Genomic DNA, 121,896 nt, shown 5'->3' on the forward strand with positions numbered 1-121,896 from the left:
ACTGAAACATGAGACATTTTATTTGGGAATACAGGAGAGAGAGGAAGAGAGTGGAAAAATAAACAGGGAAATTTTAAATCCTGAGTAAAGAAGATTTGAGCATCTGATTAATTATATCAAGATGACACAATTATATACAGAGGGCTGATTGTTAGATATATGCTATATGCAATGGTATAGAAAGTGGGAATATGAGATGGTAATTTTGAAATGATGATTAATTTTATATATATATATACATATATACACACACATAACTTAGCCCTAGGTATGTGCTGGAATTATTATTATCTAATACCCTCACTAAAATATCAAATCAAAGAAAATCACATTAAAGATGGTTATGTTAACATTAATGGAAGAAATTTCCGTGCTATGATTAATCCTTCTAGGTCCACTTTTGGATCAGCAAATTTGCTGATGATACAAAGATTGGAGGTGTAGTAGACAGTGAGGAAGGTTTTCAGAGCCTGCAGAGGGACTTGGACCAGCTGGAAAAATGGGCTGAAAAATGGCAGATGGAGTTTAATACAGACAAGTGTGAGGTATTACACGTTGGAAGGACAAACCAAGGTAGAACATACAGGGTTAATGGTAAGACACTGAGGAGTGCAGTAGAACAGAGGGATCTGGGAATACAGATACAAAATTCCCTAAAAGTGGCGTCACAAGTAGATAGGGTCGTAAAGAGAGCTTTTGGTACATTGGCCTTTATTCTTTTCTTTTTAAATCTTTTTATTGAGTAAGTATACAAAAAAGGTAAGCCATATAAACATTAATACAATGTTAAAGTACAATAAAATTCCAAAAGATAACAATACCAAAAAGAAAATACTACAAACAATGTAATTTAAGCATAAGAAACCAAGATAACATAATAGTATACTAGATTTTATATATATCAATGGAAAAAAAAAGAAAAAAGAAAAAAAAAACCCCCCAAAAAAAAACCCACCGTGCAACTACCTAAAAGCAAAGCAAAGCAATGGGCTAAGTTGAAACCAAACAGAGTTAAACTTAAAATCACGTCCTCAATCCCGACCTCCATTAAAGCAGTGAAAAAAAAACAAGAAGGGTAAATATTACATTAAATGAAAATATCGAATAAAAGGTCCCCAAATCTGTTCAAATTTAAATGAAGAATCATAAAGGTTACTTCTAATTTTCTCCAGATTCAAACATAAAATCGTCTGAGAAAACCAAAAAAAGGTAGTTGGAGCATTAAGCTCTTTCCAATGTTGTAAAATACATCTTTTCGCCATTAAAGTAAGAAATGCAATCATTCTACGGGCTGAAGGGGAAAGATTACTAGAAATTTTAGGTAATCCAAAGATAGCAGTAATAGGGTGAGGAGAGATATCTATATTTAATACCTTAGAAATAATATTGAAAATATCTCTCCAAAAAGTTTCCAAAGTAGGGCAAGACCAAAACATATGAGTTAAAGAGGCTATCTGCCCCGAACATCTATCACAGAAAGGATTAATATGCGAGTAAAAACGCGCTAACTTATCTTTGGACATATGTGCTCTATGAACCACTTTAAATTGAATTAGGGAATGTTTAGCACAAATAGAGGAAGTATTAACTAATTGTAAAATCTGCCCCCAATCATCCACAGAAATGGTAAGCCCCAATTCCTGTTCCCAATCTACCCTAATCTTATCAAATGGAGCTTTCCTAAGTTTCATAATAATATTATAAATCATAGCCGATGCACCTTTCTGACATGGATTAAGGTTAATTATCGAATCTAAAATATATATAGGAGGAAGCATTGGAAAGGAAGAAAGTATAGTACTTAGGAAATTTCTAACTTGTAAATATCTAAAAAAATGTATTCTTGATAAGTTATATTTATTAGATAATTGTTCAAAAGACATAAGGGAACCATCTAAAAATAAATCCAAAAACCGTAAAATACCCTTAGTCTTCCAAGTTTGAAAAGCGCGATCCGTAAAAGAGGGAGGAAAAAATATGTTACCTAAAATAGGAATCGCTAACCCGAATTGATTAAGATCAAAAAATTTTCTGAATTGAAACCAAATGCGCAAAGCATATTTAACTATCGGGTTAGAGACCTGCTTAAGGCGTTTCGAATCAAAAGGAAGAGAGGAACCTAAAATAGAACCAAGTGTATAACCCTGAACAGATTGTAATTCCAATGCTACCCATTTAGGAATAGATAGTATGTCCCGGTCAAGTAACCAAAATTTCATATGTCGAATATTAATAGCCCAATAATAAAATCTAAAGTTAGGTAATGCTAAACCTCCATCTCTCTTAGCTTTCTGTAAATGTATTTTACCCAGTCTCGGATTCTTATTCTGCCAAATAAATGAAGAAATTTTAGAGTCAACTTTATCAAAAAAAGATTTAGGAACGAAAATTGGTAATGCCTGAAACGTTTTTGGTACATTGGCCTTTATTAATCAAAGTATTGAGTATAAGAGTTGTAATGTTATGATGAGGTTGTATAAGGCATTGGTGAGGCCGAATCTGGAGTATTGTGTTCAGTTTTGGTCACCAAATTACAGGAAGGATATAAATAACGTTGAAAGAGTGCAGAGAAGGTTTACAAGGATGTTGCCAGGACTTGAGAAACTCAGTTACAAAGAAAGGTTGAATAGGTTAGGACTTTTTTCCCTGGAGCGTAGAAGAATGAGGGGAGATTTGATAGAGGGATATAAAATTATGATGGGTATAGATAGAGTGAATGCAAGCAGGCTTTTTCCACTGGGCAAGGGGAGAAAAAAACCAGAGGACATGGGTTAAGGGTGAGAGGGGAAAAGTTTAAAGGGAACATTAGGGGGGGCTTCTTCACACAGAGTGGTGGGAGTATGGAATGAGCTGCCAGATGAGGTGGTAAATGCGGGTTCTTTTTTAACATTTAAGAATAAATTGGACAGATACATGGATGGGAGGTGTATGGAGGGATATGGTCCGTGTGCAGGTCAGTGGGACTAGGCAGAAAATGGTTCGGCACAGCCAAGAAGGGCCAAAAGGCCTGTTTCTGTGCTGTAGTTTCTATTGTTTCTATGGTTTTATGTTTTATCATCTTGTAAGTCTTGTGATTATTAAGTCAAACGGTATTTAGAATGTCATCTCAAATGTTGGGTAAGAAAGGAATGGTTTATATATCCAAGCCCCTTTAAGAGTTGGATAGCATTAGGCTGCTGTTAAGTGGCTTTAAAATACTTGGAAATACTGGAGCAGCTGGAGGTTACATCTCATACTTAACTGATACTCTTATTGATGACTGAATGTTGCAATTAACTCTCCAGCAGTTGCCCTTCCCCACACTCCGACCAAAACAGCAACAAGAGAAAAGAAATCTGAAATGAATTTCAGATATTGTCAAACTGCAGAGACAAGGGAGAGTTTATTAGCAAAAATTCTGGACCTAGAAATGGAACTAGCTTAATCTTGACTCCTCTAACATATAGAATATATTTCTTTCTACTCATACGTTGTTCTTACGTATCAGATTAGATCTTCATCAGAATCAGATATATTATCACTCAAATAGAGTGCTGAGCAAAAATCTTAGGCACATATGTATAGCTAGAGTGCCCAAGACTTTTGCACAGTACTGTAGCAATTTTATGTATTACACTGTACTGCTGCCACAGCATGAAAACTAATTTCAAAACATATATGAGTGATGATAAACCTGATTCTGATAAGGGTCTCTGTTGTGAACTCAGGGTGAAAAGGGGGCAGGGAGAGGGGAATCATGGTTAGGAAAATAGAAAGGGAGAAGGAAGCACTAGAGAGACATTCTGTATTGATCAATAAACCAATTGAGACTGGTGTCTCAGGGCTGGGTGTTTTTTTACAAGCATCATCCCCTGCTTCTGGCACATCTTCTCTGCCTCCTGTCCTGCACCCCTCCCGTGGCAATCCATCCTCACCATTCCCAACATCCTTTACTCCCACCAGATTTACAGACTCACTCTCCCCTCCGTGTGGACAAATACAGTACTATACAAAAGTTTTCAGCACCCTAGCTACATAAATGTTCCTAAACCATTTGCATAGTACTGCATGTCATGAAATTTGTTGCTTTGTGGCAGCAGTAATGTGAAATATACAAAAATTGCTATAAGTTACAATAAGGTATAAAAAAATAAATATATAGTGCAAAAAGGGAACAAAATAGTGAGGTAATGTGAATGAGTTCATGGACTGTTCTGAAATCTGATGGCAAAGGGAAAGAAGCTGTTACTAAAATATTGAGTGTTCATCCTTCGGCTCCTGTACCTGCTCCCTGATGGATGCAATGAGAAGTGGGTATGTCCTGGCAGGGGAAGTTCCTTAATTATGTATGCTATCTCCTTAAGGCACCGCCATTTGAAGATGTCCTTTATCATGGAGAGGATAGTGACTATGATGGAGCTGGTTCAGTCTATAACCTTCTGCAACTTTTCTTTGATCTTGTGCTTGCACCCTCCATACTTGGTGGTAATGCAACCAGTCAGAACGTCTTATGCAATACATCTGTAGAATTTTGCTCGAGCCTTTGGTAACGTGCCAGATCTACTCAATCTCCTGCTTGTGTGACTTCTTTGTGATTGCATCAATATGTTAGGCTCAATATCCTCCTCGCTGACGATCAACACTGGAGCATCTCAGGGGTGTATGATTAGCCCACAGCTCTACTCGCTATATACATGTGACTGTGTGGATAGGCATAGCTCAAATACCATCTATAAATTTGCTGATGATACAGCCAATGTTGGTAGAATCTCAGGTGGTGATGAGAGGCTGTACAGCAGTGAGATATGCCAACTAGTAGAGTGGTGCATTAGCAACAGCCTGGCACTCAACTTCAGTAAGACGAAAGAGCTGATTGTGGACTTCAGGAAGAGTAAGACGAAGGAACACATACCAATCCTCATAGAGGGATTAGAAGTGGAGAGAGTGAGCAGTTTCAAGTTCCTGGGTGTCAAGATCTCTGAGGATCTGACCTGGTCACAGCCTAGCAATGTAGTTATGAAGAAGGCAAGACAGCAGCTATACTTTATTGGGAGCTTGAAGAGATTTGGCATGTCAACAAGTACACTCAAAAACTTCGATAGTTGTACCGCAGAGAGCATTCTGACAGGCTGCATCACCGTCTGGTATGGGGGGCAGGGGGGAGCTACTGCACAGGACTGAAAGAAGCTGCAGAAGGTTGTAAATCTAGTCAGCTCCATCTTGGGTACTAGCCTACAAAGTACCCAGGACATCTTCAGGGAGTGGTGTCTCAGAAAGTTAGCTTCCATTATTAAGGACCTCCAGCATCCAGGGCATGCCCTTTTCTCACTGTTACCATCAGGTAGGAGGTACAGAGGCCTGAAGGCACACACTCAGCGATTCAGAAACAGCTTCTTCCCCTCTGTCATCTGATTCCCAAATGGACATTGAACCCTTCGACGCTACCTCACTTTTTTTAATACATAGTATTTCTGTTTTTGTTCTTTTTAAAATCTACTCAATATACATATACCGTAATTGATTTAATTATTATTTTTTCCCTCTGCTAGATTATGTATTGTATTGAACTGCTGCTGCTAAGTCAACAAATTTCACATCACATGCCGGTGATAATTAACCTCATTCTGATTCAGTATAAATCCTCTGAGATGCCGATGCCCAGGAATTTGAAAATGCTCAACCTCGATGAGGACTGGTGTGTGTTCTTCCAACTTCCCCTTCCTGAAGCCCTCAATCAGTTGCTTGGTCTTATTGACATTGATTGTTGTTGTGACACCGCTCAATTAGACAATCCACCTCATACCTGTACACCTCCTCGTCACCATCGCAAACATTCTCTCTTCTAAGAAAAAAAGTAGATTAAATAAATTTCTGTTTGCTTCTTCCAAAATGTTTCAAGATGCTCATTGCTGTATTATTCTATCAATCATATTTTATTATAAATTTCAATGCCAATTCTTTCCTCGCTATGCAATTATCCCAATAACATTGCACTTCCTCATTTCCTTTTTGTTACAAATAGCACCTTTTTATCGAATGAGCAGATTTTCAGCAACGGGGGTGGGGGGGCATCAATTTGGTGAGTATGCAGGTGGATTATAATACTGTATTATAACCATAACCCTAATACAGTAATATCACAAACAATGCTTTGACAGGATGGCCCATTTGTGAAGTTACCTCCAGCTGTTCTTTTATGGTGATATCAAGGATGTACTTTAAGTAAACAAGACATACAAAATAAAGGATAATGAATGGCAGGTGAAAGATTTCAGATTGTTTTGGTTGTTGAAGCAAAATGTTCCTGATTCATATCATGAGCTGGCATCTGATCAAATTCAAAATGATTTACCAGTTTCAATCGGTGTTGTAGATGTTCCCATTTTTCATGTATTTGGCACATTCAGATTCTTGTGGTTCTCAGTTAGTCTGCCATATCAAATTGCTTTAGGCTGTAGACAGCTAGTTGACTTAGTTTGCAAATCAGTAAATTAAAATTCCTAAAGCAAGACCACAGCAACTTAAATCAGGTTGACTTACTTTCGCTGTTGTCACTCTTCGGACATGATACCAACTGGCTGCATCATCAGATCAACAAATCTACACAGAATTCCATTATGAAGGAAAGAAAATCAATATTTATAGGATCTTTCGTATCTTAATAACATTGCAAAGAGCTAATAAGCAAGTGCTATTTAGAAGGAACTTTGTAATATATGCACAATAAGATCTAATAAAAAGCAACAAAACAAAAAAAAGCAGACATTGGACAAGGTACTGCGTAGGTGCTAGAAAGTTTAGGAAAGGGTTGGTTATAAGTTTTCTGACCACGTCTGTCACTGGATTTTGGAGATCAATGATAGAGTATTAAAGTGCATCAAAACCCAGCACATAGAGTAAAATCCAGTCGCCCCAGTGAAAAGAGTTGAACCAGTCTGGCTATTCTCCTCTGACCCCTCTCATTAGCAAGGCAAACTCCCCCTCTGCTCCCTGGATGTTATTTTTTTTGCTTTTCACACCAATTCTCTGGAAAGTCTAGAGATTGTTGTGCTTAAAATTCCCAGGAGATCAGCAGTTTCTGAAATAATTAAACTACCTCATATGTCACCAACAATGTCAAAGTCATTTAGATCACATTTTTCCCCCATTCTGATGTTTGGTCTGAACAACAATTGAGCCCCTTGACCATGCATGCATGCTTGTATGTATTGAGTTGCTGCCATATGATTGGCTGGTTAGATATTTGCATTAGCTAATAAAATGGCGTTGAATGTAAGTGCATGATTAACGTACAAAAATAGCACAAGCAATATGTTTCATAGCCTATTGTCCAAAAATGCTCATTTCTAACTACACAAAAGTACTTAATTCAGAAAGGTCATTCTCATTACAAAACCAGAGGTAAAGAGCCAAATTGATATGCAAGATGTCTCATATTTCTGTAAATAGGATTGGACAGGAAGGTCAAATTTCCCATCAAGATTGATTATCCTGGACTGTACAAAGGGAAGGTCAGGGTGTTATTATTGATAACTGCTGCATTCTTCACCTTCAAGTTAACAAAACAGCAACAAGTGTTTGGCAGAATTTAAAAATGCCTCTGTGGTAGCTTGTTCCAGTCGGTGATATCACATAGGATCCAGGGTGAACTAGCCAGATGGATACAAAATTCACTTGGTGAAAGGAGATAGAGGATGATAGTAGGGAATGTCTTTTCAGAATGGAAGTTTGTGAGCATTCCTGTGCCACAGGGATCAATGTTGTGTCCCTGTTTTTTGTCATATCATTGTCCCATGTATCAATGATACGGAAGATATTCTGGTTTTAGGTTGACACTCAACTGGTGATGCCGTGTACAGTGAAGAAGCAGTTCGAAGGTTTAAGCCAGATCTAGATTCATTCAAAAAGTGGACAAAGGAATGGCAGATGGATTTTAACTCAGACAACTGCAAAGTGATATATTTTGAGAAGTTAAACCAGGGCAGGACTTACATTGTAAACATCAAGATCTCCTCCCTCACCTCCATTCAGGGCTCCAAACAGTCCTTTGAGGTGAGGCAACACTTTACCTGACCATCTGCTGAGGTCATCTATTGTGGCCAATGCTCCCGATGAGGCCTCATCTACACTGGTGAGACCCATCGTAAATTGGGGGACCGCTTCATCAAACATCTCAGCTCCATCTGCCACAACTTCCCAGTGGCCAAACATTTTAATTCTGATTCCCAGTGTCATTCTGACATGTCAGTCCATGGCCTCCTCTTGTGCCAAGATGAAGCAACTCTCAGGGTGGAGGAGCAACACCTCTTATTCCATCTGGGTAGCATCTAATCAGATGACCTGAATTTGTCCTATCGTTAAAACAAATTTCCTCCCTCCCCTGCCCTTCCCCAATCTGAACTTTTATCTATTACTTCCCCCCGGGTTCCCTCCTCCTTCCCTTTCTCCTATGGTTCACTCTCCTCAACTATCATATTCCTTCTTCTCTAGCCCTTGATCTTTTCCACTCACCTGGCTTCACCTATCACCTTCCAGCTAGCCTCCTTCCCCTCCCCCTACTTTTTATTCTGTAATCTTCCCCATTCCTTCTCAATCCTCAAGAAAGGATTCAGCCTGAAACATCCTGCTGAGTTCCTCCTGCATTTTGTGCGTTGATCTGGATTCTTATTATCTACAGACTTTCTCACGTTTAGATTATGAAGACACATAGTCCCCTTTTATTGTCATTTAGTAATGCATGCATTAAGAAATGATACATTATTTCCTCTGGGGTGATATCACAAAACACAGGACAAACCAAGACTGAAAAAACTGACAAAACCACATAATTATACGGATAGTTACAACAGTGCACAATACCATAACTTGATAAAGAAAGTCCGTGAACACAGTAAAGTTCAAAGTTTATCAAATGTCCCACATCTCACGCAGTCGGGAGAGGGAAGAAAAACTCTCCCTGCCATGCCGACCACAATCCGACTCTGAGTCATCTGAAAACTTCAAGCTCTGGTCAGCTCTCCAACACCGAGTACTGAGCGCCATCTCTGTCCGAGCGATTCGACCTCTTTCTCGGTCAGCAAAAGCAGGCAAGGCCGGGGATTTTGAGGCCTACCCTCTGAAAGATTCCCGACCACACAGTAACGACAGCTGCGGACAGGCGTTTCAGAAATTTCTCCAGATGTTCCTCTGTGCTTTCACGTCCATTCTCCAACAAATCAGAATTTAAGGTAAAAGTTTTAGTTTTTAAAAAATGTTCATTTGATTACTGCATCATTGTATCTACAATGTTACTGTAGAGATCAGATTTGGCATCCATCTAAATTGAAACTTCATTATCACTGACTGCATTGCTCTCTTATGATAAGATGTATGTACATATATGCATTTATTTATTTAGATGCATAGTGTGAAAACAGTCCTTGCAGCGCAATGAGCCCACTTATAACGATGTGAACAATTAACCTACTTACCCATATTTCTTTGGAATGTCCGAGGAAGTCCAGCACACGAAGGAGTCCCACCCGCACATGCGGAAAACATACCAACTCCTTACAGACAGCGGTAGGAATTGAACTCATGATGCTGGTGCTGTGATAACATTACTCTAGCTGCTATGCTACCATGTTCCTCATGGTAGGATATTCCATTGTCTGACCATTCATAGTAAAAAACAAGATTCTCTGCAATTCCCTTTTGGACTCAGAAACATAGAAAACCTACAACACAACACAGGCCCTTTGGCCCACAATGCTGTGCCAAACATGTACTTACTTTAGAAATTGCATAGGGTTACCCATAGCCCTCTATTTTTCTAAGCTCCATGTACCTATCCAGGAGTCTCTTAAAAGACGTTATTGTATTCGCCTCCACCACCATCGCCGGCAGCCCATTCCACACACTCACCACTCTCTGCATAAAAAAAACTTAGCCCTGACATTCCCTCTGTACCTACTTCCAAACACCTTAGAACTGTTCCTTCTCATGTTTGCCATTTCAGCTCTGGGAAAAAGCCTCTGACTATCCACATGATCAATGCCTCTCATCATCTTATGCACCTCTATCAGGTCACCTCTCATCCTCCATTGCTCCAAGGAGAAAAGGCCAAGTTCACTCAACCTATTCTCGAAGTCATGCTCCCCAATCCAGGCAATATACTTGTAAATCTCCTCTGCACCCTTTCTATAGTTTCCGCATCCTTCCTGTAGTGAGGTGACCAGAACTGAGTGCAGTACTCCAAGTGTGGTCTGACTGGGGTCCTATATAGCTGTAACATTACCTCTCAGCTCTTGAAGTCAATTCCACAGTTGATGAAGGCCAATGCACCATATGCCTCCTTAAACACACAGTCAACCTGCATAGCACCTTTGAGTGTTCTATGGACATGGCCCCCAAGATCCCTCTGATCCTCCACACTGCCAAGAATCTTACCATTAATATTATATTCTGCCATAATATTTGACCAAAATGAATCACTTCACACTTATCTGAGTTCAACTCCATCTTTCACTTCTCAGCCCAGTTTTGCATCCTATCAATGTCCCTCTGTAATCTCTGACAGCCCTCCACACTATCCACAACACCCCCAACCTTTGTGTCATTAGCAAATTTACTAACCCATCCCTCCACTTCCCCATCCAGGCCATTTATAAAAATCATGAAGAGAAGGGGTCCCAGAATGGATCCCTGAAGCACACCACTGGTCAACAAGCTCCGTGCAGAATATGACCCATGTACAACCACTCTTCTGTGGGCAAGCCAGTTCTGGATCCACAAAGCAATGTCCCCTTGGATCCCATTCCTCTTCACTTTCTCAATAGGCCTGGCATGAGGTACTTTATCAAATGACTTGCTGAAATTGATATACACTACATCTACTGCTCTACCTTCATCAATGTGTTTAATTACATCCTCAAAAAATTCAATCAGGCTCATAAGGCACGACCTGCCTTTGACAAAACCATGCTGACTATTCCTAATCATATTATACCTCTTCCAAATGTTCGTAAATCCTGCCTCTCAGGATCTTCTCCATCAATTTACTATTACTGAAGTAAGACTCATTGGTCTATAATTTCCTGAGCTATCTCTACTCCCTTTCTTGAATAAGGGAACAACATTTGCAACCCTCCAATCCTCCAGAACATCTCCCATCCCCAGCGATGATGCAAAGATCATTGCCAGAGGCTCAGCAATCTCCTCCTTCACCATACATCTTGTCCAGTCCCAGTGACTTATCCAACTTGATGCTTTCCAAAATCTCCAGCTCATCGTCTTTCTTAATGTCTATATGCTCAAGCTTTTCAGTCTGCTGTAAGTCATCCCTACAATCACCAAGGTCCTTTTCTGTAGTGAATACTGAAGCAAAGTATTCTCCACTATCTCCTCAAAGTACCTCTACTATCTCCTCCAGTTCCATACACACTTTTCCTTTGTCATACTTGATTGGTCCTATTCTCTCACGTCTTATCCTCTTGCCCTTCACATACTTGTAGAATGCCTTGGGGTTTTCCTTAATCCTGCTCACCAAAGCCTTTTCATGGCCCCTTTTGGCTCTCCTAATTTCCTTCTTAAGCTCCTTCCTGCTACTCTAATAATCTTCTAGATCTGTATCAGTACCTAGTTTTTTGAACCTTTCGTAAATTTTATTTTTCTTCTTGACTAGATTTTCAACAGCATTTGTTACACCATGGCTGTACCTTACCATCCTTTACCTGTCTCATTGGAACGTACCTATGCAGAATACCATGCAAATATCCCCTGAACATTTACCACATTTCTGCCGTACATTTCCCTGAGAGCATCTGTTCCCAATTGTTAGGTATTATTCTACAGCTATCACCTCTTGGTTTAGTCTCCTTTATTATATCTTTTCATTATTTTAGGACAAGACACTTAAGGTGACCATCAACATTTTTTTTAATTCTATAGGTGACCTATTCAATTATTCCTCAGACTTGTGATATTTTGGTTCTTGTACCACTGTGTGTATAATTTTTAAATCACCGCCAAAAAAACATGGTGAATATGAAGTGAATCTTCTTTAATAACATACAACTTTTAGACAGGGGCCGAATAATTAAGGAGCAGGGAACTATTTTCATTACTCTCCTTTTTTTCTCTCTGTTTACCTTAGTTTTTCTGCATTAAGCATACAAATGTAAGAAGAAAGCAGAATAGGGTAATCAACCCTTTGTGCCTGAACCATCATTCATCCTTGACACCATTTTCCAGCACAAACACATATTCGTTGATCCCAAAAATATCCAAAAATTTTTCATTCTTCATATTGTAGATGTGAGGGGTGGCTAATAAATTCGTGGCCTAAGGTAGAAGGAGGCAATTTTAGAAAACCTAGCACATTTATTTTTCAACATAGCCCCCTCCTACATTTACACACTTAGTCCAGCGGTCGTGGAGTATACAGATCTTGGATTTCCAGAAAGTGTCCACAGCAGGGGTGATTGATAAGTTCATGGCCTAAAGTAGAAGGAGAAGAGTTATACAGCTCTCTTTACATGCACACGCATTTCAACTCTTTGAGTGATTATGCAGAAAGTTTGAAGTTAATATCTCATCAAGGGTGATTGATAAGTTCATGGCATCCGGTAGAAGGAGATGCATTATTAACTTCAAACTTTCTGCATAATCACTCAGAGTTGAACTGCATGTACATGTAACGAGGGCTGTATAACTCATCTCCTTCTACCTTAGGCCACAAACTTATCAATCATCCCTGCTGCGGACACTTTCTGGAAATCCAAGATCCGTATGCTCCACAACCGCTGGACAAAGTGTGTAAATGTAGGAGGGGACTATGTTGCGAAATGAATGTGCTTGGTTTTCTAAAATTGACTCCTTCTACCTTAGGCCACGATCTTATCAATCATCCCTCGTGGTAAACAATATGAGCATCAATAACTTGTGCAAAGAATTCTAGTTGCTAACCACACTCAGCATGTCATCTCCGTAGTGGATGGCTGATTCATTGTTTTGAGATTGTGACCCCTGGTTTTAGACAAAGCAGCGGGTGGAAACATTACCTTTGCATCTAATCTACTCAAGCCCAAATTTTATATGTCTCATTGAGATCACTTCATTTTTCTAAATATCACAGCACACTGACCAAATCAATTTATTCTTTCCTCATTAGGCATAGCCCTGATCTAACCAGTCATTTGGGTCCATCTTCATTGCATTCCTCTGTAGCAGATATGAAGTTCCTTTGGGAGATCAGAGCTGTACACAATAATCTAGGTGTGATACTTACAGGATCTGATATAGTTTCTGTTAGATGTATTTAATCATATACCTGTACTATATTCTCTTGTTATATTAGCTAACATCCTACTTATCTTCCTAATTGCTTGTTATACCTAAGCCTTGCAATCTGTATACAATGTTTTCAATATTTTTAACAAAAGTGGAAGGTCAAACATTCGACCTACATTATAGCAGGAGAAATCAGAGTGGGAAGAGTTGTAATTACTCAAGGGTGCTTCTTTTCAGTCCACAGTTAATTTAATTTTCCATCTTACTTTGGTTTGACTTTTGTCTTTGGTATCCTACTCTGATGCATTAAATCCTAATTTAAGTTTGAGAGTCATCCCCTCATCTCCTGATGATTCATGTTATTGCTCTCAGAATTTAGAATAGAATTTAAAACATTCAGATAACCAGCTTTTCTAATTTATATCATGATCTGTAGGTTCTAATGAAATGTCATCACCCTGCAGAATTAGTACTGTTTATTCTCTTTCTCTCTCTCTCTCTCTCTCTGCAGATGCTGCTTGAACTTTTCAATATTTCCACCAGAAACAAGCTGCTGGAGGAATGCAAAGCAACATACACAAAATGCTGGAGGAACTCAGCAGGCCAGGCAGCCTCTATGGAAAATAGTTTAATCGATGTTTTGGGCTAACACCCTTCATCAGAACCACTAATGAAGGGACTCGGCCCAAAACGTCGACTGTATTCTTTTCCATGCAGGCTGCCTGGCCTGCTGAGTTCCCCCAGCATTTTCTGCATGTTACTTAAATTTCCAGTATCTGCAGATTTTCTCATGTTTGTGCTGGAGGAACTCAGTAGGTCAAGCAGCATCTACGGATGCAAGGTGATGGCTGATATTTTGGGTTAAGACCCTGCACCATGATTACAAGTATTAATAGGAGACAGCCAGTATGAAGAGGTGAAGAGGTGGGGCAGAGGGATAAGGCAGGAGCTGGCAAACACTGGGTAGATCCAGTGAGGAGGGGGTGATGGGAAGATGAGGATGGTGGGGGAGGGGGGACACTTTTGGAGATAGGGATAGAAACTGGATAGGTCAGAGGTGATAAGTGGAGATAACAAAGGACTGCAATTTTGGAGAACCAATAAAGACACGAGATTCTGCAAATGCTGGAAATCTTGACTCAGTCCCAAAATGTCCACTGTTTATTCCCCTTTGTAGATGCTGCCTGTCCTGCTGAGTTCCTCCAGTATTTTGTGTGTGGAACCAAATAAGGAGGGGTTGTGGGCAGATGGGGACAGTACAGAGGAGCGAATAGAGTACCTTGTGAATGAGTGTGAAGCTGATAGTCAGATAGAACCAGGTAGGGAGAGGAAAGAAACTGGATCATAGGGAATTGGGTATTGGGGGTGTATGGGAAGGAAAGGGTTGTGTGAGAGGGACTGGGTGGATTATAAGGAGAGAGAGAAAGGAACAAAAGGTGTTCTTGGTTACCAAAAACTGAAATTATTGCTCATGCCATTAGATTGTAAACTACAGAGGCATAATATGAGGTTCTATTTCTCTTATTTATGCTTCACTTCACTCTGGTAGTGGAGCAAGCCAAGGTCAATCAGGGTACAAATAGAAAAACGAAGGAGATAAAATTGTTTACAAATTTGAGATCAAGATGGCCACTAAGGACAAAGCGCAGATGTTCAGCAAAGTGGTTGCCCTGTTCTGTGCTTGATCTCACTGAAGTAAAGTAGGTCACATGGAGAGCACCAAGGGCAATGGACAAGGTTTGAGGAAGTGAATGTAAATATGTTCTTCTCTTGGAAGATCTGTTTAGGTCTCTGGATGGTGGTGAGAGAGGAGGTTTGATTCTAAATTATTTCTGGCATTCTGGCTTGTTTTAGTTTTCCCGAAATTTCACAGTTCCACATTGCTTTTCCTGTCTTTCTCTGATCTGTTCACATTCATCTCCTGCTTGACAGATCAGCTACAATGAAAAAGGCTTCATGGCCCTCTCTCAGCCAGAGCCATCACCGCTGGTATCATTCAGTCAATCTCCATTCTATTGCCAATATTGCCTTTGTTCTCTCTCTCCCCACTATCCTCTCTGTATGGTTTCTGCGTTTTTCACTCTGTGGAGAGTGCCCAACAGTAGAGGGTGCTCTGTGTGTTGGATTTGTTCAGGATGGTGCCATTCCATTTATCTTTGCAACAAATAACTGTGTGTAAGGTGTGAGAGAAACACAAAAACTCTCCACATTAATAAAATGAGATTAATAAAAAGAATCTTTTGTGTTCACATCTTGAAGAACAAAGGAACTATTTCTCCCCCAGTTGGCTCCTTCTGCTCATAATTCCTCAGCCCTCTTCAGTCCACTTATCACCTATTGACTCCTGTCACAATTCTTCCCCTCTTCTCTTTGTACCAGCTATCTTCTTGCTCTGTCCTGATGTGGGGTTTGGACTTGAAATGTCACAGTCCCTTTCGCCCCACAAATGCTGCTTGACCCGGTTTGCTTTCACTCCAGATGCCAGCTCCTGCATTTTCCATGTCTCCAAAAAATTATGTTATTGCTATTCACTAGCAACAGTAAGAAGCTGCTGTTTGTGTTACTGAAGAAGATTTGAAGTTCAAATCAAATCAAATTAAATTATCTCCCAACCATACCTGGATAGAGCGGAACCGTCTTGCATTCCTCCGTTCCCCAGGGGGCCATGGAGCAAAACACACGCAGCCCACTTAAAATAGAGAGCAAAAAAAGATGTAAAAAAGACACATATCAAAGTTCAAAGTCAATTTTATTATCAAAGTACATATATGTCACCATATACAACCCAACAATTTATTTTCCTGTGGGCATACTCAGCAAATTTACAGAACAGAAACCATAACAGGATCAATGGAAGATCAACCAGAGTGCAAACGGTAACAAAGTGTGCAAATGCAAATATAAATAAATGGCAATAAGTAATGAGAACATGAGATTCTGAGATGAAGAGTCCTTAAAGTGAGATCATTGGTTGTAGAAACATTACAATGATGGGCCATGTGAGTGCAATTATCCCCTTTTATTCAAGAGCCTGATAGTTGAGGCATAATAACTTGAATCTGGTAGTGTGAGTCCTGAGGCTTTTGCACCTTCTACCTAATGGCAGTAGCGAGAAGAGAGCATGACCTAGGTAGTGGAGATCTCTGAGTGATGGATGCTGCTTTCCTACAACAGCACTTCATTTCTACGTGCTCAGTGGTTGGGAGGGCTTTACTCCTGATGTACTGGGTCCATCTTTTATTTCATTGAAATGAATGGGCATCTGATTACTGCTAATGGAAAAAAAATTAACAGATTGTGGTTGAACTTAACTGTGATAAGGTTCTGAGTGGGTGATGCAAATTCTGCTCATGTCATCATAATACCCATTTCCTCTGTCAATGGCTGTTGAGAACTGATGTCACGTTAAGAAAATCTGCAAGGCCCAGATGAAACATTCATAATCCATTACTATAATAAAGACTATTTTAGAATAATTTTTCATAAGAAGCTCCATTGAGCCATATAAGAACCAATTTTGATTTCATCCACTGATACCTCAAATTGTAATTGCATTCTTTGACTGTCATGGAAGCTGAATAATGTGTTAATAGGATGTTTCTTCCTGACCATAAGACAACTGCTGTGAATGTTCCAAATAACTGGAAGCAGGCACATGGATAAAACAGTAATTTAGTCATAATTCATGGATTGCAGCGTCGGGTTCACTGGTAAAATAGGAGAACTGACTTCCTTTCATTGTACATTTTGATGCTTCAATATACATGTGAAAAATAATTTTTTTTCCAACACTACTGTTAGGAGAAACAAGAATCTAAGATCAAAATGGAGAATGTGGGAAGAATGCAGGCATCAATATATAAAAAAATGTTTCCTTCCCAAAGCTCCTGCTGAAGATGTTGAGCATCTTCAACAATTCATGTTGTAATTCAATAAGTCACAGATCTTTGCTTTCAAAACAAGAAGTTGTTTGGCATAAACCTCATGCTTTTCTTTTTTTTTTACTTCATATTGCATGGATTGGGCAACAAAACATCAGCTATTTACTCCAACAGTATCACATGAGCATTACCCAATGCTATTTTATCTAACCTCATCAACACACACAACAATTCCTTCCTCTGTTTACTTCACAGCAACTAAAATATATCATTGCTACTTGCTTTAGCATTGGTTAATGATATTTTGGACCAATGACATCCAATACATACCATGATGAACCTACACTAAAGACCAAAGACCACTGAGCACAATATTAACCTATTGGAGTTTAAAGATTTTGCATGATGAATATTTATCTACTATTTAAATCATGTAGCCTGTGTAGAGAAAATGTTACATCCTCTCTAAACTACCTCTCCATCCAACATCTCTATTCTTTGGGCCGGACAGAACAAATTTAAATGGACTCTCTACCTGACTAAAAGTTAAAGTGTGACATCTAGTACCATGAGAGTTCTGGTGCTTTTCAGTTATATATCTCTATGTTGAATGTGCAAGTACATTAGTTAGTGTTCCATGTCCGATATCCACTTTTATAAAATTGCTACATTTTATAATGTTCTACAAAATGATTTGGGAATATTTTCAAAAGTTTTAGTTTCCTGTTCAGAAATTAGTTATGTACATAGTCTGTGAAAACCCAACCAAATTTTAAAGCTGTATCAAGAGGTTCTGCTACACGGGCGATACCACCGCATGACCAATTGCATTCACATTATGCCTTTAGAATAGAATAACATCTGAGGATTGTTTATAGAAATGAAAATACCAATAGATTCAGGCTTAGAATGGCTACTGTGCTCTAACTTTTTCAACATGTATTATCTGGCTTGCAGATTGGAATGCCGACACCTGCAAATTCATTGCAGAAGGATCCCGAATGTGAGGACAAACATTTCAGTGGGCTGAACTGACAGATTCTTTGAACTTGAACATAATGCATGATGGCAAATTACTTGCAAGGCGAGACAAGGTAACAAATACTTTTGGAGAACTTTTTTCAGAGAATGAATCCAAGAAGTTTATTTGGAAATAATTAACTTAATTTGACCTTTCACCTTATTCAGAATTTGGTAACCAAATCAGAATTAGGTTTAATATCACCAGAATATGTCGTGAAACTTGTTAAATTTGTGGCAGCAGTACAATGCAATACATGATAAATATAGAAAAAATATTGAATTACAGTGTGTGTGTATATGTATATATATATATATATATATATATATAAAATATATGTGTGTATATAGTGTATGGGGTGTCAGGGAGGGGTAGAACCTCTGGTGGGGGAACACGTCGCATCCTTTTCAAGGCAGTTAGTCCACCTCTGGTCCCCACCTGACACTCAGCTCTCACCTGTGGCTTCCCGTAGCTGTTTGCATGCGACAGCGGCCACACCCCAGGCAACGGCTTCGACAAACTGGCTAAACCAGGTGAGGGTAGCTGATGGGTCTCAAACCCTCGGTGAGACGGAGTTGTCCATCCCAGCATATGAAGACAGACTCCGGCGGATTGAGCGGACGAGACCAATGGAAGGTCCAATGGTCAAGAAGACGGTCTCTGCAAGCATTATGGAACATGTAGAGCAGGACAAGACACAGAAGACATCCTGGTCATCCACTGCGCCTAGTCCCATCTGCAGCCGTCTGGACTCTGTCTTGCCACTGGATCCAGATGGGAACCGGGAAGAGAGAGTGAGGCTGACGCTGCGCAACTCTCCCTCACTTAAATCCAAATCACGTGTTGGTCTCGACACCATCAAATGGTGTCGAGGTCCTCATTGATGTCGACAATGGACGAACACATATATATACACACACAGGCTATATTAAATTAACTAGTGCGAATACAGATATTTTAAAAAAAGTAGAGATAGAGTTCATGGGTTCAACATTCATTTAGAATTCGCATAGTGAGGGAAGAAGCTGTTCTTGAATTGCTGTGTGCCTTCAGGCTTCTGTACCTCCTTCCTGATGGTAACAATGAGAAGAGGGCAAGTCCTGGGTGGTGGGGGTCTTTGATGATGGAAGCTGCTTTTCTGAGACATTGCACCTTGAAGATGTCTTGGAAATGACGGAGACTAGTACCCATGATGGAGCTGTTTAATTTTGGAACTCTCTGCAGCTACATCGACCCTGTGCAGTACAGCACCCCCACTACCACACCATACCAGACGGTGATGCAGCCAGACAGAGTACTTTTCACGGTACAGCTGTAGAAGTTTTTGGGTGTTTAGGTGACAAACCAAATCTTCTTAAACTCCTGATGGAAATATAGTCACTGATTTGCCTTCTTTATATTTGCGTCGATATGTTGGTACCAGGTTAGATCTTCAGAGGTATTGACAGCCAGGAACTTTAAATTGCTCACTCTCTCCACTTCTGCTCCATCTATGAAGGTTATTATGTAATCCCTCATCTTATCCTCCTTTGTCTGAAATCCACAATCAGCTCTTTCATCTTACTGACTTTGAGTACAAGGCAGTTGCTGTGACACCACTCAATCGGCTGCTATGTCTCCCTCTTGCACACCCTCTCATCACCATCTGAGATTCTGCCAACAATGGTTGCGTCATTGGCAAACTTATATACGGCATTTGAGTTGTGCCTAGCCACGCAGTCATGAGTATAGAGAGAGTAGAGCAGTGGGCTAAGCACACATCCCAAGGTGCACCAGTGTGTCAAATGTCAAATGTCCCACAATACAATTACAGCTTCCCTTCATCTTGCAATACTATAGCGTGCATTCTGTGTAGGCAATTCCAAGATTCTAGATGATACTAAGGGACAAAGTTTAATTACACGGCTATGTTGGCTGCCAGTGGCAAGAGCTTGTGGACTCCAATGCAAAACATTTCCAAGAAATTTGCAACATATAACCAAGCATGACCTAAGTGTTAATTAAAGTTCACGCATCTTTGAATCATTATTTAACACCCTATGCATCTTTTAGGTCTGTGGCTCTAAGTGTACTAAATAAAAACTGCAACCCAATGAAATTTCACGTTTATTTTCAGAGTTCTCAATCAACTGGGTCACACCCTTTTAAGTGGAGATGCATGAATTTCAGGGAAGCATTCATATCGCTACACTACAGTTACAGCAAATGCTTGCCTGGAACAGGAGATGAGCAGCAGAACAAAGAAATCTCACTGGAACACAATGAAGGAAAATAGGAGCAGGAATAGGCCACCTAAATTTCTAGGTGTTCCATTACATTCTGTTCCATCCCCTCTGACCTTCTGAGGCAGAACGTTCTGTCCTTAGCAAGGGTCTCATTTTTGTCCCCCTCCGTCCACACCTCACTGAGTTCCGTGCCCGCCATGACGTTGAACTCTTCTTCCATCGCCTACGTCTCCGAGCCTACTTCTTTGGCAAGGATTCCCCTCCCCCTACTGATGACCCCTTCTCCTGTCTTCAACCCTCCTCCTCCTCCTGGACACCCCGCCCGGGCCTTCTACCTGCACTCTATCTCTTCATCTCCAACTGTCGCCGAGACATCAACCGTCTCAACTTCACCACTCCTCTCTCCTGTTCCAACCTCACTCCCTCTGAACGCACTGCTCTCCACTCTCTCCGCACTAATCCCAACCTCACCATCAAACCCACTGACAAAGGTGATGCTGTAGTAGTCTGGTGGACGGACCTCTACCTCACTGAGGCCAAACGGTAGCTCTCTGACACCACCTCTTACTTACCCCTGGAACAGGACACCACCAAAAAACATCAAACCGTTGTCTCCCGTACCATCACCGCCCGTATCAACTCCGGAGACCTTCCATCCTCAGCCACTAAACTCATTATTCCCACACCCCGCACCGCTCGGTTTTACCTCCTCCCCAAGATCCACAAGCCTGATTGTCCCGGTAGACCCATAGTTTCTGCTAGCTCCTGTCCAACCGAACTTGTATCTGCCTACCTGGACTCCATTTGCCACCCATAGTTCAGTCCCACCTACATTCGGGATACATCCCATGCCCTCCACCTCTTCAATAACTTCCAGTTCCCCCGTCCCAACCACTTCATTTTCACTATGGATGTCTAATCCCTATTCACCTCCATTCCTCATCAAGAAGGCCTCAAAGCCCTCCGCTACTTTCTGAATAATAGACCTCACCAGTTCCCCACCACCACTACCCTCCTCCAGTTGGCGGAACTGGATCTCACACTCAATAACTTCTCTTTTGGCTCTTCCCACTTTCTTCATACTAAGGGTGTAGCTATGGGAACTCGCATGGGCCCGAGCTATGCCTGCCTTTTTGTTGTTTATGTGGAACAGTCTGTGCTCCAAATCTATTCTGGTACTGCTCCCAACTTTTCCTTCAGTGCATTGACGATAAACATTGGTGCTGCTTCCTGCACCCATGCTGAGCTCGTCAATTTCATCGACTTTACTTCTAACTTCCACCCAGCCCTCAATTTCACTTGGTCTATCTTGGACACTTCTCTCCCCTTTCTCGATCTGTCGGTCTCCATCTCTGGAGACAGACTGTCCACTGACATCTTCTACAAGCCCACTGACTCTCATAACTACCCCATCTATACCTCTTCCCACCTCGCCACATGCAAAAATCCCATTCCCTATTTCTCCATCTCCACCGCATCTGCTCCGAGGATGAGGTTTTCTGTTCCAGGACATCTCAAATGCCCTCTTTTTTTAAGGATCGTGGTTTCCCTTCTGCTGTCATCAATGATGCCCTTACCCACATCTCCTCCATTTCCCGCACTTCGGCTCTCACTCCATCCTCCCGCCACCACAACAGGGACAGAGTTCCCCTTCTCCTCACCTACCACCCCACCAGCCTCCGGATCCAGCACATTATCCTCCGCAACTTCCGCCACCTTCAACAGGACCCCACCACTAAGCACATCTTTCCCTCTCTACCCCTCTCCGCTTTCTGCAGGGATCCGTCCCTCCGCGACTCCCTGGTCCACACGTCGCTCCCCACGGATGTCCCACCTGGCACTTATCTCTGTAAGCGCAAGCGCTACACCTGTCCCTACACCTCCACTCTTGCCACTATTCAGGGCCCCAAACAGTCCTTCCAAGTGAGGCAACACTTCACTTGTGAGTCTGTTGGGGTCATCTATTGCATCCAGTGCACCCGGTGTGGCCCCCTCTACATCGGTGAAACCCAACGCAGATTGGGGGACTGCTTCGTTGAGCACCTCCTCTGAGCACCTCCGCTCCGTCTGCCAAAACAGACAGGATCTCCCGGTAGCCACCCACTTCAACTCTGCTTCCCACTCCCATTCAGATATGTCCATACATGTCCTCCTCTACTGCCATGATGAGGCTCAACTCTGGTTGGAGGAGCAACACCTCATATACCATCTAGGTAGTCTCCAGCCCCTTGGTATCAACATAGAATTCTCCAACTTCCGGTAATTCCCTCCCCCTCCCTTCCCCTATCCCTATGTCACTCTGCCCCCTCCCCCAGCTGCCTATCACCTCCTTCATGGTTCCGCCTCCTTCTACTACCCATTGTGTTTTCTCCTATTCTTTCTTCACCTTTCCTGCCTATTACCTCCCTGCCTCCCCTCCTCCATCCCTTTATCTTTCCCCTTACTGGTTTTTCACCTGGAATCTACCAGCTTTCTCCTTCCCACCCTTCCCCCCACCTTCTTTATAGGGCCTCTTCCCCTTCCCTCTTCAGTCCTGATGAAGGGTTCCAGCCTGAAACGTCGACCGATCTTTTCCACGGATGCTGCCCGACCTGCTGACTTCCTCCAGTGTGTTGTGAGTGTTGCTTTGACCCCAGCATCTGAAGATTACTTTTTGTCACCTCAATTACAACCCCTTTGCCTTCCACACCTCAAAGCTGGTCCTACCACATCTAGTTTTAGCAGTAGTGCAAAGAAGGGCTAATTATGAGTCTAGTTATCATTTGGTTATTCAGTTTCATTTTAGACAGTGCAAAGGACATCTTGTGCCATATGGACAGGAAGAATATCACCACAAATTGCTGCTGTGTGAGGAGACTATCCCCTAGCATTGCCCTCCAGAGCAAATGAGCTAATTTTAGGAACAAGGAAAGTTATGTCGGGCCAGGAGTTAGTCATTTCTCTAGCAATCAGAAAAGCAGGTGAAAAACATCTCATGTGTAAGGGGTTTCTTCTTTTATGTTACTGCTAAGGCTAATAAAATGGCTTCTTTGTTATGTTAGAATAAAATGGCTTCTCTGTGATGTTAACTGTTGAGACAGTGGTTCTCTCTCTAGCAGCTTGTTTGGGTTATAATTACAGATAACGAGAATTGTATTCATTTGCTAACCAACTGGGATAAATATTATTCTTTCTTGTGTGTCTGTAAGCTATTGTTTTTGTGGGGTTTGGGCAGAAGGCGCAATGGGGACAGAGAGAGGAGACGCAATGCTGTAAGCGGGGCGACAGAATGGACCCCGAGTGGGAGTCCAAGGCCCAGGGTCTTCGACAAGGAGAGGAGATGAGGACAGACTCATGTGGAGCGTCTGGTCGACCACCATGGTTGATCCCAGGTGGCGGGTCGAGGTGGTCGGAGGGGATTGAATGGTGGAAAGAGGACTCCGTTAATTGAGCTCCAACTGTTGTGCACGAAGTGGTTGAACTCTGATAAGTTTGGTGCCTTTTACTTTCCTTTTATATTTTATCTCTATTAATTACATAGTTCCAGTAAGATCTATAAAGTGTAATCATTTAGTCACATATGGCGTATTGTCTGTTATTTGGCGTGGTGGGGTACATCACACAGCATCCACACAAACTCGATTACAGAGTTTGGCGGGCCGAAGGCTGCTCTCCCTAGACGGAAGCGAGCTGAGCGAGCCTGAGGCTTACCAGGGGGCTACAAATGTCCTCCAGATGCTACAATTAAGACACAGACTGCTATTGTGTAAAAGCTACAAATTATATTTCATTGTAGCTCATATATTTAATTGAATCTTACTTAAATGAACATTGAGGTGACAATCAAATCAGCTATGACCAAAGCTAAGTGGTATTTTCCTAATATGCATGTAGCTCTTTTGATGCATTAGATTAGATTATGAGGACACTCAGTCCTCGTTTATTGTCATTTAGAAATGCATGCATGCAATAAGAAATGATACAATGTTCCTCCAGAGTGATATCACAAAAAAAAGGACAAACCAAAGTCTAACACTGACAAGACCACATAATTATAATTATAACATATCGTTACAGCAGTGCAAAGCAATACCATAATTTGATAAAGAACAGACCATAGGAATGGTAAAAAAAAAGTCTCAAAGTTCAGATCAACTGCCGATAGTCCCCGACAGCAGGCGGCAGAAGGGAGAAACTCTCTCTGCCATAAACATCCAGGCACCAACAACTGTCGATGCATTTGAAGCACCCGACCCTAGCCAACTCTAAGTCCGTCTGAAAACTTCGAGCCTCTGATCAGCCCTTCGACACCAAGCACCATCTCTGCTGAGTGCTTTAACCCCGTCCCGGCTGCCGAGCAACAAGCAAAGCCGAGGATCCGGGGCCTTCCCCTCTGGAGATTCAGGATCACACAGTAACAGCGGCAGCAAAAAAGGCATTTCAGAAGTTTCTCCAGATGTTCCTCCGTTCTCTCACGTCTGTCTCTATCAAATCAGAATTATGCACGGCACCCTACTTGACAGATTACAGACATCATTCACTGGAGTGGCCGCGCAAGCTGTGTCGAGCCACCATCTTCTCCTCCATGATGAAAAATGTACAAGGCCATTAATTTCTCTACTGATGGGAGGCATGAGAGGAAGAAGGCATAGTTGAAATCAGCAGCTGAGGAGGGCCCAGGCTCATGGAATCTATGCTGCCACTTCAGCAGATCAGGAAATGTAGTCATGGTAACATGTTTACCTATATCCTGATCAGTGAATAATTTACATCCTCTCAGTCTGCCATCATGTGTCTATTCCAGCTCATCACTCCTTATACCAACTCTTCTTCATATTTTAGCACCTGATCTGTCCAGCCACCAGTATTATTCATAAGAAATAAGGACATTCACCCCTCACACCTACACTGCCATGCAATAGAACTCTTACCGATTACTTACTTCAGCATCACTTTCAGCAATTAATCCCATATTCTTTGATTCCCTTAATATCCAAAGATGAATCTCTCTCAATCTTGAATATACTTCATGATAGAGTCTCTACAAACCTCTGAGTGGAAACATTTCTTTTCATAATAATCATCATAGAGTACTACAGCACAGAAACAGGCCCTTCAGCCCATCTAGTCCATGCTGAGCTGTTATTCCGTCTAGTCCCTTCCATCCTACCTGAGTGCAAAACCTCACACTTCTGTACATTAAATTCCACCTGCCATTTTACAGACCTTTTTTTTTTGCTGGTGGTCTAGATTCTGCTGCATCAGCACAGGTGCACCACAAAGTCTGTGTGTTTAGCCCCCTTGCTCTGCTCACTTTATACTTATGACTGTGAGGCCAAGCACAGTTCCCATGCCATATCTAACTTTGCTGATGTCAGCACTGTTGTTGGCCGAATCAAACACGGTGACAAATCGGCATCTTTAGATATTAAGGAATATTGAAAATCTGGCCGATGGAGCCGCCACAACCTCTCACTCAACATCAGCAAGCCCAAGGAGGGTTATTGACTTCAGGAGGAGTAAACCACAGGTCCATGAGCGAGTTCTCATCAGGGCATCAGAGATGGGGTGGGTCAGCAACTTTAAGTTCCTCGATGTTATCATTTCAGAGGACCTGTCCTGGTCCCAGCACATAAGTGCCATTATGAAGAAAGTGTGGCAATGCCTCTACTTCCTTGGAGGTTTGTGAAGATTCAGCATGATATCTAAAACTTCGACAACCTTCTATAGATGTGTGGTGGAGAGTATATTGACTGGTTGCATCACAGCCTGGTATGGAAAAACCAATGCTCTTGAATGGAAAATCCTACAAAAAGAAGTGGATATTGCCCAATCCGTCATGGGTAAACCTACCCCACCACAGGGAATATCCAAATCGAGAACCCGTCACCAGAGAGCAGCATCCATTATCAAGGACCCCCACCACCCATGCCATGCTCTCTTCTTGATGCTGCCATCAGGAAGAAGATACAGTAGCCTCAGGACCCACACCACCAGGTTCAGGAACAATTCTTACCCTTCAACCATCAGGCTCTTGAACTAGAAAGGATAATTTCAGTCAACTTTACTAGCCCCATCACTGAACTGTTCCAAAACCTATGGACTCTTCATCTCATGCTCTTGATATTCATTGCTTATTTATTTATTATTATTCTGTTTTTTTTTTCTTTTTGGATTTGCATAGTTTATTGTCTTCTGCACATTGGTTGTTTGTCCATCCTTTTGAGTACAGTCTTTCTTGGATTCTATTGTGCTTCTTGGATTTACTGTGTTTGCCTGCAAGAAAACACATATCAGGGTTGTATATGGTGAGCTATGTGTACTTGGAAAATAAATTTGCTTTAAACTTTGAACTTTGAGCTTTCCTCGCTGTTCACTACACCCGCAAGTCATCCGTAAATTTTCTGATTAGTTCCCCACATTATCCTCCAAATCATTAATATGGATGACAAACAACACCACACTCAGCACTGATCCCTGCGGCACACCCCTAGTCACAGGCCTCCAGTTAGAGAGACAATCATCTACTACCTCTCTCCAGTTTCTCACACTGTTAATATTAAAATCTAATTTATTACTTCATCTTGAAAATCAAGCGACTGTACCTTTTGGACCTGCCTCCCATGAATGATTTTGTCAAAGATCATATAGACAACATCCACTACCTTTGCTTCATCAACTTTCCTGATAACCTTCTCAAAGGACTCTATAACATTGGTTACACATGACCTACCACACACAAAGCCATGTTAACTATCTCTAATCAAGCCCTGACTTTCCAAATACTTACATATTCTTTCCTTTAGAATACCTTGCAATAACTTACCCAATGCTGCTATCAGGCTCACTGGTCTATAACTTCCCAGCTTATTCTTAGAGACTTTCTTGAACAACGGAACATTAGCTGTCTTCCTGTTCCTAAATGGCTGACCACTTATTTTGGAACCATTAAGATGGGTTTAAATAGGCTGGGTTTTTGCATATCATAATGCAGGATTGGTGAAGCTTGGGGAAAATTCACCACAAAGAACGCAATCCAAGGATCCCAATGAAAAATGCCTCTTGCCTGCTTCTGGCTCACTTACACAAACTTCCTCTTTTCTCCTCCTCCGATGTATCAGCATCCTGGCTGTCGTCCAAAGTGTGAATGTGTGCATTACACAACTCCTGTAATTCAAGAGTTTATAGTGAACTGATCAGAAGATTTTATAGTATTTTGTGTGATGTACAATTTGAAGACCTAAGCTCTGCACTTTGGAATTGCCTTCAGAACTATATCAGCACATGATGCATGCGTCCAGCATTCTATTGGCTTATTCAAGGCCGGTTCAATGGTGTTCTGTTGAAGGTTTTGGTTGTACTGCTCCTAGACCTCATTGCTGTGTTCCTCAGTAACCACCATTGAAAGTAGTATTCACTGATTCCGAGCAACCAGCCAGGACATTACAAATGCTAGAATCTGGAGCAAGAAACAATCTGCTGGAGGAATTTAATGGGTCAAGCAGTGTTTGTAGAAAAGTGCGTTTGAAAAGGCAACGTAACTTCATTGGACATGCGATTAGGAAAGAGGAGTTAGAATGCACGATAATTATGGGAAAGATTGAAGGGAAGAAAGCAAGAGGAAGACAAAGACAAACGATGATGGAGACAGCAGCCAGAGAACTGAAATGAATACCAATGAATTGATCTACTTGACCCGAAACAGAAGTGCGTGGGCCATGGCAGTCAAAGCTCAAACTGGGCGTGGTACCTGATGACGATGATGATAATGGTGAGTGTTTGTAGGGAAACTGGAATTGTTATTTTTTGGGCCAAAGCTTTTCATCTGGACTGAGTGCAAAGAGGAAAGATAGATGGCATAAAGAGGAGAAGGGAAGTAGGGATTCAGGGGCCACGTGCCGAAAATAGGTGAAGGTTTATAGGTAGATGGACCCACGTAGGGGAGATTGACAGGGACAGATTCAGGTGGAGAATAGGCGGAGGCAGGGAAAAAAAGAAAACTGGAGCTAATTTGGGGTGATGATGGAGACAGCTGCATGGTAGTAGTAGGCAAAAATTCAATTGCTACCAATGCTGTAACCTAATCAGAGCCTTGATCAGGTATATCCACAAACAAAAGAAAAATAGAGAAGATATTATGGGAATCCTAGCTGAGATGTGTGCATCATCATTCTCTCTCTCTTCATGTACCTTGCATGTTACCTGCTTGGGCGATCAAGGCTTTCCACATCGAATGATCCCACACAGCGTCAATGATATCTCGCACACTTAGATCTGTTAGTTCTTTTACAGTGTCCATATATTTTCTTCTTTGCCTTCTTCATCCGCGTTTCTCAGACATACTGCCTTGTAATATTAGGCATTCTATTTCTCCCTTTCTGATGACATGGCCCAGGAATTTAAGTTTCCTCTCATGTAATGTTCTCATTAAAGATCTTTTTGTATGGGCATGTTGGAGTACTGTCTCATTAGTTACCCTATCTCTATATGATATTTTCAGCATTCTTCTAAGAAACTACATTTCTGTTGCTTCTAAGTTTCTTTGGAGTTCTGGTGTTAGAAGTAAAGTAGAATTAAAAACAGGGATTGCCATTGACAAAACCAACTTCCAAAAAATGAAACCCATTTTTACCAACAGACACATTTCTATGACAACAAAGCTTAGGCTACTAAAATGTTACGTCTGGTCAATCTTGCTGTATCTTTCCAAAACATGGACTCTAGCATCTTGTGATATAAAGCTACCAAGGTAATTTAAGCTGGCCTTTTGTTCAGTCTCTTGGTTACTGATGTACAATCGGCTGTTAGGAGTATCCTGCTGTTTTGATATTACCATACATTTGTCTTTTTGTACAGTTGATGGTTAGACCAAAATCTGCACTAGTTTGTACTACTTTGTCTAGGAGGATTTGTAGGTCTTCCGCAGCACTTGCTATTAGTATCGTCTGTATATCTTATATTGTTGATATTAACACCTCCAATTTTTATCCCATCTAGGTCTTCTATTTCTCTGAGAATTATTTCACTATAGATATTAAATAATTCCAGTGAGGCAATGCAATCCTGTCTAACTCCTCTTTGAATTTTAGTTTTACTAATTTTGAAGCAGCTATTGGTCCTTTCCATTAATGTTTACTTTAGCGAGAATTTGAAATAATTTTTCATGTTGCACTTTGTCAAATGCTTTAGTGAAATCAATAAAACATAAAAAGACATCATTTTGATAGTCAATTGCCCTTTCCGAAAGCATTCGTAGTATGAAAATTGCATTCCTAGTTCCTCTATCCTCAATAAATTCATATAGCAGTTTTGAAGTTTCTGTCCTTGTTTTTAATTTGACTCAGAACAATTTTCAACAAAATCTTTATTATGTGACTCATAAGACTGATTGTTCTGTAATTTTTGCAGTCAATAGTTCCAGGAATTTTTGGCATCATCGTTAGCAATCCGTAATGTGCTGGAAAACTAGAAAGTGGCTAAAGCTTTGCCTTCATTAAGAAGGGTGTTCAAAGAAAAACTGGGAACTATTGGCCAGTAAGCATGATATCTGTGGTGGGTAAGTTAGGGGTATTCAGCATGGCTTTCTGCATGGGAGATCATGTCTCACAAGTTTGAGTGAGCTCTTAAAGAAGTAACCAAGTAGGTTTATGAGGAAAGGGCTATATAGATTTTAGGAAGGCCTTTGATATAGTAAGCTGTTATGGAAAGTTAGATCATATGGAATCCATGGTCAGTTGGCTAATTGGATACAGAATTGACTTAACGGCAGGAAGCAAAGGGTGATAGGGGAAGGTTGTTTTTTGAACTGGAGGTCCATGAGCAGTAGTGCTAGGTCCATTGTTATTGCTCATAATATCAATAGTTTGAATGAAGCATGGTTAGCAAATTTACAGATCACACTAATATAGGTAGTGTCTTAGAGAGTGAAGATGGTGATCAGGAATTACAGAGGGGTCTTGATGAGCTGGGTAAGTGGTCAAGGAATGGCAAATGGAGTTTAATTCTGATATGTGCAAGGTTTTTCATTTTGGGAGACAAACGAAGATAAAAATTTCATGGTGAATTGTACGTTCAAGGTAAGTTGTAGAAACAGAGGGACCTGAAAGTACAAGCAAATAGTTTCCTGAAAGTAGTGTCACAGGTTGATGGGTGGGGGGTGTAGTGTGGAAAAGGCTTTTAGCATGCTGGTCTTCATCAAAGATTTCTAAGTATGCAACTTGCGATGTTGTAGTTGTACAAGATGCTGGTGTATGTTCTCAATACTTCTATGGTTCAATGATTTAGTGGTTCTATTTGATATCAGAGAACGTATACAATACACAACCTGAAATTTCTACCTTCTGCAGACATCCTCAAAACAGAAAAACCTTACGGAATGAATGACAGAATAAACATAAGAGCCCCAAAGGCTCCTTCCCCTCCCATGCACAAGCAGCAGCAAAAGCATTAACCATTCCCCCCTTATTCCAGTAGAGAGCATCAACCCCACCTCACCATCCACCATGCAAGCAACAGCAAAGCCCCCAAAGACAGACCATGATTTACAGTCCCATCAAAAACCACTGTTCATCCCAACAGTTCGACATGCCACATGCCACTGTGTCTCTCTCTTCCAGCTCTGTCTATACTGCTTACTGCCTCAGTAAAACAGCCAGCATAACCAAAGATCTCTGTACCTCAGACATTCTCTTTTTTCCCGCTCTCTCACTGAGCAGAAGATACAAAAGCCTCTTGGACTGCCAGGTTCAAGGACAGCCACTGTTACAAGTCTATTAAATTGTTTCCTTGTATAATAGGGTGGACTCTTGTTTTCACAATCTACTTCATTATTGTTAACCTGCCTTGCACTTTCTCCATAGCTGTTACATTTTATTCTCCATTGGCATTGTTTTAACTTGAACTGCCTCAATGATCTGATCTGTATGTGTGAAGGTATTCAGCTTCCAGAGCCCGAAAGGCTTATTGCTGACTTTAGCTTTCCAGCACAGTAGCATGAACTTTCCAAAGGATCAGTGTTATTTGTGACAAACTTCTAACGAATATTCCTTATTCATCTTCTTCAGGTCTTAATGTAAATTGCAAGCAATAATCAATCTAATGTTAAAAGGACAGCTTTGCAAACAAACTGCACTGGCTGGGTTTTTTGCAGCATTGTGATTGAGTTCAAGGAAGCTTGAAGACCAGATTGATGTGTTACTTAGCACATCAAATATGGTCATAAGAACGATCTGTCAATAGTTGCCATATTTGTGTGCTCGGAGAGTCAGCCCTCACACTATTAACTTTGGGTGCCTGGGATCTCTGTCCACAGAAGCTTTTAGAGCAGGGGGTCCCAACCTTTTTTATAATGGAGCAATACCACTTAGCAAGGATGCCAGGTTGGGAACCTCTGTTTCAGACCAACAGTGTGAATTACTTTGTCCAAGAAAAGGTATCCAAAATGTCAGGCCTGCCCAGGCAAGCACCTCCCACAGTCCACCCAGTTAACATAGGAGTCAGCTGCCATTCATTTCCAAATCACCACCTGTGGCCCATTTAAACTTAGCTCTAATCTACAATTCTTGTTCACTCATATGAACCAGCACTCAGTTACCTTGTTATCTTATAGTGTTAAGTCTTATTCTCTGTTATGTTGCGGCCATTGTGGCTTGTTGTTTTGCAGCTTATTAGTAAAATATCATTTACTGCTAAATCATTTCCACTGCTCTGCTTTTGGGTCAATCCTCCTCCACATTTTCAGACAGGATGAGCAGGATGAGTGAAACAACCACCGTCCCCAGCAGAGCATGCTCGCCTAAAAGAAGACATCTGTCGACAGGAGCTCATGATCTCGAAGCAGCAGGAAACCATTGACCATCTGCTAGCCACTCTCAACCAACTCTCCCTCTCGATACAGCAACACTGTGTCAGGCAACCTCCCCTGGAGCCCCCGATTCTGTTGCTCGAATGCTTCGACAGATCCCTAATCTGATACTGCAGCTTCCTGTCCCAGTGTGGCATGCGTTTCAAGCTCCTTCCATCTCTGTATGTTACATACTGAGCCAAAATTGCCTTTGTCGTTTCTCTCTTGTCTGGACGAGCTCTGACCCGGACTGACGCTAACTGCGACAATAAAACCAGCATTTGCAATAAATATGAAGATGTTTCTGCTGAGCTGTGATAGGTTTTTGACCATCTGGGAAGTGGATGTGAGGCAGCAGATTATTACCTCGAGTGCATCAAGGCTCATATTTGTTGATAGATTACACCATGGCATTTAGGACCCTCACAGTGGAGTGAGGCTTGAATGCAGAAGCACTACTGGCCCATACCATCAAGGCCTCTTGGAGCGCTTGACAGATGAGCTGCCTACACAGGAGGTGCTTACCAACCTTGAAAGTCTCATCACCCTGGCCCTTCAAGTTGACAAGTATGTTATGGAACGACTCTCTGGATCATCAACCAGAACCCCGGTTCCATTCCCAGAACCATTTCAGGCTGGAGAACCCTCATCATCAATGCCTCCCGAACCCATCCATTTAGAGAGAATTCTCTTAACGCCCAACCACCCCCCCCACCCCCACCAAGAGCGTGAGCAACTTGTATGCCTGCTGTGGAACTGCCGATATCAGCCATGCATCAAGTTCCCACTGCGCCCAGCTAAATAGCACCACCAGGTAGGGACAAAGGGCCTTCAATCTGGTAAGCTCCCCCTGCCCTCTTGTTCCAGCACTATAGACTGACTCATTCTCTGTCCTCCTGCACACCCTGATGGCTCTATGCACACAGGAGTTTCTGGTGGATTCTGGTGCAGTAGACAACTTTCTGGACTGGACTCCTTACTGACCATCTCTCACCCCTTCTGTACCACAGCCATTGATGGATTTCCTTCTGGATCTGGGGAAGTCATACGATGCACAGAGCCTGTGTATGTGGGCATCGCAGAATACTGGAGTCCATCCAATTCTTCCTTATTGACTCGCCTAACACTCCTCTCAACTTCGGTTAGCCTCACTTCACTTGGTTATCCGGTTTGCTGCGGAGCTGGGGACCCATCTGCCAGACCATTTGCCTCCAACCTGAGCTGTCTCCACCCCATAAGTCCGAGGAGACAGAGGAAATTCTCAACCTCACCAAACTTCCGCAGGAATATCACAAATTAAACCATGCCGTCAGTAAAAGGGAGGCCAGCACTGCTCCACCTCATGGACCACACAAATGCATAATTGACGTCTTCCCAGGCACTACCTCTCCCCGAGGTCATCCGTACTCCCCCTCCCCTCCTGAGCCTAGAATGACTAATTGCGAAAGTGCTACAGCGTGTCTTCATTGGACTGTCCAGTCCCCAGCCAGTGCAGGATTCTTCTCTCTCCACCAGATTCAGGAAGAGTTATTACCCTTCAATCATCAGGCTCTTCAACCAGAGGGGATAATTTCACTCGTCTCATCACTGAACTGTTCCCATAACCTATGGACTAAATTTCAAGGATTCCTCATCCCATGTTCTCGATATTCATTGCTTAGTTTTTATTATTATTTCTTTCTTTTTGCATTTGCACAGTTTACTGTGTTTTGCACATGGGTTGAACACACAAGCTGGTGTGGTCTTCCATTGATCCTATTATGGTTACTATTCTATTATAGATTTATTGAGTATGCTTGCAAGAAAATGAATCTCAGGGTTATATATGGTGACATCTATGTACTTTGATAATAATTTTACTTTGAACATTGAACCAGGCCTTTTGTGGTAAGGTAGACACATCTGACATGGGTGTCTGGGCCATCTCAGTGAGGACCAAATGGAAAGACACACCCCTGTATCTTCTTCTCGTGCAAGTTCAAATCTACACAACATTGTTATCGAGTAGGAGCCAGGGAGCTTCTCACCAACAAATGGGCCTTGGAGGAATCAAGACATTGGCTAATGGGAAACATCGAGACCTTCCTGATCTGGACTGACCACCAAAACCTCGTATCCGTTCAACAGACCGGCCAACTCAACCCACATCGGGATTGTGGGTTCCTTTTCTTCAAGCAATACATCTACATCATCTCCAACCCACTCAGCTCTAAGGATACAACCCAGCTGAATCTGAAAGCAACCCTCAGTCCATCATTCCATCCTCTCAGATCCTCGGTCCAATCATTCAGGATCTTGAGAACCAGATCCACCAGGCCGTGGTGCATGAACCTTCTCGGGCCAACACACCTGACAACTGCATGCATGTGCTGGCAACTCTGTGCTCTGAAGAACTCCAGTGAGCCCATTCCTCATCCCTCTCTAGCCATCCAGGCACACGATGGACCCTAGATTGTCTGCAACACCGGTTCTGGTGGCTCACGATGATTGCAGATGTATGTTACTTCATCACTGCCTTCCCTCAATGTGCCCAGTCCAATTCCTCCAAGAAGTAGCCCTCTGGATTCTTGCAGCCCCTGTAAGTCCCTTGATGACGTGGTCCAATGTTGCCATACATTTCATCATAGGTTTGCTACCTTCTGATGGGGCCATGGTGATTAGTACAGTGGTGAACTGGTTCTCCAAAGGGACCCGCTTCATTGCTCTCCTCAAACGTCTGTCAGCTCTGAGACAGTGGACTTGGTTCTCCAACATGTAGCCCACCTCTATGGCTTCCCCCAGGACATTGTGTCATGCCAGGGCTCACAATTTGTCTCTTGCTTCTGCCAAGCCTTCTGCTCCCTCCTCTACACCTCAGTGAGTTTGTCCTCTGGCTATCCTCCACAGACCAATGGATAGTCAGAAAGAGCCAACCAGCAGGTGGAGAAGTTTCTACAATGCTTCAGCACCTCTGAGCATCTGCTCTAGGCCGAACTGTCCCACAATCTACACACCACCTCTGCCACAGGTATGTCACATGCTTTATGGCCATCAACCCCTGTTGTTCCTCACGGAGAAACTAGCAGTAGAGGTCCTGTCTGGCAGGACCCTAATTTGTCAATGCCTGAATACTTGGAAGTGGACATGGAGGACCATGCCTACTTCTGCCAGGCTAACCGCCATTGGTGACCAGTGGGACTACTCTGGCTTGGGGGCTATGTCTGGCTGACCACCTGAGATCTGGCCCTGCGCATCAACTCATACGAACTCTCGCTGCAGTTCATTGGTTCCGCATAAAACCAGTCACTTACCGTCTCCAACTGCCACCATCCCTCAGGATCACACACTCATTCCATGTGTTCTGCTTCAAGCTAGTTGTCCACTCAAACCATCTGAACGAGCAGCTCCGGAACCAGGAATGGTGGAAGGTGGCCCAATGTATGCAGCTCACCAGTTGACTGATTCAAGTTGTCATGGATAGGGTGTGCAATACCTGGTATACTGGGAAGGGTGTACACTGGAGGAGAGGGCTAGGGAGCTCTCCAATTTCATCTTGGTTCATCACTCATCATGAGTTTCACTGGACCCCTCCAGATCACCTTGGGTTGGGTGTTGTCCATAGGGAAGTGTCCTGTCATGCTTCTCCCATCTCCATTTACCTTACAGGAGTCAATTGGTACTCATTTCTAATCATCACTTGCTCTCATTTAAACCCAGCTCTCACTCACAATCTTTGTTCACTCATATGAACCTCAACCAATTGCTCTTAGTCTTCAGTTACCTCATTACCTTGTTGCCTCGTTACATGAAGTATCTGCTCTTTCTTATTTAGTGGCCCCTCGTGGCTTGTTATTTTGCAGTTTATTAGTAAAGTATCATTTACTGCTAAATCGTCTCCGCTCCTCTGCTTTTGGATCAAGCCTCCTCCACATTTTCCGACATGGAAAGCATCACATATAAATTATCTCAACCAGTAGCAAACTAGTATAAATCTTAGAAGGCCTTGGGGGAATTGATAGGAATGACAAGGAGAATGGCAGAAAGACAGGATGACAGAAAGAGGAACTAGAATGCATTCCTCAGCCTTCAGTTTCTGTGACAGATTAGTCATTTGTCAGCAACTCGTCGGTTTGTTCTTTCAGCTATCAGACTCAGCAGGTGCTGTGACTTGCTACATTATAATCCAAATGTCTGCCATCACTTGACACAATGTCCTGAACCTCTTGAGGGCTGGTGTTCATACATTCTGAGGAAGTTCATCCTCTATCTGTACTTCCAATGTGAAAGACATCACTTTCTGTCAGCTGCACCTTTCTGCTGCTCCACTCCCTCTTGTAAAAATGCAGGTTGAGACGCAGCCCATTGGTATGCCGAATACGCTGACTGCTGTTCATTGCTACTCTTCTTTGGCAAAATGCGTGGTAGACCTCAGGCTTATTTGGTTACGAGGTTCTGAAAAGTGTATTTCTCTGCAAGACGTCATAAATAAACTACAATACTGACAAAATTTTCACCAAATTTATCTCTAAGACTTTCTGAATAAAATCCTAACACGGTTTTCAAGAAGCTGCTTTGCATATTAACAGTTTTCTTCTCAGCCCCAACTAATATCCAGTGCCCCTTCGTCCTTCTTTGTCTGGCACAGCTCCAAGATTCCAAGAAAGCCCATAGTTAACAGACTTCAAGTTGCTGTTTATATCTCTCTTATAAAGATTTCAATATCCAAATGGCCAGAGAGATTTTCCTGAGAATATTTCCCACATACTGCCTGACTTATTTGGATTACTTGCAGAAATTAGACCGTCATGTCAGGTTTCTATTGCACCTATACTCTTACCACACTTTTCTAAACTCAATGGTCACAGGAATTAAATTTCCATTACCTAAAATCCTGTCTCTATTACTTGTGATGAAAACATAGATGTGAGTGAACTCTAACATTATTCTCAAACACATTGATCTATATTTAGCACTGATTTAAATATTCTTATTTCTGTTACAGCAAGCATTCTTGTGTTCCATATAAATATCCAATACCAGTACCAGGCCTGGTAGTACTTGGATAGGAGACTACCTGAGAATGCCACGTGCTCTAGGCTTACAGTCTAGGGAAATAAATGATTCAGTAGACTAATATCAATAATAATCACAATCTTAAACAATTGACTGATCAAACCTCTGATAAAGGGATTACATTTTGGAACAGAAAGCAATCTGCTGGAGGAACTCTGCAGTGGGTTGGTCAACATTTCATGTTGAGATCCTGCACCTTGATGCCACCCTGAAATGTCAACTACCTCTCTGACTCCACAGATGCTGCCTGACCCATTGATTTCTTCCAGCAGTTTGTATTGTTTTGCCCCAGATTTTAGCATCTACAGTCTCTTGTGTTAGGATCTTTGTGTTGCTTACTGGAAATGTTATTACTTGGAAAGATATTCCATTCAAGAGATACCGAGGCACTGTAGCAGGAGTTAGTAATAATCTGCTCAACAAATGCTCGGAAAGACAGAAAAAAGTGGCATCTTATTCCTGAATCCTCATTGAATTAATATTCTGGTAATGTTCAGAATATTAATGAATTACATTAAACAGATAACCAAGATCCAAATTACTAATCATTGGTTGCCTTGCTAATAGGTATGTTCTAGTACAGAAAAGGTGAGATTTGACATCCACGTTTGTCAATTATGATCCAGTTACTCGTGAGATCAGTACAGTCCTCAATACAATTATTTAGCTGAGTTTTGCATTTTAGGACATAGAAAAGAGAACATAGAACACTACAGCATATTACAGACCTTCAGCCCATGAGGTTGTGCCAATCTTTTAACCTTCTCTAAGGTCAACCTAACCCTTCCATCCTACATAGCCCTCCAAATAATTTTACCATGACCTTTTGAATTTCTTTTTTTATTGTGTTTTCTGTGAGATTATTTCCCCAGCATTGGATAGGTTTAGAACTCCATCTAGCAGACAGCATGAGATTAATTTTCTCAAAATGAAATCAAAATAGAAAGCGAACAGATTTAAAATAAAAAGAATATATACATACTAGAACTTATTAGAATATTTGTAAATTTTTTAAGCCAAACAGCTCAAACATTACTGGCTAGATTCAGTTCTGTTCAAGTGTCAATAGAGGAAAATGCGCCAAATGACATTATATCACATTCAGGGATTGCTTCCAATGTCTTTGGCAAAAAATGGATGGGAACAGATCTTTAATGTCACCACCAGTCTTGAAGAAATTGGTTTGGCCTGACTGTGACATAACAAGCCAACGCACTGCTCATTCTGTAAGAGACTGGAATGCTGATGTATTCTCACCAAGCACCACATTTAATCACCAGGGTCATGGGAATCTGTGGCATGATTCATCCACCTTCACCCCTAACCCCAACTAGGCCCCCAGACTCATCTTAGTATTCAAAATATTCAGCTGTACCACGTGATAGCTCTTTCAATGACTCTTCGTCTCATGCTTTCGATACTTACAGATTACTTATTATTATTATCATCATTCTCTTTCTGTATTTGCACAGTTTATTGTCTCTTGCACATTTGTTCTTGTCTGTCTTGCTGGGTGCAGTCTTTCATTGATTCTATTTACTGTGAACGCCCACAAGAAAATGAATATCGGGGTTTTATAGCATGACATATATGTACCTATACCTTGATAATAAATTTACTCTGAACTTTAAACTTTGAGATATATCACCACTATATCTGTATTTTCTGGTGCAGTAATTGAACCTTTTCCTCGTTGAAGAAGCATGCGAAAACAATGATTCCACAGTGCAGCAAGAAAATAATGCAAGCTAAGGTTTCATATTCGAAAGGATAATGGTAAATGCAATATACAATTTGATTTGATACAAGCATTAATTCTAAAGTTAATATATTTGCATGTGCCATACATTAAATGTACCTGTCTGTTATATAAGTTATAATTTCAAATAGTTTCCAGGAAATTTGAGTCATTCAAGCAAATTTTGCTTCGCTCGCTCATAAATTCCCATCATGATTTCTGAGTTAGCATAAGTAATTGCACAGGAGATCAATTTTGCTAGCAGCTGATGATTGTTTTTCAACTTGTGATGGTATGCAAAGTCCTAAACTCAAAATATGATTTTAAGCCCTTTCCAATTTAGATATCTCTGGCTACCCTCACTATTGGGAGGTTAAACAGTATCCGTCTACTCTTTAAGGACTAGCTTACTTGCCTGTCTAGTCTCTGCAGCAGGAATTAGCTGCCAATACCCACTGGCAGAGTTACTTCCAGCTAACAAAGTAGTTTAAGCACCGTTTATTTTATTTTTAGTGATACACATGTAAATTTAGACAAATATTTCTTAACACACATTTAGCACTCACAACAGATTTCTGAATTATTAAAGATTACTGAATTTAAAAAGATTTACAAACTACAAAGGATTTCCAGACACTGGCGCAAGTCGTATGAACCAGGACATACCAACGAGTTGCAGTCAAACGAGTCGTCCGTCACAGAATCTGAAGGTTGAAGTATGAATTCTAGTTCTTCTTTCTGTCACTGAATCTTTCTGCTATTCTCCTTGCCATTCCTAACAATTCCCAATGCTTCTGATATTTATACTGAGGTTACTTAGCAAATAACATATGCAAGACATTATTTAAAATTTTTCCGGCCTAATAAACTGTCAATAATAAATAGTCCTGGAAATGTTTTTGTAAAGCTGAATAGTACATGGGCATATTGATGAACTTCAATATCAAGGCTTCAGACTTCTGTTCTTGATCTTAGTTGGTGATGGATATTCACTTACCAGGGAAATTCTAATTGCATTTTGTGTAATATCAAATAACTGTTAATTAATATTATATTATTTGATATTATACAAAATGCAGTTAGAAGTTCTTTGATTCTATTGGGCAAGTTTAAATGATAATGACCCAGGATAACACTTTAATTTGAAATACATTTTTGCTTATTATTTCCTCTCAGGTATTTGTTGGGAATACAAACGCTTTCATTATCTTATGATTGATCAGAACAGAGAGGTTGATGTAGGATGGCTGATTATGTTTTTATTCTATCTCGTTTTTACTTCGCCTTTCTGATCCCTTCCCCTCCTGAGCATTATTTTACAAATAGCTGAACTGTTGGGCCCAGCTTTGTACTGAATCTTACTTACCCTGATGTGAATCAGACAGCAGCAGTGTCAAAGCACTTAGAAACAGTCAAGTATTTCAGTTAGTGTTTAAAAAAGGGGGGAAAGCCATAAGCCCTCGTACTCAGTTACTTAGCAAACTCTTCAGTGATGCAGTATTTACTGAGCTTACATCACAAATTCCTACACATTACAGTTCTGCCGTATCAGGTTAAATGATGACAATTACATTCTGACAGCCAATGAAGCCTCAGATCCCAGGATGATTGTTCCTGTGCAGTTCAAACGTGTTTACTGACAGTAACAAAACAAAAACTTTTCAACAAGTATTCTGATTCCAACTGTTAACAGTGTGGTAAAATGCTTCCATTACATCTATGAACTGGAAGGAGAGGATCCTACACTCTCAAAAGAAGCAGCAAGTTATTTAGGTTATCTTTATTTATAAGAAGGAAAAGTACTTGCAAATTGCCATGTAAAGCTCACTTCCTCATTCTCAGCAACACTAAGTACTCATTTGAGTACTTACTGATTTGTTGGAAACATGAACTCCAGGATTCCAATGTTTTCCCTCTAAAACACAAAAAGGAGTAATTTGAACTGTTATTGAGTCTTTTTTTAAAATATATGTGCATTATACACTAGCTATATCACAAGTTCCAAGAATATTCTCAAAATGTTAATATATTTGTCCAAACAACACTTCAAAACCACAAGAGGAAGATCTTAAATTTCACTGAATCAGACAGCTTGAAACTATGGTTTGACAAAATGTGTGTGCTGTTCATGTTTTAACTGTGCAATAACTATTTAAAGTTAATGCATTTTGGCACAGGTTAACACAGGCATTCAAAATTTTACAATGTCTTATAAAAGAGTTATTAAGATGTGTCAACAATTCTCATTATGCCGCTATGTGCTTTTAGTACAACCTTTTATTTCACCTTTTTAGCTTGCAGCTGAAGTAGATGATGAAATTGCGTAGGCCTATGTGTAGGTGGTGTGGGAGGAAGCAGCAAGAAGAACCTCTGCTGATAAGCAGCTTCCTGAGCATTCAGGGAAATGCAGCCTTGTACATTATAGGCAAGGATTACAACACAGAGTTAGAGAGCGAGAGAAAGAAACACAGAGCTTCTGTTGATACTTCAGCTTTTGTTTTAGGTGAGTACTAAGTGAAACAACAAACAGGAGACACAAAGTACAAGAAATTCACTTTGCCTTGAATGGGTTTAAACTTGATAAATTGCAGTTGAACTGGTTTTCAAAGTCCAAATTGGCTCCTCCTGTTAGCTTTGGAGTTTGAAATATGTTGACGGCATTGTGAAACTACTTAACATACATGCCTGTTCCTGCCCTTTTTCTCTTTCATTCTACTGTGCACTCTGCACTTTAAGAAACAAACTTCTTGCATACAGTTTGAGTCAGCTGATGCAGTAGTGGTGTAGTACTGTTCTGCTTGCATTTTAAACGTACTTCTGTTGCTGGTAAGTAAGTACTTGAGATATTTCTGTTACTGTTCGATTCAAGTAAAGTAATAAAGATGGATGTTTTTCAGCTGATGCCACAGTCTGTTTTGAGATATTGTTAGGAAAATGCCAAAATACATCAGGTAAGCAGGATGACTTAAAATAATTGTGCATAATTCTGCAATGTCACTGAAAGGTATATTCATTCAAATAATTAAAATGACATTATAGAGTATTGAGTTAGCAGTTATTAGATTCATAAATGGTGAAGATTAAAACAATGAATGAGCCAAAATGATAGAACCAATTATTTGCTTTAATAAATTATGAACGTACATAACACAGCCTAGTGAAAGCAGGGTACATGGATGGAGTGCTCCTTCTGTTTAACTTTACCTTATTTCAACTGAAGTCTATATTTAAAATGTAGACTATATAACACTCCTATTAACCACTACTTCTAATTGAAGTAAGAACTCACGTGGCAAAAAAAAACGAACTATAGTCTTTATAAATAGTCTAATTGTTATTAAGATATGATTACCTGATCAATGGCTCTCCCATTGCAAATCTCAGGACTTTGTAATTGTAAACTGAGCTTTCTGCTGATAAACTCTTGAATATCAGTTGATTTTTTTTCTACTGCAGCCATTTGATTATGTACAAATTCGAGATATTCTCAAACCATACCATGTGTACAGGAGAATGAAAACATATTTCTGTTACTTTTAAGCAAATGTGACAGCAATCCAGGATTCTGACATCTTAAATTCAAATCCCATTTGAGATAAGATTCTCTCAGCCACGCCTTCCCAGTGCCTGAGTTATCACTGCTCACTTTTTTTCCCACCTGATTTATCAGATTCTATATAATGGTAAAGTAGATTAGTCGATCCTCAACTGAAGTAAAATGCGGATTGAGAAAATATTTGAGTAGGTGCAGCTGAACACAGAGAAAACTCTCACTAAATGCTTTCAGATGCTTCAAATGAAGCAACTAGAGGATATAGTCAATAAAATATAACATTAAAATGAACAAGAATGGTAAAGTTTTAGAGTAATCCATTGGGATTTTATGTTGCCCCAAGGTGTAATAATGGAAGAGTTGGGATTGTGGAAACTTGAACATGAATCTCCTTTTCACAACACTGACCTTTTTTTTGTTCATGTTCTTATTACAAGCAATGAAGGTTTTTTTTACTTCAGTTTGTTTCAAAGTTAGAACACTTTTGTGATATCTTTTATCATACTTGTGATGGACACAACTTTGCCAGCCTTCAGTGAAGTGTGGGGAGGGATATTCAGCTAAGACATGGCTCTAAAACAATAATGGATTAGCCACTAGCCACTCATAGTAAACACAGCCTAACCTACTCATGTGACATTCCTACCCAAATAATATATTCTGAGTAATACACTGTCAACAATGATTGAATTACAAAGAACTTTTTATACAGAACTATATAATTATAATTATAATTATAATTATATAACTATATACTATATAATTAACATAAATATAGCAGATTCTGAATATAAATTATAAACCAGCACAGACAAGATAGGCCTTCTGACTGTAACACCTCTTTAATTTTATCATTGAGGAAAAAATACTATTATATAGGGTAGAGCAGCTGTTGTATTGATGTGATACTTTGGGGCAAGTGTCTGAATGAATTTTGATTCCAATGTTCTTTCTCGGTTATGCTCATTTTCTTTATAAGTGCCTGAGTTAGACATTTAATTCATATCAGAAATCCCCATGGGATTGTTTAACATCAGTTTGGAATGTAATCTTGGATGGGTGTTGGAAGCAGATTCACTTTCACGCTTCAAAATTGAATTAGTAGGAAGTAAGTCAGGAAAAGGGCGAGGAATCAAACTAATTAGATTGTTCTCTCAAACTACATGGGCCAAATAGGCCACAACAATTCTGTGATTTCAAACACTAAATGAGTAGATATTTCATTTCCCTTTGAGTCGGTGGTGAAGAAGGCGAATGCAATGTTGGCATTCATTTGTAGAGGAATAGAGTATAGGAGCAGGGATGTGATGTTGAGGCTCTATAAGGCACTGGTGAGACCTCACTTGGAGTACTGTGGGCAGTTTTGGTCTCCTTATTTAAGAAAGGATGTGCTGACGTTGGAGAGAGTACAGAGAAGATTCACTAGAATGATTCCGGGAATGAGAGGGTTAACATATGAGGAACATTTGTCCGCTCTTGGACTGTATTCCCTGGAGTTTAGAAGAATGAGGGGAGACCTCATAGAAACATTTCGAATGTTGAAAGGCATGGACATAGTGGATGTGGCAAAGTTGTTTCCTATGGTGGGGGAGTCTAGTACAAGAGGGCATGATTTAAGGATTGAAGGGCGCCCATTCAGAACAGAAATGCGAAGAAATTTTTTTTAGCCAGAGGGTGGTGAATCTATGGAATTTGTTGCCACGGGTGGCAGTGGAGGCCAAGTCATTGGGTGTATTTAAGGCAGAGATTAATAGGTATCTGAGTAGCCAGGGCATCAAATGTTATGGCGAGAAGGCGGGGGAGTGGGACTAGATGGGAGAATGGATTAGCTCATGATAAAATGGCGGAGTAGACTCGATGGGCTGAACGGCCAACTTCTGCTCCTTTGTCTTATGGTCTTATGGTCTAAACAGAATATGATAAATAGGGGATAGGGTAGCATACACTTAATAGACACCTCAAATTCTGAAATTTAATTCCACTTATCTAAAATCAATGGAACTGAAGATCTGTGCAGTAATACAATTAGTACCGATACTTTTGTGTTTTTGAGCTAGCTTCTTTCTCTGTTCCTGTGTGTCCTTCAAACATGAACTTTATTAATTCTATCTATTCAATTTCTGTTCAAAATTAATCACTTCATTTTTCTCTGCATTAAGTTTCTTCTGCAACGCATTCATATTGCAATGCCCTGCTCTGTCTTCCGAAAGTTTCTGAATTCCCAATCTTGTTGTAAGTTTTGAAATTATGTCCTGTCTACTGAAGCCATGGTGATTGGATTGACAGAGGTGACAAGTGGCCAAACAGTAAGACTCACCTTTTAGCAAGAGTACTCTATAGTTTCTTTAAACCTGAAAAATAACTGCTAATCTCAAATTTTTATCTTATTCTCCCTAATAATTTTTCCATGAAGGTTGCCACTATCTCTTTAATTTAATTTTGCTAACATTGAATGGTGCTTTGAGTACATTTGAAAGTTCGTAAAGTCAACATCAGCTTCACTATTCTGATCAACTCTCAGTGTAACTGTCATCAAATCAAATTTGACAAATATCCTTCATTTAAAAAATCCATCCTAATTTACATTTGTTGAACCAATTTTCTAAATTTTAATTAAATTTGTCCTGTACTGTTTTTCAGAACCATAAATTCATAATGATAGATAGTCTGGAAAAAGACTTTTACCCATTAAGTCTAAACTGAAATCAAAGCATGCATCTGCACTGATCCTATTCTATTCCCATTTGATTCTCCCTTGATACCTACAACTCCCCTCCAGGCTATTCAGCACCACACTAGATACTATTTAAGGTGGTGAATTAAACTACCAATCTAATCTCTTTGCAATGCTAGAAGAAACCCACACAGTCACAGAAACAATGTGCAAACTTCACTCAGGCAACATTGGATGTTTTAGGATCACTGGAGCTATAAGGGATCCGTTTTATTGGCACATTTCTGTGTCACCTACAAAAGTGTTACTATCTTCAAGAAAGTTCAAAGATAGAAAAAAAAATAGACTCAGAGGAAGAAGAAATCACCACTTTGAAATGAAGAGCATACGCTTAATCTTGCTCTGGCATTTTACTGCTTGAGAAACTAACTGATTTACTATAAATAGCATACCTGCAAAACTGAAAGATTTTGTTCTTTCATTTTAATGAGGCTTTTCTTTGAGCAGTTTTGTAGCGAAGTGATTATGTTACTGTACTAGTGATCTGGAGAACCATTTGTTGACCCATTCGCAATGATTAAATGCTCCAGAAATAAGAGTCCAAATTCCATGGGCCCCGGCTGTATCCTCAGGCGTGTAATGTAAAATCAATTGATGAAATAAATGCATAATTTAAAAAAAGCTAATACAAAGATTATTAGACTGCAGATAGGCTTGCAACCAAAAGCTTTTCTGGGTGTCTCAGCACGTGATAAGAATAAACAATCTACCAATGCGATGCACACAAAATGCAGGAGAAATTCAGCAAGTCAGGCAGCATCTACGGAGGGGAATAAACAGTCAAAGTGTCAGGTTGAAACCCTTCATCACGACTCAGTTACCAATAACCAAAATTCAATCTGGCTAGCTGTTGTCAGTTAGGAATGGAATTATATCTGCATGAGAGTTCGAACAAAAACCAACATTGCTGACTAGCTCTTTTCTTGGCTAGTAAGCCACTCAGTTTGTGTGAGGCAATAGATATCAGTCACACAGTCATATCAAGTGAAAGTGAATGAAGAAATAAACCTCTACTCAACATGCTGCTGTGCAACATTTTATTCATTTTCAGATTATATAAAGGATATGGACAACGTATTACTTTCAACAGTATCACTAAGTAAAACTGTAACTCTGAGTTCCACCTCGACTCATCTAAGTTTCAAATTAACTCTATCCTTTTTAGACAATCTAGCTATGCCAGACTTTAGATCAATATATATGCTATTAAACAAAAGTAAAGAGTTCAATTCTAATTACCCATTCTGGTACAATTACTAGTGAAAGAAAATTGAAGATCAAAATGACAATTAGTAAAACAAAGGCAAATATAAATCTAACTATGAAACAATTAGATATAGGAATAGAATTAGGCCATTTGGCCCATCGAGTCATGGCTGATGCATTTTTCCTCTTAGCACCAATCGTTTACCTCCCCACCCCCACCCTGTATCCCTTCATGTCCTGGCCAATCACGAATCTATCAACCTCTGCCTTAAATATACCTAAACTCTTGGCCATCACAGCTAGACGTGGCAAAGAATTCCACAGATTCACCACCCACTGGCTAAAGAAATTCCTCCTCATCTCCTTTCTAAAGGACACCACTGTATTTTTAGACTGTGTCATCTGGTCTTAAACACTGCCACCACAGGAAATATTCTTTCCACATCTACTCTATCAAGGCCTTTCTCCATTCAATAGCTTTCAATGAGGTCACCACTCAACTTCTGAATTCCAGTGAATACAGGCCCAGAGCCATGAAACGCTCTTCATATGACAAGCTGTATAATCCTAGAATCATTTTCATGAATCTCATTTGGAGCCTCTCCAATTTCAGCACATTCTTTCTAACATTAGCGACCCAAAACCATTCACAATATTCCAAGTGACACCTCATCACCAGTGCTTTATAAAGTCTCAACATTACATCCTTGCTTTTATATTCTAGTCCTTTTGAAATGAATGCTAACATTGCAATTGCCTTCCTCTCCACAGAGTGAACCTACAAATTAATCTTTAGGGAATCTTGCACAAGGACTCCCAAATCCTTTGACACCTTAGATTTTTGTATTTTCTCTCCATTTAGAAAATAGTCAACCTTTCATTTTTTCTACCAAAGTACATGACCATACACTTCCCGACACTGTATTCCATCTGCCACTTCTTTGCCCGTTCTCATAATCTGTGTCCTTCTGTAGCCTCCCTATTTCTTAAAAACTACCTGCCCCTCCATCTATCTTCGTATCGTCTGCAAACTTTGCAACAAAGACATCAATTCCAACATCCAAATTATTAACATGTAATGTAAAAAGAATCAGTCCTAACACAGACCCCTGTAGAAAACCACTAGTCACCAGCAGCCAATGAGAAAAAGCTTATTTTATTCTCACTCCTTGCCTATAGCCAGTTAGACACTGCTTTATCCATGCCAGAATCGCTCCTGTAATACCAGGGCCTTTGACAAGGTGCCACACATGAGGCTATTTGCTAAGGAGCCTCATGTGTGGTACCTTGTCAAAGGCCCTCCAGAAATCCGAGTACACAACATCAACCGATACTCCTTTGTCTATCCCGCTTGTTATTTCTTCAAATAATTCCAACAGATTTTCCCACAAGGAAACCATGCTAACTATACAGTTAGAATTTATTTTAAAAAATTTCTCTGTGACATTTAAGAAAATGACTAAATAAATTACACGAATATTGTCTATTGAATTTGATTCATAAAAATACCAAAATCCTGTGGAATCTAAACATTAATATCGGAACCTTACCTGAAGGATTTACAGGACTCAGTTCTAACACATGCAAATTGGCTTGCCTTTTTTATTGCTGCTGGAACTTTAGTCTGCGTGTTAGTCTGATCAGAGAATGACAGTAAATATGATACAGTTTATACCAAATACTCTCTAAATTTGTTTGATCAACTTATGCTTTTCAGAAGTCATTTGTTATAATGTCTATAATAAATTTTGTGTCTAAAAATACATATACAGTGGATTCTGGTTAATTGGGCACATTGGGACCAATACATTTTGGCCCAATTAAGTGGCTACTGCAATTAATTAAGCCAAAATAATTAAAAAGTCATAAAAAGACAAACAACATTTAACTGAGTAACAAATCATGTACTTAAATAAAACATAGAACAAATTAGAACATTACTAGTACTACTGCAGTACTCTAAAACTGTGTATTAGTCCTAACAATTACTGCAGGAGGAATTCAATCAATGTACACTACTGTGTTCTTTTGATTGATTGCAATTTAACAAAATCAGAGCAGACACCCAGTGTAAGTAATGCACTGACTTCATACAATGCTTTGACAATTGCATCCTCCAAATCTTTATTTTTAATGTAACACAGTCAAGATGATTGTCGGTACCTTCAAATTCTTCATAGATTCTCACTTGTTGAAGTAGTGAAATGGTTTCATTTTCACTCCTGGCTGTTTCCAGCATCTCCTCTCCTGCTTAAAACCACAGTGAGCAAAATAGTTCTAAATTGTCCTAGTGCTTATTTCTTTCCAACTATCAGTGACAAAAATCACTACTTTTTGAACACAAACACATGCAATTGACTCTATTTAAAAACTGTTCACTCTAAGCAGTGTAGTGCCTAACAAGTACACACAACTGACACTAGTAGAAACTGTTAGGCGAAAGCCTCCTGTCCCAATTAAGTGGCATATTGTCCCAAATAAACAAAGAAAATACTGGCTCTTTACTTGATTAGCTTTTGTTCTTTAAGAGATATCCTAAATAAGTAACTGCCCTAACTAACTGATGGCCCAATTAACCGAATTCCACTCTATCTTCAAAGTTTTAATTTAATTTCAATAATCTATAGATTGAACTACTAGTATACTGTACCTTGAAATGTACAGGGAATGTGCAATCATTTTTATTACAATCAATATACCATTTTTTCTATAATTTACAGATGAATTACCATGTAAGAGAGATACTACATCAAATTCAGTCAGAACATTGTGGAGTCTGTGGGTAATTTCAGCCCATGCATGCCTCATTCTGAAGTATAGACAGTGTGCACAGTATGGTACAATCTGAGCTAACTTCCATTCCGTTAACTACTGTAAACTGTCAAGGCCAAGTTGCAGAAGAGATCATGAACCAATCGTCAACTTCCTCATCATCATTCAAATCAAAGAGACAAAGCTGTCTTCAGGAGAGGTAAGAATGGAAGGACCGGTTAGTCAAAGGAATCACTATAAAACATCACTGTTGTTGGAGTATGAATTCAGATGATAATTCTCAGACAAAATTCATACAAGAATATTTTCAACTTGATTCTAATTACATTTCTGTTGATCCCTGTAGAATCAGAGGTTTTGCCCTGTATCTATCCAGATCTTGTAATCCATATCTGATTTCCATTTTCTGTTCAACTAGAGGATGCCATCCACTCATAAACTGTCACAGGAGGAAAATTAGCCAGGTATCTGCTACTAATAGATGCCAGAAACACATGTATGCAGATATCAGGAAAGATTAGAATTTGACTTGCCTGCAGTTGATGGTAAAAACTTTCCTTGCTTTCCAACATCTACCCAACATCAGTGTTGCTTAGAAACCTTTGTACTGATGAACTCTGGCGAAAGCCAAAGAAAATATGATGGGGTCCTTCTCAGATCCCAGAAATCCCATCAAGTCCATCAGATATTTGTTGACTTAATTCAGAATCAGAATCGGGTTTACTAAATTTGTTGTTTTGTACTAGAAGGACACTGCAGGCATAACAGATTCCTACAAGATACAATAAAGAGAGAAAGAAAGAAATCACACAAAAGAGGAACAGCAATTTGTTCTTAGATTCATGGACTGCTCAGAAATCTAATGGCAGAGGGGAAGAATTTGTTTCTATGGCACTGCCTGGATGTTTTGAGGCTCCTGTACCTCTTTCCTTATGCTAGTCATGTGAAGAGGGCATGTCCTGGATAGTGAGGCTCCTTATGATGGATGCTACCTTCTTGAGTCACTGCCTTTAGAAGTTATCCCTGATGGTGAGGAGGCTTGGGCTTATGATGCTACTGGCTGAGTCTACAATCATCTACTGTCTTGTAGAGTGCCTTTGTGGTTAATAAAACTGTTTGGTTCAGTGATAATATCAATAGTTATCATTTTATTTTAATAGGTTGACGGGATGATCTGGGAGTGTCACTCTCAATTGGTTCTTAACACAATGATTACATAATTTAATTGTTAGCACAGTGTAAAATTAATTAAATGCACCCAGAAGATTGAGAAAGCAATACATATTTGGGATTAAGGTTTGATAGAAGGCAATAAAATAGCAAGAAACTTGTAGAGGGTACTTCCATATGGTATGTATTTCTTCCAGCATTTTCTTCATCCTCTACTTCTTGTGTTTGCTTCAGTCAGATCACATGAGCTTGTAAGTGTCAAATAATATTCTTCTAATCCCTACCTCTCGTTTCCTCATTTTCAATTGTCCCTTTAAAGACCAATACATTAAGACAACATTTAACTTCCTTAGTTTCTAGGACAGAGTTTCAAAGAAGAGAGCTATTTGTAATCAGACCCATCCTGAAAAATAATCAAACCAAAAAATGGGATGGGAAATGATGGAGGAAATATCTTGCTATTAAAACAGAGAAAGCTGGAATAATTCAGCAGCATCAGTGCAACATCTCCTTCCTGCCATCTGGCAAAAGGCCCCGAAGTATTCAGGCTCTCACGACCAGACTATGTAACAGTTTCTTCCCCAAAGTCATCAGATTCCTCAATACCCAGAGCCTGGACTGATACCAACTTACTGTCCTCTACTGTGCATCTTGTCTTGTTTATTATTTATTGTAATACCTGCACTGTTTTGTACACTTTATGCAGCCCTGGGTAGGTCTGTAGTCTAGTGTATTTTTGTGTTGTTTTACATAGTTCAGTGTAGTTTTTGTATTGTTCATGTAGCACCATGGTCCTGAAAAACGTTGTCTCATTTTTACTGTGTACTGTACCAGCAGTTATGGTCGAAAGGACAATAAGAAGTGACTTGACTTGACTTGAACAAAATTAACATTTTAGATCAATGATATCCATTAAAACTATGGAAAAGTCATTGACATGAAATACTAACTTTACTTTTTTCTGTCTTTATGACAAGTGAAAACCTCAGCCATGAAGGCTGTATAAAAACAGGAAATGCTGCAAACACTCAGCTGGTCAACAGCATCTATGATAAGAAAAACAAAGTTTACATCTCAGGCCAAAGACGCCTTGGCAAAATTAGAAAAAAAGTGAAAACAAGTTGTTTTTAATTGAAGAAAATTTGGGGAGAGTTAAATAAAGTGACTGTCTCCGATAAGGTGAGGTCAGGATTTCTGTGGCAATAAGTTAGATGGGTCAATGTGGCCATGCACAGAGAGAGAACACAAATCGATAAATGTAAAATGTGTGAATTGCAAACCTGCAGGACATTGGCCAAGAAGTTATGGCATGCAAGTGGAGAGAGAAAAACTGAGCCCAAGATGTAGATCAGGCGTTCCCAAGCTCAGATTGTTCTCTCTGTATCTGGCCATTTCAACTCTAGGCATCCATGTGTAACAATGACTTTATTTTTCTCTTCCCATTCACACAGTATTGACAACAGACACACCCTCAAAGATTGCATTTTACAGCCTTTATATTTCCCTGCCACTATTCTCTCTAACTGAGCTTGTTAACTGATCAAACAGAAAACTTCGTCACCAACTATGGCCTCTCCCTATCAGAAAAAACTCCCTCTGTTCAGACCCCACCCTCTCTGCAGCTTTGAATTGTTTTCTCTTTCCCAGTTCTGATGAACTGTGTTCATTCTGAAACACAAACCATTTCTCTCCCTTCTTGCTACACAATCTACAGAGAGCATCTGTTTTTCTTGAATGCAGATTTCCAGCATCTCCACTTATTAAAAAAAATCATGACATCTATCCAGTGTTTTAGCTAATTAAAAGATTACAGATTCACTAGGTTTTGGCAATAAACATTTTAATTGCTCATGTTTATCTAAAATATACATATTTAACTTAACCCACCTGTCTTGGGTATACCATACTCTATATTTGAATAAATATATTAAAATATAATATATATAATGATATACACAGTACTGTGCAAAAGTCTTAGGCACACATATATAGGCTAAACCTTTGCACAGTACTGCATTTGTCAATGTGGAATGGATAGCGAGTTTGAAGCTCTGGCGGGAGCAAAGGATATTGGGAATGGCAAGGGTGCAGCACTGCGGGAGAAGTTTTGGGACAGGTGGAAGGGAAGGAGTGCCGGAGATGGGGTGAGGCTTGAGTGCAGACACACACAGCTCTGAGACACCAGACAAGGCCATTTGATTCCAAACAATTGGTTTATTGATCATTACAGAATGTCTCGCTGGTGTTTCCGCTCCCTTCCCTCTCCCCTTTCTCCAATCATGATTCCCCTCTCCCTGCCCTCTTCCCACTCTCAGTCCACAATAGAAACCCATATCAGAATCAGGTTTATCATCACCACATATGTCATGAAATTTGTTTTTTTTTCTGCAGCAGCAGCAATACTGTGCAATATTACAAATTACTACAGTACTGTGTAAAAGTATTAGGCACTCCAACTATAAATACATGTCTGAGACTTTTGCATGGTACTATATAATTATACATAATATATAGGTAGATTTAAATTAACTTCAGTTTATTTTATTTGAAGTACCTCAATTAGTTTCAGAAATACATTTCTGGTGCTTAACAATAGTAAAACAATCCTCAGTGTTCCGAATTCTCAATACAATTTGGAAGCAATGTGACATAAATCTTTCAGCTTTGTTTCTGGCAATTTATTAAGGGAAGACTTCAGAGTTGCAAGAATATGATTTTATTCTGAATTCCTGGCCCTTGCTCTTTCATCATTCTACACTACTGCTCAACATTATAATTCTAAAGCAGAGTCTAGGGCACAATAATAATGCAGAACTCTATCCGATGACCTCCAACAACAACGCTAAGGTTGTTTCTAGACTCCATCACTGCCTTGTTAAAATTAAAGTGAGAATGACTCCAACTTTCCTAAAGTCAAGTAAAATCAAAGCTTTTCATTGACATCACTGGCACCTACAATCTTTTTGTCTCAACATCATTGCTTCACACAAAGTATGGAGGTGCTGGACTTTGATGTAATGCTCATTTATCTGAAGGCTTCTCCCCTCCCCACAGTTTCTTTTTTTTTAACCACTTCCTCTGTGTCGATTTCCTCCACAAATTAGAACCTAATCTATATATTAATCATCCAGAAGTTAGCTTAAAAGTAAAAGACTGCAGATGATGAAAATGTAATAAATGCCGGAAATACTTAGAACCTCTGACAGCATCTTATCAGCTGCCACCTTTGCTCTTCAGTCCTACCTAGCCTCCATCCAGTTACAGAATATCCTCTGTGTATTTCCTTCCTTTCTCTCTGCAACTTAAACTGTTTTATCTCCAACTTTTCTCAGATCTAGTTGAAGGTTATTGACCTGAAATGGTTTTTTCCTGTTTCTCCACATATGTTGTCTCTCCAGCTGATTAATGCCAGTACATTCTGTTTCAATTCTTTCTTCAAAAATTCTCCCCCACCATTTCAAATGCTGAAATCACTCTTTTGATCCATACAAAATTCCCAATAGGCATCTCTCTAGTTAGGAAACATTGGTTCCTCATTTCACAGTAAGATGACATTAAGAGCTTTCAAATCTTTCCGTATTTCACTTATCTTACCTTAGCTTCTTGTCCACTCCACCCAATTGTACTCTGACAGCAGCCTACAGTTACTTTTGACAATGCAAAGAGAAGCAGTAATTTCCTTGCTGAATCCAGAGAATTCTTTACAGGATCTTCTACAAAGCTCCCTGCTTTCATCATGCACTTCATTTTCTTCATCCCTTTTACTGAATAATTTCCCATTTTCTTGCATCTATCCATTTCTTTTGCTTGGTTAAGCCCCATCATGGGCACTAGCCTACACATCATCATATATATATCTTCAAAAGGTGATGCCTCAGGAAGGGGGTGTTCATTATTAAAGACCCCCACCCCCACCCAGGACATGTCCATTTCTCATCAGGGAAGAGGAACAGGAACCTGAAGACATGCATTCAGTGTTTAAGGAACACCTTCTTCTTCTTCACCGTCATACTGCTGAACAGTCTGTAAATCTATAAACACTATCGCACAATTTTGCTCTTTCTTAGCACGACTTATAATGTTTTTTTATTTACTGTAAGCATTTTTTCTGTTTTGTACTGTACTAGTGCCACAAAACAAGTTTCATGACATATGACAGTAATAACAAAACCCCCAGTTCAGCACTACGTCTCTTTCTTCTGTACATGAGAAATGCAATTGATAAATCTGGCAATGCTGTCATAATTTATAGATTGATTTCCCAATGTTTTATCCAGAAAGAATCTCTACACTTCCATTCAAGCAATTGTAGGCTATTTCTCTTTTTAACCAAATAATTTTGGGTCACTTACATCCCCAGGAATAGGTCAGGTTAAGCACAGGAAGAAGTAAAATGTTTGTAGCTGAGGCAAGTTGAATTCAGTGGGTGGTAGCCGATCTGCTTTTAGGTGGCATCTTAATCGCTGAATTCCTTGAAGAAAGCAATTTCCTACGCTTCCTTATGGAAGTGATAAACTTTTGCTTAGACATGTAGCACAGGCAATCGGTAACTTTGTATCCAATTATAAGGCAGGGAATAGGCAATTTAGTTTATTACATGATGAAGGAAATACCCAGTGTGTTCAACCCCACTCTAGCACATAAACTGTTAATGGTTTCATTTTCAAGTGTATGTCTGTTTCCTTTTGGATAACTGCCAAGCAATTTGCCTCCACCATCCTTTCAGTGAAATTGAAATCACAACAACGGGGGTATAAAATGTAATTCTGCGTCTTTTCTCTGGTTACATTGCCAATCATAAATTTGCCTCCAATCCTCCTGCCGACAGAACAGTTTATCTTTATTTACTGTATTAAAACAATGAACAATTTTGAACAACTCAATGAAATTTCCTTTCATTTTCTATGTTCCAACAAGTGTAATTTTAGCTTTTGAAATGTCTCTATATGACTCTGTCATAAGGCTTCCTGCTTCCACTACAGCCTCGTTTAAATGTCTATTTCTAAATTCTACATTTTGGACCTAATCAAACTTTGCAAATTACCCTTTCATTTTGGATAACCAATATTAATTCAGATTGTATTTACACTCTAACAACTCTATTTAGTTCAATCATTCAGTGACTTAGTAAGTTTGCCTTCTTGTAATCTCTCAGAATATCAAACCAAGAAGAAACTCAAGAACAGCACTAAGTTTAAATAGGGAGAGATTCACTTCTAAAACATTACTTTGGTGCTAGAAGCATGCATGAGCAGCAAAATTCATGCACACAACTAAATTAAGTGAGGTAACAAAGTGGGAGTATACCCCTCAACAATGATGTGGTAAGGTGAACCAATGGAGTGCCACGTGGGTGGCCAAAAGTATGGATATGTACAGACCATAATGGAAACGTATGTAAAGGAAGGAGAGTTATTGAATGGTTTATTGTATATAATTTTATTTTTGAATAAAGTATATTTTGAAATAAGAAAAACAAATTAAAAAGGTGACTCGATATATTAGAAAAGAAACAAACACCTGACAAGTTGTGGTATATAATCATTGCTTTCTTTCCTTTCCGGTCCTTGTTTCAGTTTTATTGAAGGTTCTAACAGTTAGCAATTGCAAAGCTGATACTTGGGTAAAGCTCTTCGAAATACTGTTACCATCACATGCAAATTGAAGTATTATTTTTACAAATATAAGCCTTCAATAACTATTAAATAACAATATAACATTTCACCAAACACAATCCTTAACCAGTCAAACAGAAAAGCTTCAAGTCACTACTTAAGAGAAGTTGCTGTAAAGTAAAGTAAAGGCATCTGTTAGTCTTGTGAGATGAGACCATGGATCTGTGCCTGGAAAGTCTTCACTCTCCAGGGCGCAGGCCTGGGCAAGGTTGTATGAAAAACCAGCAGTTGCCCATGGCTGCAAGTCTCCCCTCTCCACAACACCAATATTGTCCAAGGGAAGGGCATTAGGACCCATACAGCTTGGCACCATACAGTGTTGTCGCAGAGGAATGTGTGGTTAAGTGCCTTGCTTAAGGACACAACACATTGCCTTGGCTGGGGCTCAAACTCACGACCTTCAGGTCGCTAGTCCAATGCCTTAACCACTTGGCCACATGCTCATTGTTGCTGTAATGTAAGGATACAGACATTTTTATAACAGTATAGCCATTCATGTGACATTATAGAATAACACATTAGCCAATGTGCAATTCTATGAAGAGTGATCATCAGTGAGCTCCTACAAAATAGACCTGATCAGGGCTGAACATTAATTTTGGTGTCTACGGCATTTGTTTGCAGTTGCAATTGTCAGAAGGTCTCTTGATTCAAAAACGGTTGCTGTGATTATTTGTCTGTGGAAGAGTTAGACGATAGTAGGCAAACTCTCAAAAAACTTGGAATGAGTTGGTACACAGGAAAAGGCACTTCAGCCAACTGAAACCATCCAGCATTAATTGACACTTATCTATCCTATTCCCATTGTTATTCTCCCCAGATTCCTCTCAGATCTCCTGAGCTTCTACCACTCATTCACGTGCTTGATTTCACTGCTGCTGGTGTATGTGACAGTAAACTAACCTGAAGAGGCACTTTAAATATCGATTTCCCTTTCTGGTAAAAAGGAATTTCCCTCCCCCTCCCCTCTTCTTCTATTTCCCACTCTGGTCTTCTGCCAGGCTTCAGAGCTGTGTGTCAGGCACAGCTGTAAGCAGCACTGGGGCCCAATAGAGGCTTGTAAACCTTGGATTTTAGTTACAACACTGAGTCATGTCACCTGCAGAAATTACCTAATGACTCAGCAATAGTTGGGTGTGTAAAGGGAGGATGAGAGGATGAATAGAGGGACTTTAACAAATGGTGCAAGCTGAACCATCTACAGTTCAACATTAATAAGACAAAGGGGACAGTGATGGACCTTAGGAAGACCAAGCCTGCATTGGTCCCTGTTACTTTTGATGGTGAGGATGCGGATGTTGTGAGGACCTACAAGTACCTGGGGGTGCACATAGATGACAACCTTGAGTGGAGCACCAATACAAGAGGCTGTGTACAAGTAGGACTAGAGTCACCCTTACTTTCTGAGGAGACTGAGGTCCTTTGGAGTATGCAGGCTTCTCCTTCACATGTTCTACCGATCTGTTGTCGCCAGTACAATTGTCTATCCGGTGGGGTGCTGGGGAAATGGCATCAACACACATGATGCCAACAGGCTCAACAAACTGATTAGAAAGGCTAGCTCTGTTATAGGAGTCAAACTGGACACATTTGATACTATATTAGAACAAAGGACCCCATGGAAAATCTTGACAATTCTAGACAATGTTTCTCACCCTCTGCTTGCCACCTTGGCTAAGCAGAGGAGCACTTTTAGTAATAGAGTAAGAGAACTGTGCTGTTCCAAAGAGCACTATATGAGGTCATTATTACTCTCGGCCATCACATTCTATTATAAGTCAACCTATATAGCCGGAAAGTGATGATCCCTCCTGTTATACTGTTTGTGGTAACTTAATTTTTTTATTCTTTCTGCTTCTCTTCTGATATTTATATCTGTGCACTTGTAATGCTACTGTGCCACTGTAACTTCCTTTGGGATCAATAAAGTATCTATCTATCTATCTTACCTTTTCTCACCTGCCTATCAGCTCCCCCAGTGCCCCTCCTCTTTCCCTTTATCCTATAGTCCACTTTCCTATCAGATTCTTTCTTCTGCAATCCTTTATCTTTCCGCCCCACCTGGCTGCACTGATTACATTCTAGTTATCTTCCTTCCCCGCCACCACCTCCCACCATTTTATTCTGGCACCTTTGCCCTTCTTTTTCAGCCCTGAAGAAGGCCCTAGGCCCAAAACATCGACTACTTATTCGCTCATTTCCATAGATGCTGCTGGGCCTGCTGAGTTCCTCCAGCATTTTCAGTGTGTTAATTTAAATTGCTGAATTATCCAAACAATATGCCTGTGTTTGGGATGTCGGAGGAAACCAGAATCCACAGAGGAAACTTGTGGAAAGATATAGAGACGCCACATAGACAGCAGCAGAGATCAGGATTGAATCCAGATCACTGGAGCTCTGGGTATCAGTGGCTGTACTGATTGCTTCACTATGTAGTTACGTGTTTAGTAAATAAGCAGTAAATTTAACATAACGTACTTAATGAAGGAAAGAAATTATAGATAGATTATAGGTTATGAAGACACGCAGTCCTCTTTTATTGTCATTTAGTGATGCATGCATTAAGAAATGATACAATATTTCCTCCGGTGTGATATCACAAAACACAGGACAGACCAAGACTGAAAAAACTAACAAAACCACATAATTATAACATATAGTTACAACAGTGTAACAATACCATAACTTGATGAAGAAGTCCATGAGCACAGTAAAAAGTTCAAAGTCTCTCAAATGTCCCACATCTCACGCAGACGGGAGAAGGAAGAAAAACTCTCCCTGCCATGCCCAACCACATTCCCGACTCTGAGTCATCTGAAAACTTCGAGCCACTGATCAGCACTCCAACACCGAGTACTGAGCGCCATCTCTGTCCAAATGATTCGACTTCAATCTCGGTCTCCAACAGCAGGCAAAGCCGGGGATTTTGAGGCCTTCCCTCCGGAAGATTCCCAACCGCGCAGTAACAACAGCAGCGAACTGGCGTTTCCGAAATTTCTCCATATGTTCCTCTGTGCTTTCACATCTACCTCCATCAAATCAGAATTGTCCACGGCCCCTATTTAATGGATACGATATCATTTTTCACCGGAGGGCTGCGCACGTGTGGCGCACTGCTCTCTCTCCTCCTTCTGTTAAACTGAAAAGAAAAATCAGATATTTGAGAAAGCTCGAGATTGAATTTGATTTTCCTTTTTGGCATTTTTGATGGTTATATTCTTGAAGATTACTCTATTTCAGAGTAGGGTAATATTAAGTTTTGTATGGCTTGGACTGATACCAGTTATAGCAAGACCACCTTGACAAATCTCTTTCAGATGCAATATATTTATTTAATGATTGCTATTTATTCTCCAGCATATAACGTGTATTATTACAGGATAAAAAGAGATGAACCATGCAATGTTTACCAATTCTGTTAGCCAAAGAATAGAAGCTGTGAGGAGATTTAACTGAAGTGTGTAAGACTATGAGAGAGTGAGACAGAGTAAATAGGAAGGATTTCTCAAAACAAAGGAGTCTAACATCAACTGGGCATTATTTTGAAGTAATAGATAGAAGCACTGGAGGGAAGATATGGAAAACATTTTCACCAAAGGGAATGATGGGAGGCAGGATCGCATTGCCTGAATATATGGTAGAAGCAGAAATGTTCATCATATTAAAATGGACTTGTATGTGGTCATGACCAAGGCTACAGACATGGTCCTTGAAGATAAGATTAGACTGGAATACCTACAATCAGCCAAATGGCCTCCTTTTGTATTGCCCAAATGTTTAATTTTTCTGTAATTCTGCACCAGGATCATTAGTTCAAAACTATGAGATCAAATCGCACTGCAGCAATTTGTGAATTGAAAATCAGGTAATTACATGTATGGAAAGGAAACTTATATTCTCCAAAGATGAATGTAAGCTCTTAAGTATCTTTCTTCACCCCTTACTCTACCTAATAAATCTTCATAGCATGCATTTTATTTACTGATACCTAAAACTCTCAAGCATTCTCCTCAATTTTCTTCTCAAAAAATCTTCAAGATTTCAATTACCTTTCTTACTGTTTTTTTTAAAATGTCCACTTTATTTCCTTTCACAAATATCAATTATGTTGGAATTGCCATCATTACCTGAAAGTTACCATGTTTCAAGTTCAATTTCAAGTTTATTATTGAAGCCTCAATCAGAAACATGTTTTAAAAAAATATTCAAGATTCTGTTGAACATCTTAGGAATTTTAAAAATGTATCTGTGACAATTTGTTATATTATAGAAGCAACAGGTGTTCCCTTTGCATTATATTGAATGTTATTCACTTGAGAATCAAAATTCTGAGAACGTGCCTAATCATGTTGTTCATTATCATTGTGATGAGAGGCACTGACATAAATAGGATATGATAAGTGTGCTTTTCATTCCGAGAAGATCTACTCATAACTGACTGTAATTACAATGATAGCCTAAATATAAAGAAATATTTAATTGGAGCAGACTGTATTTTAATCATCAATGTATATTATTCATTCCTTTTTTGTTATAAATTACAATTAAATCTACAAATATTCATGATTATTCAGAAAGCACAATTAATAAAACATATCACCTCTTGAGATATTTAGGTTTAACATTTTATTGACTATTATAATTATCAAAATTGCAAATTAATTTACATTTCATTGTGTAACCCCGAAATTCAATCTTGATTGTCTTAAATACTATTAAACCTTAGTAATTTACTTAATTAGGGCTTCCAAAGGAACATCAGTATATTCCCAATTTATATCTAAATTTGCTTTCATTCCCATTAAAACAAGTTGGGTAATTTGGTTTACACCAAACTACAGATTATCTCAGTTTACTTTTCCTTATCTTAAAAAAAAATTCTTTCAAAGTACTTTCTCTTAATTGAATTTATTTCCTAAAATGGTCCTGATCTTAGAGTATGTGTTAATATGATCTAAGCCAAATACCTTGCAGACATAAATAAATAATATTATTTTACTGAATATACTGTATATAAAAATTAAATTGGACCAAACGCATTTAATCAAAGTGCTTGCTGGTAACCTCCTTCACAAGCTTTCTCTTGATCTTTTTAATCTACCTTCCTGCATTTAATTTAAAATTACTCATTTAGCCCTTTGCTCTCTGGACCAACACACTTTTTAAACTTGCCTCTTTTAACAACTAGATGCCAATCAGTAGCTTCCCGTATTGCTTAGCCTTATTCCCGATATACATGTTATTCTAGTTTCTGAAACAGTTACATCTCTACGTGGGCGGCTGCTAGAATTGACCATTTCCAAGCGTGGGTGGTACTGATTTCTTATATAAAAAAAACATTTCACCTGCCTTTGCTGTGAGCACTGGGCCTTGAGCTTTTTCAGCAAAGACAAATATTGCTCCAGATGCATAGTGACCTTTGACTTTCACACATGAACTATAGAATAGTTCCATTGTTTCGGTTGCAACTATTTACCTCACTAACATCAAAAAATCTACTCACAAATCTAAGTGCACCATTTATTCAACCAGCGCTAGATTTTCCATAAGCTCTGTACATACTTATTTGTAGTTATTGATAAAATAAACCCTGCCAATGTACAAAACAGGGTGTTCACCAATAAAATTTGGCATTATGCCAAATAAGGAGCAGAAAGTAAATAATAATGACTGCAGATGCCCAAAATTTGAAATAAAAATGGAAGATATGCTGGAACTTAAGAATTAGGTCAGGGCAGTATGACAGTCCCATGGGAAGGTAGCTTGGAAGAGGCCTTTGAAAGGAAGCTCTCCAAGTACGCAGGACTGGTCAGCAACTGTCAGCAGGCTGGATGGAGAGCGAGGTGTCTCCCAGTGGAGGTTGGTTGTAGGGGATTTGTAGCCCATTCTTTAGTTAGAGCCTTCAGCATTTTGGGCATCGAGGGAGAGAGGAAGAGGAGAGCCATCCGCAGTACCACCGATGTGGCAGAAAGGGCCTCAAGATGGCTGTGGCTCAAAAGAGGGGAGCCATGGAGTCATAAGTAGCTAGCCATCTGGACACAAGCTGAGGTCTGATCAGCCCCGGCTGGGTCACCTGGAGGAGGTTGTAAGATGTTGAAGGACCCAAAGCACCCGATGATTCCAGGAACATCACTGAAGATGTGTCCGGAAGCATCAATAGATGTATGTACACAGTATCAAAGAGAGAATTAGGTAGCAAATTATTGAGCTTATAGTTAGACAATTGAAGCTCCAGCTAAAACTGGCAAAGCAAATAAAATTGGGTATACCAAAGAGGTCAGACTTAGAGGAAAGCAAAGTTCTGAAAGAGTTGTAGGTTTAGTGAAATGGAGAGGCAGAAGTCCACAGAAGGACTCTAAGCAAACTTGAAACCTTTCAAACTGATGATTGGATGCCAATGTAGGTCGGCAATACAGAGGTAATAGGCGAATAAGTTTTGGTGTGAGTTCTGTGCTGGGATATGACAAGGAAAACTCTGGTTGAGGATAGGAGGATGAGTGAGACTGATTAACAGTTTACTGGAATTATTACCTCCGTACTTTAAAAAAAAATCACCATGTGAAATAAACGTAAAATGTCCGACTATTCGACAAATTAGAAAAACAATTTTATAATAAGGGGTATCAGAGCCATGAGTGTATTAGCATGTGACCATTGAAGTCCACTCACTCAACATTGAAATAAATAGATGACAAAATAAAGGCAATTGGAAAGAATATGGAAAGCAGAATAGAGAAGGCACCATGCAGCAAAAGCTCGCAGAGTACAGTATATGTGTGTCCACGTTTTGCCTGGAATGTCCCTATAAAATATATTAATGGAAGGAAAATCTTGCACTAGTATACTACCATTTACAGCTTTTGCTTGCCCCTGAGTGTTATGTGAAGCATTGCTGGAATACGTGAAACCCACCTGCCAACTTGCATACTTGGACCACGAGCAATTTATCTGTTTTGATGATGTTTCTTGATGGACAAATAATGGCTGTACCCACATGAGTTCTTCTATTCTTGTGCTTATTGTGGAAAGCAGAACTTCAAACCAGTGCATTCTGACTCAGTAGTGGACAGATAATGAGGGGATCATATCAATAAATTCAGCATATGTGTTTGAGCTACCATTGTCTCGGTGTTAGCTAAACGTTTACATGGAGTGCTGCCACAAGAAAGAAGCATCCATCATTGATGACCCTGCCATCCAGGTCATGCACTTTTCTCACTAAAACTATTGGCAAGGAGGTACAAAGTCTCAAGGTTCCATTCCACAAGGTTCAGGAACAGTTACGACCCTATAGACATCAGGCTCCTGAACCGGTACGAATAACTTTAGTTGCCACTGCTCTGAACTGCTTCTGCAACCTACAAACTTCCTTTCAAAAATTCTTTAAGGCTCGTGCTCTCAATGTTATTATTTTTTGAATTGCACAGTTTGTCTTCTTTTGCAGCTTGTCAGCCTTTGTGTGTTTATATAGTATATTTTGTAAATTGTGTTGTATTCCCTTTTTCTCTAAATGCCTGCAAGAAAACATATCTCAAGGTACGATACCATATACGGTACATACTTTGTTGATAACTTTGCTTTGAAATGTGTCCTTTGAGACTGGGCATACCTGGTACAATAATATTTTGCCTGAAGTTCTATTGTGAGAAATGTGCTGCTACCAGTGAAACACAGCAGATACCTTTCTCAGAAAAACAGATTCCAATTGACTGTGTGACGAGAATACACATAAATTAAGATGTTTGCTGGCCTGGGCTTGCACCAGTGGCATCAGCAGTGGTCTGCCACCTGTCCTCAGGGGAGGGAGAGATAAGGCACACAATGAAGCAGCATTTGGAGGTGTTAATGAAGGAGCCATCAGTCTGGGTATTGTCAAGAGCGGCTCCCCCTTTGAACCCTGAACTGTTTGAAGTGATGGACAGGCGATCTGGAGATGTGTAATGAAGGGACGGGAGAGAGAGCTGTCTAGAGCGGCTCCCCCTTTGAACCCTGAACTGTTTGAAGTGATGGACAGGCGATACCCCAGCAGGGGGATAAAAAGGGACAGGCTCGCTAAGGCGACACACACGACACTCGAGGTAACGAGACCCTGGAAACGGTGCGCCTCTCACAAGTCGGTGGGAAGCACTTTTACGGCTGATCGGGGGATCAGCCTTAAGCGCACAGGGTGGAAAGGTACGATCAGCGGGAACCCGGTATGTGTCCACCCTCGCTTGGGTGCCGGGTTCACTGCAGAGGATCGACTGCATCTGGAGGAGGGGTCACAGTCAGTGACCTCAGGTGACATCACAAAGGACCCGCCCGGAAAGCTGCTTATGAGCAATATCGCCGGTCTGTGAGTGGAAGCCGTTTCTGAATGATCGGTTGTTCCTGTTCCTTCTCTCTCTCCCCCCACGTTGTCCATCGCCATGGCAACGATTACTGCAAACTGAACTAAATTGGACTGAACTTTGTGTCACTTTGAAATTGGTCATTTACCCCTAGACAATGATAGAGCTTGATTGATGCTGTTATCTTAATTCTGTGCACGTGTGGTTATCATTGCTGAACTGTTGCATTTATTATCCTTTCGATTACTGTGTTGCTTGTTTCTTTAATAAAACTTTCTTAGTTCTCGTAATCCAGACTCCAACTGAGTGATCCATTTCTGCTGGTTTGGCAACCCAGTTATGGGGTACGTAACAACTGTTTCTTGTACCTCTCCACATGGAGGACTGATCAATGATGCAATGATTAGGGAAGAAAGCAAGGGAACCAGAAAGGACTGAATATATGATATTAGAAGATTTCCTGTCACTGTTTGCATTAGTAAATATGGTGATGCATTCTTCATAAATTATAACTACATTTAAATATTATTTATGAATCTTATGGAATCGTGATCCATTACAGCCGCCCAGAGCCCAGCCTTAGCTGCTAGCAAAAAAGTAAGGGAATCTTCAAGTCACAAAGGTCACTTGGCAGAAGCTAAACATGTTATTTTCAGGGTAATAAATTGAGGAATATTACTCATTCACATTATGGGGCGGAAGTTGTATCGTTTCCCTTGTTATTATGCATACTTTATGAATCACTCAGCCTGTCTACAGCAGTAAATATGACCTTTGCGAACATGTGCAGCAGAGATAATTGCCTTCTCAACACTATCACCCTCTTCAAAGGTTCCTTTGAGAAAATGCTGTATATATACAGTAAATCATATTATCTTCATGAATATATGTTATACAAATTGGATTTACTACATTTTTAGCATAACATTAGCTTAGAATTAAGCTTTTTTTCTAAATTAAGCATTTAAATTTCTGAACTGTTGATGAAACCATGAGGGTCTTTTATTTTGCATTACTTATTTATTTTTTGTAACTTACAGCAATTCTGCATCTGCAAGGTAATGCTTCCACAGAAGAACAAATTTGAGATCATATAAGTCAGTGATAGTAAATCTGATACTGATTATGAAAATTAGCGTTTTATTGTAGTGGGACAGGAGCTCCTGAAATTAAAGATTAACATTTTGATTATTGGATTTCTATGAAATATTATGATAGCATTACAATTTCATACTACAAAATAATTGCAGGTAGTTTGATCTAAATAAATACTATTAAAAGCATGAGACATTAAAAAATAATGGTTAAAAATGCAAAATATCTGAAATCAGAAGTGAAAATGCCACACAAAATCTGCAAGATGAAGTGGCAACCATGAGAGGGAAATGGTCGACATTTCAAGCTGATGACCTTTCATCAGAATTAAAAAAACGTAGAAATCAAATATGAATTTATTTGCAGAGTAAGGGGTGAGATAGGGAGAATAGAGGGATCTATGTGATAGGGTTGAGACTAAGTTAATTAAAATAAAATGTTACAGTCTGATATGCATTCAAACCCAAACCAAATTCTGTAACTGAGCTTTCTGATTTCCATCACAAGGGTAGGTAGCTGGACATTTCCATGTTCTGGGCATTGTAAAGCAGTGGTGAGCAAATTCGGAAGGGATGGTGACATGAAGTGTAACATTGTAAATTTGAGATTACCATTGCCATTGGTACAGATCAAAGTAAAGATTCATCTCATTCAATCTGTGGTCTATTTGCTAGTTACATACTACCTGTGACAATAGTGTTTTCCCTGAATCTTCTGAGCCTTGTATTCGAGAATCATGTATCAGTTTCACATTAATAGAATGACTAACTAGCAATCAAGTCAAAGTCAAAAACAGACGTTGAGATAGAATGTAATTATGTAAAGAAATCATTACAGCCATTACAACAGTTGTGAAACTATAATTTAACTTTCATTAAATACGAATAAGTATGGTTTGAGCTGTAAGATCGGAGTTCAATTCCAGCCACTATCTGTAAGGAGCTTGTATGTTCTCTCCATGACCGCATAAGTTTCCTCTGGGTTCTCCGGTTTTTTTCCGCATTCCGAAAGACTAAGGAGTTAAGGTTAGTAAATCTGTGGGCGTGATATATGGGTGCTAGAAGCATGGTGACATTTGTGGGCCGCCCCCAGCATATTTTCAGACTGTGTTGATTGTTGACACAAAACATTGTACTTCACTGTATGTTTTGAAGTATGTGTAACAACTAAATATATAAATGTCATTAGTGCAAGGATGAAAGGCCCTGTCAGGATACATTTCAGGATGTGGCAAAGTACTTCACAAACACTGAAGGGCAATCAATTTTGTCAAAAGTAAACAGAAATATTAAATGTTTTAGCAACAAATCAGTCAATGAAAAAGGATCTAGTGCTTTCCCAGCACATATGATTAATAAACTCTTCTCGAGCTTCTAACCGGTACAGGTATTGATTATAACCAAAGTTTTAAAGGCAACCATTTAGAATCAGTCAACCATTTAAACTTTCTTACTGAGAATAAACTGACTGTGTATTCTAAGCAAACAATGTCATCAAGGAGAGGCTGCAGGTTACCAATTTGTTTAGCATCATAAAGGTGTTTAAAAGTAATGATATCACAATATTGATGATCTAGTACATAAAACATTTTCTTGTCACCCATTTCAGTACAAGTTGGCAATCAGCCTTGAGTTTTTCTTGCGGCAGTGCCAAGGTGACATATATTTTTAAAATATACAGTGGAAACGCAAAACTAACCAATAAGCTAGAAGACCTTGGCCTCAATACCCCCTTGTGCAACTGTATCATCAGTTTCCTCACCTACAGACCCGAGTCAGTTCCTTCACAACTCCATCAGCACAGGTGAACCACCAGACTGTGTGCTTGCCCTCTGTTCTACTCACTTCACACTTATGACAGTGTGGCACAGCCCAAGTGCCATATTTAAGTTTGCTAATGACACCACAGTCGTAGGCCTAATCAAATGTGGTAATGAATCAGCATATAAGAGGGAGATTGGCAGTCTGACTGAGTGGTACCACAACAACAACATCTCACTCAATGTCAGCAAGACCAATAACCTGATTATTGACTTCAGGAGGAAGAAATTGGAGATCAATGAGCCATTCCTCATTGGGGGATCAAAGGTGGAGAGAATCAGCAACTTTAAATTCCTTGGTGCTACAATTTCAGAGAACCCAGCATGTAGGTGCAATTAGATTAGATTATGAGGACACTCCATCCTTGTTTATTGTCATTTAGAATTGCGTGTATTAAAAAATGATACAATGTTCCTCCAAAAGATATCACAGAAACACAGGAAAACCAAGACTAACTGACAAAACCACATAATTATAACATATAATTACAACAGTGCAAAGCAATACTGTAACTTGATAAAGAGCAGACCGTGGGCACAGTAAAAAAAGTCTCAAGTCCCGATAGCCCCATCATCTCATGCAGACGGAAGTGCCGCAAACTTGCCGATGCATTAGAAGCACCCAACTGCAGCCGACTCTGAGTCCGTCCGAAAACTTCGAGCCTCCGACCAGCCCTCCGACATCGAGCACCGAGCACCATCTCTGCCAAGCGCTTTGACCCCTCCACGGCCACCGAGCGACAAGCAAAGCTGACGACTCAGGGCCTTCCCCTCTGGAGATTTTGGACCACACAGTAGCAGTGGCAGCGAAACAGGCATTTCAGAAGTTTCACCAGATGTTCCTCCATGCTCTCACATCTGTCTCCATCGAATCAGGATTGTGCACAGCACCCTATTTGACAAATAACAGATATCATTCACCGGAGTGGCCGTTGCAAGCTGTGTCGCGCCGCCATCTTCTCCTTCCTCCTGTTGTGAAGAAAGCACAACAGAACCTCTGCTTCCTCAGGAGATTGTGAAGATTTGGCATGACATCTAAAACTCTGACAAACTTCTATAGATAATGGAGAATATATTTACTCCAGCATCACAGGCTGGTGTGGAAACACCAATGGTTTTGAACAGAAAAATCTACAAAAAGTAGTGGATACGATCCAGTCCATCATGGATAAAGCCCTCTCCATCATTGAACACATCTACACAGAGCGTTGTTGGAGGAAAGTAGCATCCATCATCCTATGGACTCACTTTCAAGGACTCTTCATCTCATGTTCTATATTTATTTATTATTTCCTTTTTTTCTCTTTCTATTTGTATTTGCACAGTTTGTTGTCTTTTGCATACTAGTTGTCCTTCCTGTTGGCGCAATTTCTGGGACACATCAAGACCAGTTAAGGCCCACCTTTTTGCCCAAATAAGTGGCTGTCGCAATTAGTCGAAGCTTCATGGAAATAAAAAGCTGTAAAAAAATCACAATCTGAATAACAAATTATACATGTAAATGAAATACAGAATAAATCAAAACACTATCGATAGTACTACAATACTATTAGATAGTGTGCAGTTCCTATTACTAATTGACAGAGGAATTCATCCATTGTACACAATGAGCAAAATCAGCTCGGACACCTAGTGCAGATAATGGACTGCCTTCATGCGATGCTTCATACAATGCAGTCTTCTGTCCCAATTAAGTACATAGTGGCCCAAATGAACGAAGGGAATCCCACCAATTATCTTGATTACTGTTGGTTTTCTAAGAGACTCCAAATAAGTGGTTGCCCCAGCTTCCGATTAACCCATGGCCCAATTAACTGGAATCCACTGTTCATTAGTGATCTTGCTTGTGGCCTTCATGATAGCAGGTTATTGATATAGAACTCCTACAGTCAAGAAAAAAAGAATTCTCCGATTCCTAAATTGGAATTATATATATAGGCATCGTTAGTCTCATGAGACCATGGATTTGTGCCTTGGAACGTTTCCAGGGTGCAGGCCTGGGCAAGGTTGTATGGAAGACCAGCAGTTGCCCATGCTGCAAATCTCCCCTCTCCACACCACCGATGTTGTCCAAGGGAAGGGCATTAAGACCCATACAGCTTGGCACCAGTGTCATCGCAGAGCAATGTGTGGTTAAGTGCCTTGCTCAAGGACACACACGCTGCCTCAGCCAAGACTTGAACTAGCGACCTTCAAATCACTGGACGAATGCCTTAACCACTTGGCCACGCGCCAACACAAAATTGGAATTAAGCCCATGTTTTGAAGGTAGAATGCTGCCTTTTAATAATGAAGGGGCTTTTGCATTTACAATTAATATTGAATCAAATAAGGAGCCAAGGTTCACACATAAAAGTTGCTGGTGAATGCAGCAGGCCAGGCAGCATCTCTAGGAAGAGGTGCAGTCGACGTTTCAGGCCGAGACCCTTCATCAGGACTAACTGAAGGAAGAGTGAGTAAGGGATTTGAAAGTTGGACGGGGAGGGGGAGATCCAAAATGATAGGAGAAGACAGGAGGGGGAGGGATGGAGCCAAGAGCTGGACAGGTGATAGGGAAAAGGGATACGAGAGGATCATGGGACAGGAGGTCTGGGAAGAAAGACAAGGAGGGGGGGACCCAGAGGATGGGCAAGGGGTATATTCAGAGGGACAGAGGGAGAAAAAGGAGAGTGAGAGAAAGAATGTGTGCATAAAAATAAGTAACAGATGGAGTACGAGGGGCAGGTGGGGCATTAGCGGAAGTTAGAGAAGTCGATGTTCATGCCATCAGGTTGGAGGCTACCCAGACGGAATATAAGGTGTTGTTCCTCCAACCTGAGTGTGGATTCATCTTTACAGTAGAGGAGGCCATGGATAGACATGTCAGAATGGGAATGGGATGTGGAATTAAAAGGTGTGGCCACTGGGAGATCCTGCTTTCTCTGGCGGACAGAGCGTAGATGTTCAGCAAAGCGGTCTCCCAGTCTGCGTCGGGTCTCGCCAATATATAAAAGGCCACATCGGGAGCATCGGATGCAGTATATCACCCCAGCCGACTTACAGCTGAAGTGTTGCCTCACCTGGAAGGACTGCTTGGGGCTCTGAATGGTGGTAAGGGAGGAAGTGTAAGGGCATATGTAGCACTTGTTTCGCTTACAGGGGTAAGTGCCAGGAGGGAGATCAGTGGGGAGGGATGGGGGGGACGAATGGACAAGGGAGTCGCGTAGGGAGCGATCCCTGCGGAATGCAGAGAGACGGGGGGAGGGAAAGATGTGCTTAGTGGCGGGATCCCGTTGGAGGTGGCGGAAGTTACGGAGAATAATATGTTGGACCCGGAGGCTGGTGGGGTGGTAGGTGAGGACCAGGGGAACCCTATTCCTAGTGGGGTGGTGGGAGGATGGAGTGAGAGCAGATATACGTGAAATGGGGGAGATGTGTTTAAGAGCAGAGTTGATAGTGGAGGAAGGGAAACCCCTTTCCTTAAAAAAGGAAGACATCTCCCTCGTCCTAGAATGAAAAGCCAAAGTTATAAAGCTTAAGTTTTGTACAAAATGGAACTCAAATCTACAAATACTAATGCATATTAAAAAATTAAAATATTACATTATTTTTATACTTTGTGCTTTTAAGCCAGCTGGCAATCAATTCAGAGCAAGGAATATAAATGATTGTGCTAAATCTTTTTTACTGTAAGTGTGTTAAAAATTGAAGATATGAAAATGCACAAATATGAAATCTACCTCTGCATAGGTTTAAATTGTGTTCAACAATGATTGTTAACCCATTACTAAACAGTTCAAAGTACTTGGATTTTCCTTCAGTATTCGCTGTGGCTCAAACAGCACCACACTTGCCCACAGTTTCCCACCTCACTCCAGAAACAAAGTAGCAAAAATCTACAATGATGCTTCTGTGTGGTACGAGGGGATCAGTGGACTTTCAGAGATAATGGCTTACAGATGAAATATTAAGCAAAGGGCCTGTTTGCTATTTGGGGTTTCTGTGAGGGATATATTCTAAGAGGAAAAGGAAGTTAGCATTGCTGTCATTACTAATATTTAACTCTCAATCAAAATAACTAAAAAAAAGCTACTTTTCATACATAGGGAAATAGTGGAATTTCAATCACAATTTCAGCGCTAGACTAATAAGAGGTTTTGAAACATGCTTGTCATATAAAATTCCATTGTCTGGCTATGGGAATAATACAATTATTATAAAAATACAATTATCAAAACCTGTGTGTGTGTGTGTGTGTACACACATGAGTAGTTTCAATAATTTTACTATTAATAAAGTAAAAGTCAATAAGAAAGCTTATTTGAACTTGCACATCATCTCAATGTGTTCAAATCCTCCAAAGTACATTTGATAATAGTGATAACGTTTTTATGAAAATGCATCCACAGACAGCAAACATGGCTGAACATGTTATGCTCTGAGTATTCTACTCCACTTTTGAAATTCCATTCAAGTGACTTCAACAAATTGAATTTTAGAAATAGTGTAGAATATTCAGCTGTTTTAAAATTATGTGTTTGAAGCTCATTAATAGGAATGAACTTCAATGTATTAATCATATGGATGTCAAAGGTCCCCATTCAAAATAAATTTGATACCATTTTTACTTTTGAAATTGACTCATGGATAATCAATTTCCACTAAAACTAATGAGTGCAAGGTAGAATGGTGAGAATAATTTCCTCATTTAACCATAAAATAAATAGTTCTGCCTGTAAGGCATTTGTGCTTGGAAATCGAAAACATGTTTGCATATTTTTATACACAGATAACATGTAAACATAGTTTTATCCAAGTTAGATTATGCTGGTAATCACCACGTTTCAGTAGACTCTGATTAAAGTGACAGGGAGAATTACTGGTTTATGTTAGCCTTGAGACAGTTGCAAACCTCATAATGCTATCCCACACACAGCAACCACTTCTGCATAGATGCAATCATAATGTTACAACCGTCACAAAAGAACAAGGAGCAAATCCTACAGTGGTTCTTCATAGATGGATGAATTAAAAAGTTGCCAAGTGGTATTGATGTTTAATGCACTATATCTGCTGGGCTTGTTTCTTGTTGCTCATTACTTATGAAGAAATATTAACATGTGCTCCCTCAAAGATTGTTGTCTTAATGTCTACTGTGGATTCCGATTAACTGGGACACACTGGGACCAGTACATTTTGATCCAATCAAGTGGCTGTCCCAATTAGCCGATGTTTCATGGAAAAGTTAAAATGGTACCAAAAGACAAACTGAATAATAAATTATGTGTTTAAATGAAATACATAGCAAATTAAAACACTGTAAATACTACTATATAAAACTGTGTTTTAGTTCCTAACACTTATCGACAGAGAATTCATCAGTATGAACTTCTTTAGATTGTAAATAAACAAAATCAGCGCAGATACAGTGCGGATAATGGACTGCCTTCAACAATGTTGTCGGTGAATTTTCCAAAACTTCATTGTATTGTAATATTCAGAATGTTACCTTCAAAGCATGAACTGCAAAGAATTTGATGCCTTCAAATTCTTCATAGTTTCTAGCTTGTTGAAGTGGTAAAAATTGTTTCATTATCACTCCCGGCTGTTTCTGGCATCTGCAACCCTGAATGCTTGAAACCTCAGTGAGCAAAACAGTTCTGAATTGACTTACTGCTTATTTCTTGTCAACTGACTGTGACAAAAATCAGCGCTTTTTAAACACAAATGCAAGCAACTGACACGATTTGAAAACTTCACTCAAAGTACGGTGTTGTATCTAACGGCCACGCAACTGCATGTGACTAACGCTAGTTAGAAACTGTTCAGCAATGATCTCTTGCCCCAAGTAAGTGCCATAGTGTTCCATGTAAAGGAAGAGGATCCTGAGTACTTTTTGGATTATTTATTTAAAGATACAGTGCAGAATAGGCCCTTCAAGCCCTTCGAGCCGCGACACCCTGCAGCCCCCAACAACTAAGATTTAACTCCGACCTAATAACAGAAAATTTACAATGATCAGTGAACCTACCCAGCAGGCCTTTTGACTGTGGGAGGAAACCAAAGCACCCAGAGTAAACCCACACCCTCCACAGGGGGGAACATATAGATACCCTACAGAGGACGCCAGGATTGAAATTCAATTCAATGAACAACATTTAATTGGTAAAAACTAATTTAAGATCTCTTTAAGAGTTGCTTCAAATAAGTGGCTGACCCAATTAACCCATGGCCTGTTTAACTGGAATCCACTGTACATAATGCGACATGCAGCAAAATTTGTTAAAACGATCCTTCCATACCTCACAATGGAATAGCTTTACTTACAGCATGGCATTGATTAAGGGCATGAGGTTAGCTCACACACAAATTCAAACAAACATTGTTTCTCACCTCCAAAACAGCCTTGCATGCAGATTATCTGTGCAAACTATGAAAAGAGATTCTTTAAAGTCTGACCATATCCTCTAAAGTCAGCATTTCAGCAAAGAAAGCTCTCATTGCTAATACCTTTGAAATTATACTAACACATTTTGTTAACACTGAAAATTTCTAACACATGTATTACACAATGTTTTTGTTTAACGACATGACGTTTTGCAGATTACACAACTGGAATATGGTGGCTTCTGTACTTTCTATCGAGAGTAAATCTGTTTTCAAGACACTGATATAGAAGTTGCTCTTGACACTGTGTGCTAATAATAATAATATTTCAGTAGTTTAATCTGTTTCTTAAGTTGATTTCAATTCAACTGAATTTTAGAAAGAAAGGACAACTGATTAGTTCAGCTACATGTCATGAATGACATTAGTTTCCAAAGTTAAATTTCAGCCACGCAATCTAAAGAACTAATAGGTGACATTAATCAGCCCGCACACATGTCAAGGCAAACTGCAAACACAATCACCACAAAAGCAGGTCTGGTATGCAGTTAACAAGCATCTGGGCCTTTTTTTTATTGCACAAAAGTTTATGGCAACATTTTCCTTTCAGATTGCAAAATATTCTGATGCAACGCAGAACATCAAGAAAGCCTTCACAGACTTTCACAAAGTGACATTACTCAAACAAATAAGGACCTTCTGAGAAACAAAATAAGTCTAGGAAGGATTTACTATAACTGAAAGATTAAATCAAGAAATTCTGGTTGTTTCCATCTTTGTTGACTTTTTTGTCAGGTAAATGTGCTTGTGATTTCCAGCTGGGGTGTATCCAATTGCAAGGTGATCAAATATAGGGGTCGGATATTCAAGGGTAAGGGATATTTAGAAAGGGTAATGAAAATATACAGTATGAGAGTTATAAAATATGATCCTGGAATTAGAATAATTGTCATTAAGCTAAGAAAAACAACAAAATAACAAAGGATAGGAAACCTTGATGAAAGTTAGTTATAGGCCACCAAACAATAATGATACATTTTGGCTTGGCATAATGTATCTGTGCTCTATCTGTAATGTATTGTGTGTTGTGCATCTTTTATGGGAACTAGTCACATGAGTTGCGGTGTGGCAAAGCAAAGAGAATAAGCTACGTCTTTGTGCTTTGTTCATCGCAGTTTGTAGAAGCTGGGGGCTGACAGAGGTTGCATCTTTTGCTGACCACTCAATAATACTCAATTACGCTTAGTTTACACTTGGGTACGAAGTGTCAAGGTTGTATGTTTCCTGATTGCTAGAAAAGGATTCAGCTTTTGAAACAGTCATTATTGAAGTGAGGGTATGTCATGCAAGTATACCAAATCCATAGGGTTGCCGGCGGCAACAATTGTTTTGGTTTCGCTGCTACATATATCACAAAATTCAATATGAATGTTATAGGCGTAAAACAATAATGATGCAAGACTTCAATCTACTTTAGACCAGGGGTTTCCAACCTCTTTTATGCCATGGACCCCTAACTCCTTGGATCCCAGGCTGGAAACCGCTGATTTAGACAAATCAAAGGAACAGTAAAGAGTTGGAGAATTTCTAGAATATGTCCACTATAGCTGTCTATATCAATGTGTTAAGGTTTTGATTCAATGCTGTTACACAAGAAAGAATTAGTTAATCTTGCTGTTCAGGAGCCTTTAGAGAGTGTAACAGTTATATAGTGAGGTGCTGTAGAAATAATGTAAAAATCTTAAATCTAAATAAATAAAACTGTGAAGGTTTGAGGTGCCATTTAGATCCAGTTGACTGAAAAACTACATTAAAATGTTGGATGATAGAGAAGTAATGGCTTACATTTAACAAACTAACATGTGAAATATGATGCCAATGTCATAGAAGCCCAATAGGAAAGTTTGTTCATTTTTTGGCTAACAGCTGACTCAAAGGAGGAGGCTTATAAATTTTGCAGAAGTTTCAGTATATTTAAGGATTGGGAACATATTAGAACTCAGCAAAAGAAGACCAAGAAATTAATAAGAAAGGGAAGGTGATAAATGAGTGTATTGGTGAGAAATACTGTATATCGCAATAAGAGTTTCTATACATGTGTAAAAAGAAAAAGACCACTGACAGTTAAATGGAGCTCCCTTCCAGACTGAAATGGGAGAACCTATATTGGCAGAACATTTAAAGAAATAATTTTTGTCTGTCTTCATGGGTTGAGACATATAAAACCTGCCAGAGCTGCCGTTTCACAATTCTGTTGGGCCAGGCTCAATCCTGACCTCAGGTGCCATCTGTACGGTTTGCAAATTCTCCTGTGACCACGTGGGTTTTCTGCGGGTGTTCCGACTTCCTACCACATCCCGGAAATGTGTGGGTTGCTAGGTTATTTCACCACTGTAAGCTACCTCCAGTGTGTCGACAGTGGTGGAATCTGGGGGTGGGGTTGTTGATGGAAAAATGAGGAGAATAAAATGTGTTAGGTTTGTGAACAAATAGAGTAAAGTAAAATATGTGCTTGATAATGCAGACTCAAGTTGAGGTGAGTTTATTGTCATCTGCACGAGTTCGTATATGCACAGATGAAATGAAAACACAGGCACATAGCATCATATATGCAGTGCTCACAAGGAAAACATAAATTAAATATAAATTATACACATTTTTACAAGAAAGTACGCAATTAGAACAAGAAAAAAGTGAAGTCCATTTTAGTGCAAAGTGATCATGGTATTGCCAAACTGTAGTGATTAGGGTTATGTCATTTGGTTCAAAAACCAATGGTTGAAGGGAATGAGCTCTTCTTGAACATGGTGGTGTGGAATATAGGCTTCTGTATCTTCTGCCCAATGATATCTGCAAGAAGATGGCATGGCCCAAATCCTGGGTCATTAGATATTATATGTTACCTTCTCAAAGCAGCTCCTCGTAGTCACTACCAGCAGTGGAGTGGGATGTGACAGTGATTTATTGGCAAGAATTCACTTCTCTCTACAGCTTTTAGCTTTCTGTGCATTTGAGTGGCCAGACTTGGATGCAAGCAGTGGGCCTGTTCCTGTGCTATGTGTCTAAATGATACTATGATTCTCAGAATGAAACCTGTAACTTTCTTATGAGGCTCAATGTGAAGTGGACATGTCTGAGAAACAGGTCATTTTCAGATTGATGAGGTGTAAATAGTGCAGTTGGCAGGGAGCCAGAGATGCTATCTTGATTATTTATAACTTTTATGGGAGACTGATTCATCTCATCACAGAATTATATGAGTTCTTTCAACATTTCTTCTTGTTAATTTCCCATACAATCTGTAAAATTTAATAACCTTATACTTGTCTATAAACTCATCAGAAATTTGCGGGTCAGAGATTGGTCTGAATCCTTAGCTTTTTGCCCCTCATCGAAACTTGATATCCAGCTTCTCTGCCGGTACCTAATTCCAGTCACCAGCACCGATTATTGCTATCCGTCATGCACATTCATGACTACTCTGCAGTCAAATTTTTTGAAGTAACAAAAACATGTAGAAAGCAAGTTGTGAGAGGGATTCAAGGCAGTCTATGAAGTAATGTAAATAAGTGGCTGGAAGCAAATTTGCAAGGTAGAGTTTAATGTTGGACAATGTCAGATTATTCACATTTATGAGTTGAATGGATAAGGCGAATATTGTTCAGATGGACAAAGACTACTGAATGTGTCACCACAAAGGAATCTAGATGTTCTCTTACATGAAATGTTAAGTTAGCATGCAGGTATCGTGATTAATTGGGAAGGTAAATAGAACATTGAAAATTCAAAGTAAATTTATCATTGAAGTATGCATGTTACTGTATATTTACTACCTATTTTTTGCAGACATTTACAGGAAGAAATAAACATCAATGCATAAGCAAAGACTGACAAACACCAATCTGCAAAAGAAGGCATCTGTGCATCTACAAAGCATGACTTGTAAGGAGTCCTTGCAATTGAGGCTGTAGGTCATAGAATCAGTTCAAAGTAGTCCAGGAGCCTGACGGATATAGGGTAATAGCTGTTCCCAAAGCTGGTGATGTGGGACCAGAGGTTCATGTATCTCCTGCCTGATAATGGATGCTGCTTTCTTGTGGCTGTGCTCCATGTAAATATACTCAATGTTGGAGATGACTGTGCTGCATGACTGGAAATACTTTCCATTTCTGAGTATTAATGTTTTCTTACCAGGTCATTATACAACCAGATAGGATACTCTCATAGTTCAAGTTTAATTGTCATTCAACCAAATACGAATACCCATAAATGTGCCAAATGAAACAGCATTAGTCTGGGGCCCTTTGAAAAGATAAATCAAGTGAAAAAAATGGTGTTATTCACATTGGTTGGAAGACCTGAGTGTTCAAAGGAACCTGGACTTTTTAATCACATGAATCATGGTAAGCTAACAATGCCGATACAGAGAAAGCAAATTGGAAACCAAACAGCATTATGCCTTTATGGCCTGTCTCCCTATAGCAAATGGGATTCATTGTTTACAGATGTCCATAAGTTGGAAAATATATAAACATCACTTGACATGGTAATCATAACCCACAGTATTGTAACGAATGGCAACAGAGGTGCGCAAAGCTATATAAACATGTATGTGGACTTTAAGTTTGACCTGAAGAATGAGGAAATAAAATTTGTTTGTGAAAATAAAGGTAAAGAGAAGCAGGTGACACATGCAAGGCAGTTTAAAAGAAAGATATTCTAATTGTACAAAATCAAAACGTCTGCATAAATTTCAAATGGTGCTTTCAAGCAGTGTTCTCGGTACAATTCACTTTAAAGTAAATGATTTGGCAAAATTTTGATCATAAAGCTGTTAGCACAGCACAGAAGTGGGCCCGTTGTGCCCAGCTTGCCCATGCTGCTTACGATGCCTCATCTATGCTAATCTGTTTGCCTGCATTAGGCCTCTCCCACCTTCCTGTAGAAGTACAGTTCCAAATGCCTCTTAAACGTTGTTTTGCATCTGCCCCTACGCACCCTCTGGCACCATGTTCCTTGTAACTATCACGCTTCCTGTGAAATGCAGTTATATTTGTCAGATGAACAAACAATGCATTCAAAAACTCATTTCTTGAACGAACAGCTTGTGGACAGGGTAACAGTGCTATATCAATACATATTACTGTATTTATATATTTGACAGAACTGGAAGACTACAGAATTACTTGAAAAATATTCACAAATTGGAATATATAGAGGCATAATACAGTATGTGAAGGAGGCAACTTAATAATTTCCACATGAACTAAATACACACATTCAGCTACCTAACTTAATTAGTTCCTCCATAGTTGAGGCCAACCACATAATTCTCCAGCAATTAAGTTGTGGAAGATTATTGGTCACATCACAAAGTGCAAACTTATTGCATTACATGACTGGTGGCAACGTATTAAATTCAAAGCAATTGTCTCTGAATTTCAAGTTAATATAATTTGATTTGAAGAAATACAAAACCAAATTTGATTTATGGCACAAGAAAACAAAATGTGAATATTAACTCTGCTAGATAATACCAAAGCTTTTTAGATCCTGAGTATTTGGTGTTTAATTTTGTTTTGATTAAAAATAGCCTAGGTCAGAATTGAGGCAGCAGCTATCAAGTTACATATTGGAAAAATTGCAGCAAATGAATTAATCTTCATTCGGTTGGATGCAGTAGAAATAAGTGCGGGAAAGAAGTTTCTTTTTCCACATTAAACTGGAAACAAAGGCTGATTAATGAAATTTCAAATATAAACAACTAGGTCTGAAAATTATTCAATAAATTGTGAGTAAAGAAGAATACAAGGGACACAGAAAAGGGAAATAGTTATAAAAAAGGAAGACAGGTTCTCAGATAGGCAGAGGGCCAAATGGTGGGAATAATAAATAGGTGAAGGGAGTGGATATGAATATTAAAGAGATAAAGAGAGATCATGGCAGAAGGAGGGAGATGAAAAATCAGTTTATAATGGATACTAGAAATATTTCATGTTATGAAGTTTTCAGTAAAGTTATTTGTTATAATATACAAAATAAGTTCTTTAGTATAATTTGAACAACATGAATATAACGTCCTGCATCATAGTTGAGGATGAGTATTCATGTTATTTATTTACAGTACTGTGCGGAAGTCTCAGGCACATATTCAGTTGCAATTCTTCTTCACAGTACTGTATATTACATCCTTCCAGTTACCAAATAACACTAAGCAAATACAAAGCTTATTTTTGTTTCTTACTATTTTAGCCAAAATACAGTACTGTGCAAAAGTTTTAGGCACCCTAAATATGTATGTATATGCTTAAGATTCTTGCAAATTACCCTATTTTATATGGCAAATGATTATTTATGCATTTTATTGACACTGATGCCGAAAGTTGGGGTATGTCTCCATATTGTGTGCTGACATTGAAAGGCTGACCAATAAAGTGAGGACACAAAGCTAAAGTCTGTCACTATAGAAGTATCGTGATTCCCTCTTAATGTAGTGGAACTTTATGGGTAAGGGGTCATGGCAGAGTAGAAAATCATGATATAAGGTAAAACATCTATTTTCCTTCCCCTCCCAGTCACAGTTTTAAAGGACAAAGTGGTTGCATTGAAAGCTGCCCCACTTCCATTTTACCACTTCTGGCTATAAAATATGGATTGGCATCAAGTAGAGCTACAGATTTGCAGCATCAGAGACCAAAGTTCAATCCTGACCTCTGGTGCTGTTTGCATGGAGGCTGCACGTTCGTCCTCTGACAATATGGAGATCTGCTTTCACCCTAAGACATTTGGGATGACGGGTAGATTGCTACTAGTTTTATGGCCCATTTCCATCACATGCTGCTTCTCTGAATATTAGCATTGTAATGCAAATTCACTGTTAAAAGCGCACACAAGAATAGAAGAATTAAGAACAGGAGTCGGCCGTCCGTCCCTTGCAAATTCAACTGCCGTTCATCAATATCATACTGATAATTTACTTCATTTTCTTGCAATACACATTCATCCCTTGATTCCCTTAATATTCAAAATATATCTGTCGCTCTTAAAAATGTACGCACTGTGAATCTCTATCCGTCTGGGCTAAAGAATTCCAAAGATTCACCACCTCTAAGTGAAGAAGTTTCTCCTGATCTACTCATTGTCCTGAGCCTGTCAACCCTGGATTTAGACTCTTCCAGCAGGGAACATCCTCCCTGCCTTCATCCTGTTGAGTCCTGAAGGAATGTTCTTCCCTCGCATCTTAAACCCATCCCCTCTAGTCTGAGATTTCCCTACTCTGGGAATAATGACTGTGATCAAATAAACAATTGTTAATAACGTAATCAGTCAAAACAAACTAAGGTGGTTTTTATTGACTTTGTCTTCTGATTTCTTCTTGACGTCTTTTGAAGGCATAGAAAATGAACCAGTACGGATAATCATTTTTAAAACGGCAGATGATTTAGTAAGTTTGTCTACACTCAGTAATCATTCTTGCATTCATATGTAGGATATTATTTTTTCCTCTGGCTCGAAAATGATTGTAATTTATTTAGTTTCCTCCCTTGATCTTGTTTAGTTTTGTTGTTGGTCATTAGGTTCCTCTATTTAATACTATTTTCTGCACAAATCGGGACCGATCAACCGTTGGTAATTATGATAATATGATTGCTGGCCATGACATAGTCTGAGGTACTTACTTGCTTTGAACAGGAACAGAACTGTTATATATAATTTAAAAATTATTTTTATGTCAATCAATAGTAATAAAAATGTTAGCAAAAAATCAGGAGTGCAACTTATATGGTTCTTTAGACGCAGATATCTCTGCTACAACTGTTAGTTTCCTTGCACAATAAATGGGCTGTGTCTGAGATTCAAATGTCCTGTGTGCATTAAGTTATGAGACAAAGGCCCAGTACATGAATGAGTGGAAAGTAGAAAGAATGGACAGTAGCATGGAAGGCAGATTTAATAAATGGACTTTACCTAAGAGTGGGAGGGAGAGAGGGAGGGAGAGGGAAAGGGAAGGAGGAAAAGGAGAGAGGGAGGGAGGGAAGGGGAAAGAGAAAGGAGGAGAAGGAGAGAGGGATGGAGGGAAGGAGAGAGAGGGAGGGAGGGAAGGGGAGAGAGAGGGAGGGAGAAAGGGAGAGAACAGGGAGAGGGGAGGGGAGGAGAGAGAGAAATGGGGGGTAAGAGAGAAGGAGGGGAAGGAGAGAGAGAATGATCAAGAAGAAGGATGCATTCTCAAATCAAGATCTTGTAATCATTGAATTTGATGTACAAACACAACTACATGGATGCTCTTGAGAATGGCCAAGCCAAATCAGTAGTTCTTTTGCTTTCCGTTCAAACTGCAGATGGTAATGTTCACAGTCGTATCAGTTAGTGAGTACATTGATAAAAGTTATCTGTGGTATCTTTCAGTCAACATTTTTTTTCTTGCAGATAAAACTGCTGCTTAATCAGCAATTACTCTTCTTCTTAAGCAGGCATTGGGATCGAAGATATGCTTCCATTCCTATTTTGATGACGGGAAGATGCCTGTGCCAGATTCATTTTAACATTGAGTGGCTATTGTAAGCCAGTTATGAGATAACCTCGCAAAGTGAGCTCTTGACACAATGGAACAAAGTCCAAGTCAATTGGAGACCAGGCTCTGCTGCACAGACTTACCACATACATGTGAACCCACTTCAAGGTGCACTGACCATTCACACGTGGATACAGACAGAAAATTTTCTCAGCTACCTCTCTCCATTCTCACTTCCTCACCATCCTTATCCCTTCCCTCTATCTCACCTTCCTTAGGTCCACTTCCCCCCTTGTCTCCTTCCCTCCTTTTAACCGAGTCCTATTCCTGCTCCCCTTCCCCCACCTCCTTCACAGCTCACCCATCCCCAGTCAGTCCCAACTGTTGACTGCTTTCATCTTCTACCAATCACCGCTGTTCATCTTCGCTCTCCTTTACAAACACTAAATCTTTCTTGCTCTAAGAGAGATAAAGCCTTGCCTAGGACATTGTACGAGGCTAACATTTCCCTCATTTTAAAGAAAGGTAAAGAGGAAACAGACCTGGCCAGCTGTAGGCCCATTGCACTCCAGAATTTTGATAGAAAGGTAATTACTAAAATGTGGCTAACCGACTAAATAATCATTTGTCATCCTGATCATTCATCCTTTCAGACAGGATTTCTCCCGGTTCTCTTTTTCCAACGTCAGATGCCTCCTTAATACTATATATGCTGATCATGGGAAATCTAATGGGGCAGCAATCTTATCCCTTGATGCACAAAAGGCTTTTGACCAGATTGAGTGGCCTTACATGTTTGAGTCACTGTACAGGTCTGGGTTCGGCAAGTCATTTGTATCCTGGGTAAAACTGATATATGCCAGACCAATGTGTTCTATTATAACTAATGGTGACAATTCAACTCTGTTTCCGCTGCACCATTCAGTCCAGCAGGATGCCCTCTCTCGCCGGCCCTTTTTGCTGTCGCGGTAGAGCCCCTTGCCTTAAAAATAAGAGGTCACCCAAATATTCTGGGTTTGATAGTGGGAGATATTGAAACACTTATTAGTTTATATGCTGACCATGTGATACTCTACTTACAAAACTCAGAAAAGTCAGTCCCTCTTCTTCTAGATTTAATCACCTCTTTTGGCTGACTATCGGGATACTCAATCAATTGGACAAAAAGTGACTTTGTGCCCCTCTCCAACGACTACACGCGGGGTTTTTTGGAAAGTGTCCCATTCAAAGTAGCTAAAGATCACTTTACTTATCTCGGCTTGACAATCCCCAAAGATCCTAAATTAATATTCAAATTAAACTTTGCGGAGTTTATTTCAGAACTTACACAGAATATAGAAAGTTGGAAAACCCTACCTCTGTTCATGATTGGTCGTATAAATTCAATTAAAATGGTTTCCCTTCCTAGATTTCTCTATCTTTGTCAAAATCTCCCCATTTTTCTTATATCAGCTTTCTTTAAAGAGTTGGACTTCATAATATTGTCTTATATCTGGAATTATAAGAATCACAGGATTTCAAAAATTCATTTACAAAAGCCCAAGTCTGAGAGAGGGCCGGGATTACCAGCATTTCGACACTATTACAGTATTGGGCTGTCAATGCTAGGACTTTAATGTTTTGGCAACAGGGGGCTCCGGATAACCTCGCCGCTGGGGCTCCCTTGTGGCTATGTATGCAGTCCAACTCTGTCGTCAATTCTCCTTGCCAGCCATGTTGTTCTCCAAGTTAGAGAGGCCTGGGACTTCAAAAAGTTTGAGTTTTGTTTTGAAAAATTCTGTCAGAATTCTAAACCAGATTAGGAGCATTCTGAATTTACCAGAGACCTCTGTACAAACACCAATCTGTTTCAATCACTCCTTTCTACCCTCATGGTCAGATAAAACCTACCATGCTTGGAGGGGGAAGGGTCTAGTTTATATTGAAGACCTGTACATAGAGGGACGGTTTGCAACATTTAGTCTGCTGAAAAAGAAATTTGAGCTGCCTCACTCACACTTTTTTCATTATTTGCAAATTAGACACTAAATTCAACCTAAGATTTGTAATTTTGAAATCCTTCCAGGGAAACATATGTTTTTTGATGTTTTAAAGAACCCTCCTGACTGCAGGCATCTCATTTTTAAGTTTGTACGTTTGTTTGATAATTGCACTGTAGTGTCTACTGTGAAGATTAGAGATGCCTGGAGAGAGGAGTTGGGCATTGAATTATCTGAAGCTGCCTGGGATAAGTGTTCGTCTATGATACAGGCTTTCTCTGTTAACAGTAGGCACCAACTGATCCAGTTTAAAGTTGTCCACCGTCTCCATTACTCTAAACTTAGATTGCACAGGATTTACCCTTCTGTCTCGCCAATGTGTGATAGATGCCAAGGGACGGAAGCCACGTTGTCACACACCTTTTGGTTTTGCCCATTACTGACTAGATTTTGGTCCAAAATATTCGACTGGTACTCAAAGGCCTATAAAAGATCCTTCCCCTTGGAAGCTTGTCTCGCTATATTTGGCTGCTCGCAATCTACTATTTGTTTCCCTGCAGCCACACAACAGTTGCCAAAAGACTTATCTTGAGGGAATGGAAATCACTTTCTCCCCCTTCCTTTTGGAGATGGATGGATGATATAATCTCAGTCATACAGATGGAGAAACTTAGGTTCTTGAGAACCAATTCAATTAAAAAATTTTCAGCTATCTGGGATCCATTTCTTGCCTACCTGGACGAGATGAGGCCGGGGGGCAGATGAGCAATTTCCCCCCAGCTGATTTCTCACGGCCCTCATTTGAGATTTAATATTTAGTATTTTTGAGCACTTTGTACAATAGCGATCCCTCTAATGTTATGTCTTTTTTTGTTGCTTATTTCTTTTTTATACATGTCTGAGCTGGTATGTTTTTGTTGATTTTATTGTTTTTTTTCGAAAATTTTGAAAATAAAGTATTTTTAAAAAACAAACAAACACTAAATCTTTTGGCTCTCTGTCTCTCTCTCTTGTGTTGCTCCTAACCCAAGGGGCTCCTCTTCCACACTATCACTCTCCCTCCTTTGCTTTAACCAATGTCTCCTGTGTTGCTTTTAAACCCACCTGGCTTCTGCGTCTCATCCTTTTCCTGAACCCATGAGGTCCCCACTGCCAATACTGAACTCATAGGATCCCCACGTTTCATTGCCTTTCAACCCATGAGGGCTCTATCTCCTGCATTGCTCCGAAACCTTCAAGGCCCATGTTTCCCATTTTGATTTAAATCCAAGATGTCTGACTCCCACTCTGCCTTAATATGCTCTGTCTCCCTTATGCCTTTACTCTTATGGCTCCTCTGTTTCTGCTGAGTAGCTTGGTGATTTTTAAAATATATATATAATAAACTGTCAAGCATTGTAAACACATTCTAAGCAATAGTCTATCTTGATGAGGACATTTTGTTTTGAATTTGAAAAGCAGAGTCACTATAACATCACAAAAGCCAATAAAAGGAATCTTATTGAATAAGCAAGTTATACCAAATGCATAATTGCATGATTGAATTCAAGTAGGATCGAAGTGATTATCTCTGAAAGGAATAACTGAGAGATTTTGCTCAGACTAACAAAAAAAACTTCACCGTTCACAATGCAAACAGTAGCCCACAGACTTGAGAACCAGTTGACTCAGATTTCTCATCCTTGTTGAACTTGGCAGTCTGCAGGCTATCTCTGGTGTTTATGCACAAGCAACACAAGGTGTTACTTGGTGAAAAGCATGTTTAAAGATATCGGAGCTTGCTGGCAGCTTTGCTTTGAAATTTGAGCACTAACAACCTCAGCATTAGCAATATAGCAATATTCAACATATACTGTAGAAGCTTAAGGTCCAATGTAATCTGGTTTAAATATAGATGCTCTTCACTTTTATTATCTTATTTCCTATTGATTGAATGGAAGTATTTTATAGTAAAAGGGGAAGGTAATTCATCTATAAATTAATAAATTGGAAATGCTGGAAATCTTAAATAAATTTAGAAAATGTGGGAAGCGCTCAGCTGCTCAGATGGTTTATGCATTGTTCTTTCTTCAGATGCTGCCTGGCCTACTGTGTGCTCCCAGCAGTTTCTGTTTCAGGCCTTTCACTTCCTTGAGGCATCATAGCCAACCAGTGCTTTATCTGTTTAAGCTATATTTCACTGATGATTTGCAAAGCCTTCACTGAACATAATGGTCTGAGTTTTGAAAGTGCTATTTGTTCTAGCATTGGCAGTTTTCAGGGTTAGAGGGTTCCAGATTTCTACTAAAGACCTTCTTGATTTTATTCTTAAATAACTCTATTCTAATTTTAGAATTCTATTTCCTTCCTCTGCAATACTTTGTCAGATGAAACATTTTCTCTATTTTCCAATCATATTGTATAGCATTTAAAAACCTTGATTAAATCATCCTTCAATGTTTTAATGGACCCCTACCATTAGTTTGATCTCTCTTTCTCTCTCTCTCCCCTCCCTCTCCCTCATCTCTCTCTTCTCTTCTCTTATGATGAGAGAAAGTTTGATTCTTGAGTCAGGGAAACTCAAAATAAGTGACACTGCCAACTGTAACATCAAAACAGTGAGTTTTATGCCTCCCCTCACAATGTGGCAGGAGCAATCTCTCTGTCTCTCTGTCTCTGTCTCTCTCTCATATTAGTGAGAGGTAGGGCCTGTTGAGATGTCAAGGTGATGGGATGAACAGTAATTTTTGAAGGACTATAGCTCATGGTCTTTGGATGCTTGCTATTGATTGGTTGGTGGTGGGGAGGCTGATGCTTTCTGCTGGAATAGTTGGGAGGAGGGAGTAGGATTGATGCTTTGCGATTACTTGTGTGTAGTGGGGGGAAGGTGGCTTTGGAGTTCCAACATTTTTTTTGTTCTTTGTTCTCTGTGTTTCATGAACGTCTGGAAATTCAAGCAACACACACAAAATGCTGATGGAACGCAGCAGGCCAGGTAGCAAATATAGGAAGAACTACAGTCAACATTTCTGGCAGAGATCAGCAGCATTTTGTGTGTGTTGCCAGCATTTTCTGTGCCTCCTGCAATCTGCAGAAGCTTGTTTGAGTATTTGTTAGCAGGCCTACTTCTTAAACTTCTAAGAAAGTAGAAGTGTGGGTATGCCTACTTTGTGATTGCATCTAAGTGCTAGTTCCATGACAATTACCATACACATTCCTAAAAAAATTGTAGTGCAGGTTCAATAATAGCAATCACATTCAAATCTATATTAAAAGATTTCCACTAGCTATGGGCTGACAGCCTGGAAGATCTGAGTCAAACTTGAGTTTCCTAGAATCTGGGTTACAATCTGTCCACCAGTTAGTTCTTTAAAGTTGGGTAGGATTAAAATTGGGACTCAAGAAATTATAGATATGGAATTGCTGGAGGAACTCAATTGGTTAGGCAGTCATCATTTCAAGTCGAAACCCTTCATCTCAACATGCTTTAAATTACCCTATTATTTAAATGCACCAACCAAAACTTATTTATTTTACTTTAAATATTGTCAGACACAACAATGAATATTTTCTGAAGAGGATCAGGCCGGTATTCTTTCCGGACCCTAATTTGAGTTCATTTCTCAGGATGAAGTCCATCTGGACAGGCGTCTTGTGAAGTCGAATGGAAAAGACCTTCCAAAAAAAAACACACTAAGTAATGTTTCAATAAGTAATGTCTCGTCTTGGCAAACATGGTGTTGACCACATCCCCTGACAGTGGTTACAATGTAACCATTTTGACCCTCTACCATACTGTATATGTGAAAAGGAATGGGAGTTTTCTCTGTAACTTTCTGTGCTGAGAAGTGGAGAATAATAATAGCAGAACTATACCTGTACATGTTTAACCACTTTAAGTAACTAAAGATAAAATAGCAAAGTTTGCAAAATTACCAGCCGTTTTTCAGTGCACAATGTATACTGAGAGCAAACAGATCACGTTAATGCACAGAGATTGATGCATGGATAAACATCTGTGTTCTTGTTATTGTTAGCACCTCACTTCCTGAGGTACAGCAAGAGGAGACAAAAAAATATACATTTACCTTGAAATATAATGGTTTTTCAATAAAACCTACAATACAGGGTAATAGCTTTGATCGTTGTTTGCCTTCTGAAGCGAGGGCTATAGATTTCACATCAACTGGTCCTATGAGTTGTTATGTACAATTTAGAAATGTCTGAATAAAGTGTTTTCCTCTTACTGGAAATTACCTCTGATTCCAAGAACTAACTCATAAGCAAAGTGGTGGAGCTAGAGCATTGTAATTTTAAATCAGTGGTCTCCACCCAACCAGACACCAAGGCATCAGGGGTCTGTTTCACAGCAGTGATGGAATTGGCAGAATCTTGATGCAGGACCAAAACTATAATATGGACCATTTAGAGACAATTGCTGCATGATTTAGTTTTAGAGTGGGTTCATGTGGAATCAAGAATGGCATGATTTCATAGGTTTATCAGGAAAAAGCAAATCCGGATGCAGGAATATGGGCCAAATTTATGAACTAATCTATCTCCAAATGCTGCTCTAGGGTTGAGAAATGTAAAGATAAGATCAAACCCAATTTATATCCCCTTTATAAGTTGTAATGCAAAAAGGGCTAGGTTGGAATATTCATTATTCACCCTCAGCAATTTGAGTGTCAAGGTCACAAGCGGTTCTACTCTGTTACTCAACAATGTACAATGAATAAGCATTCCTTACCCTGTTGTAAACTACCCTTCCACTTTGTTAATGCAACGTCGCAACGTGATTATTGCATCTGGAAAGTCGATATCAGCAGCAGCAAATAACATGTTCACTGAGCTTGTACAGTTAAGATGACTTAGTCTAAGCCAGTAAATGAGAAGAGGGGACCTTCAGAAAAACAAAACACATTTACAAAGAAGGTGAAGTTGGATAGTATGATCTGTTACTTTCTCGTTTCAAAGTAAACCGCTACTTCTCATTCTATATTGTATATATTGCCTAGTTCTTCTTAGTTCCTCAAGTGCCATTTTATTTCCTGTTAACAGTTATAGATAAGGTTACAGACACCAGGCACACATATTGTGACATTCCATTAGCAAATAAATCCAACAGATCTTCATAAACCTTAATGCCAAAGCAAACTTGCAACACCATAAAGAGTAGGAGTGCTTATTTATTGCACATTGACAAGTGTCAGGCAGAGGATGGAACACTTTCAAATTCAGAGTTCATTTGCCATGGGTGAATACTGGAAGTCAAAGGAAAGAGCAAAATATTGAAATAGAAAATGCTAGTACCAACAAAAGGTCAGCATGCACTGTGGATGCAGACTGAAAAATAGACTCTTCAAAGCAAAAGGAGTTTCGAAAATCCTGGAAATCTGAAACGAAAGTCGAAAATGCCTGAAACATTCGGCAGGTCTAGCAGAATTTGTGGAAAGAGGAACAGTTAATATTTCAGGTCTGGCATCCAGTCCTTCAGGTTTAAGTTCAAATATATTGCCATACTTATACATACCCAGATATAAATGGCATGCAAATATGATAGACATAAATTAACATAAATTAATGTAAAATATACATAACTTACATGACAAAATAAATATAATACAGTGCAAGGTGAGAAGGAGAATGCAGAAATATAAAAAAGAAATTTTCATCAGGTCTGTAATTCTACTTTAGATGCACAAAGGTGTTTGGCTTCATTAATAAGTTAATCAAATTCTGATTGGATGGAAAGAATTTATAGCTTTTGTCCAGATATTTGTAACACAAAATAAATAAATTGGTTCATTTTAAGGATTTGGAATTTACTCCAATTATGCAGTATAACTCAGGAACTGAACAATTCTAAATGGCGAAGTTAATTTCCTTAAGGATTTATTTTTAGCATAACTTCAGCAGAGTTTGAGCAAAAAGCATCTCTTCTCCAATAAGCAAATGCCAAATTTGTGGTAGCAAGTTGAGAGAAGACAAACTGAATTTTCAGTGAATAATAATCTTAATCAAGTTCAATGTCACTGTTGTTTTTTGCCAGCAGTACATTGCATGCGTAATGATTAAAAAAACTATAGATTACAATATGAAGAATTAAATTTAAAAAATAGTGCAAAAAGAGAGTAAAACGAATGATGAGGCAGTGTACATGGGCTTTCTGTCCACTCAGAAATCTGATGGCAGAGGGGAAGCAGCTGTTCCTGAAACATTGCGTGTGTGTCTTCAGGCTCCTGTACCTCATCTTTCATAGTGTGACTCATCAATTAACCTAAATCTGGAAATCAGATTTCATCCTTTTTTGGCCAATGGATAGGTATTGTGTGTAGTATTACTGCTCAATTGGTGACTTGAACAGACATATTGGAAATATAGTGAAATGCCAACTAAACAAAAATATTGAGTTTGTTTTAACCCTGAATTAAGCAAAATGATTATTCCTGCACAGTTACCTACAGCAAATATCTCCAGAGTTTACTGCTGTTGTAATTCCACATTATCTGCTGGGGGAAGTAAAAGCCAATTTTAAATTAAATTCTCAAGGCAGCCACATGCAACACAGAAAATGCTAGAGGAACACAGCAGGTTAGGCAGCATCTATGGAGAGGAATAAGCAGTGATTGTTTCAGGCTGAGACTCATCACTAATGTAGCCACATTACAGCAGCATAAAAGATGAACTTGGAGGTGAGAGAACATAGATGTCAGGAATGCAACGGGGAGAGACCATGCTGCTCTTCTGTGTGCTGGGCACCACACTGGTGAAAGCCAGTGGGTCCCCATTAAAAAAAATACCAAACCACTGTGAGTTCACAGCTCAAGAAGGTCCATAGATTTTAGTATATTGCACTGAGGTCCACAAAATAGAGAAACAATGCTGCAGCCATTGTTTGTGACAGCTGTGGATAGAGATGAAGTGCAGAGTAATGGATCAGTGAGCAAAATGTTGATGTTCAATCAGGATCTTTTAATTCGAGTCTTTTTGCCAAATTGTGGCAGGCTGTGCTTTTACCTTTACCTTGCGTTGTAAATTCAGGCCACAGGTTCCAATTCTATCAAGCAATTCAGTGCTTATAAAAATGCTCGCTGCATGTCAAATGCATTACTACATCATTTGTACATGCAAGTCTGATGACAGACAAGCCCTATGTACGTCTAGATAGTATCCTAGCTAAATTCTTGACAGATCACCAGTGCAAAATAAAATGTGCAAAACAACCTTTATATGCGAGCTGTGAATCACAAGTGCGTACAATTGCGTTCATTTTCTGCAAACTGATATTTTTTTTGTTGCTTTTTGTATAATATTTAGAAGAGGCTCAAACGTCTCCCTTACACTGGATGTAAGTGCCTTGGGAAATATTGAACCCATCAAGTCAATCTCTACTCCTCGGGAAATTACTCTGCAATACTTACAAACCACCAGCTTTCTGCTAAACAAGGAACAACTAAAGGAAGCTATAAACAATTCAGAAGCCCTGGAAGCTGAATTCTCGGTAAAATATTTTTAAGTTACTAGCTGCATCTAACATTTAAGTAACAGTTGTGATATTGCTGGAACATTTTGCAAGACAACTGGAACTTCAACAATATATTCCAGCATGATAACTTAGTTGTCTTCTTTGTTGTATTGTGTAAAGTATCATTTTCTAAAACAGTTATGAGTAATTCTAAGCAGGCATAAATCTTAACAATTGATTGAAACAAACCAAATGGCAATGTTGAATGTGTTATTTGTGAATATAGAATGAGTGAGTTAAACATGTAACTTACATTACTGAGCTTCGTTAGCCTGATCACAAACCAGAGAAAATCTGCAGGTGCTGGAAATCCGAGCAACACACACAAAATGCTGGAGGAACTCAGCAGGCCAGGCAGCATCTATGGAAAAGAGTGCAGTCGACAATTTGGGCCAAGCCTCTTCATCAGGACTGGAGAAAAAAGATGATAAGTCAGTTAGAAGGTGGTGGAGGGGAGGAAGAAATGCAATGTGATAGGTGAAAGTGGGAGAAGGGGAGGGGTGAAGTAAAGAGCTGGGAAGTTGATTGGTGAAAGAGATACTGGGCTGGAGAAGGGGGAATCTGATAGGACAGGACAGAAGGCCGTGGAAGAAAGATAAGATGGAGAACCAGAGGGATATGATGGGCAGATAAGGTGATAAGGTGAGGGAGGGCTAAGGGAATGAGGAATGGTGAAGGAGAGGGGGCATTAAGAGAATTTTGAGAAATCGATGTTCATGCCATTACGTTGGAGGCTAACCCGATGGAATATAAGGTGTTGCTCCTCCAACCTGAGTGTAGCCTCATCGCGACAGCCAGGGAGATCATGGACTGACATATCAGAATGGGAATGAGAAGTGACATTAAAGTCAGTGGCCATTGGGAGATCCCGCTTTTTCTGGCAGACAGAGCATTGGTGCTCAGCGAAGTGGTCTCCCAATCTACATCGGGTCTCACCGATATACAGGAGTCCACAGCGGGAGCACCCATTACAGTAGATGACCCCAACAGACATACAGGTGAAGTGTTGCCTCACTTGGAAGGACTGTTTGGGGCCCTGAAAGGTAGTGAGGGAGTAGGTGTAGAGGCAGGAGTAGCACTTGTTCCACTTGCAAGGTTAAGTGCCAGGAGGGAGGTCAGTGGGAAGGGATGAATGGACAAGGCAGTTGAGTAGAGAGCGAACCCTGCAGAAAGCAGAAAGTGGGGGTGGGGGGCAGGGAAAGATGAGCTTGGTGGTGGATCCCATTGGAGATGGCAGAGGTTAAGGAAAATTATGTGCTGGTCACACTCAGGTTGGAGGAGCAACACCTTATATTCCCTTTGGGTAGCCTCCAACCTGATCCCATGCACATCGATTTCTCAGATTTCCGGTAATGACCACAGCACTCCCTCCCCCCTTCACCATACACCTTTCACTTTTCCCTCTTTCACCTCATCTCCTTGTCTGCCCATCACCTCCCTCTGGTGCTCCTTCCCCTTTTCTTTCCTCCATGGCCTTCTGTCCTCTCCTATCAGACTCCCCCTTCTCCAGTCCTGTATCTCTTTCACCAATCAACTTCCCAGTTCTTTACTTCACCTCTCTCCCCACTCCTGGTTTCACCTATCACTTTGTGTTTCTTCCTCCCCACCCCCCACCTTCTAACTCTGACTTCTCATCTTTTTTTCTCTAGTCTTGATGAAGGGTCTCGGCCCAAAATATTGACTGTTTCCTGTTTTCCTTAGATGCTGACTTCCTCCAGCATTGTTTTTGTGTGTGTTGCTTCATTAGCCTGATCACTTGTTTTGGTCATGTTTGTATCAAACAGCCTGGTTTTGGAGTTCTCCTAACCCAGATAAAAAAACGAATGTTACCATCCACTTTATCTATGTCTGTCATAATTTTGAACACTTCCATAAGGTCATGCCACATTCTCCTACATTCCAATGGATAAAAACATACCATGACCAACCTCTCCCTACAACTTAGGCCTTCTAGTCGTTCCAACATCCTTGTAAATCTTTCCTGTATTCTTTATCATTTAACCAGGTCTTTCCCATAACCAGGTGACCAAAACTGCGTACAATACTCCAAGTGCTGTTTTACCAGTGACTTATACAACTACAACATATTGTACCTACTCCTATCCCCTGACTAATGAAGACCAGTGAAGCAATTTCCTTCGCCACCACCCTGACTACCTACGATACCGCTTTCAATGATCTATGCACTTGTACTCCTAAGTCCTTCTGTTTCATTACACTCCATAGTCCCCTACCATTCATAGTCCAAGTCCGATACTGGTTTGACTTTCCAAAATGTATCATCTCACACTTATCTTTATCTGGTACACCTCAGACCACTTCCCTAACTCATTAATAATTTCCTATAATCTACAGTGACCTGCTTCACTACCAAAAACATCTCCTAACCTCACATCATCAAGATTGATCAAGCCTTGTGCGTTTGAATCCAAATTATTCATATAAAGAGCATATAATAAGGTCCCAAAACTGGCATTTTGCTGGTCTCCGGCTTCTACTCTGAGAAACAATTTTCAACTTCCACCCTCTGCTTCCCACCTTGGAGTCAATTTTGAATCCACCTACCTAGCTCTCCCTGGATTTGATGGCACCCAACCTTCCAGACCGGACTGCTGTACAGGACTTTGTCAAAGGCCTTGCTCTACTCCAAATAGGCGAGATCCACAGCCCTACTCCCATCTACCCTTTTGGTTACGAAAGCTGACTCCTCCTAATCAAACTATTTCTATTCAAATGCTGGTAGAACCATCCTTTGGAATTCCCTCCAGTACCATCCTCATCACTGATTTCAAACTGACCAGACTATATATTGAACTTTACATTGGGTAGCGTGATATGAAGCTGGCAGGCATCGACCTCAACACATGCGATTAAACAGTTGCAGATTGGATCAACTTGGTGGGCCGCAGTCAAAAGCCATGAACAACGTGCTGAAGTAGCAAGGACCAACATGCTGATCAATAAGTCCAGAGAAAAGTCACAGCTGCATCACCCATAGCACATTCCTCCTTCACCTGCAGCTGCTGTGAAAGAGACTGTTACTCCAGAGTGGGGTTGGACAACCACTCTAGGAAGTGCAAATAGTCCCAAGTCAACAACCCCAAGAACCATCAAAAAAAGTGTCACTCCATCGTCTCTCGAGACGTACGGATGCTGCCACCAACAATGGTTCATCCAAAAACTTCCTTTTCTTTTAGACAATGAAGTTGCACAAAACCTGCAGCAGAAACAACAAACTAACAGGGAACATTCAAGTCTTTATCACTATTTTCCCCCTTGGAGGAAAGTTGTTAAATTAATTACAGTACCCATGGCCAGCAGAAAGGCAGAGCCCATTGAAAAGTGTAGGGTGCTCTGTATCTCATCTCATTTCAGCTCCTTTCTACAATCTCAGCATGATGAAAGTAGAACTCTTGAACTTCACACACCCTCCCTTCACCATAAAGTTATGCTTTGGGCCATCTCTTTTCAGATCAGCTTTGAATCTGATCCAGCAACAGAAGTTGCATAGAAAGAAACCATAAACGACAACCTCCTATCACTAATTGGACACGCACAGTCATCAGCCCAAATATGTACAGATTGCCTAATTGTAGTGTTTAGCTGACAGTTGAGGTCTGTATCTGATGGGTCATCAACAGTGCGGCCTGCAGCAAGGACAGGGTTGAATGAGGTTTGGGTTGAACAGGTAGTTCAGATGCAAGCTCTCCTGAGAAATGGTTTGCATATAAGAACAGAGCAGATTAATGAAGCAGCCTAACAATGAGGATCGATGCCCATTCACTATTAAATCCCCAAAGCATTCACTTACCTGCCTTAAAGAGCATAATAAGTGCAAGTGAGCAAACTTGAACCCACCACAAACCCCCACAGGGCGTTGCAGAGTCTGCAGCCTGTTCTTCCTGCATGGCTGGTTCAATTGCGGCAATTACTGACCAGCCGTGTTGTGATATCTAATGGTCTTAACTCAGGTTCAATTGCAGAATTAGCATTAGTCACACTAATTACCGCAGTGGATTCACAGAACACCATCATGTTTCTGGGCAAATCACCACAGTGGATAATACAAAACACTGTTATGGAATGGGAACTGGTATTGTTATCAATGGTGTAGTTCAGGACTCGAACCTCAATTTTATAGATGGATGCATTTATGGCTTCATCCGTCATTATTTTGAATATGCCATAAGACTTTGGCTGCCTGTGGGCAACAACTGTTTGTGGAGTAAGATGTCAAGCCCAACACTAAGTTCATGATTTATCAAGCAGCAGCTGGTGTTTGCTCCTTGACCAACATCACCACACATGGTTCTATTTACTCTCTACCAGTTTTGGAGGGTAGCTCAGATTGTTCACATACCCGGCATCTGAATCATAAAGTAAACAATCGATTCTGAGATAACTTCGTGGAGCATGGAGAAAAACACTTAAAAGTCCATCCATAAAATCTCCTTCATAAAATGGTCCATGAAAATCACTAACTCCAGACTACTCACGTTGGCAGAGAAACATTTGACGAAACAGTCACTCTGACAGGAGCACAGAGGTTAAATACAGAGATTAAAAAAGACTTTAATTGAGAAGGATTCCCGCTCCATCTTCCATGAATTGAAATCTGATCAAGCAGTTTGCCTTCACATGACAATGAAACAGGTTCACAAGCCTCATGAAGAGCCTCTTCATTATGACTAGCCCCTGCTGCCTTTGGACACAGATACACGTGGTCTATATTTACCGAAGTTCTGTCTAAGGTATTTTGCACACCATTGAATTTCAGTGTTCATGTGCGTATGACTCCTCATATTGGGATGTTATTTGCAGAGATGACCTGAAAGAGAAATATCAGACATTTTAGAATTCACAACAAGTCTCAGGCTTTCCTTTGCAACTAATTTTTATTTAAATAGGATCAATAGGTACATTTAATGTCAGAGAAATATATACAACATACATCCTGAAATTCTTTTTCTTTGCAAACGTCCACGGAAACGGAGGAGTGCCCCAAAGAGTGCCTCAAAATTGAAATTAAAACTTGTAGCACACAGACATTCAGAGTCACACAGTTCAGTTTCTTGGCAATCTCTACACCTTGAGATTTACTAAAATAAATGTGTTGTTGTTGTTCGTCCATCATACGTCGATGAGGACCTCAACACCATTATTGATGGTGTCGAGACTAGCGCGTGACTTGGATTTAAGCGAGGGAGAGTTGCGCAGCGTCAGCCTCACTCTCTCTTCCCAATTCCCATCTGGATCCAGTGGCAAGACGGAGTCGAGACGGCTGGAAATGGGACTAGGCGCAGTGGATGACCAGGACGCCTTCTGTGTCTTGTCCTGCTCTACACGTTCCACGACGCTTGCAGAGACCGCCTTCTTGAACGTTGGACCTTCCATTGGTCTCATCCGCTCAATCCGCCGGAGTCTGTCTTCACATGCTGATTGAAATATTTTAACTAACTCAAGCACTAAGAATTAGTCTCACTGCGAATAAATGCAACCTTGCAGGCCAGCATAGACCATTCCTACCAATGGTTTTAGCACAGTTACACTTCTCTTTTCATTGTACTTCTGAGCATGAGCACCATCTAGTGGTCTCTCACAATTATTCCCTTTAGGGCTCAATTAACATTTCATCAATGAACTGTGGAGGGACCCAGGGATTCTGAGACAACCAGTTTTTATAATAGGCAATGCTTTGCAGACAATTTACAATAATTCCCTTTGTACGTCCCGAAAAGATTGTGATTTCCGTGCATCCATGTACAAACATAGACCGAGAAAGAGATATTCCATATGTTCTAACCTCTCACCTCCCTACCTTCGAAAATGAATTTCTTTTATCTTCATGTGCTGACAGAGGGTCTCTGACCTATAATGATAACCATCTCTTTTCACTTAGCTGTTACCTGTACAGCTGAGCTTCTCCAGCATTTTCTGTTTCTATCCAAAAATTCCCAATGCATTTTAGCTAACTGCAGTTGAACACGGGCAATCCATGTGAGTAACCAACACCCTGATGGAGACACTGTGGGGAGTTCACTGGCGAGGAACTGCCGAGTGAGATAAACCTTTTGCTTTTTCAGATTTTTGCAACAGTTGAGCATCCTTTCATGTTTTAGATTTTCTTTAAAGGGCATTAGGCTTTTTTTAACTTTTTTTTTATGTTTAAAATTTATAACTAGTTTTGTAGCTTTAAAAAAATACTTTGTTTCTGAATGGATTAAATATTCGTAGTGGTCTGAGAGACTTCCCTTTACGCTAGACCAGGCAGCATGCTTTAACCAGCCATCAAAGACTTTGTGGGCAGAGGATCTGACTGGCTTTGTTCACAGAATTCTGTAAGTCATTGGTTAGCGGTGAATACAGTACATGAGCTGCTGACCAGCAATCCTGAACTGTGGTTTAACAGTGCTATAATTCAATTGCGTAGCATAGAATAGGGAACAATAGTCACTGTTTATCAAATTAATGAAATAAATATGTAAGCTAACTAAATGAAAAGAAAATATCTATCAAATAATCATAATTGCATATTTTATGTTTATTTGGCTCTTTGCTCTGCTTATGGTTGAAGAATCACTATTATTATTTGGGTCTGAAGTAAATTTAGAATTGCACTTGTTCTGTTGTTATTTCATTACAGAAAAAAGATGCCTTTATTTGGAGTTGAGGTCCAAAGTCACATCCCAGTAAATAGTGCAATGAAAGTGAAGTTGTGATCAATAGTACTTACTATATCCTTAAGTTATCACTTAGAAGGAGATGAAACACTAAACTGGTACTATACTGTGACAGTTTGTTCTTTGGATAAACCTCTTAATTCTATATCCAGTGTGCAATTTTACAATTTAATTGACCATCTCTATGCAGATCATTTTAGGAAAGGTGGAGTCAGATGGTAGATCAATTTGTGGGACCAGGAGGGCTCAGTGATAGATCAGTACAAGAGGTAATTAAGGTCTGTAGGCCAGAGAGGTGCTTTGTATCCTTAAGTTCTATTGTCCCATCAGTAAGAAGATTCCTTTCACAAAGCTCACCTACAATTTTATAGTTGTATCTTGTAAAGTCTCTATATCCTGTTGGGTTATGTGTGCCGTGCCTACAGCTGGACTTGGCTGACATACACATTCTCTGTAACATTATACACTGCTTTTCTTAACTCTTAATGGTAATATATTCAGAAAATGAAGTTGCAAATACCACACTGATGTTTCAATAGTATGTTGAAAAGTTCCCAACCCTACAGTAACATTGAAGATCTATACTGTGATACTGAAATAAGATTTCTGCACTTACATTTCAAACATTTAATTTGATTTTTGTCAGTGTGCTCTCCTTAAATGTTTATGCTCTTTTTGCCCTTTAATTAATAATAATGGAGCCCTCAATTCACTTTTCCTTTCTTTTAGAAAATTCCACCTAATTTTATTGAATCCAATGAGTTGAATATCCCAGGTCATGCTTCAAAAAACAGATATAAAACTATTTTACCAAGTAAGTCTGATGTTTGATAACTCTTCTAATCAATCCTAAAGGGAAAATAATTGCACTTCTTTTTGATAAACTTGAAAGAATATGAATTTCAATGAAGCATATTAGTTCAGTTAATATACAGATAAATGTACAGGTGACTTCCGTATCATGCACTCAGTACCAAAATTTTCTATATTACAACATTGCATCAATTTTGCATTTATTGATTTACTTTTTTTTCATATTTTTTTCTGTGAGAGTGATTTTTTTTCCCAAATCTCAGATTCTGGGGAAATAATGCGTAAATTCCATATGGGAAAATTTCTGTTACCCAAACAACCATAACACTGGAGTCATATGTGATACTTCTTCATGCATTTTGTTTAAAGCAGTCACAGGCAAAATAATTGAACATAATATTATTCTAATTGGTAATATTCTAAAAAAGCAGTGATTTTTCCTGTTATTCAACTGAGCAAAATGAATTTAAAAGTCTGCATTGATTTCTACATTTTTACTGATGAGAGTATCTCAGTATTTCTTTTTTATTAAATAAATATTAACCACTTGACAGTTTTATCAAAAAGACAAAAGGAGAAAAAGAAAAGTACCTAGTGATCATGTTATTTGCTTGTTTAGGAAGATGTACAATTTAATGAATGTTATTCACTTACCTGTAGTGTCTGTTATGTACACCAATTCCCTCATCACCGACACATCATGACTACAGTTTGCAGTATCTACCAGATGCAACCAGTCATCAAAACTTCTATGACATCCATCACAGAGAAAAATACATGTAAATTACATGTAATTTACATGCAATTACATGTAAATGCCCTTGATTTCATTTTCCATCCAAACTCACACCCATCCTAACTTTTATCCTACTGGGATAAAAGTTCTGTCTGGCTGCACAAGTAGAGAAATGAACAATGCTACTGATGCTTCATATTTGTTGGCCTTCAGCTGTTTGTATTCCATTTTCTGTGCTGATTACACCTACAAAATATTTGTGGATTTTGTTTTTTTTTAAGTTTTATTTTTCTACACATAGGTTTAAAATCTCTACAGAGGCTGCTATTTTTTTTTAAGCAACCTGTGTGCCTTTCCCCAGTTCTAGGCTATGGCAATATGTAAGCGCATTGGTCAAGTCAAGTGAAGTTTATTGCCATTTAACTACATACATGTATATAATGCATATAACTGTATAATGTATATAGAAACCAGATAAAGTTTATCTGAACCAGGGTGCAAAGCACATGCCCATAGAACGCATAACACACAATAACTTATGAAGAAATTTAAATAAACAAAGAAGGATACTGTTGGATCTACAAACATAAATATGTTTGGAAAATTAAGTCAATTTATTGGATTTATCAAATGTGAGCATAGGGCTGTTTTTATAGTATATGTAGTTTTACAGCACATAGACTGTAAAACCAGTCCTAAAGAACAAAAATCAGATCATTAGCAAAAACACAAGCTCAGTACTGTGTTTCATTAACAAATTAACCAACTATCAGGCCAGAAATCAGATAACAATAAAATAAGAATTCAATCTTGACTATACAGAATATCAACAAGGAAATACATTATTTAATCCCCCAGCAATATGAAAAATAAACCATATACAGTAAAACTTATATATTAAACCTGACAAAGATTCCACATAAAGTCATCTTCTGGTGTTTTATATACATCCCATTTGAATGAAACTCTTATTACAGAATAAGACAGAAGTATCTGAGTTGAACATCTGTATTTGTTCAGATTAACCGGTTGAGTGAAATGTGAAGGCCAGTGTGATGTAAATGGAATATTAAGCAGTGCTCTACCTGCTTCTTCTACAAGTATCAACCAGTTTTCATGTCAGAGTGAGCATTTAGATTGCATTCTATGATAAGATCAATTGTCAGCATTTGTACCAAAGTACAAATTACAAAAGCATGAAGGTTTTTGAGAAACACAGTTATCTAATATATTTTCCTCATTATTCCTTATTAATGATTTGGATTTGGTCATGTGTTATATTTGAGGTGATCAAGATTAAGCCTTTCTGCTGTAGACATCAAGCATTTTCAGTTCCGCTCAAGGTTTCCTCTTACTATGCCAACAGAACTAGTTGAAGAAATTTTGCCTGCCAGAATTAAGTCCCAAATTACAACTTGCACTGACATTTCTCTCACTCAGTTGTCCAATCAAAGTGAAATTCAATAGGAATTTCTATCCTGTTGGAATTAGTCCAAGACATGCCAGACTAATTTTGCACATAGTACTTTGTGAACAACCCCACCCTCAACATGTCAGTACATTTAGGCTCTACAGACCTGCAATCACAGCGTTAGTGAGTTACTTTCTCCAGTTAGGATCACTGCCCTCACCTCAAGTCTCAGAGGGAAAAGGTCCACTGTATTTTGAATCATTTTTTTAAACAGTTATGCAGACCTTGGATGATTTCTGTGTGGTGGTGTTCAAACTGTGATGTTCCTGATATGCTTTTTAACAAATACTTTGTTCCTTCTTTAGATACACAGACCCGAGTCCTCCTGTCATCAGAGAACTGTGATGATCTCCTAAGCTCGTATATTAATGCTAACTACATAAGAGTGAGACTACTTTATTTTCGCACTAATCTATACAATAGAAAATGATTTTTATTGGAAATCTTCCAGTGTTCACTATACATTTTTACTCAATTTAAATTTACTTCCAACTGATAAAACACGAAGACCATAGGCAGAGGACTAGAATTAGACCATTTGGCCCAATAAGTATGCTGTGCCAGTTTGTCATGACTGATTTATTATTCTGTTTTAATTTCTGCCTTCTCTCCATATCCATTGATACCCTTATGCAGCCTCCTGGTAAGCCTCAGGCTCACTCAGCTCACTTTCGTCTAGGGGAAACAGCTTCCGGCCCCGCCAAACTGGGTAATCAAGTTTGTGTGGATGCTGTGTGATGTACCCTACACCACCAAATTACAGACAATACACCATATATGACTAAATGATTACACTTTATAGATCTTACTGGAACTATGTAACTCATAGAGATAAAATATAAAAGGAAAGTAAAAGGCGCCAAACTTATCAAAGTTCAACCACTTCATGCACAACCGTTGAAACTCAGTGAACGGGGTCTTCTTTCCACCATGTGATTTCCTCCGACCCCCTCGACCCGCCGCCAGGGACCAACCACGGTGGTCGACCAAAGTGCGTCCAGCACGTCCTTCCTCTTCGGTTCCCCTCCCGAAAAGATTGGGCCTCAGACTCCCGCTTGGGGTTTGTTCCGTCGCCCAGCTTACAGCATCGCGTCTCCTCTCCCTGTCCCCATTGCGCCTTCTGCCCCAAAGCCCGCAAAAAAAAATAGCTTACAGACACACAAGAAAGAATAACGTCTATTCCAATTGGTTAACAAATGAATACAATTCTCATTATCAGTAATATAACCCAAACAAGCTGCTAGAGAGAGAACCACTGTCTCAGCAATTAATATCAAAGAGAAGGCATTTTATTTTTAACATAACAAAGAAGCCATTTTATTAGCCTTAGCAATAACATGAAAGAAGAAACCCCTTACATTTACTGTTTAGGAACTTTACAACCTCTTCTTTAAATATACCCATTCATAGGTGCCTATGGCAATGAAATCCACTGATTCACCACTCCCTATCTAAAGAAATTCCTCCTCCTCGTGTCCATAAAGCCTTCTTAGCCTTCTAACTCAAATTAGCAGAGTAGATATTGTTGTCTAATTTTAACCTTCTCACTTAATGCAACAGTACTACTTAAATTTTGATATTCAGAATTGTTTGTGCCATAATCTGTCTCCAACTTTTACAAAGTCACCTCAGTCTTTTCAACCAATTCCTTTTAAATTTCTAATATGTCAGGTGCCTTCCTCAATTTAAATTGAAACATCCATTGTTTGTAATTTGACTTTAAATTTCCTATTTTAATAGATCTGTTCTCTAACTTGGATAGATAAGGAATTCATTTTTATATAATATTTTTTCTATTGACATGCCATTTCTTTCCTACATAATGCTATTTTTACAAATGCATTCTGTAAATGTGAATATACAGTCAACCTTTAGTTTTTCTATTGTATTCAAGCTATTTGAGTAAATTAGTTAGAATTTTTTGCATTACACCTATTATTAAATTGCATCGGACTTTATTTGTCTTCCTTTTTCTTTTTGATGCAGGGATATCGAGGAAAAGAGAAAGCTTACATTGCTACTCAGGGCCCCATGGTAAATACAGTAAATGACTTCTGGGAGATGGTATGGCAAGAAGATTGTCCAATAATTGTGATGATAACAAAGCTAAAAGAAAAAAATGAGGTACATGGATTTATTGGTTCACTTTGCAATGAAGGATTTGTGAGATTTATAGAACAGTACGTAGTTTCCCAGTGTTCGTAAAACAAAGAAAAAATAATTAAATAAGGGGGGGGGAGTTTTTTATTGTGGGATTATTGTGGAGAAATTAGGAATAAGGGGCCTATCCACCTTTTCCATCTCCATTCTAATTTCATCCCACTTGCCCGCCATCACATTTAGATGATGACACTATTGACTCATACCACCAAGTTCAAGAACAGTTACTACCCACAACCATCGGGCTCTTGAATACATAGAACATAGAATAGTACAGCACAGTACAGGACCTTCGGCCCACATTGTGTTGACCCTCAAACCCTGCCTCCCATATAAACCCCCAACTTAAATTCCTCCATATACCTGTCTAGTAGTCTCTCAAATGTCACTAGTGTATCTGCCTTCACCACTGACTCAGGCAGTGTATTCCACGCACCAACCACTCTCTGAGTAAAAAACCTTCCTCTAATATCCCCCTTGAACTTGCCACCCCTTACCGTAAAGCCATGTCCTCTTGTATTGAGCAGTGGTGCCCTGGGGAAGAGGCGCTGGCTATCCACTCTATCTATTCCTCTTAATATCTTGTACACCTCTATCATGTCTCCTCTCATCCTCCTTCCCTCCAAAGACTAAGCCCTAGCTCCCTTAATCTTTGATCATAATGCATACTCTCTAAACCAGGCAGCATCCTGGTAAATCTCCTCTGTACCCTTTCCAATGCTTCCACATCCTTCCTATAGTGAGGCAACCAGAACTGGACACAGTACTCCAAGTGTGGCCTAACTGGAGTTTTATAGAGCTGCATCATTACCTCGCGACTCTTAAACTCTATCCCTCGACTTATGAAAGCTAACACCCCATAAGCTTTCTTAACTACCCTATCTACCTGTGAGGCAACTTGCAAGGATCTGTGGACATGTACCCCCAGATCCCTCTGCTCCTCCACACTACCAAGTATCCTGCCATTTACTTTGTACTCTGCCTTGGAGTTTGTCCTTCCAAAGTGCACCACCTCACACTTCTCCGGGTTGAACTCCATCTGCCACTTCTCAGCCCACTTCTGCATCCTATCAATGTCTCTCTGCAATCTTCGACAATCTTCTACACTATCTACAACACCACCAACCTTTGTGTCGTCTGCAAACTTGCCAACCCACCTTTCTACCCCCGCATCCCGGTCATTTATAAAAATCACTGAAAGTAGAGGTCCCAGAACAGATCCTTGTGGGATACCACTAGTCACAATCCTCCAATCTGAATGTACTCCCTCTACCACAACCCTCTGCCTTCTGCAGGCAAGCCAATTCTAAATCCACCTGGCCAAACTTCCCTGGATCCCATGCCTTCTGACTTTCTGAATAAGCCTACCGTGTGGAACCTTGTCAAATGCCTTACTAAAATCCATATAGATCACATCCACTGCACAACCCTCATCTATGTGCCTGGTCACCTTCTCAAAGAACTCTATCAGACTTGTTAGACATGATCTGCCCTTCACAAAGCCATGCTGACTGTTCCTGATCAGACCATGGTTCTCTACATGCCCATAGATCCCATCTCTAAGAATCTTTTCCAACAGCTTTCCCACCACAGACGTAAGGCTCACTGGTCTATAATTACCTGGACTATCCCTACTACCTTTTTTGAACAAGGGGACAATATTCGCCTCCCTCTAATCCTCCGGTACCATTCACGTGGACAACGAGGACATAAAGACCCTAGCCAGAGGCACAGAGGCCCTGTGGAAGTGCCTAGGGAATATTCCATCAGGCCCCAGGTACTTATCCATCCTAATGTATTTTAATAACTCCAATACCTCCTCTGCCTTGATATCAACATGCTCCAGAGCATCAACCTCACTCATATTGTCCTCACAAAGGGGATAACTACACTAGCCTGCCCATCCATTGAGATATTCCAGCACCAACAACCTCACTTTAAGGACTCTTTTTCTCATTATCTCATGTTTTCATTATTTACTACTATTTATTTTCATTTGCATTTGCAGTTTGTTGTTTTTTGCACTCTATTTGATCTTTCACTGATCCTGACATTGTCACTATTCTATAGATTTGCTAAGTATACCTGCAAGTATACCTGACATATTTGTACTTTGATAATATATTTACTTTGAAATTTGAACTTCTGAGATGACATTAGAGATGGAACAATATCTTGATTGCCATCAATGTTGTATCTTTTTGTCACTGCTCCTTTCTGAAGTACAACATACTTGGCAGTGACTCAAGGCCACTTGGACAGATCGGTTCTTTTAACAGACTCTTCCTGCCTTTGAGGAGGAGGTGGTGATCCTTGGATTCAGATCTTCATGAGGCTCTGTCCATGGGTTTCATGGAGATGCAGCAGAATGCTTCCAGCTGTCATGAGCCAAGTTTATTTTGAAATAATTTTAAATAGAGGCAAGAGCCATTTTCAGAATGGAGTTTCCTCCTATACAAGGTGGGGCGGGGCTCCCCTATGAGCCAAAGAGTCCCATAGCGTTTGTCTAATACGCCCAAGTGAATGGAAGCTGTGTGGCTGGAAAGAATACTACTTTTACGATGTAGCAGGTGATAACAAATTTGAAAAGAGGGTAAAGTCAGTTCCCATATTGAATGCAATACGTAAGTTTTTATTAAAGCTTATACTTGATTTTAAAGTACCTTGTTTAATCCTGCGTACAAGGCGAAAATTTAAGATTTTATTACTGGGAAGTCTTAATCAGAAAACTTTGTACTATATAAATTTAATGCATTTATTTATCTTGATGTCATTTTTCTTGTGCATTTCAGAAATGTGTTGTCTATTGGCCGGAAAAGCAAGGTTCCTTTGGCAGGTTTGATCTTGTTGTAAACAGTGTGAAAGAGTACGATGGGTACAGTGTTCGGGATCTAAGCATTAAGGTACTGGTAAAATAATCATATTAGCATAGTTAACAACAAAAGTGGCAAATGGTGTTAATAAGTAGTAATTGATGGGGATAAAACAAATAGAAATTAATATAATGTTAAATGTCAGATGCCTGGGACAGAGAACAAGAAATGCTTTATTCACTTGGAGGTGTTGAATGCACTGGGATTGTAATTAAAACAGAAACAGGGCAATGCTTCAAAATAGGCTGAACAGCTGATTGAAGGAAGATCAAATACTGGGGAATGGAACTAAATTACATTTTGAACGATTTGACATTATGTTGATACTGCAGTAGTCATGTTTGTTGACGAAATGTCTGGCTTGCAGTCACAAGATCAATGATTATTTCATCGGATTTTGAAGGTTTTTTTTTAAAAGGGTTAAGAGAAACGGAAAGCCAGGGAAATGCTTGCTTCTTTGAATAATGGATTTAAGATCAAGCTTTTGATGAAATAATGCAGCATGTTAGACTACATGGGATGGGATCCATGATGAGCCTCCTAGCAGAATACAAAATTGTTGTAAAGGAAGGAGGCGGAGAGTGATAGTGGAGAGTTGGATTCCTGTGACTACTGGTGTGGCTTACTGCTAGGGCCTTTAGTGTTAATTATATATATTAATGATTTAGATGGAGATGTACTGTATGTGGCATGATTATTATATTTGCAGATGGCACAAAATGTTCTGGAAGAGCAGACAGTGCAGAAGTTAATCTAAGGATATAGATTGACTGGGAAAGTGGGCAAGGGAATGGTATATGTAATTTAAATCAGACAAATACAAAGTGATGCCTTTTGAAATGTGAAACCATCATGTTCAGACGCACTGAAATGCAGGGTCCTGGACAGTGTTGCTGAATGGACATACCTTGATGTACAAGGACACAGCTTCCTGAAAATGGGAATATAGTTAGACAGGAGGGTGAGAGAGACATAAGGCATGCTTTCCTTCATTGGCCACAGGGCCAAGAGAGCAGGGATGTCATGTTGCAGTTTTATTAAAAATCGGTTAGTCTGCACTTGAAGTATCGTGTACAGCTCTGGTCACTGTCCTTTCACAAGGATGTGATTAAGCTGGGGAGGATTCAGTAAAGATTCAAAGAGATGTTGCCAGGACTGAAGGGCTTGAGTAGAGATCAGGTTGTCTTAGTCTGTTTTTCTTTGGAGAAAAGGAGGCTATGGGTGACCTGATAGAAGTTTACAAAACGATGATAGTGTGGATGGCCAGATAGGTGTATCTGCAACAGGAGGGCAGAGTGCAAGGTGAGAGAAAGGAGGCTTGCCTGGGCACATTATCCCATTGCATTCTCCTCTAATGTTCCTTAAGTTTGTGTTGGACTTCATTGTACAAGTGTGCGTGGCTACAGATGGGCAGTGGGATAGAGAATTAGTGTGGTTTTGATTTTCAAACAAAAGATGTCATTCTGCAGGATATTTTCAAGCACTATTAATTGTCAAGATCACAAAATCATAGGCTAATATTTTCAGCAGGAGTGTGCAGGGCAAAAAGGGGTAAAGATATGAAGGCAAAACTATGAGCAAATTATTTGTTTTAGACCATTAGTTATCTCCAAAGAGATATTAGAAAGAAGACTTCATGAGACCGAGGATCAATTGACTTCCTTCTTTCCAGCATTCCAAACAGTCTCGAAGTGTAAGGCATTATTGGTACTCATCTTGGCCGGATCACAAAACTCCAGATACAGCACAGTCACTTCTAGATCTTGTACAAGAGGTGGAAGGAAGCAGACAGATTGCTGGCAACAGGGGGCCCACTGTAGTCCACTGCAGGTGAGAAGCCATTTTTGTCAGATTCTTGATAGTGCAAATATACAAAATGTGGGAAAGGAACAACATAAAAGTACATTGTTCCGGCAGTTTGATGGCTTGTTAAAAGTATGGATCTGATTACTTTTTGCTAATCAGTTATAGATAACTTACAAAAATGCAAATAACTGTTTTTCCTTCAGTGTAATATTATACATTTGTGTTAAAGAAAATCGACACTGGCAAGAAAGGAAATGCTGAATTGTCGTATTTCTATTTACAATGCTATAAGCCATGAAATAGGATTTCATCCTAAGTAGCTTTGAGAAATATAGCTTATTAAATATTGGAAGGTTAAATTGGATAATCCACAAAAATGGATATTGGTGGGGGGCAGAGGGGTAAACATGGTTCACAAAGAGACCGCAACCCATCTGTGCAGTGCAAACTACAAAGGAACTTTGTGGTGACTGTAGACCATGAAAGTTGCTGTGAATTAGCTACATGTACAGTATTAGCAAAGTCTATATGATTAGATCTAGAAACACCTAAATATAACATACTGTATCCCTTAGTACATCCATAGATCCTTCTAGGAGCATTGTATTCATTTCTGGTTGAAACAGTAGAGGAAGTATGTGGAAGGTTTAAAAAGGATGCAGAGGAGGATTAGCAGGATGCTGCCTGGATTAGAGCAAAATTTAGTGGGAAGTCAGAGGATTAAAAGCTTTTAAAAAGCAACAGAAATGAAACAATGAAATTGTGGATGAACTGAATAAGTATTTTGCATCAGTCTTCACTGTGGAAGACACTAGCAGTGTGGTGAAAGTTCTAGGCGTCTGGGGTCATGAAGTGTGTGAAGTTACCATAACTAGTGAGAAGGTTCTTGGGAAACTGAAAGGTCTGAAGGTAGATAAGTCACCTAGTCCAGATGGTGTACACCCCAAAGTTCTGAAGGAGGTGGCTGAAGAGATCATGGAGGCCTTAGTAATGATCTTTCAAGAATCAGTAGATTCTGAAATGGTTCCGGAAAACTGGAAATTGCAAATGTCACTTCAAAAAGGGAGAGAGGCAGAATACAGGAAACTATAGGCCATTTAGTGGTTGGGAAGATGTTGGAGTCAATATTAAGGATAAGGTCTCAAGGTACTGGAAGGCACATGATGAAGTAAGTCATCATCAGCATGGTTTCCTCAAGGAAAAATCTTGCCTGACAAATCTGTTGGAATTATTTGAAGTAACACGCAGGATAGACAAAGGAGAATAAATTGATGGTGTGTATTTGAATTTTCAGAAGGCTTTTGACAAGGTGTCATGCATGAAGCTGCTTAACAAGCTACGAGCCCATCATATTACAGGAAAGATGCTAGCAAGGATAAAGCGTGGCCGATTGACAGGAGGCAAAGAGTGGGAATAAAGGGAGCTTTTTCTCATTGGCTGATCGTAACTAGTGGTGTATCGCAGGGTTTGTGTTGGGATAGATTCTTTTTATGCTATATGCCAATGATTTGGATGATGGAATTGATAGCTTTGTTGCAAAGTTTGCAGATGATATGAAGATAGGTGGAGGGGCAGGAAGTTTTGAGGAAGTAGAGAGGCTACAGAAGGACCTCAGATTAGCAGTATGGGCAAAGAAATGGTAGATGGAATATAGTATTGGAAGTGTATGGTCATGAACTTTGGTAGAAGAAATGAAAGGGTTGACTTTTTTCTCAATGGAGAGGAAATGCAAAAAACAGAGGTGCAAAGGAATCTGGGAGTCTTGTGCAGGATTTAATAATGGTTAATTTGTAAGTTGAGTCTGTGATGAGGAAGGCACATGCATTCATTTCTAGAGTACTAGAATATAAAAGAAAGGATGTGCTGGAAGGGTTCAAAGGGGATTCACATAAGTGATTCCAGGATTGAAAGACTTGTCACATGAAGAGTGTTTGATGGCTGTGGGCTTGTAATCACTAGAATTTAGAAGAATGAGGGGTGACCTCATTGAAACCTATCGAATGGTGAAAGGCTTTGATAGAGTGAATGTAGAGAGGATATTTCCTATGGTGGGAGAGTCTAAGATCAGAGGACACAGCCTCAGAATAGAGGATGGAATTCTTTGCCACAGGCAGATGTGTAAGCCAAGCTTTTATATGTATTTAAGGCAGAGGTTGACAGGTTCTTGATTGGTCAGGGCATGATGGGATATGGGCAGAAGGCAGTAGATTAGGGTTGTGAGGAAAATTGGATCAGCCATGATGAAATGGTGGAGCAGACTCAATGGGCCAAATGGCCTAATTCTGCTTCAATATCTTAAGGTTTTATGGCCTTACGGTCTTAGATAGCATGTTTTATTGTGGGGAAAGCTTGAGCTTTTGGAGGGAAGGAGGATAGATACCAGATGATATTTGTTTAAGGTGAGTAATGGAAAGTTTAGTGGAGATCTTAGAGGTAGAATGTTTTATACAGAGAGTGGTAGATGTCTGGAAACTGGTAGGTGGTAGTAGTGGCTGATACAATAGGGACATTTAACAGAGTCTTAAATAGCTACATGGATGTAAGAACAAATGGGGATTTATGGGCTGTGTAGGAGGGAGGAGCTAATTCATGATCATTAGGTTTATATAGGTTGGCAGAGCAACCCGTAATGTTCGATGTACTAGCCTACACCTAAAAGAATGAATTGGTTCCTAGTTAAATGATAACTAAGAATAATCAGCCATTAATAATGGCACACTATTGAGTGAGTTCACTCTGAGTTTATCACAGTATTCATGACCTGGATGACAGAGGAGGAAAAGAGAAAAGCTATTTTGTATCTGTAGGACAGATGCAGTCCTTTGAGACACGCAGTCAGAAATCCATGAAGCAGATAGTTATGAAGGTCAGTGATATGAATTCTATACAGGGTTCTGGATGCAAGACCACAAGAAATTCAAGTATCTCACCCAAGAAGTCAATTTTACAGAATGCATCTTCTAATACCCAATTCTATTGAGTACATCATTAGACTTGACCAGGGTTCAATTCACCAAACACCCTTAAATCTGCAAGCAATTCTCTCAATTACAACTCAAACTTGATACTTGTATGTTTTATCTCACTTTCACAGACTCAGTGCTGTTTTAAATCTCACATGCACATCCCTCCAGTACTTGTCTCCAGTTATTTTTGCAAGAATAGAAATCATGCAAATGGTTTGTACCACAGTTGTGTTTCCTTACATGAGAAGGGAGTGACAATAATAGAGGAAGAACCATGCATACCTAATTGAATCCATATTAGGGAGAAGCTACACGTCATTAAATAAGAGGCCATTGCACAGTCACTTGTAGGACTGAATCTTCTGAAAATAATCTCTTGCCTAATCTTTGTCTCAAATCCTACTCTTCAATAATCTATTCTGATAAAATTCAGATGCATAAGCTTGCACCAATTCCTTTTTCCTCTCCCCCAACACATTATCAATGTTCTGTTTTCCTTTAAGTTGCCCTAAATCTGCAATTCACTGAGGCAGGAGTGGAAGTTTAAAAAAAAAAGCAGTAATGATGAAAAGACGCAATTACACATTGCAACTTCCAGTTTATACGTTGATATGACTGATACGAGATTTACATTGCGGAGACATCAATAAATGAGCATTTGAGCAAGGAAGAAGAATAGTGAATTTACAGATTATGATCACATGAGCAACATGCACAAAATGCTGGAGGAATTCAGCAGGCCGGGGAGCACCTATGGAGAGGAGTAAACACTTGATACTTTGGGCCAAGACCTTTCATCAGGACTGGAAAGGAAGTGGGGAGAAGGAAGAATAAGAAGGTGGGGTGTGGGGATTACAGAGTACAAGCTGGCAAGTGACAGGAGAAACTGGTCAGAAATATCACATGATCTTTCATGCAGAATATCTATCTGAGAACTTCCATGGATCAGAAGCCCTGATAAATTCAAAGTCTTGCCAGAACACTATGTAACTCGCACTTAGTGTTAACCAGCATCATATTCAATGTGAAGAGAGATCATTGTTCAGAGAATGGTTCTCTGATAAGCAGCAGTGTTGACATCAAATCAGCATTTTGCATATATCGGTATTGTTACGTACCCCGTAACTGGGTTGCCAAACCAGCAGAAATGGAACGCTCGTTGGAGTCTGGATTACTAGGAACTAATAAAGTTTTATTAAAGACATAAGTAATACAGTACTCTAATCGTAAGGATATAAATGTAACAGGTTAGCAATGATAATACACACATATACACAGAAATAGGGTAATAGGAATCAACTAAGCTCTATCACAGTCTAGGGGTAAAATGATCTGTCTTACGTGAAGCAGAGTTCAGTTCAGTTCGAAGTAATCACTGTTGTTGTATTGTTGCGGGAGGAGGAGGAGGAAGAGGAGGGGGGAGAGAGCAGGAGGAGGAGGAGGGGGGAGAGAGAGGGGGGAGAGAGACAGAGGGGGGAGAGAGACAGAGGGGGGAGGGAGACAGAGGGGGGAGAGAGAGGGGGGGTGAGAGAGAAAGGGGGAGAGAGAGAGAGAGAGAACGAGAACACGAGAGAGAACATTTGGTTCAGGCAGCCCTTTGATGTCTTCGCAGTTGGTTTCGGGCAGACACTTTTATGTCTTCTAATCCCCACTGTGGTCACCGACTGTGACCCCTCCGTTCCGGATACGATCGTTCTTCCACAGTGAACCCGGCACCCAGGCAAGGGCGGACATACACCCCAGGTTCCCACCGATTGTACCTTTACACCTTGTGAGCCTCTGGTCGGTTCCCGCGAACCGGACCTCCAATCTCCCACCACTTGTGGGGGTACACTGCTCTTTCCAGGGTCTCGTGGTGTGTTACGTGCCTTAGCAAACCTGCTCTTTTTATCCCCCTGCTGAGGTATCACCTGTCCATCAAACTTCAAACAGTTCAGGTTCAAAGCAACCGGTCTGTCAATATTCTGAATTGTGTTTCTTTTCCGTTAGTCCCTTTCTTCTCTCTTATTAGCATTTTGAATGTTTCTCAATTGTCTTTCTTATCTCTCTCATTAGCATCAATCGTCCGATAGCTCTGCTTGGCATCACAGTATCATGGTCTTTCTGTACCTCATGGCCAAAATAAAACTCAGTATCTACTAAGTTCAATATTTTCATTTCCCTTGGTCCTTTGAGTAACCTCAATTAGTTTAACTCCATCTTTTAACTCGATATTTATTAAGTCTAATTCATCTATTATGTATTTAGTAATAACAGTAGCCTTTGCATTTAGTGCAGGGATTGGGAGGACAGGCTGTTTCATTGCCACAAGTATTGGATGCCAACAATTAAAAGAAACCAACAAAGTGGACATTTTAGGGATAGTGTGCCAAATGCGGATTGACAGGTGAGTAGTGTTGCTCGTAACATAAATAAGGTATCTATAATGTACACTAAAGAGTTTTTATGGTTAAAACTATTATAGTTTAGAGTAATTTTTTTTTGCATTAATGTCACATATTTGTTAGTAACCTGCAACTCATTTTGCTTCAAGCTTTAAATATTACAGCATGATTTCAGGCATTACCTCATGCACTCCATATCACTTTTCAAAATTCTCGTACCAATCAATCGGATCTGGAGTAATAACCATTTTGTTCTTCATTACACTTGTATACTGAAGAATGACAATAAACAATCTTAAATAGTTTTCTTCAACAAACTTTCCAAGTCAAGTCATTTTATGTTGAGTGCCTATCCATTTGATTTCTAAACTTTATTAGTATAGTGTTAGCCTAGTTCAGTTTATAGAACACACATCTCAGAGATGGAGAATTGTGGTTTTAAGAGTTCTTTTCTGAACTCTTGTTATCTTGCATGTAATCTTGCTTTGTAGTCAATGGAGTACTGGTGGAAATCACCATTGTCACAGTTATTTCGTCTCCATGTTAAGCTGGGTTTAACATAAGAAGGTTTCCCTAGTCAAAGTTCATCCACTAACTAATATCAAAAGAAAGTAATTTGATAATTTATATTTCAGGAAAGCTGCTGCGACAAATGTCATTGTTGTGGCTGCCTAAAAAAATAGTGACAGCTTTTTTAAAGAAGTTTTATTGGTTGTAACATGCCTAAGAACATGTTTCCAAGACCATGGAAATGTGCATATGCAAATCTGACCACTTTTTTGTATTTTTCATATACAAGCACATTTAGATTCTTCTAAAAATCTCCCATGAAAGGAATTAAAAGATTTACACAAGGGATTTAGGCTGGTTAAGAGAATGGACAAAAAGATGGCAAGTAGTGACAAATGTGAGTTGTTGATGTCATAAGAAGAATTATTTGATTTCGGAGCCAGTAAATGGTGGTACAATTAGGATTCTAGTTAGGATTAGGGCTCAGTCTTATGGGAGAGAGTTTTAGTCTTTGTTTAGCATTTTTTTGGGGGAGGGGTTTTAGTTTTTCTTCTAATATAAGAAGAAAATTAAAGTGAAATTATACTTCAGAGAAGACTGATGAACATCTGAAGTCCAAAATTCTCTTAAAATACCTGCTATTATAATGTTTTGCAGATACAGCACTTTAATTCTTTATACATTGCTCTTCATTTTCTTTTATTCTTCATGTCATGTTTCCTTTCATTAGAAATTACAATTTCTATGCAATACATCTGAGCTCTTTTGCACAGAGATTCTGTGATTGCATTGGATTTAATGACTACAAAGCTTATAATCTCAAAAAAAATCTTAAATCCTATCTGATATAAATAGCCACAAATAATCTCACTAAAGGGAGGGATAATACTGTAACTACCCAATCAAAGATTACTTCCCTATTTATTTTCCATGGAGAGTTTTAGCTGCCAATGCCCACTATTTGAGAGGTGGGCCTCTCCTTCCTCCCAAGGTGAAGATACTTCTAGCCAATGAAGTAATTTAAAACAAAGTTGATTTATTTACAGTGATACACATTTGAATCCATTTGTTCTTAAAACACATTTAAAACTCAGAGGTTTTCTATCTTAAACATACATTTCCCAATTACAAACTGTTTCTAAAACACAGAGCATTTGTTTCACTCAAAGGATTTCCGAAACACAGGTACAATTCCTATAAATGAAAAAAAAACATATGATGTCAAGAACAAGTCACCCATCAAGGAAACAGAAGCTAGAATGGATTCTATTTACCCCATCTTACTTTCATTCTTCAACCACTCTTAATAAGTCTGAACTTCTCTCTGAAGAGAAAATCTGCAGATGCTGAAAATCGAAGCAACACACACAAAATGGTGGAGGAACTCAGAAGTCCAAGGAGCATCTATGAACAAGAGTACAGTCAAAGGTTTGGGCATTTTTTTCCAGTCCTGATGAGGGTCTTGGCACAAAACATCAACTGTAATTTTTTTCTTTAGATGCTGCCTGTCCTGCTGAGTTCCTCCAGCAATTTCTGTGTGTTGCTCTACACTTACACCCTTTTTTCACCACTTGGGTGATTTCACACAAATATGATATTTCGTCAGATTTTCTTTCAACACAAAAGGTCTAAAGGTATTTTGGAGCCATAGTTCTTCAGCTCCCTACCATTAATGTTGTAAAGTTGTGAAGTTAACTTCCTTGAACACATAAACCTTCCAACTGTAAACACATCACAGTTATTGATATGCTAAATAATATTATCCAATTGTTCTGCAAGCTTCCTTGAACCAAACAACTTAAGAGTCAGCTTGCCTGTTTGAAACAACCTGAAATAAACAACCCATTATATTATACTGAATCTTGAGCAGTAATAAAGAGAACTAAACCTTACTTCTCCCAGACAGAATGTTTACCATCCACAAAGCTCGTTTGCAAATCTGGTCTTTAGACAATACTTGTTTTAACCTCGAGGTGATTAGTGCTTTCCATTTACATTTCAAGAACTCAAGAATGACTTCCCTTTACAACCAGAAGTCAAACAATTCTTAGTTGGAAATTTAATTACCATTTGTGATCCTACAAGTGGCAGATACTGTGTTTAGAAAGCAAGATTAACAAACAACCAAGAAAGAGAAAAAGGCCTTCTGGCCAAGAAGTGAATATCCATCACAATTCAAGATCTTGTACATTTTTTCCCCTTTCCATGTGCCTGCATATCCTGTATAAAAAATTCCTTTGATTAACATTTTCCTATTAAAATATGGAACTAATTTTGTAAATCTTTTGCATTTCCTCCATTCCAGAGACCTTTTATTACCTAAGTTATTTTGAACATGTATGACAACAACTAAATGAATGGTCTGCCTTCTCTTTTCTAGGGGTGGAATGATCCAGACTAGTGAGCAGTATCAATTCTTGCATCAAACATTATATCTCTATCAGAAAAATCACTCCCAGATTTCAGATCCATCATCAGTTTCAAAGTGAATTTTCTTCACTCTGGTGGATGTTCCAAATAAAGTTTCTCAATAGAAAAAAGTATAAGATTATCCATATATGACAACTAAAATGCTTCTGCAATTGCATTATTCTGATATTTATGCTGCAATAGATTTCCATTTATCCATAGTATAAGATAGTAACTGGAGAACATAGGTCTGTATATCATTACGGATGAGTGGTATACTGAAGCACATTTCAGATCAAGATTCTGATCATTCCCCCAGTTGTTTTTTTTGGTCCAGAAGTCCCCACCAGATTACAAGTCTCTCTTGTATTCTTGTGAGAATTTATCACATCTGTTTTATGCTTTATAGTTGTTAATTTATTAATGAACAAACAACCTGAAATTCAATTACAACATAATTAAGGAAAATTTGTTTATCCAGAAACAAGCTCTGAAATTCTAATAGATGGAGTCTGTAATATTCAGCCAGTTTTATAATTATTTCATTAACATGCATTACTAAAAGCTCATGAACATCAATTATGGTGAGCTATAGTTACCTGTTATATGTTTAATCATGGAAATGAAGTTGTTTTAGTATGTTGCATTTTCTAGTCCCATCAAGGTGTTACAATGAAGTGTTTCAACCCAGCTTTAAAGGCCATCAACGGAACAGTGAGGCAGTACAATGTCAAGGAAGAACTTCTTAATTTTTTTTGATTAATTTTTATCAGTCGTTCATTTCCACATTTAGTGAACAGATATAAAATGGTACTGAATACTGGATATATTTGTATCAATGATCCCAGAGTGCTACATTTTCTCTAATACTAGCAAAATTATACTCCACCAGAACATAGTTAATGTGGTCAGAAGTAGATGGACTCTATCACACACAGTATAAGAAGAACTTAAGTGGAAGGATGAGCAGTGAGGGTACTTCGGGGAAACTAAAGATATTTAAATTCCAATTCTACTACTGAAATTCAATTTCCAATGATGCTAAGGTTTGTAAAAGTCTGTCAAGAGAGCTAAGTTATACTGTTATTTGTACCTGATATACACTTCATTTGTTCTCCAGTGGCTCTATGTGTACATTTCTACCAGTTGTTTGAGCCAAAGTCAGATTGTTGACATACTTCTACACCATTCATTTTCTGCAGTATCAGGAAGTTGCACCTGCTGCCCTGAAATAGCCATCTAAGAAAAAATCTCCAATCATGTCCACCTTTATTCCTATTAATATATGTAATAGAATCCATTCCTGGCTACAATAACTGCATTTTGGTTGAGTGCAATTTAGTTAGATAAAAACAATCAGCAGAGGAGGGGCAATCAGCATTTTAGCATTGACTAATTTATGGCATATGCTAAATAGCCTTTCAACGCATTGATACCCCCCCTCGATAGCAATGCTTTTTCACATTTTGCTTTCAATTACTGTAATCATGTCTAAAAGTTCAGAGATATTTCCAAAAAATAAGTTTCCTAATAGAATCACTTAATAAATTATCATTTCAATATCTTGCATGAAAATACGCCCAATAGAATATTAGTTTAGAAAGATCTTAATTTTCAAGCTTCAAGCATTATATTTTACAACATCCTATTTTTAAAATTTATGATACTATAGTGGTACCCTATCAAATCAAAAGCAGATTGGGCCTAATAAGAATTTGGATTATCCAGCAGTTCTACCTTGCAATTGCTGGTAGTTCAAGTTAATTGTATTTTTAAAAGTGCAAGCTATTGACATTTTCTTTCTTTTTAAATCTTTTTATTGAGTAAGTATACAAAAAAGGTAAGCCATATAAACATTAATACAATGTTAAAGTACAATAAAATTCCAAAAGATAACAATACCAAAAAGAAAATACTACAAACAATGTAATTTAAGCATAAGAAACCAAGATAACATAATAGTATACTAGATTTTATATATATCAATGGAAAAAAAAAAGAAAAAAAAACCCCCCAAAAAAATCCCACCGTGCAACTACCTAAAAGCAAAGCAAAGCAATGGGCTAACTTGAAACCAAACAGAGTTAAACTTAAAATCACGTCCTCAATCCCGACCTCCATTAAAACATGGAGTGCTCATGGAGTGCTCATGGAGTGAAGTCGCGTTCTTGACTCGCTCCATTACCTCTGAGTTTTTTCTCTCTATGGTCAGCTATACTTTAATTAACTATTAAGGCATCAATTTTTACAATACTTTGAATTAAACTGAATTCTCTGACAATTGGATGATACTGAGATCGGCTATGTCTAAGAACGGGAAAGACGGCAAGGATGGTAAACCTCCGGTTAAACCGAAAGCTACGGATCTCCCTCCGACTGAATCACCGGTGACTTTGAAAGCGATATCGGAGTTAATTCAGAGGGAAATTTCAACCTCTGTTAGGGAGATGATTCGTACAGAAATTATGGGCTTTGTTAAAGACCTGATTCATACGGAAATCTCAACTAAGTTCCAGAAAATTGCCGATTTAATTGATAAGATGCAAACATGTATTGCGGAACATCAGTCGGCTATATCTGATCTTCAAAAATCCGCGCAACAAAGTGAGCTTAAGATGGGGAAAGTCGAAGAAACAATTAATGTAATGAAGAAGAAACTTGACTTTTTGACTTTTAAAAACTCTGACTTGGAATCTAGAATGCGACGGCAGAATTTACGAATGATTGGCGTCAGGGAAGCCGTGGAAGCTAACAACCCTATGAAATATTTCTCCCAACTTTTAAAAGATGCATTCCCTACTGTATTTCCTGACCAACCACCGCTACTGGATCGTGTTCACAGAATCCCATCATACTCGTCTAGGTCAGATAGACCAAGGCATGTTATCTTACGTTTTCATTACTTTCAAGACAAGGAGAGACTGTTTCGATTCGCTCGATCTAAAGGTTTCATTGATTTTTCGGATCTTAAGTTCCGATTCGTGGAAGATTTCAGTAAACCAATCTGGGACCAACGGGTCCGTTACAGATCCGTGATGTCGGAATTCTATAAGATGGATTTAAGACCAGCGCTGCTGTACCCTGCACGTCTAAGGATTCGCTATTGACATTTTAATAAAGAGGACCAATTTTCTTTGCAATACACTGCAATATATTTTCATCATTTCCTTTATAGTTTAATCCCCAATAAGTCACCAATCAAATCCTATGTCTTATCCACTATCTTTCCTGAACTCTTTGTTGAAAGATACATAAACATTCCTAAGATACATTCTTTGGTGATCTTAGCCTATAGAAATGTTTTTTATTTCTTATAATGGCTAAATTCAAAACTTTGTGAATGTTGCAAATCTGCAGATAAAAGTATTGTTATGTCTTCCTGAGGTGTACCAATACCACACTGTACATATTCCACACCTATTAGTAAGTAGTTGTAAAAATTACTGAAATGAAATTTATTCAGATGTATCATTAATTTGTAATTCCTATTCTTTTATCTAAATTATAGAGCTTTACACTTCGTATTTTATTCCCAAGATAAATGGAAAACTAATGTGAATGATGCATATTTATGGCTCAGTTGGTAGTCTTTGTCCTTCTGTCTAAGGTTTTGGATTAATGTTCCATTCTAGAGACTGGAATACAAACAATTAGGCTGACTATTCAGTGCAGTATCAAAGGGGTAGTGCACTGATGACATGATATCTTATGGATGAGATGACAAACCATGGCTTTTTATGCCCTTTCAAGCAGACGTATAACATCTCTTGACACTATTTGATCCTGGGAAATAGATTACCTCATTCAGTAATACTTATATGGATTATCACATTCCTTTCTGTTCGCTACATGCAAACTGGTCATTATACTTTATACTTTATTGTTGCCAAACAATTGATACTATACCATACAATCATCACAGCGATATTTGATTCTGCACTTCGTTCCCTGGATTACAAATCGATAGTAAATATTAAAAATTTAAATTATAAATCATAAATAGAAAATTTAATAAATGAAAAGTAAGGTAATACAAAAAAAACGAGAGGCAGGTCCGGATATTTGGAGTGTACGGCCCAGATCCGGGTCGTTATGTTGCCTTCATTACAATTTATGGATTGTACAATGCTTTGCAATGCTCAGAGGCTGAAAGTTATATAATTATGTCTTTTTTGCAAAACTGTGTAACAAAGTCCACTTTATCTTTATATATTCTTTCTTTACAGCAAATTAAAATACATACGTTTTATATACCATTCCAACAAAAACGTTTTTATATATACTATAGATTTCGTACTTCACTGAATGAAGACAACTATTCTGCATGATCTAGGTTTTTTAGGAACTTTATTTTTTGGAAACCAAATCTGTTTTGCACATTGGAATTAATAATCTTCTGTTTAAACTTTCAGAATCCATTACATTGAAGAATGTTTAGATTAAGTTATGATTTTTATTTTGAATTACTTGTGTTGCTGCTAGAATTTTGTACTGATAAGACACTCATGTTTGCATTGTATTATGTTTAATAATGCCTATGCTGCAAATGAAAATGTAAGATTGTATACTCTGCAATAAAACAAGGGATACAATCCCCTCGAGTAGGCTGGTTATTTAAAAATTCTACTGAATTTTTCTTATTGGTTTTACATTACAATGGAAAGAGAACTATATAATTTGTCCATTGGTTCCAATGTTCAGTCCATTGAATTCCGTGTCTCATTGACAATGAAAGGTAAGTATAGAAAGCAAATTAGGAATAATATGGATTACACCTTACAACATGGTCATTTTCAAGCACAGGAGAATTCAACTTTATTTTTAATCACCCAGAGTTTAACTCCTCATTAGACTGTAAATCCAAAATTAATCTGAAACTTCAGTCATTTAATGCTATGGCTAAATTTCTAATTAAATATTCAAAAATATGCTGATAATTATTATATTGAAATAATATGCTTATACTTTATAATGCTAAGTATAAACATGTGACATGTTAAATGTGATTATCATAAATAAATATGATAATTGCATATGCTTTGCCTGATGGAGAATTAAAATTGTAAAAATGTTTTTTCTTGCCTAACATTTTCAAAAACTATAATTAATTATAGTTGGCATCCATCTGTCTGAAAGGACAATGGGTGATGATCATTGGGTGGGCAGAAGGTATAGAGATCCTGAGATGCTCAGTCGACAAGATCCCCCTCTCAACCTCATCAATGTAGTCCAGAGGAAAGCTTATGAAGCAATACATTTGGCACCAGCTTGGCTGCAGGAGCTGCCGGAAGGATGTTCAATGATGTCCAGCTGCCTTGGGGTCTCCACTCCAGATTTGCTGTCTGGGTTTACTCCCATAGCCTTGGTCTCGCCTGAGGCTGCGC

The 121,896-nt window shown here is 39.3% G+C and overlaps 1 protein-coding gene across 3 annotated transcripts; it reads left to right on the forward strand.

Moving 5' to 3' along the window:
- The first annotated feature begins 41,357 nt into the window (after positions 1-41,357).
- LOC134355543 (receptor-type tyrosine-protein phosphatase R-like) lies at positions 41,358-118,926 on the forward strand. 3 transcript variants are annotated; one of them, XM_063065556.1, is made up of 10 exons: positions 41,358-41,489; positions 49,200-49,450; positions 91,497-91,680; positions 99,114-99,198; positions 101,710-101,789; positions 103,391-103,528; positions 106,357-106,467; positions 108,110-108,267; positions 113,482-113,595; positions 116,484-118,924. In XM_063065556.1, the coding sequence occupies exons 2-10, from the start codon at positions 49,314-49,316 to the stop codon at positions 116,590-116,592; spliced, it is 1,116 nt and encodes a 371-aa protein (XP_062921626.1). In that variant the 5' UTR covers positions 41,358-41,489; positions 49,200-49,313; the 3' UTR covers positions 116,593-118,924. The 3 variants fall into 3 exon arrangements, with proteins under 3 accessions (XP_062921626.1, XP_062921627.1, XP_062921625.1); XM_063065557.1 differs by lacking the exon at positions 41,358-41,489 and adding an exon at positions 41,673-41,812 and having other exon boundaries at positions 117,167-118,926; XM_063065555.1 differs by lacking the exon at positions 41,358-41,489 and adding an exon at positions 41,673-41,812.
- The last annotated feature ends 2,970 nt before the right edge of the window (positions 118,927-121,896 follow it).

The sequence above is a fragment of the Mobula hypostoma genome, chromosome 13, assembly GCF_963921235.1.
Source record: "Mobula hypostoma chromosome 13, sMobHyp1.1, whole genome shotgun sequence".
NCBI lineage: Eukaryota > Metazoa > Chordata > Chondrichthyes > Myliobatiformes > Myliobatidae > Mobula > Mobula hypostoma.

What these genes read in the sequence shown, in the direction of transcription:
- LOC134355543 (XM_063065556.1), top strand. Translation starts at nt 49,314, where the DNA reads ATGGTACAATCTGAGCTAACTTCCATTCCGTTAACTACTGTAAACTGT. An exon ending in CAAAGCTGTCTTCAGGAGAG is followed by an intron (nt 49,451 to 91,496) that starts GTAAGAATGGAA and finishes TATAATATTTAG; the next exon opens with AAGAGGCTCAAACGTCTCCC. An exon ending in TGCCAAATGCGGATTGACAG is followed by an intron (nt 113,596 to 116,483) that starts GTGAGTAGTGTT and finishes TCTCTTTTCTAG; the next exon opens with GGGTGGAATGATCCAGACTA.